The sequence below is a fragment of the Megascapheus bottae genome, chromosome 4, assembly GCF_031878675.1.
Source record: "Megascapheus bottae isolate mThoBot1 chromosome 4, mThoBot2.hap1, whole genome shotgun sequence".
Lineage (NCBI taxonomy): Eukaryota > Metazoa > Chordata > Mammalia > Rodentia > Geomyidae > Megascapheus > Megascapheus bottae.
The window spans coordinates 25,709,095-25,853,273 of record NC_143512.1 but is presented as its reverse complement, the minus strand read 5'-3'; the positions used below and the strand labels follow the sequence as shown (position 1 = coordinate 25,853,273).

The 144,179-nt window shown below is 36.4% G+C and overlaps 1 pseudogene; it reads right to left on the bottom strand.

Moving 5' to 3' along the window:
* Positions 1-34,354: 34,354 nt before the first annotated feature.
* Positions 34,355-63,956, bottom strand: LOC150064175 (protein TESPA1 pseudogene; annotated as a pseudogene).
* Positions 63,957-144,179: the final 80,223 nt, after the last annotated feature.

Genomic DNA, 144,179 nt, shown 5'->3' with positions numbered 1-144,179 from the left:
TAATGAGAGATGCTGAGGATAATGGCCATTAAGTGGAGAAAGTTACAGTGCAGGGTAAGGAACCAAACAATTCAAGAGAACTCATCTGGCATTGGTCTTTGAAATGGAGAATTCTGGATACATCCCTAAGCAATTAGGGTCTGCTAAATGAGCAAAGTACAAACCTTCTTCAAGAATTCTATATCTAGACACCCACTCTTCTATTTCATTCATTTATTCATTCAACACTTTTACCTCTTAGGTACCAAATACTACAACTGTGCTATGGGGAACATGAATCATACATTGTTTCTCTTTCTGAGGCACACACTGACTAGAGACAGCATGTAAACAAAGCACATTTTGAAAACATGGATTTCAACAGCACGGAAATCAGACCATTAAAACTGTCAATAGAGGACATGTGAGCTAGTATTTGAAGAATGTGCAAAGACTAGAGAATGGGGAGAAGGTGGCAACCTGGTTTAAGCAATGAAAAAAATGAGGATGTCTCAGGTTTTTCAAATCATTCAAATGGAAACATCAAGAAAAGACAATAATAAGCAGACAGAGGCTCAGGACACAAAGGGAAATGCTATTTTCCAGAATTATGCAACTGCATTTCCTAGGAGAATTGTTCTTTTTAAATCATTTTGTTGTTCACTGTTTGCTTTCTAATCTAGGTAACCCGGAATTTCAGAACTATGACTGGCATTCCACACATCCTTTCTGTAAATTCTGTCATTCTTCAGTTCTTTGGTTTGTTTTTCCTGGTAGAACTGTCGTGCCTCTTTTCTCTACCTTATCATTCACTCCCCTGTACTTCTGCCAAGTGCTACCCAAAGACTAGCTCACAATTTTCCCATACCCATTTTGATTAAGCCATTCCAGAAACTGACATGTTCTCAACTTACGATGTGTTTCTCTTAACCTTCATTTTATTTTCCACTGGTAAAATTACAACAATGTTAGCTAGGTACCAGTAGTTTCTACCCATAGTCTTGGCTACTCAGGAAGCTGAAATCTCAAAATTGCAGTTCAGAGTCACTCTGGGAAGCACAGTACAGAAAATCATCAGCTACAATTTTGCTACCAAAAAAGCCAAAAGTGGAGCTGTGGCTCAAGTGGTAGAGTGCTGGCCTTGAGCAAGGAATAAAAAAATCAGTGGTCCTAACACAGATTACGTAGATAGACGGACAGACAGACAGACAGACAGACTGACTGAATGAATGAATGAATGAATGAATGAATCACACGTCCTTGCTCATTGATATTGACATTGACAGAATGGGTTATTGTTGTATGGGAATTCAATTGGCATGAAACAGAAAAGCCACATTTTGAGAGGTGGACTTGGGAGTGTTTATTAGAAAGCCAGTGTCTCCAGGAGACTCCTATCTCAAAGACTTACAGCCCAGACTCAAGCCTGAGCCTTTAACCCTATCAAAAGCAGACCATTTTAGGAAGCAGCTCTAGTACCTCTACTACCAGCAGATCTTTCCACCTAGGAAATAACTCAGAGGTCAGCTTGGACTTTCCACATAGTAGTATATTTAGAGGCTTGGCAAAGACCAGTGAATCAAATCATATGAGGGAAAAAGAAGATCAGCCTTCCCTGCAGCAAAGCTCTCTGAAGGCTAAACATGACATCTGCAATTGAGCCTCTCTCACCTCTAGGCTTTTCAGAACTGGGTGGAAAGCCCCTCCACCCAGAATAGCACCAGGATGGCTGCAAGAAAAGGCATCTTGCTTAGACCCACTCTCCTTACTTTATTCTGACACACAGCAGGGTCTCCCTTAACCAGAACCAGTGAAAAATAACATTCTGACCATTGAAGATGAACATTTACACACACACCCCACATTCATAGGGAAGAAGTTGATGAAACCTAATTAGTCTGTAACACATAAACCAGTCTTCCAGCACTGACTATTGCCAACCCTGTACACTCCAATAAGAGCCTGAGGTGAGGGAGAGCACAAGGCTTCTGCTTGAGCTTATCCATGCTTCCATCAGAAGGGTAAACTTTTTACATTGCTCTCGCCCTTCTTCACTTTAATAAACCTGTTCTTGCTTGTCTCTTCCGTTTTCAGCCTTAATTCTTTCTTTGATGAGTTTTGAACTTTCTCATTCTCAGACTTGGTTTTGGCAAGGTCAAGGAAAGAGATTCCAGGCAAACCTTCCGCAGAAGATAGTGATTTTATTTTTCTCGGATTCTGAGAAGGCTATCTAATCACTTAGGGACACGGAGGGGAGCATCTTTCCATTGCACTGTCCTTCTGAACATCCTGTGTCAAGAAAGACCAGATAAATACCTATTAATCCGATTTTTGTATCCTGAACTAAAACTGCAAAATTAAATATAAATGGACTGTTTACTTTCTCTTCCTTCTGCCTTCCTTTGACTTATACTAAGATGCCTTTTCTGTTTAAAGACAGATAGTGCTATTATTAACTTAGCCAGCCCAGATGGAATGTAATATACTATAATTCAGGCTTATGTAAAGACCAAAGAAGGGAGGTATTGTTTGAAACAATCTTGTGAAAATACAGTGATAGTAAAGATTTAACATTATCTGTAGCCATTTGTGGAGAGGTGAACTTTGGTTTTGCTTAAAGGGTATCAATGTTTGTGAAGTTATGCACCTCCTGTCTGGTGAATATAATGTAACCCTTCTATTAATCACAATAAAATTATTTAATAAAAATTAAAGTAAAAGGGAGCCAGTAAGTAAGACGTAGGCTATTTAACAAGGGTTATTAAAGAGAGCATTTATGGAAATATGATTGTGTATATAATTAAATTATTGTTCTAAGATCAAAAGATTGTTTTTAAATGGAAACCAACAGATAAGAGAAAAATCAGAAAGCTAAAGGCAAATTGCAAAAGCATGGTAATAGGCTTATGCTAAGAAATGTCTGATGGAATATGGTAGGGTATAAAACAATAAGTATATCACTCTTAACAAGCTTTGCTATTACTTTCACTATGGTTTATGTCTTGCTTGAAATCTCTGGTAGGAATACAAGAACCAGGAATCTCCCCTTTTTGCCAGCCCCTCCCCACAAAATAAAAACCCTCATCAACAGGAGGCAGGTTTAAGCCGGGGAAGTTGGAGGCCACCCAAGCAATAAAGTGTTTCCCCTTCCCTATAAAAAGTTTAAAAAAATGAAATGTAATAAAATTGTTTATGTTTATTACTAGTTTACTATTTATTACTGTCAATAATTCAATCTCATTTTGATCATTTTAATGTTAAATCTTTATCCCATACAATATCCACGTCCTAGTCCTTTCTTCCGAGAAAACGATTTTCCTAGTAATGATTTCAAGACCCATACAATCATGAATAATATTTGAAAATGGGGAGCATTCTCTATCTATTATGATGCCTTTTATAATGTGACTGCATTATTCTCTTTCAGAGTAACTTCATTTTCTACTAGTTCTATAACATTCAACATGCTTTAGTGTAGTTCATGTGGAATGACTCCATATTTAATATAGAATGATCACAATTATTTAGTTACAGAAGAACCTTATAGAGGCACAATCTCATTTCCTGTTTTTGCTTTAATAAACACTATTAGTGTGAACATTCTTATGCACATCTTGACATATTTTGTGAGTACAAATTGAAGTATAATCCAATGTTTAATTTTATTTTGATGACTATGTTTAAATTAGTATAAATAAAATTTAAACTAATTTAAAAACCTCATATGTGCACATGAAAGGATTTCCTCCTAAGTTAGTCATCAACATGAACATTTAATTAGCCATTATTTTTATCAAGGCGAAGGGCTATGAGATTTTTCTTTTTTGAGAAACCCTTGGTTACATTTATTATTATAAGATATTTTTTAAAATTCTCCATTAGGACTTCCATGATTTTATTTTGAACTTTCTCTCACTGATGAGCTGCATATATTTTTCAATATTATGTTCTTCCAAAATGAACTAATCAATGGTCTCCTAAGCCCATATGACACACTAAAAATATTTATCTTTATGAGGTAATTTATCTTCCTTTCAATGATTTAATACTAATGTCACAAATATTTATTCCCAATCCTTCATGGATTTTAGTAAGGGTATTTTAGTAAGGGTATTTTTTGATAAATAAACAGACAATGCCCACATTATATACTATTCTATTTATAATAACTTTCATTTAGTGAACACTTAGTGTGTGCCAGACAGTATCCAAGGGTAATCAAAACAAGCAAAACCTTTGTGTAAATTTTTACTTGACCTTAATAGGCTATTGTGAATAATTTTGGACCATGGCTCCTTATTTCCTTCTCCTTCCCCTCCAATATTAATTTGAATATGCTTGTTTTTTTTCTAAGTAATTTTTCTTTGGTATATAGGCAGCTAGATGCAAATGCAACCAGGACTTTCTTAGAGACTTAGTAGAGAAAATTGACCTGAGGATTTCCCTGACATAAGCAGAGGGAATTCCAATGAAAAGCTCATGTTAATATCAAATTCTCAGAAAGCGCTTGGACTGCAGAGAACATTGGATTCCTGGGAGAAGATCAAGACCAGCTGCTTGAGTGTGCTAATTCTCCTTGGCCCTCAAGAGACCACAGGTAAACTATAGATGAGTCATCTTAATCTGTAAATCTTAGCAATTACTGCCTTCTTCTACAGCTATATCTTAGCTGTCGGGGTTTTCAGTCCTTCTTGCCTCCTGACCCGCAAGAAGGACAGGGAGAACACCCCCCGACTAAGACGAGACAGAGAAAGGTTAGGGCCAACTGGCGGCCCACACCCAGCCCTCCCTGACTGGAGGGAAGACACTCAGGATGCACCAGGAAGACTTGTCAAATAAGACTCCTTTATTGGGAAAATACAATGGGTTGATACGGGATGCAGGAGCCTATCAGCATAGAGGTGGGCAGGGCAGAGGGAGGTAGGTGCTGTTGGAGAGGGCAGCAGAGCCAATCCCAGAGGTAGAGGTAGCCTTACTTTACATCACAAGCCACAGCCAAGCCTCCCAACCAGGTGACAGGCAGGTTGGATCTCAAGACCAGGAAATGAACCCATTTTCCTGATGTGGCATGCCCCACATTAACAAGAGATGGAGACTTCTTTCTTTAGCATCACTGGCACACAGTTTAAGTAGAACTTGTTTCATCTTCCACTTCTAATAAAGACAGAATCATTTAGAATCTCCAACAAAAAATGTGAGCTTCAGTGAGCTGAAAAAAAATGTTGCTAAATGAAATAGTGGACAGTATGAATTGAGAATATTTCAAGCTCAGCAAATAAATTAAAAAATTGCTAGAGAAAATGAACAAACAAATGTGTTTCATAAATTAATAAACCAATACATAAAAGGAAGGAGAATGGCCACAGCTGAGAATCATATTGGTATGGAAGTTCATGTGGACAACTTTGCATAAAGTAAAAATATCCAAAAAATAATGCTAAATAAATTTAAACCTTCCATCAGGACACTTAGTATACAAAAAAAAGTTAGAAGATAAAAGGAAAGCACCAAAAGAAGACTAACAAATAAGTAAATATAAATGGATATTAAATTCAATACTATCTCAATTGTCTTGGGATATTACCTTGAATTCTCCTGATGAAAAACATAATGTTAATATTTTATATTATCTCCAGAGTCTATTCATATCGCTTAGATTTTTATGTTTTCTTATAGTCACTTAGCTGTAGTTGAAGCATTACGTTTACTTCATGGTTCACTAGCTTTAGGCAATAACCTATTAACTAATTATGAGAAAAGATGGAAACCTTTCCTGCTGCTCACCCCATCCTACTGATCATTTGTGTTATTTATATTATGTTATTGTTTTCACATTGCCAGTTACATTCTTTGAGGAGAAGTAATTTTTTATTGCTTGTAAGTTGATGCTGCAACTTCTAAGATGAAAACTTACAGAAAAAGAAAATTGTTTGATTTAACTCATATAGAAATAAATGAATCCTCACATCACATATTGATATTAAATAAACTTTGTGAATGCAGTTTTATTTATATTATTAAGGTGTTGAACAGAGGGAGTACATTTCTTTTTGTTTTTGACAATGTCACCTTTCTTTACTTTTCCCTAGTTTCCCTCCTCCTATCCCTGCCCACTGTGTGTGAATTGCCTAGATTCCTTTATAGGCAATCATGTCCAGTTATATTTTAGATCTAGCTTCCACATATGAGAGAAAACATGTGCTGTTGGTCTCTCTGAGTTTGATATACATCACTTACGATAACTTGTTCTATGTCTATCCTTTTCCTTGCAAATGACATAGCCTTATTTTTTTCAGGAATGAGTAAAATTCTATTGTCTATTTAGACCACATTTTATCAATCTGTTCATCTGTTGTAGGGCATCTGGGTTGTTTCCATAAGTTAGAGAATAGTGCTGAAAGGAACATGGATGTATAAAGTTTTTTTTTTAAACCATATCCTAACTTATAATGATCTGGAGTGATACCCAATAGTGGTATGGCTGGGTTATACAGAAATTATGTATTTCGTTTCAAATAAACTCATCTTTATTCTCATGTAGACTAAATATGTGTTTTACCACTAAGCTGCATTACAGTGCTGTATCAATTATATTTGGGCAGAAGTTCTTGTTAGGTTTCCTAGGATAACTTGTGTGTGATATTCTTGCCTCAAACCTTTCAAGCTGCTGAAAATAAAAAGATGTTCAGATACATAAAACCCTGAAAATATACCTCACTTATCACAGAAAAATGACCTCAACTAAAATAAAGAAGAAAATCAAGAAAAATGAAAGAGCCTGGTACCAAGAAAGGAAAATTAGATGCCTATGTGAACAATGTACCAGAAAGAAAATGGAATCAAGTCCAAAAACTGCATATTCTGGGTCAGGTGGATGGTGTATCCTAGCAGTCTAGCTGGGAAAAATCCGTGGGCCAAGTCTTGTCTCCAAGATACAAAGCCAAGAAGTGTGATAACTCATCTGAATACAATGGAGAAAATACTTCTGATTACATAAGATATATTTTTAAAGAGTTGCTTTTAAAAGAGAAAGAAACCCAATTCCTTCCCTTTCCCATAATCTTCAAATATAAATAAATGTTAAGTGCAATGTGAAATAGTTCATTCTCCCACGAAGGTCTCTTGTGAACCCAAAAAGAGAATTTTAATTGTATAGATAAAGTATTTTCAAAGCTATTCCCAAAAATTCATTATTTTTGAAAATAAACTCAGTAGGACTCCACTTAGTTTGTGAACATTTCTATCCATCGTGAGCATAATCTGCACTGATATCAGAAACAATTGTGTAGGCATTCATAAAATATGGTATGATTTTCTTTCTTACAAATATGTCATCTGAGCAGGGAATTCAGGACTTTTTCTTTTCTTGAGTGAAGCCTGGATTCAAAAGTGAGGCCCCCCCAAAATACTTTGCAATATATAAAGTGAAATGGTGCAAATTAAAACTGCTTTTCATCAGAGTCCAAGACATAGACCAAAGCTTCCAATGATAGATGAAATTAAAAAGGGAAATCACCTATTAAAAAAGGACATCCAGTTGAACATTTCGAAGAGTGTGCTGTCCAATTTCTTCATTATCAGGAAGAAAATAAGCTAATTCTATATAATTATAATCATTATAATTCATTTACTTTCCACCTGGATGCAAGATTTGAAATTCTTGTCATGGTTTGTATTAAAATAAAAACCGCTTACATGGTGAATGGTAATTCTCTCATAAAAGTCTGCATTATATAATAAATTCAGCTATTAGATGTATGCAGATATGTATGGATTGTTTCCTTAACAGGATGATATCTAGTCCATCCACTTTTCTTCAGTTAATACATACATAAGCTAATTCAGTAGCTTTAATTTAAAATAACCAACAATTGAAACACTCTTCTCATGTAAAATTAATTCTCAATTGATTAAAATCAAAATGTAGAAAAGTAATAAATTGTTAAAATCATGATGAAGATAATATTGGTTACCATAGATGACAATATTCTTGTAAGAAGACACTAAATCCAAGAGGAATCATTTATAGATTTTTTTACTGAAATATTTATTATAATATGCCATGCTATCTAAAGCCCAGAACAAATATGGAAAAATGATTGTGTAATGTAATATTAATTTAATAAATGGTTTGTAGAACCTAAGAATGAAAAATTGTGAAACATGTTATTAATTTAATGAATGTTTATAGAGCCCAAGAATGAATATAGTCTAACAGAAAAATGAGTATGAAGAAAATGCAATTCATCCAAATCAATGTAACTATCAGGCTGGTGAGATGTATAGGATGGCTTAACACGCAAAGGAGAATGAATTTTCTAAGAGCCTATCCTAGGCAAAAAAATGCTTCAAGCGAAAAACTATTCAATGTGGCTCAAGGGGTAGGGTGATAGCCTTGAGCAGAAGAGCTCAAGGACAGTACCCAGGTCCAGAGTTTAAGTCCCACCACCGACAAAAAAATGCCAGAAGTGGAACTGTGACTTAAGCAGCAGAGCTCCAGCCTTAAGCAGAAAAACTCAAAGCTAGTGCCCAGGTCTTGAGTTCCAGTCACTAGTTCTAGTCACTGAATCTCTCTCTCTGTCTCTCTCTCTGTCTCTCTCTCTGTCTCTCTCTCTCTGTCTCTCTGTCTCTCTCTCTCTCTCTCTCTATCTCTCTCTCTCTCTCTCTCTCTCACACACACACACACACACACACACATACATACACACACACACACCACACACACACACACATACACACATAAAGGACACAAAACCGGGTAACTAAACACAGAATATGATTCTGATCTGGAACTTTGTGAATGAAGAGCATTACTGTGACATGTGGCAAAATTTACCAAAGGATTAGGTAGTAGCCTAAATAACATCATCAACCAGTTATATCTTCGCAGTAATGGTTGCACTCTGGCTAAGTAAGAAGAATAGCATTACTTGTAGGAAACAGAAAGAGTTGGGGACAATAGATAAATCATTCCAGCAATTTCCTGGAAATTCTTTTTATTTCTCCCTAAATTTTGAATTGTGTTTCACACACACACTAACACTCTTTAATACAGTAAACAAGCTTTTAGAAGTATAAATCACAAAAACAGAACTACAGAATGGACAGAACCATTTATTTTCAATGGGAACTAAAATATCTGTAGATCCATCAGAAAGGTAAAAATCCATTAAATCATCTGTTTTAATGTATAATGCCTGTGACTCTAAGCAAATTTTGTTTCCACATAATTTTACATGTCTACATGTGTTTAATTTCTTCATCTAACCATGCATGAAATTAGAGAGGACCTATGCAAAAGACAGATTGTGTTGAGGTAGCTGGCATCCTGGTGAGCCATCCTCAGACGCTATTCAGTGACCACACAGGCAAAGAGAAGATTCTAATACCACCTTCCAGGATCACAATATGGAAAAGCCATTTTCTTCATTTCAATAAATTGTTCAAAAGCTTTTTCCAAATTTTTAACATGATAACCAGCAAAATCCACACACGATGGTGTCCTTTTCTTTCTTACATAATAAAACGGGTAATCAGAATGTGAAATGTGGCAACGTATTCTTATTTGTCAGTCAATTTCCAATAAAACCAGTAGTCAGTACACTAGCAGTATTGGTTCTAGATATTTGCTCTTTTCATTAAAATGCGGCTAATAAGAATGATGACAGAAAGTTAATTGTGAGCATAAAGTGGAAAGTCATAATACAGAAAAAAACAACAAATTTATTATCCTTTAAAGAATGATATGTCCTTTAACTATCTGCTTTTCCCAAAGAACCTCCAGGTTAAATGTCTGTCTATTTTAAGACTCAGATTGTTGACTTTGCTGTCATTGAAATTCAGATGATGATATAAAGAAAAACATGGCTTTCCAGAAGACCAACTTGTGTGGGCATTATTTGATTAGGACTTCCAACAAGACAACATTTTACATACAGACAATGTTCAACAGGGCAAAGGAAAAGTAGAGCCTGTCTTTTGTGGTGAAAAAATAATTCACAGAAATTTATTCTAAACAAACCTCAGATCACTAAATATTTAACTTAATAATAGTAAACCGATCATCTCCTCCTTTTACACGTCTCTATCAAGCATTAGTTGAAGATTTTACTGGCTGAACTGCCTGTGGGAACTTGAGTCACTGCATGAGAAACACTGCTCTGCAGAGGATTATATGGAAAGTCCTAAAAGCCACTTGAGAGCTTTATTTACATCCCCTCTAGATTGTTCATCACCCTCACAGCTCACGCTTTTCCTGTAGTACAGTATTGACAATGACCACTTTGAAACATAGTGTTGCCATTTGTCTTAAGGCTCACTAGTACAAATCTGCAATCCAGAGGCTCAAGAATAGATTCTGTTAAGGAAATGGATAACACCATAAGATTATTGAAACACTGAATGACCATCTCCAATTGGTATAATTCCTGTCAGCAAGGACAGGCTGAAAATTTTTCAGTAATTGTGTCATCCCAGGCAAAGTCAAAATATACAAACAAGGTCTGACTCTTGAAAAATGTGTGGGAAAGTTTTGTGGGCCAGATGTGTGAACAACTCTTGTCGCCGGTCATCTGGTATCATGAGGCGCTTAACTGCTGAGGCTTCCTGCTCAAACAACTTAATGTGGGTAAGATTACTACTGGTTTTTTTTCTTAAAACCACATTGTAAATTACTTAATGACAAAAATTATACAGTGCAACACAATTCTTTTGTCCATATTCCACCTTCCCACCTAATTATCCTATTCCGATAAACTATTTGCCACTAGTAAAATAATTCTCTCATTAATTGGTCTTGATGTTTTCACACATGCCAGATAACTTTTTTTTAATTTGGTAAGTCAGATTTAGATATCAACCTTTATCTAAGTTACTTGAAATACTTTAGTGATTCATGTATAAGAAAATTCTCAATTAGCAATTATTGACAGAGAAAAAATGACTATTATTTCTTATATCAAAAGGGCTTCTATTTCTCAGCACAACCACCATCGTAAAGGGGAAGAATCTTGCAATGTGTTTTTCCCATGTTACTATCTTCCTACTTCCTATCTCCAGTCCAGTCCCTGGAAGCAATGCAAAATGATCATTAACCACTTGCATATGGTCAGGACAGAGTTAGGACTGTTGTTGATGCATCTCTCTGTCATTGGAGAATAATGCATAAATTTATATGGAAATATTCACGGAATATCCCCTGTATGTTAGATTTCTGGCAGATCCTAACAAACTGAGTAGGTTTTTGTTTTTTGTTTTGGGGGGTTTTTTCGTCAGTCCTTGGCTTGAGCTCAGGGCCTGAGCACTGTCCTTGGGCTTTCTCAAGGCTAGAGCTCTACCACTTGAGCCTCAGCACCACTTCCAGCTTTTTGCTATGTATGTAATACCGAGGAATCGAATGTGGGTCTTCGTGCATGCTAGGCAAGCACTCTACCACTAGGCCAAACTTCTGGACCCCAAATTGAGTAGTTTTAAAACCCCAAATTGTAGTTTCTCCTAAACTGAAATTAAAAATGTAAGATCTCAGTACCAGCAGAGTCATGTTCCTCTAAAGCTCTTTGGACTGCAAATGCTCACTCTGTTCTGCCTCTGGTCAAAGCCATCCATCTTGCATGTCTTTCTTCTTGTGTAAACTGCTCTTTTAAGGAAAATTGAACAGATATGGCCCTCCCTACCACCTTCATTTTGAGTTAATTTTCTCTCTAAGCATACTACTTTCTCCAAATAGCATGCAAAGATAACAGGGTTAGAGCCACAACATACAAACTGAAGTAGACATAATCATAGCAGCTCGTTAATGGAAGTTGAAGAATATGGGAATGAGAAATGTTACCTGGAGGCTAAATAAGCAAACACATACCTATATTTTTCAGAGTACAATTGGAACAAAATGGAATCTACAAAGCATTTCAAATCTTAAGAAAGAAACATGTTCACAGGGCAGGTAAAATATGAAGACAAGGTAAAAGGAAGAAAACACATCAGATAAGTCATTTCTCTTGTTCTTCTATCTAAATTAATATGTCTACGAATGGTCAGCAATTTTCTTGTACATCTGAGTGACTTTTTCATTTATCTGTCACAATAATTCTCAGATTCACTTTGTATACTGTTTCAAAATCCTTTTGTACTTTTAATTAACAGATAGAAAGCATCAGTAAAAACATTTTTCCCTTAAAAGTTTATTTTTTATTATGATGACTAGTTTTACGTGTCAGCTTGCTAGACTATGATGTCCAGTTGGTCAAACATCACCCTAAATGTGCTGTAAAAGTATTTTGTAAACATGATTAACATTCATAACCATTTGATTGTCCATAAAAGGAACTATCCTCAGTGATGTTAATGGTAAATGTGATTATCTGAAGAAGAAGGAATTCTTCCTTAACTAGAAGATAGAAATCCTTCTAGGTTTCTAGTCAGTCATCTTCCTGGGTTTCATGTGACTGATTCTGTAATACCAACTGGATTCATATTACCCTGAAATACTCAAACAGATCCTATAATTACATTAGCCAATTCCTTAAAAATAAAACTAGATGAATAATGATAGGTGATTAAAGATAGATGGTAGACAGATAATTCATAGATACATATATGGATGTATACATATATATACATGTATATAGAGAGGGGGGCATGGATATATTCACAGAAAGCTCCTATTGGTCCTATATCTTTACCAAGTCCCTAGGTGACCTAGTTGATCAAATGACTCTAGACAGTTTTACAGTTTCTTGCAGTCATTTTAAATTCAATTTTGCTATTTTTTATTGACAATCCTGAGGCTTGAACTCTGGGCCTGTGCTGTCGCTGAACATTTGTACTCAAGGCTAGCACTCTACTTGAGCTATAACTCTACTTTTGGCTTCTGTTTTTAAGTTTAGCACAGATAAGAGACTCATCAACTTTCCTTCCCTGTCCTAGCTTCAAACCATGATCCTCAGATCTCAGCCTCCTGAGTAGCTACAATTACAGGTGTGAGCCACCAGCAACTCTCCACTTTTATTTCTGTAAATATTTCCAAGCATAAGAATTGAAAAGCTTACATCTGCTACTTGTGAGTTCTAAATCCTTAGGATATTTAAAGCTATTGTTTTGCTTTGAGGACTCACACATTGTAATTTAGCTCTTTGTGTCTAGTAAACTAAAAGCAATTGTGGCTCACATTTGGAATAGTTCATCCTATGAATAAATGAAAGTTTTTTCTTCTGACAGGATTTCATATTGGCTTCTGCTGGGAGCCAGATTGATATTAAGAAGCTGGAGGACATTCATGTCTTTTCTTCTTCTCATGCTGCAATTAAGGCTATCCTTACTCTATGTCTTTGTTCCAATGTTTAATTTGAGTATCAACACCTGACCACAAATAATCATGTGTCTGTGGTTTTTTTTATCATGAATTTTTGCTATACAAGGAGTCTTCTACTTCCTGTGAGAATAAACTTACACGTATACACAAAAATATTTAATGTAAGATCTAATTTTTATCCCAGAGTTCTTTTAATTTGATTAAAAGAGGTGTATTGATACATTCAATTACTTTTTCTTTATTATTTTTTTTTTAAATTTTGTTTCTAATAGAATATCAGAGAATTCAGGGTTTGTATTTAAACAGTGGAAGGCTGAGCAAGATATATCTCTAGACTTTTCTAAATTGAATGTTGGGTGATTTACCATCCCAAACTGCAATGCTGAGGGTTGTATTTGTCACTGGTGTCTCACAGAGCCAGAAAGTCTGCTTGAAACATTTTTATGTTTGGACAAATCTTATTTTTGCTGGCAAGGAGGAAAACAATGATTGGAAGGGCCATCACTCAGAAGATTAAGCAATTTTTCTAGGGTATGAAGCACAGATTCATGGAAAGTCAAGTCTGAGAATGACCCAATAATTCAGCTAAATCATCTCTTTCTCAAAATAAGAATTTCTTCCCCAAGAATTTAAAGGAATGTGTCATTTTCATTCATTTTTTAAGTCTCCTCAGGCCTTTCATTCTTTCTCCCTTTTAAACTATTCTAGTTTAAATATGATACTCATGATTTAAAAGTCTTTCAAAATGCCAGGGGTTAAAATGGAAAATTGGGTTAATATATGTAGCATGAAATACAAATTAAGGGAAAATGTTCTGTTTTGTGAAGCTTAGAAATGTTATATTTTCTGATAATTTAAGTCCTCAAAGTTTCAAAAAAGATAAAAATGTACAAGTATATCAAATAGAGTCTGCCATAGATTTTAAAAAGTAAGACATATTTGGAAAGTGAGGCTGAAGTACAGAGTGACTACAAGTGAATATAATCACTCTTTCCAGACAAAACAATAGCATAAAATAATTCATTTCCTCTTGGGTTTGTGTCTCTCAAAACTATTCACCCAGACTACCTGCTCCTCTTGACACAGATCTAATCTTGTTATATGATGGTGCAGGCCTTTGGGTTTCTCTAGTTTTCCAACATATAAAGTTAAATAAGTCTATTTAGAATCTAAATTTCATTCATTTCTCATGAACCAAAACCCTGTCTCCCTTTTATTTCCTGTGATTTACTTTGATCCACCTGTTCTTATAAATGTCATTATTCTTCAAACTATTTGTCTCTAGAGATTTTCAAATCATACCCTCCTTATCTGTCTTTCTATCTAATTTCTCTGTTTTATTATATTACATATATTTATTATATATTTATAAAATGTATTATTTATTGATTTTTGCATCTATTACCTTTAACTTTCAAGCAGCTAAACCTTGCTAGATTTCCGTCATAACACAAAAGTCTGTGATATCTGGTCTTACTTACCCTTAACAGACAAAATAAATCATAGGCCTTCAGGTTCAAGATCCTGGTCAAATTCTTTCCAATGGTGAATCTTTCTGGGATTTTCTTTCACTCTCAAAGTATTTTCTCCCCTCTTTGAGGATCATGTTCTACAAAGTAACATACAAGAACTAATAGTTCTTATCTTGCTTGATAATTGTGAGCTTCTCAAGATATGAACAATATTATTTCTTCCTCTTTTTTCATTCTCAAATTATAAAGAGGTTATAAATAGACATTTGTTGACTTTAAAGTACTTCATATTTTGTCTCACATTACTGTATCTCTATGTCTCTTCTTTCCCTTTCCCCTCCTCTACTCCCTCCTCGCTTCTCCTCTTCCTTTTTCTCCCTTCTTCTCCTTCTCCTTCTCCTCCATGTTATTCTCATACTCATTCTCTTTCTCTTTTTTTCTCTCTGACTTGCACATAAACACTCAACTAGATTTTCTTAGCCTTTTCTAAATCTTTGTGGAATGATTTTATTGTACCTCTAGTAAAGTCATCACTGCAACAAACTAATCATGAGGCCTTAACTATAAACTGAAGAAATATTCAGATATAACTATTCTTTACATATATAACTATTCCTTACATTCACCACTTAGCTCTCCTGGCATAGATATGACTCAGTCTTCTTCCTCCTGGATCCGCAAGAATGTGACTAAAATTTTTCAAAAGGAACATTTCTATGTAGTAACATTATCACATGCATATCAGCATATAGAGTATTTTAAAATATAGAGTATTTTAAAGATGGAAGTCACAGAAGTTCAAAGTCACAATTTAGCAATTAATTCCTGTTGAATTTGCTACACAGGGCCTCCAAAATAAAAATGACACCATGTCTTACTCTTGGAGAATTTAAAATTTTAGAGTTGAGATTCATTATCTCAGTCTAGAAGTGTTTGAGATGCAAAGTATGTTTCTGCCTTTGATAGCTGTCCACAAGCTGTAACATATATGAAAGAGCATTCCTCATCAAAAAATCAATCCAAATCAGAAAATAGACGTGACTACGTATTAACATCTGCAACAACATCAACAAAAAATAAAAGGATGAAGCACACATGGTATAAGAAAAAAAATCTGTCATCCAGCTTCAACAATGTAAATTAGTTCTTTTGAAGAAGCATAGATATTTAAGGTTGTAAATTATAATGTCAAATTAGATAGAAATCTTCAGTATACCTCACACAAAAATCATGCAGGTTTCCTTTGGACTCAATACTGAGAGATTGTATCAATGTCACAGAACAGAGAGATGAGATGATAATATTTTCAGAATGAATGATAGGCCTGCACCTGGAATACAACACTCAATTTTGTGCATTTTGGTGCGCAGAAGATCTAGATAAACTGAAAGGCATTCAGAAGAGGCAAAGAAAAAAATACCCTTAGTGGGATGTAAAGTTATATAGATAGACTGAAGAAAAAAATAACACATTGATATTCTAAATAAAATCCTTGAGAGAGAACTTAAGAAAATTCTATGTACTATGTGAAGTTATTTCTTTTCTCTCTTCTTTTTCCACTTATGGTTAATCTCATGTGGTTATTGTACCTGACTTTGTTATCTGGTATACTGTGTATATACTTATCTGTTTATTTGGAATATGGAAGGCAAGGGGGAAAACAAGATGATTGAGAGGAGTTAGGGGGAGAGAGGGGGTACAAAACCATGAGAGAGGATATGAAGGTTAGAGAAGTAATGAACCCATTACCTGACGAATGCAACTGTATCCCCTATATATATTATCCTGACAATAAAATGCTATAAAAACAAAATTCTAATAAAAAACTTAAACTTTAGATATAGCAAAAATAATGAACTTGAGGGAGAAAATAAATCTGGAATATTTTGTATGTTTACCAAAATAATGAGATGAAATCATAAGAAATCTCATCATCTATTAAAAAAAATACCAACTTAAACAACTAACTGTCCCTTGCTGCTCAGAATACTATATGTATTCTGATTATGACACGGAACACTACACCATGAGCATCACTGTACAAATATTTATTTTGCACCACACAACAGACATAAAGGCTGCTCTGTAGATATCCATGTGAATCAATGGATGGCGTTAATATGCAGATATGGCTATACTGATAATGAGGCGGAGGCATCAAATAATGGTAGAAAATGTGCACACCACTGAACCCTGTTGTATTTTGTTGTTATTTTTGGCTAATGTGAAGTTCTGCGTATTTTTTTCCTTGGGCTAGGTCATACCACATTCTCTACCTCAGAGTAGCTAGGATGGTGGATGTGTCTGCCGTGCCTCACTATAATAATTGTCATTTCATGAACTTGGGATTTCTTCCACACATCAAGGCAAAAAAAAAACCTGAATGTATAATTTCATTAGAACACAAAGTCATTGTAGGTGTTTTGTCTGCCTTTAATCACTAGAAGAATTTTAAGTAAGATACTAGAGATTTCTCTTAAATCTCTGAAATTATGTGGAATTTGACTAAGCTCAATACTGTGCAAGCTAGAACTGAATGTTCTTAAGAGTTTTGAGAAAGTAGCTCAGAGCCTCAAGGTTGTAAAAGGTGAATAACCAAAACTGGAGGAAAGAAGGTAAGAAACCCACAGATGGCAGAAAATAAGAAGAAATGAAGTCAACACCACTAGGAATGAAAGACAGCAAGCTCAATTCTGAGACTCCTCCCAACACCACATATCCTGTTGCCTACCTGTTATTTCTCCTGCTGCTCTGCGTCCTCTAGATTTCAACTTGTGCATAAATAAATGTCCTTTTGTCAAGATCTTTATTAATTTGAAAAACCAATAATGTTGCCACAGAGATGGAAACTGGGGCAAAACGTACACAACATGAGCAAAAGAAATGCCTCATCCATGAAAACAGCTGAGAAATTTTTATGTGGTGAAGACTTGAACACACAAGTAGTGGATCAACGAAACTATTCAACCGGAGCATTTGCACAGTAATTCTCTGCAGTAACTATCAAATAGCCATAACAGCTTGTCAGCAATAAGCCACCAGAAGGAAAATGGAGGAGAGAATACAATTTTTAGTGCTCCTCCAAAAGGTCGAGGGGAGCCATTGTCCTTATTTTTTCCACCAGGGCTGAGAACCGAATCCAGTCTGAGTGCTCTCTTATTGAACCAAACCTTTGTCATGAAGTGTATTCATGGGTCAGGGTCCTCAGGAAAAAAACTAGGGAGAAAAGAAAGCAAGGGGAAGGAGTAGGCATTAGAAGCTCACAGCTATGAGGAAGGAGGGGACAAAAATTGAGACAATCACATCTCTGACATTCATGTTTCAGCAGCTACTTAAGACGGAGATGTACTCTGCCCTGCAATAATGCGCTAGCACATCCCACAATCCAATGAGAAGTAAGAACAGAACTTTGGAGGGAGCGATCCAAAGAAAAACACGCACATGTAAATTCTTTTAGCTACAGGAGACTACCTAAATTGTAGCATGCAGATTCAGTGTTCTTCTGGATTCCTATTTCCACATAAAACGCAAGTATGGTTATAGGAATGAGAAGTCCCAGTGCACCAAAGAGAACCACTGCTGGAACAAACTCCAAGCAGGCCAACTGCTAACAAGCCTTGACAAAAAGGCAACCCATACAAATTATGTTTTCAGTTCCTAATGGAATTAATATCAATAACACAAAGGTTTTGGAAAATCTCCAAATATTTAAAAATTAAACAACATAATTCCACATAACCCATAGGTCAAAGAATAAGTCTCAAAGGAAATTTAAAAAGCTTAAACGAATGAATAGGATAATTCAGTATATCAAACTAGTGGTTTGTAGTAAAAGCAGGGTTTGTAAGGAAATTTATAGCACTGAATGTTCACTTTGCAACAACATAAAATTCTTGAGACAGTTGCATTAGTTTCTTCTTAGCAAACTAGAAGGAAAAAAAAGTAGAAGTTAGTGTACTTCAAAACAGAAAAAACATAGTAGAAGTTAGTTAAGCCAAAAATTTGTCTTAGATTAGCCAAAGGGGAGGGGAAGAAAATGTAATTTTCAAGTATCAGGTTTGCTATCAGGTCACTACTCATCCTGTGGACATTATCAGGATTTTACAGGAATAATTCTACACCTGTAAGTTCTAAAAGTTAGACACAATAGACTACTTACTCAAATGACATAAATTAACAAAATTAGAAAAAAAACTAGATGGTTAAATGGTTCATTATCTATTAAGGAAGCAGAATTATAGTTTAAAAGTCTCCAGAAATGTCTAGGCCCCATGATGTCACTAGTGAATGCTAGGAAGAATTTCTATCTGTTCATACTCTCTTCTAGAAAATAAAAGAGAATATATATGCAAAACAACATGCCCAGCTTGTTCTGTGGAAATGGGGTCTGGTGAATCTTATTTTCTGAGTTTGCATGAAATTGCAATCCTCCTGATTTCAGAGCTGAGATAACAAGCACCACTATACTCAGTTTTCCAATAAGTGTATATGTGTGTGTGTGTGTGTGTGTGTGTGTGTGTGTGTGTGTGTGTGTGCGTGTGTCCAAGTTCTGGGCCTGAACTCAAGGCCTGGGCACTGTCTCTGAGATTTTATGTTCACTGTACCACTTGAGCCACAGCTCCACTTTTGGCCTTTTGGTGGTTACTTGGATATAATAATCTCACACTCTCCTGTCTAGGTTGGCTAAGAACCACAGCTCAGCTGCTTGAGTAGCCAGGATTGTGGATGTGAGTTACCAGGGCCTAAGATGGAATTTTTTTCATATATTTTTATTGTAATTAATAGAAAGGTTACATTATATTCACCAGATAGAAGGTGCATTACTTCACATACATTGATACCCTTTCTCATGTCGAGGTCCCCATTTCCCTCCCCTCCCACCCCCCCCCACTCATGTTGTTTTCCCCCCTTCCCTATCCAATTTCAAATAATCAATCAAGTATATAAGATGGAATTTTTTTTTTGGCCAGTTCTGGGCATGAGCACTGTCCTTGAGTTTTGTTTTGTTTTGTTTTCTCAAGGCTAGAGCTCAGCCACTAGAGCCTCAGCACCACTTCCGGCTTTTCCTATGTATGTGGTAAGGAGGAATTGAACATAGGTATTCGTGCATGCTAGGCAAGCACTCTACCACTAGACCAAACTCCCTGCCCTAAGATGCAATTTTGCAAACAATTTTTCCCAAGTGGTCCTGAACTGCATTTAAATAATCTTAAAATCAGCTCAGTCTCCAGAGGCAAAAAGTTGAACTTTGACCATGCAAAATGAATCACATGCATTCATATAAATCCTAAAACTAAAATATCTAAATAGAAATATAGAAGTAAAACCTGTGATAATGAATCACATGCATTAATATAAATCCTAAAACTAAAATATCTAAATAGAAATATAGAAGTAAAACCTGTGATAATTTTGAGTTCTTCAATTATTTTAAGTCAGGACTCTACATAGGATATATTTAAAAATATAAAAGTTGGATAAATTATCAAGACTAACATTTTTGCTTTCTAAGAGTTACCACAGTGATCATTAAAAAAAATTATTTCTGGAAGCCTGCCTCAGGTATACAATGCCTGGCAAGATCACAAAAAAAGACAAATCATATCCTGGGAGATGGAAATATATGTAAATCATTCAGATAATATTGACCTTGTATTCAATTATATAAAGAATCCTCAAAACCTAATGAGGAACATTATAGCAAAGATCCATATTAATCCAAAGGAAAACACAAATGAAAAACCCAATAACTTACTGTCCCCATTATTAAAATTCTGGTTGCATAGATAAAATTTTAAAAAGTAAATGAAAATGCCTACCACGGTGAAAACAAAGAGCAATTGGTTGATGCCCGAATATTAGAGCAACTGAGGAAGGTATGTGGGCAGTTATGTGTAAGTTTATTTTGGTAGTAATATATAAATGTATTAATCATATCACCTAGCATTTCTCCACCTAAGCATTTGCAATAAAGGATTATAATTGTTCAAGTGTATTCACATCAGCTCCATTTACTTGGTCTATATATTAGAGGCAACACAAATATGTTTCTGCAACTGTGGAATCAAATGACACACAGAATTCTATTGAGCATTAAAATAATTATGGGCTTTCATTTGATTGAAATAAAAAACAAACAAGATAGTTTCACCATAAAATATTTCTTCCATATAGGTATTATGATTGAATTAGAACAGTAGTTATATAAATATCATGGTAAAAGAAGGAAGGATATGTAAAGCAAGAATCTGTCTTTCAGGGATTGAAAAGAGTTGGTGGTGAAACAATATTTTAGCGTAAACAAAAGGCTGATTCAGTGTGGAAATGGAGAAAGAAAATTTATTCCATTATCTAGAATTTGTAGACAGCGAGTTATTCCTTGTCCTCTCATTCTCAACTCTATTCTCTAAAATTTTGAGTGCCCTCCTTTCTGTCACAATATATTATATCTCTTTGCCTCACTAGACAGTTCTCTCATCAGTAACTACAGCTTAGTCACTATTCCTCCACCATACTCCACATCTAGTGACTGGCAAATAACATACATGTAGTAAGTAAGTCATTGTCATTTGGGTTTAATTAGATTTTGCGAAAGTTTGACATTTTCTTGCATGCACTATTACTTTTCCAATCCAGGCAATCCCAAAACACTATCCTCTCTTGAACTTTTTCATGCATCTTAGTTCAACATTGTGGTGTATGTGTGCAATTTCAAGTTGACTAATTTGAATAAGGAAATTGAAATTCTTTTCCAGGAATCTAATGGACAGTACTTCAGCTCAGAACATATCATCTTGAGGTGATGGAAGCTTTTTATGTATAGCTGCTGGCACTGAGGAAGCCTAAACCCATCCTTCATCTCTCCTGGCAAAGTCTGTTGTTTCATCTATGGGTAGCATTTCTGTCACAAATTGGCCATTTTGCTCCTAGTCAATCTACAGTCCATAGTGAACTTTTGCAGTTGGCAAACTCTACCCTCTTCAAGAGACCTACTGTAGGCTTCTCTAGTAAGTATGAATGATCTATAAGGTTAATTCTAATTTGTTTCTACTACTGTGATGAATCTCAGTTATCATATTTCACTTCTGTAGCTAAATCCCCTGTCACTGAGAGCCATTTTCAAGCGATGCACTGAGCAACTCCAGCTGTTTCACTGCAGTGGAGACCTGAAGGCTCCAGGTAAGCATACCCTGAGAAACACTCACAGGCAATAGTAGCCACTGAGCAGATGACAATTTTTGTCCATCTGTTTATATTTTATATAGTTGACCCTATAATTCTCCCTTTAGTTATTGATATCTATGGGTTTCAAGGGAGAATCAGAAAAAAGAGAAGTACGAAGCAAAGGATTTGAATAAGCAATGAAACCTGGGTACAATGCTCACCAACTATGAGTCATATATCTTCAGACCTCTTTTCAGAATGCAGATGAATTGGTATCAGAATGATTTTAACTAAAAGGAGCAGAGGTTTTGTCTGAGATTACCATACTGAGATCATATTTTCCATGGCCATAAACAGTATGAGAACAGTAAAAGTAGAATAAAATGACAGAACATGCAAGCCAGAGACAAAACAACCCTTTCTGAGGAGCTATTTTCCCGTATTCCCTGACTCTAACACTATGTGTACCACAATATGATCATTTCCTCCTAGGCGAAATGCTTCAATTTACAAATTTCCCAGTGAATCTACAACTAAATCCAACATATTGCTAGCTTTCCTGGGAAACCAGAATGTCATAAGCTTTACAAAACAGACAAGTCAAAAGGAAGTTGGGAGATGGGAAGATAGTTAAGAAAAAGCAATACAGATGGGTGAGTTTGATCAAAATACACTATACACAGGTTGTAAACATTACAACAAACCCAATTCATTTTTCTAGTATAAAAAGATAAGGTCTCCCACTCAGTAGATTCAAGCTGATTACACACACAGGAACTTTGCTGGATTGGCTCTGTCTTACCTACAGGTTCTGCTTACTTCCAAACATGACCTCATCCAGGAAAGTAACAATCCATCATGAAAAAAAATATTCTGTCAATAAATCATCTTTGTTTTCATGTCATTGACACTTACTAATTTATCAACCAGGCATAGAAAAAGCTATGGAAGCAAAAGCTAGGTTTGTTATCTACAGCAGTAGCAGAGGACAGTTGACTAAATAAAAAAAAATCCAGATTGCCTGAACCACTCATCTACAATGATATTCTGCAACTGAGAAACTTATTTTTACTGCATTCCATATGGGCATAATGGAAAGAATGGATACCAAGTTGAAAAGTAATTTATAAGGAAAGCACAGAAGAAAATGAAAAAGGAAATTAGTCAGATTATTTTCTCACCTCCACGTGATTGTTGCAGATGTTTGCACAAGTTTCAGGACATCTGCTGTTCATCAATTCTAACAAATACATGGTGTCACCAGACAGCCAAAGCATTACCCTGTATTTACAACCTGGTGCTTTTCAACTTCTCTCTCTCTCCTGCTTTGTTTCTGAAGCATATATATCCACATGGAATAAATTATTCTAGGCAGCTTATGTTCTGCAGCAGGAGAAATGGACCTGCTTAATTTAAGGAAGCAAAGAGGAAAAGCCCATGATATATAATGGTTAAAAGAAGCAGGAGAGTATTAGCTATCTTATTAACCATCTATTGAGGGGGGAGAGTTTAAATTTTTTGTATTCTTCTATGAAACAAATTAAGTACTTGATGTAATTAACTTGGATTATCCTCCATTTGCTACAAGAAATGATTTGACTGTAATTGCTTGTTAAAACAATTACTTTGTTAGCTGTGTTGCCCTTCTAATAAAACCATCTAGGATGTTTTTAATAATAATTCTCCCTTTGGAATTGATTATTACTCAGTTATGGAAAAAAGTATAAAGCACTCTAGTTAGAAACAATTAGAAATTGTTGAAAAAAATTTGATATGGATTATGCCCGACTTTAAAAGTTTAAAATATTCTAAGTGACATTTTAAATTGGAGTACAAGACACAAAGTTTAACTTAAAATCAATATAGGATATGACACACATGTTATAAAAACAAAAAGACATCTTTTTGGTTTTTGAGGCTCAAGTAAGAAATTTTAAAATAAAAAGAATACAATAAGTCCATGTGTTGATTATGTAAATATAACTGCACTGTGTTCCTCCCTGGTTTCATTCCTCCATTATGAATAAGTGCTTTTGTTTTCCCTGTCCCTCTGGGATAGCTCAGGTCAAAGGTCAGCTGTGGCCTCAAAATGGCCTCTTAAAATCCTGGCCTTCCTTCCTCCCAGAGCAGGTGCATGAAATAAAGCAGCAGGCAGTCAAAGTTGAAATTACATTTGTATGTCCTAAATCATGACATTCAGTCTTGAAGAATAAGAAGAAAGCACAGATGTCTTTTCACCAAAGGACCTGTCTCTGGGAAAAAAAAAAAGGAAAGGGAGGGGGAACAGGAAATCTCAGAGACACAACACATTCCTATTTGCTCCAACTGAACACTTGCACAGACCTCCTTTGTGCCAGACAGAATGGAGACCAGACTCACATAAGTATCCAGACCCAGAGCAGGGCTGCAGATTCTATGGATCTCTGTGCTCATGTGCTTGCTCTAAATGAACAAAATTAATACCATTTCGTGTGTAATCACTATGAGTCTCGCTCCCTGGGTAAGCAGGAACACATTTTATGCTGTTATGAGATGAAGAAGGAAGTCCTGCTGAGGGTGCATGGGGGCCATTTCTGGACAATCTATTTGCTTGGATATTATTCAGGATCATGGTCCCTTCACACACACTGATTTCCAACTACTGCATATCTTCAGATCAGATCAGCAACTTCCCTACAATGGCTATTTGAAAACTTCTAAAGGAAGCTATTTAGAGATCTGGAAATGTCATTTCAACTTTGAAATTACACTGGGTTTTGCACCTGCATTTTCCTTTACCATCAAATGTAACATTTGAGGTATTTCTCAAATCATACCGTTGGTTTGTTTTATTTTAGTTTTTGTTTCAAATGCATGTTTTAGCTTACTGAAAAGTACAGGGAAAAATGAAAATAATGTTTCCATTTGAACTCAGGACTTGCTTTCTAGGCAGACTTTCTACCATTTAACCCAGACATTCTGCTTTTTGTTCTGGTTATTTTTTTTTTCAGATAGGATCTTGTTTTGTGCCCAGGCTGGCCTGTGCTTTGTTGCTTCTGTTTATTCTTCTTGCCATACTTGGTACAACAAATGGAATGACAAATTTCTAGTCATTAAGGGAAAAAAAGGAAAGGATTTTTTTCTGATTTTAATATATGCAAGTCTGAAATTACATACAGAAACCCTTGATACAATTAAAGCACATAAATAAGTAAATAAATAAATGAGTAAATAAAGGAAAGTGACACAGGGTGAGGATCAGGTCAGAAGGATGGGGAGAGTAAATAGAAAAGTGTCATTGATTATGACTGTGGTCCAAGTAGCCTATGTTCATGTATGAAAACCTAATACTGAATTGTTCTGAAGTTGTTTTAAGACATCAGAAGGGTGAGGAATGATAGTGAAGGGATGAGGCGATTCAAATACATGGTATGCATGTGTGGAACTGTCATAAAGCCTTCCCTTATAGAAGGAATGTGTGCTAGTTTTTAAAATGTTACCAAGTCACTGTCATTCTGTCATAGCAATACAAAACATGTGAAACTACTACTACAAAAAAAAGTATCAAGTCCAATGGCAAACATATATCAAAATGCTAACATGCAACTCAAGGGACACTCAGATTTCTAATCATTACCAAGTTCTACCTAAATCATCTATATTACTTCAATAAACCTAGTTTTTTTTAAAAAAAAACTTCCATTCATAGTTGTAGCGGCAAAGAAATTTAAATATCATTGATTCTTTATAAGTCAGTTTATTTCAGAAAACACTATTGATATTTTGAGCCAAGTAAGTATGGTGAGAGTGTCAGGTGCATCTTAGAACATGTAGCAACACCCTGGCTTCTACTCACTTGATCCTGGTATCATTCTTCACTAGAATATCTGCCAAAATGTGTCCAGACACAGGGATTTCCCCTTAGGGGGCCAGAGCTACTGCACCAAGCCTTTCCCTATCCCTTGCCATCGACTTGATGAACACTGTAGTAGGCACATTGCAATTAAGTGAGGATTCCAGTTAAACATGTATAACATAGAGCCTATCCTATTGAAAATGATTGACGTGGGGATCTCCATGCTCTTTATTCAACATCCTCTACTTCCACCTGAAAACAAACTTCCCACCTTGCAAGACTCCCATCAAAGTTAAGATCTTCTCAAGTTCTTCCCTGATCTCTTCTCTCCCTAATCATCCTATCCCTTCCTCCTTTTCATTTACTAAAACACACTTAACAAGATACTATGTGCTAGGTTCTCTTGAGATTTAAAGTATTAAACAAAACATTTTTTAGAAAGATAATCTCCCTCATGGAAGTTATTCTTTGATAATGAAGGTGGCGGATGGCATTTTTGAAGCTAGTGATGTTTGTTAATTTTTGAAAGTACAATATAAGTTGCAGATTTGCTTTTTTTCAATACTCTCAAGGCCTCACTAAGTGAAACAAAACAAAATAGGGTGGGGGGTGAGAAACAGTGATGTAACAGGTGCTAGAGTCACAAGAGAGCAGCAAGATGGCCTGGAAGGTTCCTCGGGGTCCAGTCCTAGATGTCCCTCTCACCGTTTCTATATGGAAAGACAATGCTGTCTTTGTTGTATTATTAATTGTGTAACATTTGATATAAATGCATTCTTTGTGGAGATTTTTGTGCAGGTAGATTGTTTTTAAATTTCTGTTCCAGAGCTGAGCAATTCACTCAGTGGTGAAACAATTGCCTCAAATACACAAGCCTTTAAATACTATACTGTATTGCAAAAATAAATATGAATGATTCCAAACATGCCTACCTAGCAGAGGCAATTTTACTTCATTCATATTTTTAAAATTTCATATTCTATAAAAATGTCTAAATAAGTATTCTGAAATTCATCTATTGCAAATTATTCGATCTATGTATCTACTATCTTTTGTTGTATCTGTTTCATACCTGGGCATATAACCAACCAAAAAATGACATATAATAGGACTCCTGCCTTGCTGAAGGTTTTCTTTTTTTTCTGTTAAAACTGATTGAACTCTTGAGTATCCACTAAGTGGGGTCTTTCTTATAGATAAAGTTGAGTCACCCCAGCGTTACTGAAACTTTGCATCAGCTGTCAGGCATGCAGGCTGGACTAAAGGGGTCATTTTCTCTGTGTCTCATGAGACATATCTATTTGTGGAAATTCCTCAGCCCCTTCCTCTGTGACTGTGCAGAGCTTTCGAAGGTGATTCATACACAGGCACCACAAAATCCTAGGTGCTTCCTGAGACCGCTTTCCTTTTTTTCTGTGAGCGACTCTCCTTCCCTCCACTGTCAGTGCCTTGTCTCGGGTGTTGCTGTTTTCCATCTGCTTGGCCCTTGGCAGTGAGCACAGAATTACATCCTTCCTGTGCTTCTGCTCCAAGAGAGGAAGATCCAGGTTGCTGACAGAGGCAGAAGCAGCAACTTCCTTGTCTATTCTGGGCCACGCAATGTCCCTTCTGCATGGGACCCAGGAGTTTGTATTCCCAATCAGTAAGAATCCCCGCAGGAAACACTCGCAACCTCCTATCTCACGTAATTTGTGATACCTTTAAGAAAGGAGCTATTTTCAAAGACGCCGTCAGTGAGTGAAGAATGAAGAGGAATGCAGGAGCAAAGAACCAATGACTTGTTGTGGAGAGAAGGCCTGGAGGGGCCCAAAGGGAAGCAGCATTGCGATTCACAAAGGGCAGGCTGACAGGATCCGCAGCCTTCATCACATCAGTCATGGTAAGTCCTGCAGGAAAGAAACAGGCTCACTCTCCATTTGGCCTATGTTTCATCTCTCCGCTCTTCCCTCCCTCGACTGGAGATCCCACGAGCCCTTGGGTGCGCCGCACAAAGACAGCAGCCACGGCAACCCAGCAACACCCAGAAGGATGGAGTGGAAGCAACCAGTGGAGGATTTGCTGCCCAGATCACAGAGCAGGCACCACACTCCTTATCCCCCAACGGACTCGCACACCTCACAGAGGACTCCTCTGATCTAAACCACTCATACGCTGGAGTATTGTGGAAGCCAGTTCAGAACAGAAAGATTCCCACCCATCTGAAGGCAGTACATGTTTTCCATTGTACGGTGGCGGATGGAGACAAGAAATCTCCAGAGCAATGAGAAATATTCTCATTTTAAAACACAGCAGAAACTAAAAATGACAAGCATAAGTTAGAACTTCCTGCAACATGATATGTGCAGTAGGGGTGTTACCTTCCTCCCCGATCCTCTCTCCCTCCCCTTCCTTTTCCTTTCTCCCAGTCTTCTCTCTCTTCATCTCTCTCTCTCTCTCTCTCTCTCTCTCTCTCTCTCTCTATATATATATATATATATATATGTATGTATAAATACATATGCATATGTATCCACACACAAATATAGAGTATTCATCTGAGTGAAAATGGGCAAAGCACAAAATTGGTACATCAGAAAATGTCTCAGAAATGCCCTGGCCAGAAATTTCATAAGAAATAGAGTCCCACATTCGAAATAGGAAAGGGAAGGGGGGGGGGGAAACAAGAAGATTGAGGAGGGGGTCAGGGGAGGGGAAGGGGAACAAAAACCATGAGAAGGGGTATCAGTTGTGAGAAGTAATGCACCTACTACCTGGTGAATGTAACTATAGCCTCTCTATACATTACCCTGACTAAAAAAATTAAAAGAGAAAAAAAGAAATAAAGTTCCACTTAATTGACCACAGCTATGGAACTTGATGATTTCATACAAACAATCTGCCAAAGATAAAGAAGTTTATATTTCTTTTTTTGTTTCAAAATTTATTGTAAACATGATATACAGAGAGATTACAACTCCATAAGTCAGGCAATGAATACATTTCTTTTCTCCCAGTTTTTTCTCTCCCTGACCCCCTCCATCACAGTGTCTAGTGAATATCACTGCTGAATTGATTCACACTATGTTCCACTGACTCTGTGTTTCACTTCCCCCTCCCCAACTCAGATAAACTTATGTACAAAACAAAGGACACAGAAATCAAAAACAGCACATTACATTAAAAAATAAATTAAAAAAGAAAGCAAAAACAAAAGGGAATAAAAACAGAAAAAAGAATTTAAAAATCATGAACATTATAAGAAAAAACTTTTTGTTTCCATTTCTTGGAGTTTATTTCAAATTCAATACATGCTTATAATTACTTCTTCATACCAAAAAAAACCCCATTTTTGTTACATCTTTATTTCTGTCCTAATATCAAAAATCTTCAATTTAAGCTAGGCACCAGTGACTCAGGTCTGTAATCCTAGCTGCTCAGGAGGCTGAGATCAGGCCATTCAAAGCCAGCCTGAGCACAGAAGTTCATGAGACTCTTATCTCCAATTTACCATCAAAAAACTGTTGGTGGAGCTGTGGCTCAAAGCGGTACAGTATTATCCTTGAGCCAAAGAGCTCAGGGACAGGGCCCAGGCCCAGAGTTCAAGCCTTACAACTGAAAATCTTCTCTTTGACTGCAATGTACACACAAACTTTTGAAGTATGACTTGTTTGTGTAATGATAATAGTTTATGCTTTTTATTTGACTTACAATTTATTTATTACTATACAAGTTTTTTTTGGATACTTCTAAAATTACCAAAACAAGCAGTACATTTTTATATAAATTTAGCTCCTTGAAGGAGTAAAAATATTTATGAACTCCATTACAAATTACTCTGACTAGTTATGCTAACATATACTTTAAATAATACAATCATTTCTTGGTGATTCATGGATGTTATTGTAAATGTCCATTGTTTTACTAAGGTGTATCTGGTTCTTTTCAAAGTTGAAGGGAAGCTATTCATCTCTACAAGAAAGAACATCAAGTTGTTCTGCTTTTTAAATTATGCTATCTGCTTTTACATATTGTGGGTAGCTCCTTACATGCTGTTAAGACTTTTAAGCCATCAAGCCTCATACCTGTGTCACATAGCTCACAAATGAACTCTGCCCAGTGCAGTTCTGCACTTATTCAGCCAACAATGCTTACTGTAGATCTTATAAGAAAACTTCAGAAAGGTATGGGAGTTTTAACAACACCATCAAGAGATAAAATAAAACTCCTCCTCAAAAAAGCTACAAATGATTCTGCTGTCCACTGCACTGGTGGCTTACACTTGTAATCCTGATTACCCAGGAGGCTGAGATCTGAGATTTGAAGCCAGCCCAGGCAGAAAAATCTATGAGACTCTTATCTACAACTAATCACCAAAAAACTGAAAGTGGAGCTGTGGCTCAAGTGATAGATCACTAGCCTTGAGAACAAAAGCTTAGGGACAAGACCAAAACCCAGGAGTAGCAAAAAAAAAAATACAGCTGTCTCATCATGAAGTATGTGTAATATCATGTGTGTGCTTGTGTGAGAGAATGTCAGAAGCAAGGCTTCAGTATCATAGTTAGGCACCAGAGAGTCAAACTTGAAATACTAGATCATTCATGAAATTTTAAGATTCCAACTGTCCTTGTCTCTAAAGTTACATTATTTTTCTGTGTGTGTATGATAGTCCTGGGGCTTGAACTCATGGCCGGGGCACTGTTTCTAAGTTTTTTTTTTTTTAGCTCAAAACTAGTAGTCCATAACTCTCCAGATTTTAGATAGTTAATTGGAAACACGTCTTACGGCTTTCCTCCCAAGCTGGCTTCAAGACATGATCCTCAGACCTCAGAAACCTTCGGAACTAGGATTACAGACATGGACCTCTGGTACCTGACATGAGGTACTCATTTTTGCCACCAAGACCTAGCTCACTTTAGCAGGAGTTGGCAGTGTCAAAACAAAACCGTGAAATGACCATTTCTTAGCTTTCAGTTATTCAGGAATGGCTTACAGGAAAACCCTGTCAAAATCCCAGCTGTAGAATCAACCTAGAGGTCCACCAGCAGATTAATGGATAAAGAAAATATGTGATATATATACACATATGTATGTGTGTATGTGTACACATATGTATATTCACACATATATATGCACATGTGTTCAGTGTAGTATTATTTGGCCATGAAGAATGAAATTGTCAGTCGCATAAAAATGAGTGGTAATGGAGATGATGATGTTAAATAAAATAAGCTATATTCGTAACAACAGTTACTGCAGTTTCTTCTCACATGTAAAAACAAGAACTAAAGAAAAAAAGGTATGTTCTGGCTTATTTTACTTAATATAATTTTTTACAAGTCTTTCCATTTCCTTACAAAAGTGGTGATGTTATTCTTTCTGGTAGCAGCATAGAATTCTATTGTGTATCTATACACCATATTTTCTTGATCCCTTCATCTACTGAGGGGCATCTGGGTTGGTTCAATATCTTAGCTATGGTAAATAATGTTTCAATGAACACGGTTGTGTTGGTAGCTTTAGTGTGGCCTTGTTTGTGGTCATTGGGGTAAATGCCCAGGAGTGGCATTGGTGGATCATAGGGGAGCTTGATATTTAGTCTCTTGAAAAACCTCCATACTGCTTTCCAGAGTAGTTGAACAAGTTTACATTCCTACCAACAGTGTAGTAGTGTTCCCTTCTGACTATATCCCTGCCCACAACCATGTTTTTTGCAGCACTATTCACAATAACCTATAGATAAAATCATCCTTGACACCACTCAATTGATGAATGTATTAAGAACATGTGGTATATATGAAAAATCAAATTTTATTCATCCTTTAGAAAGAATGATACTGTTTCTCTCATATGTGGAACTAAGAAATCGCTTATAAATACCTAATTAAAGACTTTAGGAATTGTGCAGATTTTTAACCGAAATAAAGCAGATACAGAGAAACCAAACAGTATAAATCATCAGAAAGGCTAAATTAAACTCAACAAAATAAACACAGGAATTGGGTACTTGAAAGTGGTAGAGTAGAGTTAAGGGGATAGGGTAAATTAATGAAGACAAGAAAGGGGGTGTAGTAAAAAAAATCAAATGTATATTCTACATAATTAAGAAAAGTAAAGGAAGGGGACTTGGGAGATAGGGTTGAGAATAAACAAAAGGGTGACATTGACCAAGACACACTGTATGCAGTATTCAAAAAATTGCTTTGTCAAATGGAAACTCCTTTGAACAACTAATGAAAGAGAATTAAAAATGTGAAGGTAATATTTGTGGTCAGCCGGCCAGTGACTCAGTGTCTACTTCTGACTTTTACTCTTCCCCATTTCTGTCTTCCAACCTCTGATCATATTTCCACCCAGGTTGCATCAGTTTTGCTCCCAATATTCTGTAGAAAAGGAGTCTGGATGCTCTCTTCCCATGAATATGCTCAGTAACAAATCAATAGCATTTTAGTTGGGCAGAACCCCTTACCCACCCTTCAGATCCCCTCAACTGAAGCCCTTCCCTTCTCCTACCATGTGTTTTTCAGTCTCCCTTTTTGTTTGATTGTTCTACTGCCCCTCTTCACCCTACCACCTTGGATCGTAATGTAAAATTCTTTTACAATGTCAAGAAATTATTAAAAATACAGGTACTTTGACCTCTTTCTAAAAAAAATGTGAAGGTGCTTATACCATAATATTTGAGGCACAATGTTGACACAAAGGGAAATCCTTGGAGCTGGCCTACCTAGGTATTTGAAAGTCAGAAAACCAGTGTGATGGAGGCAGGGAAAGTCAGGTATGTAACCAATCTCATAATAGTTCACAGGCCACAATGAAAATATTGACTCTGCCACCAAGTGAGGTGGAAAAATGCTGGGACATTTCAAATAAAATAATGGCTTGATGTGCCTTGTGTTTTCACAGGATCACTTGAGCTACTGTTGAGGACAAAAAGAAGAAAGAACAGTAATCAGTAGATACAATGATGGCTCAGAGTTGGTTAGTCATACACCTGGATTTTATGACAGTAAAACGTGGTTGCATTTTTCTAAATATATTTTGAAGGAACTGATGTTAGATCCCATGTGAAGGATGTATGCTAGAAAGTTCAAGGATGACAGTAAGATTAAATGGGAATTCACAAGGGCCTAAGGAAGTTGGATCAACACTGCCTTGTCAATGATTTGTCATGGCCCAAAGAGCCTGCATACTGTCCATTATGGCCTGTATGGTGCATAAGGAAGGCCAGCTCAGGCTCATCTAATTCCACAGGCACATGTGCAATGCAGAGAAATAATATCAATTATGGCTATAAGAAAAATATGGCAGATTTTAAAGGAGCAGGACAGCTGATCTTTGCCACTAAATGTAATTTTAAACTTTACCACCTAAGCAAAGTAACACAGATGGATACAGTACTCACTTTTCTCTGAGTATTTCTCCATACTGCCAAGAACTTTTTTTTGCCAGACCTGGTGCTTGAGCTAAGGGCTTGAGCACTGTCCTTGGATTTTCTCAAAGCCATCTACACTTGAGCCACAACACCACTTTCAGCTTTTTCTCTATATGTGGTATGGAGGAATTGAACCTGACTCTTTGGGCATATTAGGCAAGCACTTTACCAGTAGGTTAAACTCCTGGCACCCTGCCAAGAATTTTATAACTATTTCTAACTATTATTAACAAATTAACTTCATTTATGTCAAAACGCACACACAGTTCACTGTACTTATTTTAAACTGAGGATTAACTGGGGAAATTCATATCTTAAAAAGTCATTTTCTTAACTTTGTGTGACTTTAGCCAAGCTATTTAACTCATATGTGAAGAATAAAATCATTTTCAAAATGATTTGATTATAATTGAGAGATTACAAAATATACAGATGAGTTTCATTGGAAGGTGTTTCAACAGTAAAATTATTCTTCATTTACCCTAACTGCTTGTGTTGAGCTCTCCAACAATACCTTGTAATGGCATTCTACTTCCTGTTTCTGTGTAAAGACTTGGTGAATCGGGTGAGATAATTTCTGGGATAGCAATAGTCATTCTGAAAGCAATTTAATTGAAATGAACTACAGGATGATGACCAATTATTTCTCTTTCTTGCCAACAAGTATATGAAGTTTTAACTGACTAAAGAATGAGTCAGTTCTCCTTCCTCCCCTCTGTGTAACCTATCCTTATTGGAAAAATATTACTTCCAATGTCTAATTATATCATGCTTCCCTGGAATAAGAGGCTGCCAACACTAATATACAGAACTTCTGAACTGGAAGATGTAGAACATCTTCTCTTCATGGCTTTTGCTTGCTTGGAATTCTGCTGTCTATCAGTGACACTCTTAGGATCACAATTACCTTGTTCTATTTCTTGGTACAGATGTATCTAGACAATGACAAAAACAAAACTTCAAATCCATAAGTATCATTTTACCTTTCATGCAAAATAGCTGTGCACTGACTACATTAGAAAATTCTAATAGCTAGAAACCTTTGGCAAGGAAAATATCTGAGTGTGGTCTGATTAGTGAAATAGGAACACTGCCCTAAATGAAATTAATTTCTTTATATATATATATATATATTTGTATATTTATTTTAAATCTCCTCAGGAGAGTAAAATATGCAGCCAACTCTAAGGCATGGGCCCACTTTGTGAGTCTTTGCTGAGGTAAGTCTGATAGAAAGAGGGTGGTATAGGTTTGCCAGGCCTGCAGCTCTCTTCCTCTTCACAGTTGCTTTGCCTCTCTGATGAGCTGAAACTGCTCTGCTTCTGCTGGGTGCTGCACAGATCCAATGACTCCACTTGCTTGTCTGAAGGGCTCTTTTGAAATAGGCACTTTCTTGCTTTGCTCTTTCTTGTCCAGAAAGTCTCATTGTTGTCTGAATGGCTTTCCTGTAAACCACACAGTTCTTCTCTTGCCTGTACAGGGTGTGGGATCCATGGTGGCTCTGTTTTGTTTAGGAGCTGTGTCAAGTAGGAAGGCTCAGCCTTACACTTCAGAGTTTGTGGAACTGCCAGGGTTTCTTGCTGTGGTTCCTATTCGGTGCAGAGGATTAATGAAAAGGAAGAATCAGAAAGTTTTCCAAGGGCAGGCCCTTTCTGGAGAACTAGTTTCTCTCCTCTTACTCTGTCCATCACTTCCCATACTGCTTGATCTAAGCTGTTCCTTTTGGGGGATTTGCAAAGTAATGACAGCTGACCTCGGGCACCTGTATAGAGACACATTTTAGAGATAGCTTTCTGAAGGCATTCTCTCGATGAATGGAGTTCAGGCTCTGGGGTCAGAATCTTGATGGATGGCACATCAGTGGGGTTATAATTCCAGAACATGTGTGATGGTCTGAACTTCTGGACAGGTGTCCAAGACACATAAGTATAGAGACAGAAAAAGGCGTCTGCAGTGACAGCCAGTGTTTGAACCTGCTTATACCTGCTAGCCAGCATGAGGCCGGGGTCCTCCATCTCAATCCTTCATGCCTGGGACTTCAGGAAGAGCTGGAAATCGATGCCCTTGACCTGGAAGGGGTTGGTAAGAAATCTCGCAGGGATCTGAGATGTGTCTTTGTGATCCTCTTGACCAAAGCCGAGAGTGAAGAGGACATCTGTATCTTCTTGTACCTGGTCCAGAATCTCAGAGATGCTGAAAGGGTTGGGAGAGAAGGGGCAGAATTGAGGATAAATATAAGATGCTTTTTAAGACACACTGTAAGTCCAAAACCTATATTAACACTACATTTCAGTGTGACTTTGAGAAGTTTTCAATACTCTGGACTTGAATTCTGACCAGAGCCTGGGAAGTACATTCCATATCTGGTTATAAAACCTCTATAAAGCATCAGTACAATGCTTGGAGCTACTTGTAGTAGATGAAAATAAATTCAAGTAAATCCTTTTGGAAAAATAAAGAAAAAGCAATACAGAGGCAAGGAAAGCATGTTGTTGCACTCACTGGTCATAAGTTGATTTTTTTTTTTGCCAGTCTGGGGCTTGAACTCAGGGCCTGAGCACTATCCTTGGGTTCTTTTTCTCAAGGTTAGAGTTCTACTACTTGAGCCTCAGCACCATTTCTGGCTTTCTTTTCTATGTATGTGGTACCAAGGAATATAACCCAGGTCTTCGTGCATGCTAGGCAAGCACTCTACCACTAGGCCAAACTCCCAGCCCTGAAATTAATTTCTAAGACATCAGCAGTCAGGACTTTCTGGTCAAAGAAGGCAAAAGTTCTCTTTATCATTCTCTGGTTTTATTTATTTTTATTTTTCAATTTAATTTTGAATGTCTACTAGCCACATCAAAATTATCTTTGTATCTTTATCAGTTAAAATCTGTTTTAATTTTTTCTACCATTTCCAAGCATGTTTTACTAAAACACAGTTGTTGTGTACCTCCTTGGGGAATTGTATCTATTTTTGCCAAGTTGAAGTACAAATAGAAGATAAACCTGATGTTGGTGCATAAAGAAATGCAAATCAAAACAACATTGAGGGGAGAAGGAAGATGGCGCCGAGACAATAGGGACGCTGCCTACCTCTCTCTGACAAAAAGAGAGAACCAGGGAGTCCCACAAGCCAACTACCTTAAGAAATCCACAACAACAAACTCAAAAAACAACGGAGAAGAACTCAAACCGGAAAAGAAATCAAGATAAAGCTCACATCCAACTTTCTCAAAGAATTTGGAACGCGAGGACCCCTCCCCCACCTCTCCCCGAAGCCGCGGAAAGCCACAAAAAGCGGCAGCTGGGACCAGCTCCAAGCCACTAAAAGCGGCTGCAGGTGCCAGCTCCACGCCAGAAAAGCGGCGGCAGGCGCCGGCTCCAAGCCACGAAAAACGGCGGCAGTGGAGGGCGCCAGGCCGGGAGCCCAACTGCTACAGAAACCAGCAAAGAACCAGGCCAGCGAACGGCGGAAGCAGCGGAACCCAGACTCGGAACCAGAACAGCAAGCAGCGGAATCCAGATGCAGAACACAGGCGGCGGCAGAGACCCGAGGGGAATGAAAGACTCACCACCACCGTGGAACACCCGCAGATGGACGCAGAGGTGTGAGTAATACAGCGCATCCCCAAACACATCGGGAAAGTGGAGCGGGTGCCAAGCAATAGAACTTAACTCAGACCCAAACACCCCGCCCGAGAAAGACTGGCAGGAGCACGGGGGCAAGGAATTTAGAATCCCGTCCCTCCCCTCAACAGCCCCCTCCCTCAGGCCACTGACTGGAGATTGACAGGCAGGCTACCTAAGACCTAGCACCCCACCAAGGGAGGCGGGGCTGTCCCAACTCCCACCAGCCCAACGGGCTCAACCCCCTGCCCTCTGACTGGAGACTGACAAGCAGACCGACCCTAAGACTCAGCACCCCACCCAGGGGAGGCGGAGCTGTCCCAGCTCCCACCCGCTCCACCAGGCTCCTCTCCCAGCCAACTGGATCTGGAGAGTGGAGGGTGCTGGGACCCTGCCTTACAACAGTGGGTAGGGGTGTGGGAAAATAGGAGCCAGAATCTGTCCCCCCTCAATTCTTGAGCGGGGCATCCTCCAGCTGGGAATCCTGAGCAAAACAGCACCGAGGGGGCCCCCACAGTCACAGACTCTGACAAAGCAGTGGAAACACAGCAGGGATCTGAAGGGCCAACCAGCAGCCAAGCTCCCCTTCTGAGAATCAATAAGGCAAGGCTCCGCCCTTGGAGCCCACGTCCCCAGCTGGGCCCCACCCCTGGAAACAGAGGGGTCTTCTGCTTGTCCTGCTGAGAACCCCTGAAACTCTCAATCACCAGACCCTTGGCTTGGGGCCGCCCCTGGAAGCAGCACAGGAAAACGTCTGCCAACCGTGCTCAGATGGAAGCTCGCAGATCCATCCCATGGTCCACTGTGAGGCCACTGGTTGGGCTAAGAGCTAGTCGTGCAGCAACGCATAAGTTTTATTCTAATACTTTCCAAACTTTGTATTCAAATACGCTACCTACTTACCCCCTGACCTCTCTCATTCTATTTTTCTATCTCTGGACCTCTGTTCATCTTTCAACCCTTATACTGCATGGATCTACACTTGATGGCTGTTGAGCAACACTGTATATCTAGGTGTTTAATTATTCTCTAGGCTCAGAGGGACTTAAAGACAATAGAGATTGGATTGAGAGGCTTATTGTTTTGGGTATAAATCGCTTATCAGTGGATGTATTAGACTGGTCGGTAACTGCACAAAAAGAAAGAGTGATAACACCAATCAAAACTTGTGAACATCTAGAGTCTGCCAGCTACAGAGGTCTAGGTTGGTTATATCTGAAAAATTATAATCATGTTTAGTATTAATCTTGCTCCCATTTTCAAATGGGCAGAACAAGAAACTCAAGAAAAATGTCAAATCAAGAAACAACATCCCCCACCCAATGTAAACAGACAATGGAACAGTCACTGGCAATCCTAGAGGAGAGTCTTCCAAGTGCTGTACAAATGCAATTGATAAACATCACTAATGAAAAATGTGAAAATATAAAGAAAGACATAAGGGAGGATGCCATAGCTGAACAAGAGGAATCCATAAACAAGGTGATAAGTAAAAAAGAAGAAGCCATAAAGGAGGCCATAATAAGGGTTTTTCAAAGAAAGATGGATGAATTCATAGAATCCACAAATAAAAAGGTGGCCGAACTCCAGCAAATGTTCAAAGAAAAAAAAGCTACTGAGCTAACCACTCAAATGGAAATCAAGGAGCAAAAGAAATCCATACATGATCTAAAAGAAGAGATGCAAGGCATCAAAAATGAGCAATTAGAAGCAAGGAAGCTGAAAAATAAAGTAGATAGCTTTGATAGCAGGTTAGACAATGCAGAGGAGAGAATTTATGGGGCGGAAGATAATTTAGTTATTATAGAGAAAGAACAGAAAATGAGTCAATCCAAATCTAGGAAAAATGAGAGAGCGCTTCAGGAGGTCCAACATACAATTAGGAAGCCTAATTTAAGGCTAATTGGTATTGAGGAGGGCCTGGAGAAAGAGGTCAATGGTATTGGAAATATACTTCAGGGAATCATCTCAGAGAATTTCCCAAATATCCAGAAGGGCAGGCCCATCCAGATACAAGAAGCTTTTAGAACCCCAAACAGACCTGACCAGAAAAGAACATCCCACCGCCACATCGTAATCTGTACTGGATCAATAGAAACCAAAAAAAAGGATCCTAAAGGCAGCCAGGGAAAAGGGTTCAGTAACCTATAAAGGAAAACCAATCAGAATAACCCCAGATTTCTCATCAGAGACCATGCAAGCAAGAAGTGACTGGAAGCATATATGTCATACCCTTAAGTCAAATAGCTACCAACCAAGAATACTGTACCCAGCTAACCTCTCATTCATAACTGAGGGAACAATAAAAACATTCCATTCCAGGGAAAAGCTGCAAAAATATGTCGCAACAAAACCAACACTACCGAGAATTCTCAAAGATGTTCTGTACATAGAAAACCAAAATAAATGCAATATAGGAAAAGAAATGGCACCTAAACAGCATACCATCTAAGGACCACAAGAACTGTCAAGACACAGGCCCTAATAAAAGCTTTTAAAAATGGTAGGAACTAATAAATATCTCTCAATCCTAACTCTAAATATCAATGGACTGAACTCTCCAATTAAACGGCATAGGCTGTCTAGTTGGATCAAAAAGCAAGAGCCATCGTTCTGCTGTCTTCAAGAGACACATCTTACCCAAAAAAGCAATCATCTTTTGAAAGTGAGAGGTTGGAATAAACTCTATCAAGCTAACGGCCCCCATAAACAGGCTGGAGTTGCCATCCTCATATCAGATAAAATAGACTTCAAACCAAAATTAGTAAGAAAAGACAAAGAAGGTTACTACATACTACTAAAGGGATCTTTCCTCCAGGAAGACATAACGATCCTAAATATTTACACACCCAATCACGGAGTTCTGAACTTCATCAAACAAACTTTACTTACACTGAAACCATATAGATCGAAATACAGTGATTGTCGGTGACTTTAACACACCACTCTGACCTATGGACAGATCAACAAGGCAAAAACTCAACAGAGAAACCTTAGAACTGAACAACTATATAGACCAACTAGATCTAACAGATTATCTGCAGAATATTCCACCCAGCAACAACACAAAATACGTTTTTCTCAGCAGCACATGGAACATTTTCCAAAATAGATCACATCTTAGGCGATAATACAAACCTGAATAGATTCAGAAACACTGAAATTATTCCATGCACACTCTCAGACCACAAAGGCATCAAACTGGAACTGAACACACATCTCCATCAATGAAAACCCTGTAACTCATGGAGACTGAACAACACATTGTTGAATCACCAATGAGTCATCAAAGAGATCAGAATAGAAATCCAACAGTTTATGAAATTTAACAGTAAGGAGCACACAAACTACCAACTCCTTTGGGACACAGCAAAGGCAGTACTCAGAGGAAAATTTATAGCGCTGAGTGCCTACAACAACAAGTTGGAAAAATTGCAAACCAACAACTTAATGTCTCACCTTAAGCTCCTGGAAAAAGAGCAACAAACCAACCCTAATCCCAGTAGAAGAAAACAAACTATTAAAATCAAAGCAGAATTAAATGATTTGGAATCCAAAAAAACTATAGAAAGAATCAACAAAACAAGGAGTTGGTTCTTTGAAAGAATTAACAAAATTGACAAGCCCTTAGCAAATCTTACCAAAAAAAGAAGAGAGCATATCGAAATAAACAAAATCGCAGATGAAAATGGTAATATCACGACAGAAATTACCAAGATCCAGAATATCATGAGGGAATACTTCTCAAACCATTATGCCAACAAATTTGAGAATCTAGATGAAATGGATGAATTCTTAGCCAATATTAACATACCCACACTGAACCAAGAAGAACTAAGCCAACTCAACAGGCCTATTTCAAGCTCTGAAATAGAAATGGCAATTAGAGAACTTCCACCTAAGAAAAGCCCAGGGCCAGATGGATTCACAGCTGAATTCTATAAGGTCTTCAAAGCAGAGCTCACACCAATACTCCTCAAGCTCTTCAACGAAATTGAAAATGAAGGTTCCTTACCAAACTCATTCTATGAAGCCAGTATAGCCCTCATCCCCAAACCAGACAGAGATTCATCAAAGAAAGAGAACTATAGACCTATATCTTTGATGAACATCGATGCAAAACTTCTCAACAAAATACTGGCCAACCGTCTACAACAACTCATCAAAAACATAATACACTATGATCAAACTGGATTCTTCACTGGGAGGCAAAGCTGGTTCAACATACGCAAATCAATTAATATAATTCAACACATCAACAGGAGCAAGGACAAAAATCACATGATTGTCTCAATAGATGCGGAAAAAGGCATTTGATAAGATCCAATACCCCTTTATGTTAAAAGCTCTGGAGAAACTAGGAATCCATGGAACATTCCTCAATGTAATAAAGGCTGTGTATGAGAAACCTACTGCTAGTATTACACTTAATGGTGAAAATCTAAAGCCATTCCCTCTAAAATCAGGAACGAGACAAGGATGCCCACTCTCTCCATTACTCTTTAACATAGTACTAGAATTCCTAGCCAGTGCAATAAGGCAAAAAGCAAGCATAAAGGGGATCCAAGTAGGGAAAGAGGAAATAAAACTATCCCTCTTTGCAGATGACATGATTCTGTATTTAAAGAATCCTATAGACTCTACTCCCAAGCTCCTTGAGCTGATTCAAAACTTTGGAAGAGTAGCAGGCTATAAAATCAACCCTCAAAAATCAACTGCCTTCCTTTACGCCAACAGTGAGAGGAACGAGGCAATAATCAGGAAAGAAACTCCTTTCACAATAGCCTCAAAGAAAATAAAGTACCTAGGAATTAGCTTAACTAAGAATGTAAAGGACCTTTTTGACGAAAACTTTAAAACCCTAAAAAAGGAAATTAAAGCAGAACTAAGGAAATGGAAAAACCTCCCATGCTCCTGGATTGGAAGAATCAACATTGTGAAAATGACAATCTTGCCAAGAGCTATCTACAAATTCAACGCAATACCCATCAATATCCCAATGTCATTCTTTAAAGAAATAGAAGAGGCAATCCAAAATTTCATATGGAATAATAAAAGACCCCATATAGCAAAAACACTTCTTAGCAGAAAGAACAGCGCTGGAGGAATTTCAATTCCAAACTTTAGACTCTATTACAGAGCTATAATTCTCAAAACAGCTTGGTACTGGCACAGGAACAGGCCTGAAGACCAATGGAATAGAACTGAGGACCCAGATATTAACCCACAGACCTATGGCCACCTAATCTTTGACAAGGGAGCAAAAAAAATAGAATGGAAGAAAGACAGCCTCTTCAACAAGTTGTGCTGGCAGAACTGGTTAAGCATCTGCACAAAACTAAAGCTGGATCCTTCTTTGTCACCTTGCACTAGAATTAACTCCAAATGGATCAAAGACCTGGAGGTAAAAGCTGACACACTGAAAACTTTACAGGAAGGAATAGGAGATACACTAGGCCTCCTTGGCACAGGTCGAAACTTTCTTAATAAGGACCAAGAATCACAACAAATCAGAGAAAGGCTGGATAAGTGGGAGTGCATTAAACTGCAGAGCTTTTGTATGGCAAAGGACATAGCTAGTAAATTAATTAGGAAGCCTACAGAGAGGGAGAAAATCTTCACCAACCAAACAACGGACAAGGGCCTCATATCTAAAATATATCAACAACTCAAAAAATTGAATCACTCCAAAACTAACCTCCAAAGTAACAACCATCCCATTAAAAAATGGGCCAAAGACTTAAAGAGAATCTTCTCTGAAGAAGAAACAAAAATGGCCTATAGACACATGAAGAAATGCTCAACATCTCTGGTCATAAAAGAAATGCAAATCAAAACAACTCTAAGATTCCACCTCACTCCAGTTAGAATGGCCAGGATCAGGAAAACGAGTAACAACAGATGCTGGAGGGGATGTGGCCAGGAGGGATTACTACTACACTGTTGGTGGGAGTGCAAACTCGTTCAACCACTATGGAAAGCAGTGTGGCAGTGCCTCAAAGGCTAAACATAGAACTCCCCTATGACCCAGCAATTCCACTACTTGGCATTTACCCAACCATCCAGAAACAAGGACATACTAAATCCACTAGCACAACAATGTTCATTGCAGCACTATTCACCATAGCAAAGATATGGAACCAACCTAGATGTCCCTCAGTTGATGAGTGGATCAACAAGTTGTGGTATTTGTACACAATGGAATTCTATGATGCTGTCAGAAAAAACAACATTGCCCCAATTTTTAGAAAATGGAAAGACTTAGAAAAAATCATATTAAGTGAAGTAAGCCAGACTCAGAGGAATTTAGGCTCAATGGTTTCCCTCATTCGTCATAATCAGTAGAAACCTTGGGCTCTACTAGCAGAGATTTGCAATTGAGCAAAATCTTGATACATAAGGCCATATAATGTGAAGCTAATTGAAAGGACCTCTAGGATATTGAAACAAAGGCCATATAATGAATGATTGTTGTCCTTAATGTACTATGTTGTCTCTCATCTCCTTTGCTGTCCCTTGGTTATCTCATATTGGTATAGTATCTCACTTTGTTATCTGATATATTGAATTTATTTGTATTTGGATATTTGAAATTTGATAGGGAAGGGGGCAAAACCAAGACGGGTGGGGGGTGTGGGGGGGGGGGAAATGGGTACCAAGACATGTGAAAGGGTATCAATGTATGTGAATTAATGCACCTTCTATCTGGCAAATATCATGTAACCCTTTTACTAATTACAATAAAAAAATTTAAAAAAAACAAAACAATATTGAGATTCTAACTCATGTCAGTGTAAAAAGAACGCAGGCAATCAGTCAGTGTATACTCAGCAATCATTAGTTTTGATTAATCGTATCTATCAAAAAACCCCACAAACATTAAAAAGCTAGATGGGATGAGGGAAATTGAGATCACAGCAGAAAAACAAACGAAAGTTGTTCAGGGAAATATATAATTGAGAGTTAAATTGTGAATATTGATGCTAAATAATTGACAAATACATGGAAGAGGTATCAAAGAAATGAGATATAATAAAAGACTCCATGACATTTATTTCTTTATTTGAAATAAGGTAGTAAAGGGGAAAACAAGATGACTAGGAGAGGAGAGGGGAGAGAAAGAGGGACAAAAACATGGAAGGGTTATCAATGTTCAAGAAGCAGTGTATCCTCTACCTAGTGAATGTAACTGTAACCCATCTACACATTGCCCCGACAATAAAAAAATTAAAATATAATATTAAAATTAAATTAAAATAAAAATAAATTAAAAACAAAATTTAAAGACTCCATGAAAACTATGACTGAATTAAACCCCAAAAAATCTGTCTGCACGAGGGGTTTAATCTCCAACATCTCTCTCTCTCTCTCTCCCTCTCTCTCTCTCTCACACACACACACACACACACACACACACACACACACAATTTCATGATCTATTGCTTGTATGTCTCCTTCAAAATTATTTAATTATTTATTGTCACTGTGATGGTGCTGGGAAATAAAATATTTTTTTCTTTTTCTTTTGCAGTATTGGGTTTAAAACTCAGAGCTTCATGCTTGGTCACCTTGCTTACTCAGCTGGTACTCTACCCTTTCAGCACTGTCCCAGGCTTTGCTTTTTGCAAGAACTTTTGAATGTAGTCTCTCAGTCTTTTCTGCTCTAGTTGGCTTTTAACTAAGATCCCTCAGATCTCAGTCTACCAAATAGTATGACTGGCACTCAGCTGGGAAGTGAGATCTTAAGAGGTGAGCAATAGATTTAATACTCTTACGATGAGAAGGAATTGGTTTTCCAGGAGTGCTTTTTTGACCAAATATTACAGTTATATAAATCGTAAAAGTTCCTCTTAAAAACTGAGAAACAAAGCCAGAAGCTGATAGCTTATGCCTATAATCCTTGCTTCTCAAGAAGCTGAAATTTGAGGATCACAGTTGGAAGCCAATACAAGCCGACCAATCCTAAAGATTCATGTTTCCAAATAACCAGTAAAACCACAGAACTAGAGGTGGGCCTCAAAGGGTAGAGTTCCAGGTGTATAAAAAAGTACTGAGTTCTTGAGATTCCACATCACTCCACTTAGAATGGCCAAGAAAACTAATAACAACAGATGCTGCCGAGGATGTGGCCAGGAGGAATCACTACTGCACTGTTGGTAGGAGTGCAAACTCTTTCAACCAGTATGGAAAGCAATATTCTGGTTCCTCATAAGACTAAACATAGAACTCTGCTATGACCCAGCAATTCCACTACTTGGCATTTACCCAGTCGTCCAGAAACAAGGACACACTACATCCACTAGCACAACAATGTTCATTGCAGCAAAGATATGGAACCAACCCAGATGCCCCTCAATAGATGACTGGATCAACAAGATATGGTACTTATACACAATGGAATTCTATGCTGCCATCAGAAAAAAAATGGAAAGACTTGGAAAAAATCATATTACATGAAGTAAGCCAGACCCAAAGGAACATAGGCTCAGTGGCTTCCTTCATTTGTAATAACTAGTACAAGCCTATGACTCTACTAGTAAAGGACTACAATAGTTCAAAACCTAGATACGTAAGGCCATATATGATGAGGCTAAATGAAAGGATCTCTAAGATATGGAAAAAAGAGCTTTATATTATGATTGTTGTTCTTAATGTACTATGTTATCTCTCTTCTCTTTTGTTGCCCTTTGGTTAATCCCATATTGTTACAGTATCTGACTTTGTTACCTGGTATATTGTATATATATTTATTTGTTTATTTGAAATAGGAAAGGAAAGGGGGAAAAACAAGATGATTGGGAGGGGGTGGTGGGAGGGAAATGGGAACAAAAACATGAAAAAAGGATATCAGTGTGAGAGAAGCAATGTACCCTCTATCTGGTGAATATAACTGTAACCCCTCTATACATGACAATAAAAAAGTACTGAGTTCAAGCTCTAGTACTGCTACCCAAACCAAAAATAACAACAGTAGCAACAACCAGAAGAACCTGAGAAACAATTGTTGAAAAGTAAAAATCAAATTGAGAAACTGTAGAAAATCAAAACTCAAAGTTGAAAATGTATCCATACCAAAATACTAGTAATAAATTTGCTTACTAAACAATTATCCTTGAAATTCAAGACCTAAACTAAACTACCTCTCTAAGTGCCATGTAGGACATCTCCTCTGTAGCACCTGATTTTACAAAAGATTTACTCCTTATATTATTGTGATTCTGCCTTCTGAGTCTCAGAAAGATAGGAAAATGAAGGAGCAATCTTATCTGTGGCCTCTTAATATAGTCAGCTCAGAATATTCGGCAAAACTTCAGTTACCTACTGCTGTTATGAAAAGACTGAGAAATTATATATCTGCTGTTTTCAGGTCTGCCACCTGCTCTCCAACTTAATTCTCACAGTCCTTGAGGGTGGATAATTTTATCCCAATTTCATGTATATAGAGTTAAGGTTTAGTGGGGTTGAATTACTTTTCCCAGGGATATAGTTCATTAAATTGCTGGTGCTAGGCACATTTCCAACCTCTTATCTATTTGAGTCTAAGATTCATCATCTCTACTCTGAAGCTCTCAGTCAAGTTAATAATTCTAACAATGTCAGTCTGTACCGGATCCTAGTTTTATTACAGGCTTTTTATAAGTATCCAGGTGATACTTAGCTTGAATTTTAAAGTAATATAATCACTAATATTCCTAATGGAGAATTTCCAAATGTATCAGCACCAGATGGTGATCTTGGGCCACCGTCTCTGGGAAACCGCACTAGGGAAGCTCAAACATAATTCACTGTGTGGTTGTCAACGTTTACCCCATACTAGTAAGCTGCAAGAAATTACGCTGAGACCACCCAATTTGTTGAACCGATCCTTCAGTTGTTTCTGACCTGAGCCATACACACAGCAATGACCATAAGATAAAACATGTTGTATTCCATTCTCATTCTGTGGAACAATGGTGTTCCTTTTGATTACTTTGAAAAACACATGCTCCAAAAGCATCTGTCTATATTGCTATGCAACAGCAGTTTTCAATGGACCATGCTTGAGATAAATGGAAATGCAGGATGTGTCTATCATATAGAGCAAGGCACTAGAGATTAATGAGACCAGATGTTTCCAGGAGTTGTGGGGAAGGAAGGATGGAATGTTTCTCTGCTCTTGCTATTGATTTTTTTCCCCTTCTCTTATTTTCTGGGACCAACTACATAATGTAATATAGGACATAAGCAAAGTAACTCCATATAATTTAGTGTGTGATGTGTCCAAGTTGCTAGGTGACCATGTAAACAAGCCAGGACTGCAAGAGCATGAGATCTCATGATCTATTTCTGTTCAATAACCAATTAGAAAAAATAAGCAAACATGAACAACCAACACAAAATAAAAGAATTTAAAGGACTAGAGTTGTGGCTCAATGACATCACATTAGTCTTAGTAAGCAGTAGGCTCTGTATTAAAAGCAACAGAACAAAAAAATTGAAGAGGAAAATTAGGTATGTTATACTCAACAAAAGAAGATAAAATTTTAGGATCATTGTATTTACTGGAGAGTGAGCCAGAATTTAAAAAATGACTGCAAAGACATTTCAATTATAAGATAAAGAGAAAAATGATTAACTCACTGCTTTGCTTCTTTTCGGGCTGTTTTGGTAAATGCCCTAGTGTGTGACCTTGCCTTTGAGAATGTGGTGAATTCTAAAATCCCCTCTCAGAGGCATGTCACTCTTGAGGCTGCAATTCCATCCAACACAAAGTCTTACTGGAAAGAGCAAGTGAGGGAAGCTCTCAACACTTGCTTTCTAGGTCCTCTCACATTTCAGAAGCCAAAGAAAAACCCAAGTGGCTGAGGAGGAAAGGCAATCACCCCTCTCATCATGCTGATCAAAATCCCCTCAGTGGTAATCACCAGGCAGCTGCTGGGAAAAAGAGCATTTAATCTAAATGTAAAACAGAAAGTACTTTTGACGGTCTGGGGCTCAGCCCACTGATGGGAAACATGTCATCTTCTTCCCTTTCCCTTCTCTGGGAATGAGTCAGTGTGTTCGCTTTGAAGCTCATCAGCACACCCCTGTTTTCACTTTCACCACAAATAGATAAGAACTCTGCAATTTTGACCGAGAATGAACACCCTACAGGCACAATGATTTGTGACAAATAATGCAATTGATTCCAACAGTGTGATGGAAAATGACCCACCAGTGTTATGAGCACTCCACAGAATGAAATTTCTGCAGGTACAGTACTGTTCATCACACACACAGTTTCTGAACGCACAATCCTAACCACTGATAACCAGCTCCAGTGATGCCATTGGTTTAGAAGTGTATCAGATAACTTCATGAGAATACTTCCATCAAAATATAGAAGTGGGCCAAGGAAAAGAGTGAATTTGGAGGATGAGGAAGTTTGGGGGATTTGGTGTTAAGAAAGTTTGGGGAATTTCAATATCAAGCAAATTTCCCACTCAATAAAAAGGCTAGAAAATTCATCTATTTTTTATTTAATTTCAGAATCTACGATGTTCCTTTACCATAATATCATGAGAACTAAACCAGTAAAATATTTTTATATTCTTTCTCTTCTTCATAAAAATTAAAATTTACTACAGAAGAGAAAAAAAAATCACCAGTCCTGAATTTCTTTTCCATGGCCTTTTAATGATTCTGCAGAGCTAGTACCTTCACTGTTTGAGATTTACTAAGAGAAACAGCTCAAATAAACTGTTAATTTCACCTCTGTTCTGGAGTTAAAATGCTGAGAAAGGCTGAAACTCTGTTCTGATTTTTCTTTCTTTTTTCTTTAGTGAAAGATTCAATTCAATCTTTTATTAAACTCAGTATAATCTACATGAAGTCAAATTAAATATATAATTTTAAAATGTATTTATTGTTATTGTAAAGGTGTTATACAGAAGGGTTATAGTTACATAAGTTAGATAAAGAGTGCATTTCTTTTGAACAATGTCCACCCCTTCCCTGGCTCTCTCCTCATTTTTTCCACCCACAAGTTTATTCTTGATGCCTTTGTCTAGGTTAGAGTCTAAGTTCAGGGGATTAACGTGAACAAAAGATACTATAATATCCCTTATGGATTTTTTCTCCTCTCTCTTTCTCCTTCCCGCATTCCTTCCACCCTCCTTTCCTGCTTCCCTCCATCTCTCTTCTCTTTTCCTCTATTTTCACTCTCTTCTAGCTCTTAGTATCTCCTCTCTCATGTTTCCTATTTTTTCTCTGTCTCTCTCCCTGCTCTTCTTCATCCCTTTAATCTCGACCACCCCACCAACTTCTCTACCTCTCATCTCTCTCTCCCTCTCTTCTTTATCTCTTTTTAATCATCCCCCAAACGTACTGGTTTTTCCACATACAGCAAACTCTCTCAATCTGTTTAATTCTCAGGAACCAGATCAGCTTACTTGTTAATGCTGCCCATTCCTGAGAACATTAGGAAACTTATTTACATCTCATAGCAACTTACATCTTACAACTCACCATTATTAGCAATATAAATATTTGGATTAACTGTCAACTTTATTTCTTACTTATTCCCTAATTCTTTGCTATGTTAGAGAATAGTTTTTACTAAGACCTAAAAACTTTAAATAATAGTAATAAAAATAAAATAATAATAAAGTATGAAAAAGTAAAAAATACAAAAAAACACAAAATGCAAATGTGTGTGTATAAAATCATTAAATGGGAAATTTGATCTTTGGTGAATGATATCCTTTTATATCTGGTCACACATATTAATTCTGAAGATTTGTTTTGGGGTTTTTTTGTTACTTCATATCATTACAATGAAAGAACAAGAATTTGAATCGATGCTGAATTCCATGACCTTTAAATGGAATGGTCATTTAATTCAAGCCAGAAAACATTTGAGAGTGAAATGGGACTGGTGAGGGCAGTTAATAATGCTGGGACAAATAGGGTCCTTCTGGGATAGTCTATGAAATAGAATCTATTTTACTTTGCTTATTAAATGAGACTCTGCAATCTAAGCGTCTATGAACTCTATACCAGTTACCTTTCCCTGCTCCTTCTAAGAAAGTTCTAATGTATCTGCCTAACTTTAAAAAAAAAAAGATGGACTAAATAGAATGTGGTCCATGTACATTATATACATATGAAGATGTCAGAATGAATTTCCATAGAGAAAAGTCTGTCATATAAACAAACACATGGTTGTGGGCAAAAAAGAAGATATTTACATCTAGTTGAAACAATTTTGGGTTCATGGGACAAAAAAAAAATCACTAAAAGCAAAACCAAGTATTTCTTGGTTTTGCCAAGAGCAGAGGTTGCATGTTTGAAGTGCCCTGTGACATCAAAACTTCTGAGGCTCAAGTGGCTTTGGTGATCAACTCTCTCTCTCTCTTCTCTCTCTCTCTCTCTCTCTCTCTCTCTCTCTCTCTCTCTCTCTCTCTCTCTCTCTCTCTCTCTCTCTCTTCTCTCTCTCTCTCTCTCTCTCTCTCTCCCTCCCTCCCTCCCTCCCTCCCTTCCCCCCCCTCTCTCTCTCTCTCTCTCTCTCTGTCATCTCTCTCTCTCTCATCTCTCTCTCATCTCTCTCTCTCATCTCTCTCTCTCATCTCTCTCTCTCTCTGGAAAGCTGCTTCAGTTCTCCATTTTGAAGCTGATATAGCCATCGTGGGTGGTATTGAGAACATCTGTTCCCATGATTCCCAAGGAGCAAGTGTCATGAATCGCTGCATCCAAAAGGTCTTCAGTTTTACTTGGGGTCTTAAAAGTCCCAAATGATATATTAAATATTCACTTCCAGGGTGTTTCCAGTAAACAAGAAATGTTTAGTGATCTAATACTGGCAAGAGTTGCCATGTTACTATAGAGAAGCTAAGCGCTTCATTTTATCTTGCCCTCCCTCACAACACTAAACATTTCATGGGAAATTCCCATGCAGTCTAAAACTCATAAAAGTTCTTTTCTGAGCTAGGGATGTACCTCAGTGAGACAGTGGTTGCCATGTGTAAAATCCTGGGTTAAATCTTAAATACGGAAAAAAAACAAGTTATTCTTTGGTATCAATGAAGCTTCAATTCTCTTTTCTAAGAAAAGCTAACCATAATCATAATCAGTAGAAACCTTGGGCTCTACTAGCAGAGATTTGCAATAGAGCAAAATCTTGATACATAAGGACATATAATGTGAAGCTAATTGAAAGGACCTCCAGGATAGTGAAACAAAAGCCATATAATGAATGATTGTTGTCCTTAATGTACTATGTTGTCTCTCATCTCCTTTGCTGTCCCTTGGTTATCTCATATTGGTATAGTATCTCACTTTGTTATCTGATTTATTGAATTTATTTGTATTTGGATATTTGAAATTTGATAGGGAAGGGGGCAAAACCAAGACGGGTGGGGGGTGTGGGGGGGAGGGATACGGGTACCAAGACATGTGAAAGGGTATCAATGTATGTGAATTAATGCACCTTCTATCTGGCAAATATCATGTAACCCTTTTACTAATTACAATAAAAAAAATAAAAGAAAAGAAAAGAAAAGAAAAGCTAACCATAATAATTTTTTTAAGAATTCATTATTTGTTTTTGGATTTGCATGTGCCTGAGAAGGCTGCCCTAATTCAAGAATTTTAACCCTCCTACAGGTTGGGAACTGAGTGATTTCATTTGGTAACTGAGTGAGACAGAAATACCTAGGATGAACAATATTGTCTTTGCATTGAATGAAAGAAATTATATAAGTGAATCAAGTTAGATTCTGAGAGTATGAGGACCTGCAATGGTCCTATGAATTTTTTAAAGAGATGAAATGGCAACTTCTTTCAGCTTATTTCCCCTTTCCCTCCTATAATTTACGTTAAAAAATAAATTGTAGATAGCAAATATCAAGTCATCATCTGATAGGGATAAGCAGCAGAACAAAAAAGTAGTACAAAAGTTACTACTTGCTATTCTGTTTCTTCCCAGAACTATCAATCCATTAAATACCATGTTATTTCCTAAATTTATTGACACTTATTCATCCTACTGATTTTTAGTGATAGTTATAATAAGATTGCAATTTTTGTCAACATACTTCTTAATAGAATTTTATTTGAATTGATTCTCATTTTATTGAGTTTTAAGGGTTACTGATATTATTCATATAAATATATTATTAAATATGTTTCTCAAGCACCTTTCCCAAATGTATTGCTTATCTTGTAATGTTCCTAACAGTGTCTTTTGAAGACAGCATGTTCTATTTTGATGATATTTGGGTTCTGATCTTTTATAAAATCCATAGCCATAGGAAGGAATAGAGAATAAATAAATATTTTCCTAAAATTGAAAGGGAATTGACTGCAAATAGGCACAGAAAAAGTATCAGAGGGAGGAAATGTTTTATTTTTGTTTGTGATATAGATTGCAGAACTATAAATACTGTCAAAACTCATTGAACTGTACTCTTATGAATGTTCATATTTTTCAGACAATATCTTGTAATAAATGAGAAAATACACATTCACCCATAGATAAACCTTAGTCACTAAGTCTCTAAGTCTGAATAGATACCTAAAAGTTAGTCCTCTGAGCCAAGGGCGTGGCTTCTTAGAAGAGAACTTGTCTAGTATGCACTAGGATCTGGATTTGATTCTTAGCCTGCAAAACAAATAAGCAAACAAAATATGATAGCAATTTTATCCCTTGTACCAAGATGGTGCTTGTTCTTGGCTCTTTCATTTCAGGAATATTCTCACAGCATTTCCATGCAATCTCAACTCTTCCAAACTTATACATGGGGCAGAAAACGGAGTAAAAATCAGGAGTGCTTTGCAGGGTTACATGTTTTATATATGAGAAAAATATACTAAACATGTAGCTGAGGCCTGATGACTTACACACATAATGCTAGCTAATAAGGAGATTTTCAATCAAAGACAACTCAGACAGAAAAGTTCATAAGAATAGTTCTCTAAAATAACCAGTAAAAAGTCATGTTGGAAGCATGGCTCAAACGGTAGAATGGAGCTGAGCTGGGCCCTGTGTTCAAACTGGATACTGAAAAAGATGAAAAGAAAAGAGAAAAGGAAGGAAGGAAGGAAAGAAGGAAGGGAGGGAGGGAGGAAAAGAAGGAGAGAAGGTGTGTGTGTGTGTGTGTGTGTGTGTGTGTGTGTGTGTGTGTGTTTCAATATGTGTCATTGGCTGAGAAGTAGCAGTGTTAACTTGATATGGTTTCTATCACTGATAGGTGAGAGACACTTGGCTTACCTGTTTCTGCTCTTCTACTTTCTCCATTTACAACATGGCTCAAAGAATTCCCTTTATTGGGCATTAGTAAAAGACATTGAGCCATTTTTAAAATAAAACCTTTTAAAATATATTTGAAAGTAACCCCTCTATACATTATCCCCAAAATTTAAAAAATACATTTGAAAGTTAAAATAGTTACTACCTTAGTTATCAAACAGTAGAGAATTACCCTCATGTCCTAGGGAACAATTATTATTAATTATTATTTACTACTAGCTATAAATACTGAGTCTAAAAGATAATGTAACAATGCACCAGATACCCTAAAGCCATTGGTTGAATATGCCTCATCTTAACTGTTTTAGGGCCCTTCTTTTTCCACTTCTGCATTATTAGCACTCTTGCCCTCCATTATCCAAAGATTGCCAAAAGAATGGGAAGAAGCTAAGGAACAAGTGAGCAGACTACAAATTATAAAGTGCTGGACAATCACAGAATGAAGTTGTTGGAAAATGATAGATATAACCTTTATAATCCGCAGAGGGGGAAAAAAGCCATGAGCAGCCTTGTTATGAATTGAAATTACTTTCTCTACCAGCTATTGGCTGGGTAAGATAGGGACTACAAAACTATGGAATGTGTTGGAAGATGAGAGGGTAAGCAGTAAGAAGGCTATGCCAAAATATCTCAGTGAACAAAAATAAAACAAACTAAAGCTGCTTGTGGTTCATGCCTATAATCCTAGCTACTGGAGCATTTGAGACCTGTGGATCTAAGGAAACTTAAGCAGAAAGGTCTTGAGATACTTATCTCTAAATCACTAGCAAATAAACTGGAAATGGAGCTGTGGCTCCAGTGGTAGAGCACCAGCCTTGAGCAAAAAAGCTAAGAGAAAATACCCAGTTCCTGAGTTCAAGCCCCAATACCAGCCCCCAAAGCAAACAGTATATACTAGGTGATCAATAACCACACTGGATGAAGAGTAAATAAATGTCAGAACAATAAAAAAGAAGGCTATGCCAAAATAGTGCTAAGAGAACAAAGAACTTTTCAACACACTAAAAATACATCACCAAACACAAGGCACTTTTAAACTATCAAAAATGAGCTGCTACTAAATTATGTAGGCAAAAGAAATAAGATTACTACGTTTAATATAGCTATCAGAAAATTCATTATCAACACCAAATTCTGAATGACACAGCTTTCGAATGAATGAAAATGTATCAAATACACAATCAAATGAAAAATGCTACAGCTTCATAGAATAATCTTCTTGGCACTTATCTTTCCCAACCAGCATTTAACCAACTGAGATGATATTTAAGGAAATTTTACACTACAGCAAATGGGAGCCCTGAAAATTTCTATGTCTGAGCTGGGCTATGAATATTCCTATCAGGGCAAAGTTTACGTTGTCGAGAGTCCTCCAGTAAGGCTGTAGATTCAACTTCTGTCGTTTCCCTACCCACAGCCTTCGTCAAGATCCTCCTGAGTGAAGACCTGATCTTTCTCAGTCATGCACTTTATTGAAACCAAGCCACGAGAGGCCATACACTCTTCCTTTGCTTGTTTCATGTTCTGTTTGGGCGAAGAAAATAAAAACAGAAAATTTTTAAAGACAGCAAGGCAATTTAGTATGATAGCAAACCTTTACACACTCAGTTGTAATAATCCCAGCATTCCATGTGAATAAGAATGGGGTATGTTGGGCTCTTTATCATATCTTTCTTTCTTTGAGGACTTTGATATTTAGATGTCAATCCAACCAAGATAATATCAGAGCTGGGTGCTGGTGATTTATGCCTATAATCCTAGATACTCATCAGACTGAGATCTGAAGAACACGGTTTTAAGCCATTCTGGCCAGTAAAGTCCATTAACACTCTTATCTACAATAACCACCAAGTTTTCAGAAGTAAAGCAGTGCCTTGAGTGGTAAAAGTGCTACCTGTGCAAAAACAGCACAAAGATAGTGCCTAAGTCCTGAACACCAAGACAGGAACACACAGAAAAAAGTGTTTGTACAAGGTCAAGATATTAACTCAGCCCATGGATTGCTGATCTCTTTTCCTTAGTCTTTATTTTTCTTCATCCAAAAACTTCCTCTGCCCTGACCTCTGTGTATTACAAGAGCTCTAACAATCTATTTCCTAAAGGTTATGAAAAAAGAAAAAAAATTCTTCATTGGCCAAATCAAAAGCCTGCCTGCACTGGAGCCGATGGACTACTCAAAATGCTAGGTGCTTCCTTGGACTAATGTATTTTGTCTCTACCCAGTTTATGTGATTCAATAGCCAGTTACTATGGTAGCAAATTTCCTCATTAGCAAATAGGCATTATTGAGAGCTGTTAAAGTGCCAATCACTATTATAGGCATAGAATACATTGTTCTGAAGAAGCCTGATTAAGGGAAAGAAGAGAAACATACTTTAATGCTATTAGTAGAATGGGAGATAAGAAAATTCCTGTGAAAGGAATGAAAGGTATCTACTTTAAATTGGATGCTTAAGGGCAACCTACATAGAAGGTAAACTTTTCCTGGAGATATTAAGAGAAGGAAAAGCCATTCTGGAAATGAGCAGGAAGGAGGCAATAGAAGCACAGTGCACATCTGAGATAATGTTTTGGTGTATCTAGGTGGCCTCCCATGCTTGCTCAGACACACAAGAGCACAGGCCACGCTGGACTATGCAGATTCTGACACAGTTGTCTGAATTGGACTTTAGACTGAGACTACTACTATAAATTAGGATCAGTGCCTGTCCTAAAGAGATCTTGTGCTGTGATGTCCTCCTTCATAATACCAGGAGGCTAGTACAGACCTTTTTAAATAACTATGTCACACTCTGCCTCTCTCTGTTTCAAAGTTCGGGCTTCCTCAAGATTTTCCACTTAGGCCTAAGTAAACCACTTCTAGGCCTTGGCTTATTTTCAGAGAAATTTCTAGCCTTCCTTGCTCAGATAAATAGATCTGTACTTTTTCTAGGATTTATTTGAAGAATTGACTATATCTAAAATATACCTACACCTAAAAAGGTTGAATCTCTCAAAAAAACAACCATCCCATTAAAAGGTGGGCTAAAGACTTAAAGAGAGACTTCTCTGAAGAGGAAATAAGAATGGCCTATAGACACATGAAGAAATGCTCGACATCTCTGGCCATACACAAAATGAAAATCAAAATTGTTGTTCTTAATGTCCTATGTTATTTCTCTTCTCCTTTTGTTGCCCTTTGGTTAATCTCATATTGTTATTGTATCTGACTTTGTTACCTGTTATATTGTATATGCATTTATAGGTTTATTTGAAATAGGAAAGGGAAGGGGGAAAACAAGATGATGGGAAGGGGTGGTGGGAGGGTAATGGGGACAAAAACATAAGAAGGGGTATCATTGTGTGAGAAGTAATGCACCTACTATTTGGCAAAAGTAACTGTAAACCCTCTATACATTACCTCAATAATAAAAAATAAAATGAAAAATCAAAACAAAACACAACTTTGATATTCTACCTCACCCCAGTTAGAATGGCCATGATGAAATACTCTACAAACAACAGATGGGGATATGGCCAGGAGGGATCACTACTACACTATTGGTGGTATTGCAAACTCATTCAATCACTCTGGAAAGCAGTATGGCAGTTTCTCAAAAGAATACACATAGAGCTCCCCTATGACCCAACAATCCCACTCCTTGGCATTTTCTCAATCGTCCAGAAGCAAGGACAAACTAAAGTCACTAGCACATGATGTTCACTGCAGCACTATTTACCATAGCAAAGATATGGAACCAACCCAGATGCCCCTCAGTAGATGACTGAATCAAGAAGATATGGTACTTACATACGATGGAATTCCATGCTGCCATCAGAAGGAATGGCATCGCCCATTTGTAAGGAAATGGAAAGACTTGGAAAAACTCATATTAAACTAAGTAAGCCAGATTCAAAGGAACATAGGCTCAATGGTTTTCCTCATTTGTAATACTTAGTACACATCTAGAACTCTCCTAACAGAGGACTACAATAGCTCGAGACCTATGTTCATAAGGTTATATAGGATGAGACTAAATGAAATGAGCTCTAGAATATGGAAACAAGAAGTTTATCTTGTGTGATTTTTGTTCTTAATATGCTATGTTATTTCTTTTCTCTTTTTTCCCCTTATGGTTAATCTCATATTGTTACTGTATCTGACTTTATTACCTGGTATATTGTACATATGTTTATTTGTTTATTTGAAATTGTGAAGGGAAGGGGATGATTTGGAGGTGTGAGGGTAAGGTAAGGAGGACAAAAGCATGAGAAGGGGTATCAATGTGCAAGAAGTAATGCACCTACTACCTCATGAATGTAACTGTAACCCCACAATAAAATAAAATTTTAAAAAAAGGAATGACTTGTCCTCATAGACCTATAAGAGCATCATTTAAGGAAGCATGAGCAATGCTTGAGAAAGAAAATTTGCATTGAAAAATAAATTTGATTTTTTTTCCTTTTAAAAGTTATTTTTCAAAAGAGGCTCCCAGATGGTAACTGAATGGTGCTACTTGGCAGTATTTTTCATTGTCATACTTTCCTAAACAACTGTTCCTACACCTAAATTTCTACAGAAATTCAAGGAGAAGTGGAAGACAAACAAATTTGAACACAATTGCATGCTTTGAGTTACAGGTAACATGCACGGGTGAGTACATATCAATAGACAACACTGTGAGAGCCCCAGTGCCTCTTATCTGGTCCCTAAATTTTTTTATTTTAAAAGTTTTATTTTAAGTTGTTATTTTGAATGTAATGTACAAAAGGGTTACAGTTACATAAGTCAGGTAATGAGTATTTTTTTCTTCTTTCATATATTTTTATTGTAATAAATAGAGGGGTTACACCAGATAGAAGGTGCATTATTTGACACACATTGATATCTCTTCTTATATTTTTGGTCCCTAAATTCATGTCTATAAAAATATCATTCATTCAAAAACAAGACACAAAAGTGATAAAACAAGGATTATGGATCTTTTTAAAATAATTTTTATTGTGATTAATAGAAGGGTTACATTATATTCACCAGATAGAAGGTGCATAACTTCACAAACATTGATACCCTTTCTCATAACATGGTCCCCATTTCCCTACTACCCTCCCCCCGCTACCCCGCTTAACATGATTTCCCCAATTTCAAATAACCAATTAAGCACATATAAAATATATCAGATAACAAGGTGAAAAATTGTACTAGGGACCAGAAGTTTGGCCTAGTGGTAGAGTGCTTGCCTAGCATGCACGAAGGCCTGGGTTCAATTCCTCAGTACCACATACATAGCAAAAACCCGGAAGTGGTGCTGAGGCTCAAGTGGTAGAGTGCTAGCCTTGAGAAAGTCCAAGGACAGTGCTCAGGCCCTGAGCCCAAGCCCAGGACTGGCAAAAAAAAAGGATTATGGATCTTTAAGATGACCATAAATACCAATTTTTAATAAAATTCTTAGCAAACTGAATTCAACAGCACATTTTAAAAAATCATATTCCATGACCAGATTGGCTTTATTCTCGGGAGGCAAACCAAAAGTAACAAAAATCTTCTAGATTCGAAGAGCATTTCCCGCAATGTAGCAGGATATAGAATCAACATACAAAATCAGTAGTTTTTTTTTTTTTTACTAAAAATGAACTGGTGGAGAAATGTCACAATGAAAGCTCATTTATGCAAATAATGTATACTAACAGAAACATTTTTAAATGCTAGCTTTCATTTCATTCTTTTAAAAGAATATGCTAATGTTTTTACAACATACAGCTTTAAAGGCATTAAAGCCATATTTCAGAGATAAGAATCCAAGAACAGTCTCCATAATATTTGAGATAATTATCTTTCTCCAGAATGTGAAAATCATAATAAGAACTGGGCATTAATTTGTGAGAAAAATGTAGCTAATCTCAATAGATTGGTTTCTTCCATTTGAGAAGATTTCAATAAATAGGCTCAATGGGGCATTTTTCTACATCTTGCCATTTTGTAAAATCTTCAAGCAAATAAATGAGAATATTTTATGTTAGAGAATTATTTAATGGCATTGTTCTTCTGTCACCTTGATATGAAGTAATGTACCCACTACTTGATGAATATAACTGTAACCCCTCTATGTATTATTCTGATAATAAAACAAAATAAAAATTAGTGTAAGTTCTCTCTTTTTCATATATTTTTATTGTAATTAATAGAAGGATTACATTATATTCAACAGATAGAAGGTGCATTACTTCACATATATTGATACCCTTTCTCATGTCTTGGTCCCCATTTCCTTCCCCCCAACCCCGCCCCTCATCTTGTTTTCCTCCCTTCTCTACCCAACTTCAAATAACCAAATACCCATATATACAATATATCACATAACAAGGTGAAATACTATAACAATATGACATAACCAAGGATAGCAAAAGAGATGAGAGATAACAGTACATTAAGGACAAAAATCACTCATTATATGGCTTTTGTTTCTATATCCTGGAGGTCCTTTCATTTAGCATCATCCTATATGGCCTTATGTATCTAGGTTTTGCCCTATTGTAAACCTCTGCTAGGAGAGCCCAAGGTTTCTACTGATTATGACAGATGAGGGAAACCATTGAGCCTATAGGTTCCTTTGAGTGTGGCTTGTTTCACTAAATGTGATTTTTTTCTAAGTCGCTCCATTTCCTTACAAATGGGGCAATGTCATTCCCTCTGACAGCATAGAATTCCATTGTGTATAAATACCACATCTTGTTGATCCACTCATCAACTGAGGGACATCTGGGTTGGTTCCATATCTTTGCTATGGTAAATAGTGCTGCAATGAACATCGTTGTGATAGTGGATTTAGTATGTCCTTGTTTCTGGACAGTTGGATAAATGCCAAGTAGTGGAATTGCTGGGTCATAGGGGAGCTCTATGTTTAGTCTTTTGAGGAATTGCCCTACTGCTTTCCATAGTTGTTGAACGAGTTTACACTCCCACCAACAGTGTAGTAGTGTTCCCTCCTGGCCACATCCCTTTCAGCATCTGTTGTTATTAGAGTGTATGTAAGTTCTTAGCATAGTACAGCAAGAAGAAAAGGAGCTGTCCTAAAAGTGTTATGTAATTTGGGATATATGTATTTTGAATTTCCTTACTAAGGATATAACTTTTTTGAAGAGATTGCTTGTTTACCCCACAAAGCATCACACTACCACAGCATAATTTCTTGGTAGATAACAAGCTAATTTTCAAGAATAACAGTTTTTCAAGTGGAATTTTGGGAACACTTGGATGTCCTTCAGATACATTCAGAAAATCCAAATACATTTAGAGAATCCAAAAGATCAAAATTATTTTTGTAACAATAGGATATTGTGTGTATGACCTTTTTCATTCTTATTACAAGTAGGATGTAGAGTTTACCAGAAGATTCATAGCTAGTGATTTTTTCAGTAAATTAAATGAATAAACAGAGATGAGAGTATATACACTTTGCAATGACTGAATACTTAGGAGATTGTTTTAAAGTGTAACTTTTCTAACTAGCTGTGTCTGTAAGGAAGTCCTGAGACTAAAATGTAAGGGTTTGATGCTGTCCAAAAGAAATTCATACTTGCAGTGGATGTTAATTCTGAATGAGGCAAGGCAAAGATAATGATGGAGACACTGTGTCTTGTTGTTCACTAGACAAGCTTAGTAGGTTCCTTTTCAATGAGGTGATGACAATAAAAATGCCTTACATACAGAAAATTAAGTTTGATATAGCATCCTATTTTTCTTAAGAAACTATAAACTTCATAATATCTATGTTAATGGTGTCTATGGATTAGAAATTTACATGAATATTTATCTAAAACTTGAAGTCTTTATTTCCATGTTTTACTTGTTCTTATAGTTTATATTTTTTCATTTACATATTTCTTACACCAACATGCAATTTCAAGACATGGAATACAATATTGTCTATACCTAAACATGGCCTTAGGAATATTTAATATTTGTTGAGTGTATTATATGAGCTTAACAGTGTTCTAAATTATTCAATAAATTAACTCATTAACACTCTTGAAACATTCTGACATAAACACTGTTATTTTTCCTGCTTCACGGATTACAGACTATAATATAGAGATGCATGTGGTAGGTGGCTAACCATTCTTGATGAAATAAAGAGTCAAAAAGAAAAAGAAAAAACCCAGCACCAGTAGCCAAGGCCTGTAATACTAGCTAACCGGGATATTGAGCCCTGGAAGACTATTTTAAATATCTCTTAATAATGATAGTATTAAGATTATTTTGAATTAGGAGTGATACTATTCCTCTACAGAATCATGAATGGCCATATATACATTTCTGTGTACTAATTTCATTGGTTTTTCAGGTCCAGCTGAACTATGTTGAATGTAATGATGCTGTCATAACACAGAGTAAAACCCTAAGAAGGTTATTGGTTAATTAGCCTTTCCAGACAATCTGGAAATTATAATTTTATTTATAAAAGAAGTAAATTAAGCGTATTTGCTAAATCTCCAAAACTAGGACATTTACTGTATTACCTTTCTTGAAGTATTTATTTCCTATAGAATTGAACTAAGAATAATTCTTTTCCAAATTAAGGACAGTATTTTCATGTTTTTGAGAGTGTATATTCATTCTGAAGCTTGAACTCAGGCCTGGGCCCTGTGTCCAGCTTTGTTTTTTTTGTAGCTAATTGGAGAATCCTAGATGTGTACTAATTACTATTAATTAGAGATTCCATGGAGCCTATGCTAATCTGGGTCTGGCTGACTTCACTAAATATGATTTTTTACAGGTCTTTCCATTTCCTTTCTGATGGCAGCATTGAATTCCATTGGGTATAAGTACCATGTCTTCTTGATCTACTGAAGGGCATCTGGGTTGGTTCCATATCTTAGCAATGATAAGGATTGTTTTTGCTATATGGGGTCTTTCATTATTCCATATGATTTTTTTGGATTGTTTCCTCTATTTCATTAAAGAATGACACAGGGATAATAATGGATATGTCACTTAATTTGTAGATACCCGTTGGCAGGATTGCCATTTTCACGATGTTAATTCTTCCAATTCAGGAGCATGGGAGGTTCCCCTAGTTCTGCTTTGATTTCTTTTTTAGGTTTTCAAAATTTTCATTATAAAGGTCCTTGACATCCTTAGTTAATTCCTAAGTATTTAATGTTCTTTGAGGCTATTGTGAAAGGAGTTGTTTTCCCAAGTTCTGCCTCACTCTTCTTGTTGTTGGCATTCAGGAAAGCCATTGTTTTTTGGGGGGTCGGTGGGGTCATGGAGCTTGAATTCAGCCTGGGCACTGTCCCTGAGCTCTTCAGCTCAAAAGCCATTGATTTGGGGTGATTAATTTTATACCCTACTACTTTGTCAAAGTTTCAAATCAGCTCAGGTAAGTTGGGAGTGGAGTTTATAGGGTTCTTTAAGTAAAGAATCATGTCATCTGCAAAGAGAGAAAGTTTCATTCTCTCCTTCCCTATTTGGATCCCGTTTATGTTTGCTTCTTGCCTACATATGCTTGCTGATTGCTCCGGCTAGGAATTCTAATACTATATTGAAGATAAGTGAAGAGAGTGGGCATCCTGTCTCATTCCTGATTTTAAAGAAAATGGCTTTAGCTTTTCACTATTTAGCATAATTTCAGCTATAGGTTTGTCATTCACAGCCTTTATTATACTGAGGAATGCTCCATGGATTCCTAGTTTCTCCAGAGCTTTTAACATAAAGGGGTGTTGGTTTTGTCAAATGCCTTTTCTGCAGGTATTGAGACAATCATGTGATTCTTGTCCTTGCTCCTGTTGATATGTTGAATTATATGAATTGACTTGCATATATTGAACCAGCTTTGCATCCCTGTGATGAATCCTGTTTGATCATAGTATATAATTTTTTGATGATGTTTTGAAGATGATTGGCCAATATTTTGTTGAGAAGTTTTGCATCAATGTTCATCTAAGAAATAGTTCTCTTTTGTTGATTAGTCCTTGTCTGGTTTGGTGATGAGGATTATACTGGCTTCATAGAATGAGTTTTTTAAAACAATATTATAGACATAAAATCTTACATCCTATGAGGAGAGGCATAAGAGTTCAATGGAAAATAATAACTATAGCCTGAGCACATATTAAGGGTAGTAAAGGGCTCTGAATTAGAAGACAAGTATAGGAATTAAACATTGGAAATGGGATTTCAAGGCACATGAACATAGTATCATTTATACATGGTATATAATTGTAAGGAAAAATCATAAAGGCAAATTTAACTTGGAGTTAATTGTGGAAATGTTTCAATGTTGCACTGCAAATGGGAATGGTTCATGTAACTAAAATATAAAAGTGATTTTGAGATTTGGGTGATGTGAAACACCCAATACATGAGTATGTTTTTCTAAGTATTTCCATTTCTTGACGAATGGTACAATATTATTCATTCTATTGGATGAGTAGAATTCCATTGTGTATATATATCACATTTTCCTGATCCATTCATCCACTGAGGAGCATCTAGAAGCTCCGGACACCGTACAGTAAATAAATTAATGATCTCTACTTCCTTACTCTTCTGTCAATTCTCTTTGATCAGCAGCTCACTTATTTTCTCATCCAAAATGTATGTTTTCCCCATAGCAAGTTATATTTCATTCCCAATTGTGTGTTTTATTTGAAGTTATGCTCTGGGGACCAACTGACCTAACCTAGAAATAGCCCTCACTTCACAATCAGGTACATTTGTCCCTGGTACATTTGTTTTAGTCATTCAACTAGCCCTATTTATGGTGTTATTCTTTCTTATTTGTGAGAAAAAAATAACTTGTGATTTGGGTCCAGGTACTACTCTTTTGATTTTTTTGTTACTTCTTTGTTGAGAAGAGCCTGATCTTTTCATTTTGTACTCCTTCACCATTACCAAGTGAAATATTCGGTTCTTGGGTCATGCTGATCTTCACTGATAGACATCCATTCTATCTGCCCACACCACTAGACATTGCTTAAATCTACAGTTATTGGCCATGCACTTGCTTCAAAAATGAGGTAATGTCAGAATTCTTAATTGAATTTGACTTAAATTAAAACTAAACTATTGGTTAATTCTAAGGAATAAATTTAACATTTGACAATTAAGTACCAGATATTTAAAGAATGTTTAACTAAGAAATATTCTGGATTTTTGGACTCCTTTCCTTCATTACTTCCTTCCTTCATCCCTTCCTTCCACTTGTCCTTGTGCTCTGTTTACACAGACAACTTTCCCATCAAAGTTCTGAATGCTTATTATCTACGAATTCAGTTAAACAAAAAATATCAGTGTACCAAGGTTCAGGATTCCTCTACTACGGTCCCATTAGAGTCAGGAGTCAACTCTGAATCTGTCAGTGTTGTAAGGTACACATTGCTCTTGTATTGACCAAGCTTGGTCCTCGGGTCCACTCTTTAATGCAGGATAAAGGTTGACACCAGTCACTCTATAGATGACTATATAAAATATACAGAGAAAATATAGAGAATATATAGAATATAAAGAATGAGGATGGGGTGATTCCACAAATAAATATCATGGGCTGCCATTACTATTAAAAGTGATTTTTCTCTATGCAAAAAGAATATCTTAAAGTAAATAATTATTTCACTGTTTTCCCTATTTGTACAACTCTTTTTTCCATTTACAAACCTATTTCCCAACACTTAATTCTACCAATGCTGTGATTTGTGTCCCTGCTACCTTTCCTTTTATTGCACAAAGATCTATCTGACCTTTAAATTTTTCTCTACTTTAGTAGAACTAATTTAGTTCACTTCAAAGACTGCTAAGGCTATGGCAAAATTACCTACAGTTTTCTTGTGAGAAAAATGTCAGTAAATATCAACAGGGACTCCTGGTCATTGATGTAATTCCATGTGATAATCCAGGTTAAAAGTCATTGACTAAATTATAACTATGAATTATCAAAATAAATATTGAAGGATGTGGAGGATGTGTTGAAAATGGCAGATTAGAAGTTCTTACTAAATGAGACAAGTCAAGTAACACAGAAAGAGCATAGGGAAACATGAAAGAGGTACTACAGGACAGCAGAAAAGCCCATGGGAGAGAGGGGAAAAACTCAAAATACAGTCACAAGATAAGTCTGTGGACTGTGAAAGCTTCCACAATAGCTAAATATCAAGAGGTCATCTTTCCAGCTCTAAATTAATAGAATAAATTAACTGGAATAAAATAGACTCCATTAGAGTCCTTTGTATATTGGGTCAGAAGTACACAGGTAAAAAAAGAAATAAAAGAATGATAAAGTAACACTAACAATAGCATGCACATATGATATTTAAATGTCCACTATGTGAGAGGAGGAATAAATCACCTATGCTTCATAACCATCACCTTTGTGCTATTACCAGCAGAGCAATATCTACACTGCTTTGTTCTATTAGTCAATGTTGGTATGTCATAAAGTACTTTGTATAATATTATACAGCATTTTAGGATAAAAAAAGCTTCTATTTCTTTTCATCTCCATTGTTGTTTTAGACACAGTGTCTTTCAAAACTTCCAAATTTGTTTTAAACACTGAGTAAAAGCTAGCCTATGATGTAGGCAGAGGAAAGAGCTTCTAGTTTTGAAATAAATAAGGTTAATCTATTGCAAATTAACTGAAACATTCTTTTATTTATATGATGCTTGTCCTTTCTATAGAATATTGCTGAAAAGTATCAGAAATTTAGAGGAGAAGAGTGTTTACTTGGTGAATTTCAATTTTCATTAGTCATGTTGATTCAAATAGAGGCACTAGATTCAGACAGAAAATTTCTGTTTTATCACCAGTGCATCTTGGACTCTGCCAGGTACTCCATCCATCTACCAATATGAATGCATGAATGCATTCCTAGCCCTATAACATGTCTTGAAAAGTTTGCACATTGTGCCTCCTAGCATTCTTGGCATTCTAGTGATATTGATTCAAATATTTGATGTAAAAACTAAATCTCAGATTATAAAGAAAACCATCATTTTGTAGCTTTTTCCTTATTCCCATTAATGAAACAATTTTCATATTTAGAATACATAAAGTAATGTCGTGAATTTGTAAAGCACTTTAGAACAAAGGCTAAAAAATGTATCCAATGTGTATTTAATTTCTATAAAAATATCTGAAAGCAAAATAAATCTGAAATGCCAATTGACAATAGATTTTGGTAATAGAAATTGCAGTATGACATGCAAAACACCCTTGTTTTACATTGTTTCATCATACTGCAAATAATTAAGACAAAGTGTGGGTTTTAATTTTACTCTCTCATTAATGGTTCACAGTACTATCACAAGATGTGAACTCAGTCTAGTTACTACTAGTAATAACATTATCACCCAGCCCTGACCTTGTTTCTTTATTGGCAGTGCGTACAATGACATATTTTTTTAGTCCTAACTAAATTCTAAGGATGTAAAGGAAGTTTAGTTTCACAGAAGGACATTGATCAATTAACATATGTGAGATGTTCCTATTCAAGTACCATTTCACTTTTTATATGACCTGGTAATATGGTGTTTGAAACATGCAAATGTTTCATAAATGCGTAAAGAATAAATGATGCAAGAAGAATTAAGCAACCCCTAGGCAATGGATGTAATGGTTTCTAAGCAATTATATCAGAAGCTCCCAAGGAATTCTATAATATATGAATCAGGCTGACACCACCTGATCCTATATATCAATCTTAATATTAAAAAAAAGAAAATTAGGTAATGTGTGTCTCCTGATGCGATACCCCCTCCCCCCAAAAAACACATAACTCACATGGGATATTCTACCAAAATCCATCCTGAATCTTCTTACCTCCTTTGGCCTTTCTAATGAGTTTATAAAATATTCAAGTGCTGATGAATGTGTTAAATGGGATAATATGGTGATACCAGCAAAACCCAGCATGCAGAACAATACAATTCAAACAAGCAAATTATTTCAATAAATAACTTAGTAGTAAAATAAAAAGTAAAACAAATCTATTAATTAATATGAGATGTGGAGGAAAAATACAGTAAAAACAGAAAATTGAGCCTGGGGCCAGTGGCTCATACCTATAATCCTAGCTACTCAGGATGCTCAGATCTGAGTCAAAGCCATGACATCCCAGGCTGGCTTTTGATAAGAGTCTTAGGCAAGAGTCTGTGAGCCTCTTATTTCCAATTAAACATCAGAAAAATGGAAGTGGCACTGTAGCTCAAGTGGCAGAGTGTTAGCCTTGAGCTAAAAAGCTCAGAGATAGGCCCCAAGCCCAGAGTTCAACCCCATGACCCACAAAACAATAACAACAAACCAGAAAACTGGGAAAACTAAACACAGACTATGAATAAACGCATCAGTGTTCTAATGAGTTTAATTTTAAAGTGACGATACTTTATATTTAAAAGAGGGAACGCCTTATTTTTTTAGATTTATACTGAGTATTTATTTACACATAAAATGATATTCAGGCTTAGAAACTAAGAATAGTTCAGTGGGGTAGAAAAAGTGAAAGGATGTAAAAGGAAATGATGATTTTTATTTTCCTTTCTAGTGTAAATGCTTGATGAGTTTTAAAAGCAGAATCAAATAAAAAGTTCCAGGTGTTCTATCTAACAAAGTAATCACCAATGTTAGCTAATATAATTTTCAAGAAAAGAATGAAAGCCTTGTGTAGGGCTCACTCTGTATATATATATACATATATATATATATATATATATACACGTGTGTACGTGTGTGTGTGTGTGTGTGTGTGTGTGTGTGTGTGTGTGTAACTCCACTTTCATTTTTACTAGCTTACGTTTTCTTCTGGTAACAATGGAGTAGCTTATGTGATTCTAGCTTTCCCACTGATAACTAATATCAGCTCTAGGCAACATTTTTTGTGTGCTTGTCCTGAAGCTTGAATTGAAAGCTGAGGTACAATTACTGAGGGTTTTTTGGGGGGGGGTTGTTTTTTTTTTCTGAAAGTGAGCACTCTGCTACTTGCTTCACAACTCCATTTCTAACATTTTGGTGATTAATTGGAGATAAGAATCTCACAGATTATCCTACCTGTCCTGAGTATGAATGGAATACTCAGATCTCAGCCTCTTGAATAACTAGGACTACAGGCATAAGCCCTCAGTGCCCAACAAAGCAACATTAATAAAATAAATAAATGGAAACAATTTGAAAACCCTGAAAGGGGGAAGCAGAATCCTGTGCTCCAGAGAATATAGTGATACTTGAAAGAAGGATAGCAAATAGATGAGCCACCATGCTTAATTCTGGTGCCCCAAGTGTCCTTTCTTGTTCTTCTAATCAGTAAAGAAAAGTAGCAGCTATTGTCAGAAACATCCTGAAGAAGAGGCGTCTGCAGAAGAAGAATAAGTTATGCACTTAAACTCCTTTCAAGGGGCTGGGAGTTTGACTTGGTGGTAGAGTGCTTGCCTAGCATGCATGAAGATGCAGGTTCCTCCTTACCACATATATAGAAAAAAAGCCAGAAATGGTGCTGTGGCTCAAGTGGCAGAGTGCTACCTTAAGAAAGTTCAAGGACAGTGCTAAGGGACTGAATTCAAGCACTATATGTATATATATATATGCATATATATGTGTATAGATACAATATATATATTGTCCAACTGCTGAAGACTTTATGTAGAAGCTACAACTCAAAATCTTGAAGAAAGTAAAATTATACAGTAGAAATTTCCCCCATAACCCAGTTCAAAGATTGAATATGTTGCTTTAATCTTCACTGTATTAGAGGATCTTAGAAAGAATCTTAGGCTTTTCATGAGAATATCAGAAAGTCCACACTTCAGGAATAAGATTAGTGCTTCAGCCTTTAGAACTGTCTACAGGCCACAAATCTCATTCAGCACCTTTTGTTCTTCTTAATAGAACTAAATGTGCTCCCTGTAGAAGAAGAAATAGAATCCAGTATCAACCACTGTTTAAAACATATAGTTAAAGGGTACTAGACATGTATAGAAGCAGAAAAATCTAATTAATATCTGAGAGGAAGGAACAACAATGAAGCTATATGGTCTCAATGGCCCAGATTGTTTTATTAGTAGACAAGGATTTTATTTTAATCTTTCATTGTCATTATAGAGGTGATATACAGAGGGCTACAGTTACATACATCAGGTAATGAGTACATTTCCTTTAGACAATGTCATCCTTCCCTCACTGTCTCCCAAGTTTTCCCTCCTAGTCTCACCTGCAAGCAGTGTAGTTCGTTTTCAACATAGTATCTAGGCAGTATTGTGACAGCATTTGCTACTCTTTTGTCCCCCTCTTTCACTGGCCCCACTTTGCCTCCTAAAGACAGGTAAACAAGACAAAAAGAAAAGAAAGGGAAAGCAACAACGAAGGAAAAACTTGTTTCCATTTGAAGGAGTTCATTTTTTTAAGACATGGATTTTAAACCAGCCCTTACAAATATGTTAAAGGACTTAGAAAGGTATAAAAACAACAGAACAGGAAATGGCAAACAAAAAAGGAAAGTATATGCACCTAAAGGCTCACTTTAAAATGGGATTCTTTAACAGACAAAAGCAACAGCCAGTAAATAAATAAAGAACATAGTACATCTAAGTGTCCCATGGTAGCACATTTCTCACTGGGTTTGGAAAGTTCTGCTGCTACTATCCAGAGAAGCTTTTTCTATTCCTTCTTCTCTTAGGCCTTTTGGTTCAGACTCTGGGATCAACCCAGGTTGATAATAGCTCCTGTTCTCCAGACCAGGCAGGTGGTGTCCATGCTTCCATCAGTGACTGAAATTAAATATTAACCATGGCTCTTTCAAATTATAATAATAGAGCCTTGCCTTCTTGTACTACTGTATATTTAGCAAAGGCTACCATATATATCTTCCCAAGACTCTTTGCAGGAACTAGAGCTGTTATGTGACATTAGTACCAGTGTCTCTTTATCAGAATAACTATGCCCTCAGTTACAAAGGTTTCCAAAGACATTTATGTCTTCAGTATCATTAAAAGGAGGGCTAGACATTTAATTGGTAAAAAGCCAAAGCTTCATTAGAAAGAATGGCATCAGTTATGAGCTAAGGGACCCTAAGCATATGGGGGTACCAGGTGATCTATTTATTTTGCAATTACACAGAAAGCTTGACTAAAAATAATTGACATGTCCCTAGGCATTGGACGCTGATTTAGATCACAGCTTCAACTGTAGAAGCTGGCCTTTTCCCAGCTCTCATCTTAGGTCATGGAAACAATAAGTCATTGTAAACTGATTTATCAGAATCCAAATTCTATTATCTCCTAGAATGTTTAAGACTGTTATAAAATATATTAAGAATCCCTCACCTCTCAAAAAAAAAAAGAATCCTTAAATTCTGTTTATCTAGCCATCTTTCAAAATTCAAATGGTCATTTGCAAAGTACTTTGCAGTTCAGAAGAAAGCACTCCAGACATACCTTGATTTGTCATTGTGAAACTGGGGGTGCATTATGAGTTCAATGTCTAATAGCAAGTGAATGTAAGAGAGAAAGCCATGTAAGTTCAGGAGATGGTTAGGTTGAATTCAGAGGCAGCCAAACTTAAATATCTTTCTACAAATGGCACTCCTTTTCTTCCCTGAAAGACCCATTTCAATTCTGTTTTGACAATTCCTTTTTTTCTGAGAATACTCTTTTGAGGATTGAAATGGGCCACTGAATTCAAATAAAGGCCACTGATGCTCAGAATGATTCAATAATAGGTTCAGTGACATCTCTAGGGGATAAACAAAAGTATCAAAATCAGAGCTTGTATTTCCAAGTTTATATTCCTTGCTGAACTAAATTCTATTCAACAATTATGAAATGATCACCTAATGGTCTGCTAAGCACTGTGATGCTTGATACCACTATAACAAATGCTCCTCCTTTCCAACAACTCAAACAATCCTGACAAAAGGAAACTTCAGGAAAAATAGCTATAGATAAGGAGAGAAATATTGAAATATATCTATGAAATATTTCACATGCACAGTAAATATAGAAATTTACTTTTCTAGACTGCAATTTATGGAAAATTATGGGTGATTATAAGGAAATAAAAATGCATATTCTAAATTCATAATAATAACAATAATATTAAAAACAGAAAATGTTTTTTCATATATTCTTTATTGTAATTAATAGAAGGGATACATGATATTTGCCAGATAGAAGGTGCATTAATTCACATACATTGATACCCTTTCACATGTCTTGGTCCCCATTTCCAGAAAATCATTTTTAAAGAGATGAACATAGATAGCAACAGGTGAAATGATAAACCAATCATGGGACATTTATGCAATGGAATTTTATATAACAGCAAAAAAGAACGAATTTTGGCTTCACACCACATTATGAATAAATACAAACATGTTGTGTCAATGAAGATAGACAAAAAGAATATATGTTATATGATCCCATTTATATGAATAGGTAAAAATGACTGATGGTAATCTCTAAGGTAGAGATATACACCAGAAAGGTACAAGAGGGAGTTACTTAGTATAATGGAAATGACACACATTTCAATACAGATGGTGCTTGCACCAGTATATATATATATATGTATATATATATACATATATATATATTTGCATAGTTAAAATGATGGAAGTGATGCACTTTACTGTGTGCATATTGTGTCTCAGCGGAGCAAAGCCCCATATAACTTTTTGTTTTCCTCCATCTTCGGGGCTTGAACTCTGCTCTGGATTTGGGCGCTTTCCCTGAGCCTCTTTTGCTCTGCCATTTGTGCCACAGCTCCACTTTATGGCCTTTTCTATGATTAATTGGAGACTGGGGTCTCACGGACTTTCTTTTTTTTCATATATTTTTTATTGTAATTAATAGAAGGGTTACATGATATTTGCCAGATAGATGGTGCATTAATTCCCATACATTGATACCCTTTCACATGTCTTGGTCCCCATTTCCCTCCCCCCACCCCCACCCCTCATCTTGTTTTCCCCCCTTCCCTATCCAATTTCAAATAACCAAATACAAATATATCCGATATATCAGGTAACAAAGTGAGATACTGTAACAATATGAGATAACCAAGGGACAGCAAAAGAGATGAGAGATAACATAGTACCTTAAGGACAACAATCATTCATTATATGGCTTATGTTTCTATATCCAAGAGATCCTTTCATTTAGCGTCCTACTATATGGCCTTTTGTATCAAGGTTTTGCTCTATTGAAAATCTCTGCTAGGAGAGCCCAAGGTTTCTACTGATTATGACAAATGAGGGAAAACATTGAGCTCACTCATTTAATTCTTTTTTTCATTTTGCCATTGTTTAATTGGTTAAATCTTTTTTAAAAAAATTATTGTGAGGATAATACATAGAGGGTTTACAGTTACATTCACCAGATAATGGGTGCACTACTTCTCACACATTAATACCCCTTCTCATGATTATGTCCCCATTTCCTTCCCTGACCCCTTCCCAATCATCTTGTTTTCCCTCCTTCCCTTTCCTATGTTAAATAAACAAATAAACATACATATAATATACCAGATAACAAAATCAGATACAGTAACCACATGAGATTAACCATAAGGGCAAAAAAAGAGAAGAGAAATAACATAGTACATTAAGAACAACAATCACACAGGATAAATTCTAACAACACTCTCCTAAGACAAATAGAATCAGACCTATTCAGCAAGGAGCCAAAATAATTTAGCTCGGTCATACAGCTGATAAAATGCCAAGTCAGGATTTAAGCCCAGACAGAAAAATGTTCTCATAGATCAAGCTGCCTTATAAAATATTAAGTTCTGCATATCCATGAACCTCAAGTTTTATGAGTATTTCTTCTCCTAGTATATCAGCAATGAAGGTGGACAGCTGTAGTTTTGTCTTTAAGAAAGACTGAATGCTTGCCAGGCTCCAACCCACACCTGAAAAAATTATTCACACTTCATTTCTTTTTTCTTTTTTAAATTTTATTTTATTCTAGGAGTAATGTAGAGAGGGGTTATAGTTACATTCGTCAGGTAATGGGTATGTTACTTCTCATACATTGATACCTCTTCTCATGTTTTTGTCCCCATTTCCCACCCTCCACCCCTTCCCAATCATCTTGTTTTCCCCCCTTCACTTCCCTATTTCAAACAAACAAACATACTTATATACAATATGCCAGGTAACAAAGTCAGATACAGTAACAATATGATTAACCATAAGGGGAAAAAAGAGAAAAGAAATAATGTAGTACATTAAGAACACCAATCAGAAAGCACACTTCATTTCTTTTCTTCAGTGATTGTGCTTCCCAGTTTGGGATTCCAAATCCTTACCTATGTTCCCAAATGTTTGAAACCCAAATAGGGCCTGTGCAGGGGTAACTTTCTACTTACCATGAATATATTGAGGAGGTGGCATGGCCCAGGATTGAATGATAACCATGGGTAAATTAGAGACACTACAGGAGAGAGTCAGTAGGGTGACAGCATTTCTAGGGAGTAGATACCATCCTTGTTGTGATCACGTTTTACAGGTTTCCCTTTACTCCTTTTTTCCCCCATATATCTATAATGAAAGCACTGCCATTTTGGAAGGCATAAATATGCTTTTCTCTGTGCAATCTAATGTAGTCCAGTTGGCTTCTCAGTCACTATTCCTCATTTCTTCTCCCTGTCCTCAAACCAATTTCACCAAACCTCATTGTTTTCTTTTCACATAGGTGCAGGAAGTATTTTGGCCATATTTGTCCTCCGTTTTCCTTTCCCCTCCACTATTGTCCACCCCCCTGCATTCCTGATAGAACCTGTTTTGCCTATGTGTCACTTCTTTTATTTCTTAGTGTTGATTTTCCAAAAGAGTTTCACTGATATTTCACACATACAGATACATACCCTTCTCTAATTATATTGATTCCTTTTTTTATTTTCACTATCTCCACACTCCTCTGTTACTCAACTGCTTTAAGTCATGGAGACAATGCATTTTACTGTTGTTCATGCCCAGATATTCTCTTTTTCTCATTTCCTCCCCACAGTTTCCACATAGTACTCCACAATTTTAACCATATATATATATATGTATGTATAATATATGTGTGTAATACACATACATGTATGTTATGTATGTTATACATGTGCATATATAAAACAGCCCATGTATGTGTGTCTATTTTGTTTATTATATCTTCTTTTAAACTGTGAACTTGTAAGATGTAATTATAAAAGTCATTAAGTATTACTTCAGCTCATTTTTTTATCTATATCAGTTCTAAAGTGGTTTGATTGGCTGATTTTTCTTCTTTTTATTGGTCATATTTTTCCCCAAATTTGTATGCTTGGTAATTTTTGGTTTGAGTACTAAATATATTTCATCTTACCAAAGTAGATGTGTTAGATATGTTGTGTTACTATCAATATTTCCCTTAGGTCCTAGCTAAATAACTTGGAAGCAGTTGGATCATTAACACATCTTGTTTTAAGAGTTGATAAATGAGACCAGAAAAGTGTTTAGTCTAGAGATAATTATTTCCTGTTAATGAGGCAAATACTATTTGAGTTCTCTCTAAATTGTTCATGTATCATGAAATTTTCCACTGTGATAGATAAAAAGCATTATATCCAACCCTGGACAGATATATAAAGAACTGTTCCTTTGAATCCTTTCTAGAAAAATCCTATATATTGCAACTATTATACAAAAATTTTAGTAATTGTTAAACTTATATTCAATGAGAAGAAAATATTTGTATAATGAAATAATGGGAATAGTAGAAACTGTTAAGATAACAAAGGCAAATGTAAATCTTAAAACTAACAAATATAATTGATAGAATTTTAAGACTCACTGAAAAAACTTTAGCAGAATGAAGATGATAGGGGAAGATACGTACACAGGATATAGGGCAAAAAGAATTATTTGTTCTGAAATAGGAAAATAAAGGGTTGTGGAAAGAGAACTATGGGGATTCTATAGGATCATGTTAAAGGGTAACTGGATTTTCAGAAACCCAGTGCATAAAGGTATGGATTCATAAGTTTAAGAAGTTCAACTCCCCAAATATTAGTAGTTTAAGGAAAGTTATACTGGAATAAATCAAAGCTGAGTTGTTGGACACTGAAGACAAAGGGTCATATTTCAAAGCAGAACAGAATTAGAAAAATAATATACACAGAGGAAACTTGAGTGACCACAAGGATTCCTCATCTGAAAAGATGAAGACTAGAAGATAAGAAATGATAGCTTTAGTGTTCTGAGAAAACAAAACTTATGCATCTGATTCTACATAAAGTAAAATTATCATTTAATTATCATTTAAAATTTAAGGTAAAGCCAGATACAGGTGGTTCAAACCTGTAATCCAAGCTACTGAGAAAGCTAGGATGCTGATCTGAGGGTCAAGATTTGAAGTCATCCTAGCAGGAAAGTCTGACACTCTTATTTCTTTTTTTTTCTATTTTATTTTTTATATTTTTTATTGTAATTAATAAAAGGGTTACATGATATTTGCCAGATAGAAGGTGCATTAATTCACATACATTGATACCCTTTCACATGTCTTGGTACCCATTACCCTCTCCTCCACCCCACCCCCCCGTCTTGGTTTTCCCCCCTTCCCTATCAAATTTCAAATAACCAAATACAAATAAATTCAATATATCAGATAACAAAGTGAGATACTGTAACAATATGAGATAACCAAGGGACAGCAAAAGAGATGAGAGATAACATAGCACATTAAGGACAACAATCATTCATTATATGGCTTTTGTTTCAATATTCTGGAGGTCCTTTCAATTAGCTTCATACTATATGGCCTTATGTATCAAGGTTTTACTCTATTGCAGATCTCTGCTAGTAGAGCCCAAGGTTTCTACTGATTATGACAAATGAGGGAAACCATTGAGCCTAAGTTCCTTTGAGTCTGGCTTACTTCACTTAATAGGATTTTTTCTAAGTCTTTCCATTTCCTAACAAATAGGGCAATGTTGTTTTTTCTGACAGCAGCATAGAATTCCATTGTGTACAAATACCACAACTTGTTGATCCACTCATCAACTGAGGGACATCTAGGTTGGTTCCATATCTTTGCTATGGTGAATAATGCTGCAATGAACATTGTTGTGCTAGTGGATTTAGTATGTCCTTGTTTCTGGATGATTGGGTAAATGCCAAGTAGTGGAATTGCTGGGTCATAGAGGAGTTCTATGTTTAGCCTTTTGAGGCACTGCCATACTGCTTTCCATAGTGGTTGAACGAGTTTGCACTCCCACCAACAGTGTAGTAGTGATCCCTCCTAGCCACATCCCCTCCAGCATCTGTTGTTATTCGTTGTCCTGATCCTGGCCATCCTAACTGGAGTGAGGTGGAATCTTAGAGTTGTTTTGACACTCTTATTTCTAATTAACCGCTCAAAACCCAGAAATGGAATTGAGGTTCAAGTAGCAGTGAGATAACCTTGAGCAAAATTGCTAGGGGACAGAGTTCAACTGTGATTTTGAGCTCCAGTAGGGACACACACACACACACACACACACACACACACACACACACACAAATGAACTTGAAATGAAGAAGTTTTAAATTAAAAAAAAAAACTAAGAAATGTGCATTCACATTGGTTTAGTATATACTAAACCAAAGTAAAGGAAATGGGGTCATAGGGAAATGTGGGTTCAGTGAAAACAACAAAAAAGATCATCAGAAATGTTAATTATATCTTAAGAAAACCAATGGTCTGTTCGAAAGTTTAAAAAAATAGAAAACAAGAGTTAAATATCTCCTGTACCACTGCACATAGACCAATGAGGATTATGTGCCTTTGAAGTAGACTTTCACAATTGTGACTAGATTTCATTGCTGTAATTAGTTGTCTGATGTGTTCCTAAAGCAAAGAGCATTTTTTAACTGTCTTTGAATTGTCTGGTATATAAGATGTGTTCAGTAAAGTAGTGTTGAATAGATTGAGTTCTCAGTCTGTATTAGACTAATTACCAAAGTTGAAAGTCCTTTGCATAATGAAAACATGGAGCCTCTTGCTTAAGCAACAACAACAACAAAAAACACAGTAAATTTCACTATAGTAACTGAAATACGGAAATAAGCCTCGGTTCTTTCTGAGCCTGGAGCCTCGTGCATCTAGCTTAGACCATGTTTCCAGGAAGCCCCATCCAACAACCATCCCCTCATGTCCTGAATAGCAAGGAATTTAATGGTGATACAGAAGATTAGTAGCATAAACAAGTATTTTTAAAGTAATAGCTTCTAGCTTATTATATTCTACATAAAAGGGTGAAATATATTTGAAGATTAGAAGTAAAGAGGTAACAATTTTAAAATGTACGGTTCCCAGATAAGGTGCAAAAGTGAAAAGTACAAGGAGAAAATGACAACCATGGATGTTCAACAGTTTATAAAGCAAGTTGTACTTTGCTCTCTCTAAAGGTATATATCTATGAAAATTTTTTACCATATGCCAGAATATTTGATGAGCTTAAAGAGTTTTTACTAAGTTGATGTGTCTTTTTATTCATGTGTAGTATTGTAATGTCAAACATTTGGAGTATGAAGGAATGTCACTCATACTAATCATATTTATGGTTTCACTCATACTAACCATATTTATGATATCTTGAATGATTCAAAAGGCCCTCAAGCTCTCTCAAGGTCACTGTTATGAGGTAATTTTTTACTCTGGGTCCTCAGGTGCAGAGGGTCTGTTAATCAAGCTTATAGTTTATGGCACATTATTAACATTGGGCTATAAAAAATGTCTTTTCTGCTTTATTTATTTGCTTTTATTTCCTAACTTCCCACCTATTCACTACTCTTCCTTTCTCTGTCTAGACAGACATTCCATTCTGTACAGTGTATTTCTTTTTTGTATATGTCTTAACCTAAATTTGACTTCTGATAAATATATGAATCTTTTAGAGAAATTGCTTTATATGTCATCTTCAGATTATTTCATTCACTGAGCACTAAAGATCTACCTATGTTTGTTAAGGGAACATGATGCATTATTTTCAGCCACTGTGAATTATTCCATAGTAAAACATATCACACCCTATTTTCTGCTTGGCCCAATGGTCGTTGGTTCAAATACTGTCATCACAAATGATACAGCAATGATCATCATTGGATATGTCCTTAGTGGATTTGTGTGAGACTTCCTCTGAGATATCAACTATGGAGAAAATTAAGCTAGACTTAGAGTAGGATAATTTTTTTCAATGAGCTCATATTTGTTCCCTCCAGCAATATATACAAACTACTGTGTCTTAACAGATCTGTCCATCTGTGGAATTACTTAGGTTTACTTACATCCAGTAATAATAGGTCACCATTCTTTTCATTTGCATGTTCAACATTACAAATATATTTTGGTTTCTTTGCTGCCTTTCTTTGCTGTCATTTTCCTTTTAAGATTTTGTCCATTTCTTACATTTGCACACTTCTACCATTGGGTTTCCTCTATATTTTTTGTCTACAGTATCTTTTATTAAACACACCTTTATGTGATAAAATACAATGAAGTTCCCCCTCTTATGCTTTATAGTTTAAATGTCTTTTAGGAAAATATTTTCCTGCATTTTCTTCTATATAGACAGTCAGGTTTCCTAATACTATCAAAAAATGATCAATTCCTTCCCACTGGCTTGTGACATAACATAGAAATATCCTTTTACAAGAAATATCAAATGCTTCAGAAGCCTATATATTACATTTCAGATTAAACAATATGACAACTAATGATTTGCCTCTGACAACATGAGCAAGAAATGATGAAAGCCAACTCAGTAAGGGAAAAATTGTAAATGGAAACGTGTACAAACAATTAAGCCATTCATTTTAGGAATAGATAACAAAAGACAAAAACTCTATGCCACTAGAAGTATGTAACAGAGATTGAACATCTGTGTGATGGAGCTCAAATATTATATGTGGTTGTTAATTTTGCCCTCATACTCTCTTACACAAAATAAGAGGACTCAGTTTCACCATCTAGGCATGATATGATTAAATTCAATGGCTTTCTAAGTCTGTGGAATCTACATTACCTTCTAACAATTTTTTAACCTTTAGAATTCTTTCCTTTATAATTATTTATATAATAGTAACAAATACTGTTGCCTCTAAATATCACAAAGTAATTATGCATATATCTTCATATGCAAATTACGAAAAGAGAATCAGCTGTAACTTGTAAGCAAATAAGAGGGATTGTCCTCTATTCTTTTATGCAAAAGTATACAGGCTTACACTGCTCACCAACTTAGAAAACTTCTTCATGAACTTCTTCAAATAAAGAATGCATTTCCCACAAGATTTACAAAAGAACTACAGAACTAACCTTGAAAATACACACACACACACACACACACACACACACACACACACACACACACACGCACACTAGGTCACTGATGCATTTGCAGAACAGACTTGGTCTTTTGCTTGTAACTTGCAAAAGGTCTTTGCACATATTAAACTGCCTCTAGACATTTATACATTCTGCTGTTTTAAAGTTTATGGGAAAAAAAGTCTGATTACATGTAGAAAAAGTGGTGTGTGGTAGCAGGGTAAAATGCAGGTTTTTTTCTTGGCCATGTGAGAGAAAGGACAGCTCTCAAAAGACAAAATACAATGTGAAAATTTTCCCTTTCTACCTCTCCTATCAGAGTTCTTTAATATAACAGAAGGAAAAATTACCAAAATTACTCTTCCCGGTAATTCATTTCCTCCTAAGACCCTGGTGATGTAGCTCAAATTAGAGATGTGTCCATAGATTTCCATCAAACCTAAGTGCTAATTCCTGAGGACAGTGAACCCATTACTAATGAACAAGTGCATTTGCACAATTATTGTGTTGGGAAGGTTACATTATAGTGATATATTGGTCCCTGGCTCTATTAGAATCGAGGTTATTACACTACAATGAAATGACTAGAACAACAGCAAGATGCTGTTTGATTTTCTAATTATTATTAAAGAATGCCTCCTGAGCCCAGCCTTGAAGGCTCTCTTTTGAATCATCTGCAGCTCATGCTGTTTCCCATGAATTATACATTAAACCCATATGGCCATGTGAGGTGGAGGGTCTCTGGAGAGAAGTTTCATACTGCTCTTTTCCCTGCAGGAGAGAGAAGAACAGAAAAAAGAAAGAAAGAGAGAAAGAGAGAAGGAAGGAGGAAGGAAACTGGGAATACTGAGTTCAAAAAAAGAACAGCAACGGGCAAAGTTCAGAATTCAAATGAAAATGTATCCGATTAATAAATATATATTTCAAAATAGCAAAAAGAGAGGATTTCAAATGGTCTTACTAAAAAGAAATGGCAGCTGCTTGTGGTGGTAGCTATGCTAATTATCTAGATTTGTTCCTTCTACAATTTATTCAAGGTTGAGACATCACACTGTGCCCTAGAAATATACACAATTATATGTCAATTAAAAATAAACGTTAAAAGGATGGGAGACACTACTAGAAGACATTTTGTGTTTAGATTTCTGTAACTAAGTTTGTGGGAGCTCAGAGAAAGACTGTTTTTACAATGAGTTGGTTTCTAATAATTACTTCAATCCTGTCATTTGCTAAAATGAGCCAGAACTATTTAGCAAATTACTCTATGCAAAAAAGGATTGACTTTATTTTAAAAAATCACATTTAAGATTTTTTCAAGTCACCTATCTAACAATATTTACTAATAAAATATATGTAGAATTTTTCTACTGTGCTCAGAAATACACCTTTGAGCCTGGACAATAAAGCATTAGTTTGCCAGGATTTAGCCATAGACATCATTCCCTGGGCCATTTACATACAGTAATACACCTATACATTACTTTATGCAAATCTTTAAAATTATACTTATATGTAGTAACATTCTTATTTTTATATCCATGAACCAGTTACAAGATTCAGATCCAGCAGAACTTAAAGATCATCTAGTAAAGGTAAACACAAACTCAGTAAGTCATGAGCAAGGCAAAATGTTGAGCCTTATATTTTATTTATTTTTCATAATAATTGTATGATACATATGTCCATATTATTCTTATTACTTTACAGAACAGAAAACTAAGGCTCAGAAATTATTCATATTTATCAGATTTAAATGTACATAATTCATGTTACATAATAGCCTTTTAATCTAGTACCTCTATTCATCTGTAAATGTTAATGTTGCAACTTAAGTTTTAAGAAATAGTCAAGAATATATAGCAATGGAAGTTTGTTTTTGTGCCTGTAATGGTCCACATGAATTGGTGACATCCCATGCAACTCTCCAGGTAAATATGTCATTTTCTTGGTGCTTTCTGAACTAAACAACCCACTCTAAAATCATGTGCATATCAATACTAATAGCCTTCCCTTTATCAAAACCCTTCCATAAATAATCAGCTTACTTTTTTCCAAATGACAATGTTAATTTTTCAATTAAATATTTATCATTTAAAAATGTTTTTAAAGAATTGGATATCATTTTGTAGTGCTGGGTGAATAGAAGAAAGACATGCTAATAGCGCTGAATAAATACTCCATATTTATTTTGAAATGGAGTAGGACTCTGAGGAGGCATTCCATTTTACTATTCCCATAAAGGTGGTGTATTTCTCTTTATGACTCTGGCTTCTTGCCCTTGCTCCTAGGCAGTTAGGAGACTAACTGAGCTCCAGTTCTTATTTTCTCACCACGGTTTTCTTCAGTGACAGATGTGGTCTCTCCCACAGGGCTTGACCATGATGGCTGGTGCATGCCACATCACTTGTCCCCAATCACAGTGAGGGATGTCTCTGCTTCTCAGAACACCGATATGTGAGTAAAAGCTGAAGAGAAAGTTCAATATACTATGTGGTCTGTTATACAAAACCTTGAGCATTTTCCCTTTGGAAAAAGGCAAATAAGAAATCATTGTGTTTGCTCTTCTTGAATGCAAATGGTCCTCAGGAAATAGCACAAGAATTTTAAAAGACATATACTTCCTTGTTTCATTTGTTTGGTTAGCTTAGAGCTCCTATTTGATAAGGACAGCTATCTGTAGTATAATGAGTTTGTTTCTGTGTTCTTTACTAGATTGATTCAAAATAAGAAATATTTAATTCATCTTTGCAATATCCCATACTGTTTGCCAAATTCTTGCAAATGGAAGATTCTAGACAATACTTCAAATAATGACTATGAAATAAAGAAATGAATAAGAGAATTTGATACTTCTAGATGTAAAGGAAGAAGTAATAAAGAGAAAAGTCGACTGGTAGAACCAGAACTGACTGACATTTCTGATTAGCCTTCTTCCAAGTATTCCACATTGAACCCTAAAGCATAACCAAAAATCAACATAACAGGAAATACAAAGTAATTACTAGAACAGAAATAAAATGACATTCAGACACATGGAAAAGATATATAAAAAGGGAAGAGAAACACAGTAAAATAATCTTAATCTCTGCACCAAGCACACAACAAACTCAGAGAAAGACTTTATTTCCTGGTGTCCCCACCTTGTGGTGTTTTAAGTAAATTATGGGAAATCTTTGGAATTTATATTATAGTTTCACAACTTGAAACAATATTGTTTAATAGTATGTACTCCCATGGGTCCTTTAGAAGGAAATGATTTAAATGAATGGGAGAACGGGTACATAATATACTATGTAAATTTTCTATTTATTTTTATAAGGATATATCCCAAATTATAAACAAGATCAAATACAAAATTATGAAATAGTGAGAATTATATGCCATTCAGTGAGAAAAATATGATGTCTAAGGTACATAGGTAGCAAGGAAGGAAGGAAGGAAGGAAGGAAGAAAAGGAAGAAAAGGAAGGCGAGAAAGAGAATAACATATTTACAAATCATTTTCCCACTCAAGTTCCTTATTCTAGATTTCCTTTCTAAAACATCCATCTCTTCATATCGTCTCTTGCTTCCAAAAGCTTTTTCATGTTCTGTAGCTGCCACAAAGAACAATCTGTCCACAGGAAGCATGTGTGTGAACTGTTAATATTTTCTAAAGCATCTAACTTTTGCCACAGCTTAGTATTGCTTTATAGAATCAAATGCAGTTTTATTTGTAAGCTTTTTAAATCTACTACTGAACAATCAAAAAAAATCACAATGAGCCAGTGTGTCAGTGGTTCACACTTATAATCCTAACTACTCAGGAAGCTGAGATCTAAGGACTGCAGTTCCAATCCAGTTCAGACAGGAAAATCCATGAGACTCTTATCTCCAACTAACTATTAAAAAAAAGTCGAAAATAGAGTTGTGACTCAAGTGGTAGAGAACTATTCTTGGGCATAATATCTCAAGGAAAACACTGAGACCGAGTTCAAGCACCAGGACAAGAGACAGACAGACAGACAGACAGAGACAGAGACACAGAGCGAGAGAGAGAGACAGGGAGAGAGAGGGGGGCAGAGAGAGACACACACAGAGAGACACAGAGAGAGAGAGAGAGAGAAAGAGAGAGAGAGAGAGAGAGAGAGAGAGAGAGAGAGATTCTCAAGTGAAAATTGATTTTCCTGCCTGTCTCAGAAATGAGGATACTGAACCACTTGCAATCTAAATAGTAGGAGGAATATGGATTTTTGATATACTATATAACTTTAGAGAATGGTATCTATTAGCATCATTAATCAAATTTTTAAAAATTACCTAACAGAAACCAGCAGTCCAAACACCAGCCATCTATTTCTTTGTTGTTTTCTTGTAAATGTGTGCCAGTGTGATTTTTGATTAAAACCTTTCTCCAATCTTTCTGTTCAGCCCCACCACCTGTTTTTATAAATTGTGATTATCAGTCAGGGATTGAGGTTGGCTTATTTATCTTCAGAAAAGGCAGATCCAGAGAGAAGAGCTTTCTGGTCTAAACATGTGTTTGCACAGGTACACCCATTTTCGCTCTGAAGTAAATTTTGATAGAGAAATTTATCACAGAACATCAAATGCTGTCTGAAAAGATAAAGTGAATGGTGATTCAATTTCCTAGTTAATTTCCTAAAAATAGAGAGTCCTTGTCAATGTCTTACAGAGGCTTACTCTGCACATATCTAATTCTTCTCACCAGACCCAAGTCCTTTACACAAGATTAGGAAGCTACCAGAATATGGTGACCCAACACACACACACACACACACACACACACACACACACCACCTATACCACCTAGCCCAGTGTCATTGATATGGTAAATGATCAATACAAATTTGAGAAAATAATAATTCAAACATTTTCCACCTACTTTTCTATTCCTTTTTTTAAAAAAATAGGCTACCTCTTTCATCAATGTCGACCTCCACTTCAATTTAAGATTCTGATCAGATGTCCTGCTTCTAGAATTTTGGAGTTCATGGGCAGTTTTGAAGCTCTTTGAATGCCACTGTTTATTTTCCGATGAGAACACTGAGGGCATAAGCAATGAAAGAGGTTCTCTTCAGTCATACAAGTAAAGCACAAGTGGCAATTCTGCAACTAGCCGTAGTTCTGAATTTTAGTGCTCACTTCCTTGAACCACTCTAAGCCACCCTCCTATGAAAATGATTTAAGATGATTTAAAATGAAACCATATAACCCTTACTATATCTATTTATGTCCATGAGCATTTTTCTCTTCAAGTTGTGTGTATATTTTTCCAGAACTTTCCAAGGAATGATCTCAATATTCCTGAAGGTGCATGACTGGAAGGAACCAACAAACTATGGCATGATCACACACACACACACACACACACACACACACACACACACACACACACACACACACACTGGAAAATGAATCTTCACACATTTTTCTAATTGTGATTTATGCGAGGATTTATAGGCAGTTCTACTATTTTGCATAGAATTTGAGCAGAAGGGTGAGAAAGCTCAAGGACAGTGCCCAGGCCCTAAGCTCAAGGCCCAGGACTAGCAAAAAAAAAAAAAAAACTAAAAAAATCACCAGTGTGCACTGGGGATGTAACTCCATGGTAGATAGTTTGTCTACTGCATATAAAACCTTCAGTTAGACACCCAGCATAGAAAATAAAAATTGTTAATGCACAACTAACTCCTTTCTCTGGCTCAGAAAAAGGGTTACTACATAGAAAATTAAAACATATTTTCAGTTATGGTTATGGCAGGTATAAGAATGGAAGAGTGGTCTCCGGAGTTCCTCAGGCTGGAAACTGCAGACATAATGTACACTGTGAGCTTTGTGTGGCTAGGCAGACAGTCTCTCACCAAGCTTTGCCATCTCTGGGTTTACATTCAAGGGAATTTTGCAGAGAATGTTCACTGCCAGGTATTTCTTCTTCTGGAAAGTTCAAGGAAACTGAAGAAGAAATTCTTTGTGGAATTCAGAAAGAGCCAAACAATAGCAAAAGCCAATAAATTAGCTTATTCACTGCAGGTATCATCAGCAATCTACCATGTTCTACTCATAGTGATTAGAAGTCAATGAATTTGGCTTGATCATTTCTACAGGCCAGGAAATTCAAGGCAATTAAAATGACAAACGCAGATCCGTATGTCAGTGGGTTTATCTTTACGTAAATAAGTTCTTTTGAAAAACAAAGCTAGTAGAAAATATATAAATGAAAATAATAGAGCAAATAATTACTAGGACTTCCTTAATCATCTGTGGATTGTTGTATTTAATTCTTACAATAACTTTGGTGATATATATATATATGTAATTGTTATGGGTCAGAAACCATCTTCTGTTTGAATAAGCATTTATAGCATTTTGTTGATAATCTCTCCCAAGACACATTAATTGTAACATTGTATTTTCCTATTTTATTATACACTATAGAACAACTCAGACTAGTGTGATGTAATTTCTTTTATTTAGTTCAATTTTTTTTTTACTTTTTATTGTTGGGGTAATGTATAGAGGGGTTATAGTTACATTTGCCAGGTAATAGATGGATTACTTCTCATACATTGATAACCCTTTAACTTCTTTTCTATATTAGAATTATTCTCATTTTTCCATATATTTTTATTATAATTAATAGAAGGATTACATTATATTCACCAGATAGAAGGTACATTAATTCACAAACATTGATACCCTTTCTCATGTCATGGTCCCCATTTCCCTCTCCCCCTCCCCCACTCATCTTGATTTCCCCCCTTCCCTATCCAATTTCAATAACCAATTAAGCATACATGAAATATATCAGATAACAAGGTGAAATACTATAACAATATGAGATAACCAAGGGACAGCAAAAGAGATGAGAGATAATATAGTACATTAAGTACAACAGTCACTCATTATGTGGCTTTTGTTTCTATATCCTGGAGGTCCTTATTCTCATTTTTTAAAAATTTTATTGTAAAGGTGATATACAGAGGAGTCACAATTACATAAGTCAGCTAATGAGTACATTTCTTTTCTTTGGGGTTGGCGTACTTTGCTTTCTTTAATTTCTTCTAAGTATTTTCATTTCCTTACGAATGGGATAATGTCATTATTTCTGATGGAAGCACTTAATTTCTTATACCCTTTCTTATTTCTGTTTCTATTTTCATTAAATACTATTTCTTTTTTATTTTTATTGTAATTAATAGATAGGTTATAGTTATATTCATCAGATAGAAGGTGCATTACTTCACAAACATTAAATACTGTTTCTAATTTGGAAGAAAAGTTATTCAGAAAAGTATTATTAAACTAGGGAACATATTCTGGACTTTTGGATTCGTATCCTCAAATAAGTGCAGCTTTCCAAATCTTAAGTGGATAATCCATGATAAGAAGTAGTTTTCGCTATAGCCAGGACACACACACACACACACTCCAAAATAAAAGTTTTATAAATTAGTATTTATTCTTATTGTGTGCAACAAATTTTGATGTTTTCTGGTAAATACTATTGTATTTCTTAAATTTTAAAATGCTTGTGAAAATGTGATTTGTTACTCATTGATGCGTCATAGCCCTCAGGTTTTCCTTTAATGCTATAAACAGACCAATGACAATATTCATTAAAACTAAGTTATCTTTAAGTATATCCTTTTCTTCAGAAATTTCCTACACATTTCCAAATAGTACTGCTTCTATTTCAATATAACTCTAAGATTTGTAGCTACTGAGATGAACACATTGCCTATGCAAGCAGTCTAAACACTTTACACTGTGTCTGGTTTATTAGTTTTGACTCAGAGCTCTAGGGCCAGCAACTGTTAGGCACAGATATATTTGACATATTTTTCTTCCACAGAGATGAGGGTTCTTAACATAAACAATGAAGAAACATAGATAAGAAGGGATATTATGAGGTATAGCTAAGTAAAGATAAACTTAATAACTAATTTCTCCTTCCCTACTTGTAGCTGTGGCATCATCCGTTTGGGTATTTCACTTGCTTAGTCTGTGATGGGACATCATGCATTCCCATGTCCCTGTCACTATCCATATAGCTCTAGTCTTTCTATGATAACAAATCTGAAGCTATACCAGAACCCTTACCCACAGAATCCTGACGAATATAGCTCTTCTTTAATAAGACATACCATTCTGAGGATTCAAAAATAAAATTTTAACAGATGGCTATTAGTTCTTAATCCTGGCTTCATAGTAATTTTTTTGCCAGTCCTGGGCTTGAGCTCCGGGCCTAATCACTGTCCTTGGACTTTCCTCAAGGCTAGAGCTCTACCACTTGAGCCTCAGCACCACTTCCGGCTTTTTTCTATGTATGTGGTACCAAGGAATCGAACCCGGGTCTTTGTGCATGCTTGACAAGCACTCTACCACTAGGCCAAACTCCCAGCCCCATAATATTGTTTTGAAATTTGCATCTTTTCTTCTCCCAGGTGCTTGTAAGGTGAGCTATCAGAGCTCTCACACTGTCTCTGCCAGTTCTTCCTTTCCTCCCTTGGCATTGAAACCCATCAGTGGCCCAAAGAATGTCTGTCTGTGAAATCCTATCTATCTGGGTCTTTTCAATCAGCAAGGAAGATAGCATTTTGTATTCACACCTGCTGGAGTCCACATTTCTCTGCATGGCCTGAGAGTTCAGAGAAGTCCCTCTCCCTATAACACACTCAGTTCTTGGAAACCCAAAGCAGTGCTGCTCTGTGCTCAGCATATCATCTTCCACAAACGTGGACAAAACTTTTCCAGTGCTTCATTTTTTTTTTTAATTTTACTCAGAGCAGCCTTTTTCACATTCCTGATTTTCCATGCCACCCACTAAGTTGTGCTCAATTTTATCCTGACATTTTAGGCAGGGCTCATCCTGCCACATTTTTAGACAGAGTTCATTTCCAGGAGATTATGGAGTTTCTTATGCAAATACATTTTCATTGTTGATATATGGTCAATATCAATGGCATATCCAGGCCATATGTTTTAGAGGAGACACACGTTGCTATAAGCTCAAATGTCCCCATTTCTGATCACTGTCTGTACTGACTTCAAATGAAGTTGTTAAAATCTCACACTTAGTTAAAAATACAGCTTTGAGTTGTTTGCTAACTTATTATGACCACAAAATATGTTTAAATACTATTTTATATGATCACGTGCACATAGGTGCTCTTCTCATAAGATCACCCTCCTTTGTTCTCACTGTGCATAAACACCTAAAGACCTGTATATTTATCACATGTATTTTTTTTTTACCATGAAGTGTGTTTACTTGTAGATTTATAGGCACATTCTAGTTACCATAAATGAGAGAAACCATGCAACCTATGTTTCTTTGGGTCTGGCTTACTTCAAATGGAAACAAGTTTTTTCTTTCCTTTGTTGCTGTTTTTGTTTTCCTTTCCCTTATATTGTTCATTTATCTGTTTTGGAGGGCATAAAGGGGCACATAAATGGAGAGAGAAAGAAAGAATAAATGCAGCAGTCATGTTCACTAGACAATATGTGGAAAATATACTATTCAACTGTGGGTAGGTATGGGAGAGATAAACAGACCGCAAGGGAAGGGCTGACATTGTTTAAAAAAGAAATTTACTCTTTTCCTGACTTACATAACTGTAACTCCTCTGAACATCACTTTTATAGAGATAATTAAAAAAATAAGCAAGTCAGAAAACAGATAAAGACTTGTGTATTATTATTGATTGCTGATCAAAAATTTACATCAACCATAGTCATTGTACAAAAGCAAATGTATTTCTTTAATTTCATAATTTTAGTGAGTCATTCTCAGAGCATCTCACCAGGCTGAAGAAAGGTGCTAAGCCAGGATGCAGTTATCTCAGAGACCATCTGGAATAGAATATGTTCATATGGTTGTGGACAAGCTTTGGGTCCTTCTTAATACTTGATCAAATGAATAGATTTCTCAATAAACAGATCTCTCTTGTGTTATTCAAAATGAAAGACAGCCTCTGTCAGGGAACAACTGAGTAAAACAGACACAGAAGCAGGAAGAGGGGCAGACAGATGTTCACAACTTCTTTAATTGGATCTGGGGCACATCACTTCATTGTAATATTGCAGGATAGAGTCATTGTATAGTGTTTATGGGGAATTTGTAATGAATACTGGGCTAAAGTGGAACTCTTTACAAGTAGCACATCCTGTCTGCATAGATATTAAATTCATTTCTTACCGTAGCACCTAGCATCAAGCTAAAACATATACAAAGTAATTGGCTGTTTAAAATCATCTTTGCAAAACAGTCTGTGATCAAACTGTAAACTGCTTGTTAACTTGGCAGTGGAAAAATGAGACAATTTTATACTGAAATGATCTTTTTAAGATTTTTGCCAAAAATAAGGATTTTCCTGGAAGAGATTCATAAAAGTCATCACATGAGGGGCTGGGAGTTTGGCCTACTGGAGAGTGCTTGCCTAGTATGCGTGAAGACCGGGGTTCAATTCCTTAGTACCACTTACATAGAAAAAAGCCAGAAATGGTGCTGTGGCTCAAGTCGTAGAGCTCTAGCCTTGAGATAGCTCAAGGACAACACTCAGGTCCTGAGGTTCAAGCCACAGGAATAGCAAAAAAAAAAAGTCATCACATGAAGAAATACCACAGACAAGGCTACCAATTAGAACAGACTGTCCTACATCCATCCCTACCCCAGAGGTAACCAGCCAGCCCTGCGTCCTGTGAATGAATATGTTACTTGACAGGGCAAAAGAGACTTTGTAGGCATGATCGAATTAAGAATGCTGAGATGAGCTTTTCTGAATTAGCTGAAGGGACCTAAATGTAATGATCTGAAGGATCCTAATAAGAAACATACTGGAGCTGTCAAAGTGAAACAAATTAGAAGAAAAAAGATAGAGAAAAAGTGACTTGAAGAAATTATACTACTTGATTTTGAAGATGGAGGCAAACATCAATCCAGGTGTACTGGTCATTTGAAGGCAAAAAAGTTGAGTACTAGAAAGAACCAGATCTGTGGATGCTCAGAAAGTATGCTAGGAAAGAATGCTAAACCCAACACCCCTCCAAGTCACAGCAAAGGAGACACCCATAAGTCCCAAGTCCTCCCTAATACCTCCCACAGCCACCCCTATTGGGGGATAAGTAGTGGTCAGTTTGTGGTTTGGACTTCTGTCCAGGGGGTAAAAACTCAAGGTCAGTTCCAATTAAACTGAGGAACCTACAAAATGGAATCTTTTGTATTCTTAACCTGACTTTGTGCAACAATAGCTTCATGCACATGGGCTGCATACACACACACACACACACACACACACACACACACACATACATGCATATGTATTTTCAGATAGGCCAATGTATGTGTATATATGTATACACATACACATATATATTTCTATCCATAACAACACCTAGATTTTGGCAGATTATTCAGTGGCTCTCACCCTGCAAAGAATTTGGATTTTCACTCATTCTATAAATAGATATAAGTAGTATGTTTAATACACATGTCTCCTCTCCCATGATCCAATTTACAGACTTCAATCCTTCCCTAAACTTTTCAAGATATTCTGAGTAAACCTTGAAATGTAATTTCTAACAAAGTTCTTAGAATTCATGTAGAATATCATTTGAAAATATAAAACTATTTAGGTCCCTAAATATGTATACTTCCCATAAATGTACTCCATATAACCCCAAAGAATCAGAACTAATTTGAGGCAAACCGTAAACATTTTTCTAGCCACTGTAGCCTTAATTGTTTTATTCAGGTAAAGACATTTTACAATGCTGTTTAGAAATCCACCTGCATATGGGAAATTAATCTTACAGAATTGAACATTCATAAGCACACATTCGAAGAAATGCATCTTGCTGCTGGAGCATGAGGTTGGTTGAGTGAAGGAATGTATAGACCCATCACTTGGTCTCAGTAGTCCCAACCTAGGAAAGAATTCAGGACTTCAAGCATGCCTTATAGTCCATAAACTAAAGGTGGAGGTGAAGATAGTACCTCCAATTACCTACAGCCTTTTCTAGCTGGAACCACAGTGAACCTCACTGACAAAGGGAACTTCTGTGACTATCCTATAGTAGGACAGGCACTTTCAGCTACATGCAAGGGTGCATAAAACTAACCTGAAGAATATTCTTGCATTTTAATGCTCCACAGGATTCTGTATACTCTTCTCTGTTGGTCTTAAGGGAATCCCAAGGTCTCAGGATTTTGCCTATGATCAGCCATGATCAACACAAACACCATTGATGGCATCTGCCATCAGAAAGATGTTTCCCACACAAATGCTCTCATAAAACTGGACCTAATGGCCGGGAGTTTGGCCTAGTGGTTAAAGTGCTTGCGCTAGCATGTGTGAAGACCCGGGTTCGAATCCTCGGTACCACAGATAGGAAAAAAGCCGGAAGTGGTGCTGAGGCTCAAATGGTAGAGCTCTAGCCTTGAGAAAGTCCAAGGACAGTGCTCAGGCCCTGAGCTCAAGCCCAGGACTGGCAAAAAAAAAAAGAACTGGACCTAATGAAGCATGTTTCCTGCTCTTCAACATCTTATTTGAGGTCCATGATGTCATCATCTGAAGAACCCACAATTTATACTTACTGAACATTGCAGAACACTTCCTGCAGAACCAAAAGAGGGGATCTTCTTGATTAGTCCACATTTGACAGGTGTGTTCAAAGGTCCTCCAAATATACCTCAAAAGATGATAGACCTAAGAATGGCAAAAGACTTTTCTGTTTTATTTAAGAGTTGAGGTCATTTTTCAGCTCTGAAGAAACTAGCTGCTACTTTATTGACAGATTTCAAGGACCTCTGTATATACTCTGCAAACTCAAGTGGAAAGAGGTCTCTCCGCCCTGTAGCTTTGTATTTATTTGAAAACTCCTGGGCTTTGTCTCTATGAATCACCCACCAATAAATGAGATAACAGTCTAAAAGGGTTTATGCTCCAGGTGAATTCCATCACTTGAGCCTGGGAAGTCCATTACCATGAAATGATTTACATTGATTAGAAGAGTTCACAATTATATAATCATGAGAATCAAGGATAATAAACACCTATAAATGTTTCCAGTGTAATTTGCAAAGACTTTTGTATTGCTTCATGTGGAATCTGCATAACTTTATTTTTTTAATAACTTTAATTGAATGAGATCTTACCTGACCTCCTCGTTCACGGCCACATCTAAAAAGTAAATGATATTGTACGATTATGGATTAATTTTGCTTTTCTAAAGACTTTGGTCCAGGACAGTTACTTCCTGAGACCAGGTACTGAGATATGAATACACAGGCCATGGACATGGAATGCCTGCCTTTCAAACTAACTTGAAGATCCACATGCTTGTAAGAGGTAGGAAAAAAGTATCAATGCTGAAATGAAAATCTCTACCATCAAATACAAGTAAAGGTGGAGAAATGGGATTGCATCAAGCTAACAAACACATTTCTGCATGTCAAAGAAACAATGACAAGAATCAAGAGCTAACTCACAGAATTGAAGAAACTCTTTGCTAGCTATTCAATGCATAAGTGACTACTATCCAAATACACAAAATAATCTAGTGAATAAATGGCTTATTGAACAGACAATTCTCAAAATAAATGCAAAAGGCTAATTTACACATGAGGAAGTGTTCAACATTCTAAATCATAAAGAAAATGCAAAACAAAAATACAATAATATTCTATTTCATCCAGGTCAGAATGGTAATCAACATGAAAACAAATAACAAATGCTCACAGGAATATGGGAATAAAAGAGTCCTCTGACTCAATTTTAAAACCTGTTTTGAAAAGCATGGCTCAAATTCTATTTTCTATGTTAACTTTTAGACATAAACATATAAACCAATCACATGGCAGTCAGAGAAAAAGTGTGAAGTATATAGCCAGAAAATAAATCATGGGCATATCAATTTTATACACTATGACAAACTGACAACACGGGATATTTGGCTAAAGAATTATTAAGAACTGCAGGGCACAGTGGCTACTCAGGAGGCTGAGCTCTGAGGATCAAGGTTCAAAGCCAAGCTTGGGTACAAAGGACCTGCAACTCTTATCTCCAATTAACCTCTAGAAAATGGGAAGTGGGGCTTGGCTCAAGGGTAGGGCAATAGCCTTGAGCTGAAGAGCTCAGGGACAGTGCCCAGGCAGATTTCAAGCCCCACGACCCACAAGGTACCAGTGGAGTATTTAACCGAACACAGTATGCTAGGCTGAATACTCATGATGCCAGCCCAATTATGGAGGCTCATCTTCTACTTCCCAAATGACTATTTTTCACTAAGAATCTACCATAACATACCAGGACTTGCAACTCTATAACCCACACCAAGCTTTTGTTTACTCCAGGAAAGAGAACTTGTGGATTAGAAGACTGGAGTCTGCTGTTGCTCAAGCCACGTGTGGTTCCACTTGGCTATTGCATTTATTTTAAAGATCCTGATCTAAGAAGTCACAGACATCTCACATGTACATGTTTCTGCTTGTTCTCATCTTTTTACTTTCTGCCTTCTTGGCTCCAGAACAGCTTTGATATCTGATTCTGGCACCTGGTCCTTGTTAATCAAATACCCTTCTGAGACTATTATCAGCTATGACTGGTTTCAGCTCTGCTCTCTCCTTAGGTTTTGATATCCCACATGGCAAACAAGATACTATCTATTGCCTTCTCTAGTTCCATTTATTCACTTTGCCTAGACTACCACTATTTCACTTATTAGCCAAGAGGGAAAATATAATTATAAAGGACCATATGTAAGCCATAACCTTTCAAAGTAGTAAAGAAAAATCATTATCATATTTTTGTTTACTTCTTTTCAAAAATGTTTTTCTTTTGTTAACTTCTTTGACACTCTTTTTCCTGTCTTCCTGATAACCCTCGCTTTTCTTCTCCTTCTCCTTCCCCTTCTTTACAAAACTGCCAACCTCTCTTCTCATAAATGTCAAGATGGCAGTATGCAGTCATTAGCTTCCTTCTCAGAGTTAATTTCTTCTAAATTGTTATTACCTAAACTTGTAAATGCGAACTTCTTTGTGAACTCACATGTTTCACCTAGCAGGTCATATTTTTTTCTTTTTTTCATATATTTTTTATTGCAATTAAACGTTCATCAGATAGAAGGTGCATTACTTCACAAACATTGATACCCTTTCTCATGTTTTGGTAGCAGATCATATTTTTATAAATGCTTTTTTCAGGAGGGAAATGGGGACAAAAACATGAGAAGGGGTATCAATGTTTGTGAAGTAATGCACTTCTGGCAAATATAATGTAACCCTTCTAGTAATTACAATAAAAAGAATATTAAAAATGCTATTTTCTCAATTTTTCTCAGCCAAGTGAGAGCACCATCAAAATTATCGATCTCTGAAACTAACAAACAAAAGTAGCCATAGTTTAGTCCATTCTCTCTCTTTCTTCTTGAGTCTACTCTATCAGCAGAGCGTCCTGACTCTGTTTTCAATATATCATTTATCTATAAACTTCTCTTCAGAGCCTCTATACTGTCTCATTTTCCTGAACTTTACACTAAATTAAAATCAATTGTCTTCTAAATAGTTTACATTCTTATATATTTCCCACCAAATTCTTCTCTTTAAAGTAAGAATAAGCTTTTTTAATTGAAATGTCATAAGGTGATATTATACTTAAAGATTCCCAATGGCTGCATACTGCATTTAGAATAAAATCCAAATGCTTTACAATTTTCACATATCCCTCATGCAACCTTATCCCTCTGCCCTCCCATAAATTTTTTCAATAGCTTGCTTCTCTTTTTCCTCACATATACCACAAGGACTATGAATCTGTTTAACATCATTACTGGAACATTTTCCCAGATCTCTCCCTAGTTGATATCTTCTCATATCATCTTGGAAAAGTATTTACTGATCATGTTATTAAATATTACCTAATTTCCCAGTCTCATTCTATACCCCAGACACACCATCTTTTCTCTCTTCCCCTTTTCTTCATTCCTTACTTTTCCTTCCTTCCCAGCCTACCTCTGTTCTTCCTGTTGCAGTTCTTCCCATTTTTATTCTTGTTCTCTTTTGCTTTTTAGGTTATTTTTATCATTTCTTCTTAAATTGTTTCTTTATTACAATAGACCTTTTGTCATTATTCATCATGTCCTGAACACTTAGAAGAGGTAATACAGTATATAGCATGTTCTCAACAAATGTTTACTGAACAAACATGTTTGCAAAATAATGAAAGATAATGTATTATGTCATATGTAGGTCAGTAATTTACAATCTTTGGGCCAAATCTGGCTACCATCTGTTTCAGTAGATAAAATTTTATTGGAGTATAACTATGTGTGCTTGTTTAAAAGTTCTCTGAGATGGATTTCACACTGAAGAGATAAATAGATACAACAAAGACAATGAAGCCCATGAAGTTGAAAATATTTACTATCTGCCTTTTTTCCAGAGACAGTGTGATGACCCTTGCCATACTATATGCCAGGCCAAGTTGATATTTGGTTTGAATGAAACAAACATTATTAGGAAAGTGTTTCTGCAAAAAGCAGATACTTCTCTATCATAGCTGGCTAGACTCTGACTCATAGTGAACTCATCTCCCCCAACTTTTGGAGTTCATGTATTTACTATGGACTTCTGTTTATCTATTCAGTCAGCATGATGCCATCGATCTAACAGATCAATGTGGCGCTCTGCAGGAAGCCTAAGAATGCAGATCACCTTGGAATATATTGTGTGAAAAGAGACTGACATAATCCTTGAGCAAATCTATAAATCCATCCTTCCTGAACATACTGTTTCTAACCCACTTTTTGAGGCAAAATAAAAAAGGCATTCTCCCAAGTTGACAGCTGAATTTCATATAGAAAGTCCTCAGTGTGGTATTTGTAGATGGTGTTAGTTTTTCGAGCCTATGGTTGTTGAAACAAGTTATATTTGGTAATACATTTAATTGGGCTCTCGGACCTTATAGAAGTTGGGTGAATCTTATAAAATAATCAATAATACAATAAGAGTCATCATGTTTATCATCTTTCAGTTTATAATTAGAGTACTAATTTTTAGACTGCCTATAAGAAGAAGTAATATTTTGGAAAGATGTAGTATGGTCAGAGGCAGAGGTAAAAAAACAATTTCTGATATTTTCTCTTAGTCTTGGTTATCCTTGATATACTTCTTATGACAATCAAAGACACAGACAAGAAGCAGGTCCCTGTTGGCCATCCATCTTTCACATATGCAATTCTATATATCCTGTTTCCAATCCACTTGCCTGTCCTCTCCTATTTCCAAGTAGTTGTAGTAATAGTAATTGTGCTCTCCTAGTTTCTTGATATAAGCTTCAGTCACTTCACATTTATTATTATACCTCATCACTCACATGATTCTTAAAGAGCTCAGCTCCACACTTCCCATTATCTCCTCTGACTTCCAGAGATCTAGATCTGAAATTTGTGATGATGAGGGTGTTGATGAAGATACCACTGTCTCCAAGACATTTTTCATGACATTGATGATGGAATATCCTCTAGGTGACCTCACACAGTGTGTATATTACAGGATGTTCAAATTCTTGAGACTTTTTGTTCCTTTCACTACTATCTATCCAGAAAATTCTAGAATTTCTCCTCAGTCAGTATGAATTTTTGACTCTCCACACATCCAGCAGTGAGATTGCCCCATTCTATAAAACTCTGCAAGCATGAAATCACATGTCCTGTGAAAGATCATCAAATAAATGAATTTGATTTACACTCACTATGGTCTGCTCTTCTTCAATAAAAAACCACTAATCAAATCTAAAATTTCATCTCTGAGCCTAACAGAGGAAGACCACATGGGAGCACAAGGAGAAAACAATCTTCTACAATTCTACAACACAAGAAGACAGCCCTTACCAGACATCAACTCTCCAGGTACCTTGATCTTGGACTTCCAGTCTTCATAGCTTAATAAGTTTCTGCTGTTTAAGCTATCTAGCCCGAGACATTTTGTTATGACAGCCTTAAATGACTGAGACTTTACTTCAAGCTTTACGTCAAGCTTTTCTCTTCATGATAAAAGAAGTTGTTGTTATTTTCATAAGCTCTAAAGCCACATCAAGTTTTCCATTATGTCTTAGTGAGCTATCAATACAGGTTAGTAATAACCAAGGCCTTTTCTCTTCATGTCTTCAAAAGCCTGAAAAATTGCAGAAATGGGGGTCTTTGTCCTATACTAAGCTGCTTTCCTAGAACACCACTATGAAAATCTTCTGAACGAGGACTCCACCCAGACCGAGCAATTCGCTTAAGCATATTTCGCTTAAGTTGAGGCATTTCTTGTAAGCCAGGTACAGCCTCATTTTCCTGATGCAAGCAAGCAAGCAAGCAGGTACTATATGTATCAATTTAGGTCCTCTAGTAAGCAAAGAAAAGGACAATATCAAATAATCAAGGGATTCAATGTGATCATTTTTCAAACGAGTCAACAAGAAGAGCTTTATGAACAGGGAGATGTAGAGAACTTTGTTGGAAACATCCTCTGAATACAGCACAATTCTGAGAAAATCTTGATCATGCCAATGTGCAGATCCAGAGGGTAAGCTCTTCCTGGAGGAATCTCATGTAAGCATTAATGCCCACTAAACTGAATCACTGGTTTACAATAACTGGGGCTATAAGTCAACAAAGTTCTCCATATCGTCTCTTGGCCAATTTGAGTACCCTGCTTCCTTAGAATATATATTACTATTTTGTCTTGATTTTTAAAGTAAAGCTAAAATCCTGCCATTTTTCTACTATATCCTGTGCCTGTCTCTCCTGAACACAGTATTTCCGTGCTTCATGAAAGTTTGCTGTGCTCACATGATTTTTCTACAGTTAATGGAATGCAATCTCACTTAATGCCTGGCCACTTAAGCTTCACTTCTCCTCCCCCTTCTGAGGTAAACTTGAAGTTCATGTGTCAAAAAAGTATCATCTAGCTCTTTTTCTCTTTTTATTTTCTCTTTCCCTTTTCCTTTTACCCTTTGTCTCTGTGTGCCTCCATCTTGTGTTGCCCTACATTTTGCTCTCCCCCTCCAATAAATCCTTTCCTGCCTGAAAAGAAAAAGAAAAGAAAAAGTGTCATGTAATGAAGGGTAGAGTTCAGCTTCCACTTTGATAGAGATGTCAGATTATACTGAAGAGTTATTTAAAGGAAGCAATAAATCTTAATTTCAGATTCTGACATTTGACAGTTGCTTATTTTAATAATTACTCGACTTTTTCTGTCAGATGGCCTTATTTACTTATAGAAATATTTTAAAAGTCCAGCCAGGCATGGTGGCTCATGCCTGTAATCCTAGCTACTCAGGAGGCTGAGATCTGAGGATCATGGTTCAAAGCCAGTATGGGCACGAAAGTCCGTGAAGACTCTTATCTCCAATTAACCACTGAAAAACTAGAAATGGCACTGTGGCTCAAGGGGTAGGGTGATAGCCTTGAATTGAACAGCTCAGGGACCATGCTCAGGCCCGGAGTTCAAGCCCCAGGACAAACAAAAAAAAAATTTAAGTGCAATTTTAGGGCTGGGCATATAGCTCACTTGCCTAGCATGCATGAGATTCTGAGTTCAATCTCAAGTTACACACACAAAAATAATAATAATAATAATTTTGGCCAGGAGCATAGCCTAGTGGTAGAGTGCTTGCCTAGGATACATGAAGACCCAGTTTCAACTCCTCAGTACCACATACATAGAAAAAGCCAGAAGTGCTGTTGCAGCTCAACTGGTAGAGCTCAGCCTTGAGAAAGCCTAAGGACAGTACTCAGGTCCTGAGTACAACCTGAGACTGACAAAAAAAAATCAATTTTATTTACTCAGCTAGAGCCATCATGAATGAAGACAGAATGAGACACAGAAACCAAATAATTCCTCATTCTTATTCTGGCTAATAATAATGTTAAGCCACAGTTCAGCTCTTACAAAGAATTGAATGGAATTCTATGCAATGTATGTGGTATGTGATAGGTATTTTTTTCAAATTTCTATACAAATTTTTGTGATCAACTTGCAAAATATTGCTCACTGGTATTTTCTAGAAATTATGTTCCAAATGGAAATGACTACAGTTTCTAGCTAACACCCAAACTGGATTAAGTCAAACAAGGATATGTTTAAATGCATCTTATGATTCTTTTTCCAATGATATGTTAGTGAAATTAGCCTTTTCTTGGTACTTCCATAATGAGAGGCAAAAATTGTGTGTGAAATGACAGGACTATGTGACTGCTTATAGGAAGCCTTTCTAAACTCACTGACACAAGTACAATCAACTACATGTTCAAGGTGTCTAGCTTTTAATATGAATCAGTTGAATAATTTTACATAATTTGTGACTTTAAGAAGCCAGTGCCAAATCACATATGAAGACATATGAAACAATTTGTAATTATCTGAAATATACTATGCTCCATCTGCCCATGAAACTTGGACCATAACACTTTGCAAGTTGCCAGAATGGCATGTATTCAACATATAGTAATAAGAGCAAAAGCTGTTATTTTCTTGCAAATATTAAAAAAACTATGTCCTTCTTCTCTATCAACTTAGAGACACAAATGTTGTTAATTTTAATAATGTTTCCGTGATTGCACGTCTAGCAATTTCCTCTAATAATTACATCTGGATTGAATAACCAATTACTTTGTTTAGAGATGTCTGCATTTCTGTAATTTATGGTTTATATATATTGAGTGCTTAATAAATTCCAGACAATGATGCACATACTAAAGAATCTTAAGGTAAGATGGATAGGCAAAAACCTTGCTAGAGAGATCAACCATTAGGGAAAAATAGATAAAGGAAGTAATATGCATAACTATATTAGTTTGTAGTTGCTTGGAGAGAATTAAAGTTGGCTAGGGAAATGGAAGGTAAGAATAGTTAGTGAAAGCTATTTTCAACATGCAGTCCAGGGACAGGCTGGAGGAGACAGGTCAGATCCAACCTCGTGATTAGTCTGAGGCAGCCACATTAAAATGGAGACAAATCACAAAGAAGCAGCAGTTGATGTAAAAGAGCTAGAAAAAGTAGAAACCCACAGACTTGAAAAGAAAGGCCGAGGGAAGTAGAGCATATCATACAATGGAAAGAAGCAGATGATGTGTAAGAAGAAGGGTTTCACAGAACTTTTATATATTTAGACAAGTTTGTGGCTTTTATATCAAGTTTGACTTTTATCCTAGGTAATTGGAGGAGTCACTGGAGAGTTAAAAACAGAAAAGTGGTATATTTGTATTACCAATTTGAAGGAATATTTTGTGGTACTTTGTAAACATGGACTGAAGTTTTCATTCTTACTGACACAGTTGAAAACTATAAATTACCATCTTTAGATGGTAAGGAAATAACTCCTTATGTAATATAGTACTTACTCACTCAAACACACGAGCAGAATAAGTAATTGGAGTCAATATAGTTTAATGAATAGGTAATATAGCATTAATATGTAATTGTTAATATATCATTTACCTCTACATTTCATAAAAGATTGTAATATTTTGGATGTAGGGAGTCCCTCCAGATTTCGATGTAAATACAAAAAAATATAAAACTCACGTGGTCTGCTCCTGTCTTTGCATCAGGGGTAAATCCCACGATGGTTCCTAAGAATTAATCAGGAGCAAGAATGAAACAAGGAAAGAGAGGAACTGGGAAAGGAGAAATAAAGAGAATTTGTTCATTGATTTAATATGAGTTATTGTACATTAATCTTTGTTTCAATTCAAACTGCTTTCAACTAATATAAAGACTTTTTCTACTGCTCTGTATTTTATTTCCTTCTGCTTATGTATTTATTTTTCCCACAGATGATGAGATATTTTTAACAAAAAGAATGCATGATCCTAAATGAGAAAATAAACTGAAAAGGAAACAAGGCACAGTAAAAGTAGAGGTAGAAATAGGAACTAAAGTCAAGAATAGGCAGTAAACTACAAATTAGGGGTCTAGTCTGGGTTCCTATTGCTTTCTGGCTAGTTCTTGTATTCAGTAGATGGCTTTGTGCAAAGGGGACATTTAGAAATGAAGCAAAACCATTCCTCCACCATCCTAGAAACAGAACCAAAGGCAAAATACAATTTCTGCATTAAAGCACCACAGTGCCAATGAGATAGCTATATATCCAATTTAATGTGGCAGATTGACTGCAGACATTTATCTTTCCCCCTAAACAACTTTAAAATGGCAGTAAATAAATTCTTTAAAGAAAAGAAAGTAGAAGAATAATGGAAGATAGGAAAGACATGGCACCCAAATTTGGAAAATGTTGGCAAATTTTAGAAGCTTTGAAGTGGAGGGCAGGTGAGGGAGGTATATGGCCTAGAGGTAGAAGGCTAGCAGGCACGGAAGTCCTGGGTTCGATTCCATGGTACTACATATATACACAGAAAAAAACGGAAGTTGTGCTCTGGCTCAAGTGGTAGAGCGCTAGCCTTGGGAAAGCTCAAGAACAGTGACCAGGCCCTGGCTTTAAGTAGGCCAAGGATATGTGGGCAAGAGCCATAGCTGATATTATATATTAATGTATAATATATTTATTAATCTAGGGCTAGATTAAGAAATGGGATTTAGAGGTATAACTCAAAGGCATCTGTGGGTGGGTAGAATTGGGTGTGATTCCTCCACCCCACAATGGTATTTGCCTTCATGAATGTCACCAGTCCTCCAAGTCTCAGAGCACAGCAGAGGATAGGGAGCAAGGGAATGGGACTTAAAGCCTACAAGGACGTCATTATTGTGCCAGAGGTCATTGAAGGAGACTTGCACCACCTGACTTTTCTTCTTGGTCAAACTCTTAGCCAGACCTGTACTCTGATTCAGGAAATTCACTGGAAAACTAGACAGACCCAGTTTAAAGAACAAACAGAAACCAAACAAAAGTATAGATATGAGTTGTTTGGAGAATAGGCAGATTTTCACATTTTCTACATTGAAAATAAGCCTACTTTTCAGTCCCCAGAAACTATCCACATATTCCAAGTGTACCATTTGCTTCCTTATGTTACTACTAACAGGGACACATGGATACCAGAGAGATATAGAGAGGCAAAATAAGAGAAGAAATGAGACTATATAATAAGAAAATCAACAAGAGGCAAAGAAAATGCAGGGAACAAAATTTTAGAACTTTATAATTAATATTCTGAGACAAAAGAAGGCATTATTAACAATAGAGTGAAAAGAAAACAAAAAACTTCTAAGAAATATTTACACAATATTTGAAATTTTTAAATTGATGTACAAAATAAAGGAAAATTTTAAGACAGTAGAAAATGAGCTGAAAACATGGAAAATAAATTAATATAATATTCATTATAAATATCCAACAATAGACATTCCAGAAGGACAAAACACACAAGAATGGAAAGAAAATACTTTTTCTCTAATAAAATGTTAGAGAACACACTAGAAAACTTCTTGAAATATCAGCACACTAGATTCCAACTAAAAGACATTCACTGTGTAACATATATGACATGAATGATAGGAGAGTTTAATCATACATAAATGCATGCATGTAGGCACACAAGCACTCATGGGTACAAATCAGATTAATAATAATCCTGAACTCTAAAGCTATAATTTGTTAAGAAAATTTCCATGGTTTAAATATGATTTGATCCCTCTGACACTCAAATAAACTTAATCTCCATTATGAGGTATTAAGAGGGTGAACACTTAATGTGGCTACGGTTTTATGTAAGGGGAAATTTAGGAGGATCCTAGGATTAGATGAAATCATCATAACTGGAGCATGGTAATTGAATACTGTTAACTTTACAAGAACAAGATAGTAAGAAAATCCATTCCACACATGTGTGCAAACACCCTGTCTTTTTCCATGCTGTGGCCTTCAAAGTCTGGAGATCCAACAAAGCCATCATGGAATTCAACCCAAGATCTTGAACCTCTAGAACTGTAAGTAAAAATAAATAGAAAATAAGTAATATATTTGAAAAATGGAGATGTGCTAAGGACTGTTGACTTACTTCTATAATTCTAGGTACTAAGAACTAAGATTAATTCTAGCTACTAAGATCTGGTAGATTTTGATTTAAATTGAGACCCACCTTCTACCTTTAGATATGACTTCCCCAAAATAAACAGCAAACAGCAAATAGTCATTGCTCCAATAGTAGATTGCCAGCTAGGCAATCGAGTCCAGTGAGTTTGAGACTCTGAGTTTAACCATAGTACCACCAAAAAGCAACATGATAGATGACAGATAGCTAGATAAACAGATACATACAGACATACATACCTAGAACCAAAATATTAATCAAATGTGAATATAAGACTAAATATTTTGTAGTGCACTTTTCCTGTAAAATGTATTTAAATATGCAATGTAATGACAAAAAAAGGATCACATCCTGGGTGATGAAGTTTAAGATGTAACCCTGCACCAGGATTAATTCCAAATGGATCAAAGACATTGAGGTAAAAGCAGACACCCACAAAATGTTACAAGAAGATACACCAGGTCTCCTTGGCACAAGTCAAAGATCTTTACTAACCCTACAACAGACAAAGGCCTCATATATAAAATATATCAACAGCTCAAAAAATTGAATCACTCCAAAACTAATCTCAGAAAAAACAACCATCCCATTAAAAGATGGGCCAATGACTTAAAAAGAGTCTTCTCTGAAGATGAAATAAATATGGCCTATAGACACATGAAGAAATGCTTGACATCTCTGGCTATAAAAGAAATGCAAATCAAGACAACTCTAAGATTCCACCTCACTCCAGTTAAAATGGCCAGAATCAAGAAATCTAGTAACGGGGCAGGGATATGGCCAAGAGGGAACACTACTACACTGTTGGTGGGAGTGCAAACTCGTTCAACCACTATGGAAAGCAGCATGGCAGTTCCTCAAAAGACTAAACATAGAGCTCCCCTATGACCCAGCAATTCCATTACTTGGTATTTACCCAATCATCCAGAAACAAGGACATACTAAAGCCACTAGCACAACGATGTTCATATCAGCACTATTTACCATAGCAAAGATATGGAACCAACCCAGATGCCCCTCAGTTGATGAGTGGATCAACAAGATATGGTATTTATACACAATGGAATTCTATGCTGCTGTCAGAAAGAAATACATCACCCCATTTGTAAGGAAATGGAAAGACTTGTAAAAAATCATATTAACTGAGGTAAGCCAGACCTAAAGGAGCATAGGCTCAATGGTTTCCTTCATTTGTAATAATTAGTATACATCTAGGACTCTCCTAGCAGAGGATTACAATAGTACAAAACCTAAGGTCAAATAGGATGAGACTAAATGAAAGGATCTCTAGGATTGAAAGCAGGAGGTTTAACTTGTGTGATTGTTGTTCTTTTTTTATTGTAATTAATAGAAGGGTTACATGATATTTGCCAGATAGAAGGTGCATTAATTCACATATATTGATACCCTTTCACATGTCTTGGTCCCCATTTCCCTTCCCCCCACCCCCACCCCTCATCTTGTTTTCCCCCCTTTCCTATCCAATTTCAAATAACCAAATACAAATATATCCGATATATCAGAGTTGTTCTTAATGTACTCTGTTTTTTTGCTTCTCCTTTGTTGCGCTTTGGTTAATTTCATATTGTTACTGTATCTGACTTTCTTACCTGGTATATTATATATACATTTAGTTGTTTATTTGAAATACGAAAGGGAAAGGGAAAAATCAAAATGATTGGGAGGGATGGGAGGAGGAAAATAGGGACAAAAAGATGAGTGAGAATGTAATGTGTGAGAAGTAATGTGCCTCCTATCTGGTGAATATAACTGTAACCCCTGTATACATGCCCTGACCATAAATAAATAAATAAATAAATAAATAAATAAATAAATAAATAAGCAAAACACAAAATCTAAAAAAAAAAGAGGGAAAAGAAAACTGGAAATGGTGCTGTGGGTCAAAGAGGTAGTGCATTAGCATTGAGCAGATATGTTCAACAGTGCACTCAGATCCTGAGTTCAAGCCCTGTGAACCAACAGTAAATAAAAATAACAAATAAATAAATAAAACTTCTGCTAGTGACTACACTTAGTAAAACAGGAATTTTATTGTAGCAATCTCACTAAGTACTTCTCATGAGCAATCACATGTAAAATCTGTCCATTTAATCCATGTTGTCCTTGAGCAGATCTGACACTGAAGACAGCAGCAGGTTTCACCCGATTTCCTACAGTGCACCTTACTGCTAACTTAAGGCATCAAGGCCAAAGCAATCTCTGCTGTGTTCTAGTGGCACAGTAGAATCCCAGTACCTAAGCTAAGATTGGATGACTTTGAATCTTCCATGCTGCATTCAAAAGACGTTATTTCTTTTTTCCATATATTGTAATTAATAGAAGGGTTACATTATATTCACCAATAGAAGGTGCATTACTTCCCAATCATTGATCCCTTTCTCATGTCTTGGTCCCCATTTCCCTCCCCCATTCCCACCTCTCATCTTGTTTTCCCCTCTTCCCTATCCTATTTCAAATAATCAAATAAGTATATATACAATATATCAGATAAGAAGATGAAATACTGTAACAATGTGAGATAACAAAGGGACAGCAAAATAGATGAGAGATAACATAGTACATTAAGGACAACAATCACTCATTATATGGCTTTTGTTTCTATATCCTGGAGGTCCTTTCATTTAGCGTCATACTGTATGGCCTTATGAAAATACATTATTGTTTACACTTTGTAGCATAATCACCACTTGGTATTATACCAGGTAATCAGTAAAGATGAATTCCAGATTAATATTTTTGTAGATCTCCTACCTTCAAAGTAAATGGACTCAAGGAAAAGCTCTGAGAAGGACCAAGACTTTACTAGAGAATCTAAAAAATGGGAAACTGGGGGTCATTACTCATTATTTCAGTTTAATTGAAACATTAAGCCTTATCTTCTAATTACAATGACTCTAAAATGTGGTTTATCCTAATGGATATCAATTGCCACTAAATGATGAAAAGCTTAACACTTCTGTATTGCGTGGTTAACCTTATCCTATTCCATATAAACATCACTGTCATATTTTCTTCAAGTTATTTCCCTTAAGAACTACTGTTAATAGAGTATCTTACCTTGTTATCTGGTATATTGTATATATGTTTATTTGTTTATTTGAAATAGGAAAGGGAAGGGGGAAAACAAGATGAGGGGAGGGAATATAGGGAGGGAAATGGGGAAAATACATGAGAAGGGGCATCAATGTATGTGAAGTAATGCACCTTCTATCTGGCAAATATAATTGTAACCCTTCTATTGATTACAATCAAAAAGAAAAAGAAAAAGAAAGAATTACTGTTAATAGGAAATCATTTTGCTAAATTGGCAATCATCACTTGGAACTTTATTCAGTATGCACATTGAAGAAGAAAATTATTTATTCAATAGATACATTTTAGTTACTCAAGTACCTGGTAGTTATTGTGCTAGATAAGGACAGTCTAACAAAAGTAGAAGATGGATATTTCTTTCTTACATTTTTTTCCTATCTCATTTCTATTGGAATGAGAAAGAATTAAGTTAACAATGTCTGTGTAGTCAGAAATATAGTATAGGTCACAAAAGTTGAATCTTGAAAGCTGAGTAAAATTTAGCTCGATAATGAAAATATCCTGAGCATTTCAGAGAAGAGAGAATGATGACGTGAATGGATGGAAAATGAATATGATGTGTTCAGTAATGCTGTTTCTAAAAAATAGTCCTTTTGCATTAAACTGCAAAGCTTCTGTATGGCAAAGGACATAGTTAGCAAGTTAAATATAAAGCCCACGGAGTGGGAGATCTTCACTAGCCATACAACAGACAAGGGCCTTATATCTAAAATATACCTACAGTTCAAACAATTGAATATTTCAAAAGCAAGTCCACAGAGAAACAACTATCCCATTAAAAGGTGGGCTAAAGGCTTAAAGAAAGACTTCTCTGAAGAGGAAGTAAAAATGGCTTATAGACACACGTCTCTGGCCATACACGAAATGCAAATAAAAACAACTTTGAGATTCCACCTCACTCCAGTTAGAATGGCCATGATCAAGGAATCTGATAACAGCTGGGCATCATGGCTCACATTTGTATTCCTAGTCAGGAGGCTGAGATCTGAGGATCAAGGTTCAAAGACAGCCAAGGCACAAAAGGACCTGAGAATCTTATCTCCAAGTAACTTCTGGAAAATGGGAAGTGGGGCTGTGTCTCAAGGGTAGGGTGTTAACCTTGAGCTTAAGAGTTCAAGGATAGCACCCAGGCTGAGTTCAAGCTGCAGGACCAGGACCCATAAAAAAAAAATCTGTTAACAATAGATGCTAGTGGGGATGTGGCCAGGAGGGATCACTACTACACTGTTAGTGGCAGTATAAACTAGTTCAACCACTATGGAAAGCCATATGACAATTTCTCAAAAGACTAAACATAGAGCTCCCCTATGACCCAGCAATTCCACTCCTTGGCATTTACCCAATCATCCAGAAACAAGAACATACTAAAGCCACTAGCACATGATGTTCATTGCAGCACTATTTACCATAGTGAAGATATGGAACCAGCCCAGATGCCCCTCAGCAGATGAATGGATCAAAAAGAGTGGTACTTACACAAATTGGAATTCTATGGTGCCATCAGAAAGAATAGCATTGCCCCATTTGTAAGGAAATGGAAAGACAAAAAATCATATTAAGCTAAGTAAGTCAGACTCAAAGGAACATAGGCTCAACAGTTTCCCTCATTTGTAATAATTAGTACATATCTAGGACTCTCCTAGCAGAGGATCACAATAGTTCAAAAGCAATATACCTCTATATAAGATGAGACTAAACAAAATGAACTCTAGGATGTGGAAACAAGAGGTTTATCATTGTGATAATTGTTCTTAATGTACTACGTGCAGTTATTTCTTTTCTCTTTTTTCCTCTTATGGTTAATCTCATGTGGTATCTAACTTTGTCATCTGGTATATTGCATTTGTTTATTTGAAATAGGAAAGGGTAGGGAAAAAAACAAGATGAATTGGAGGGGGTGGAGGGAGGGAAAGAGGGACAAAAAGATGAGAAGGGGTATCAATGTGTGAGAAGTAATGCTCCCACGTCCTAATGAATGTAACCTTAACCCCTCTATACATTCAAAGACAATACAAAACAAACCAAAATGATCCGTTGGGTATGAGTTTGCTTGTGTCAGGATAATTATCTGATCTAAATAATAGTACTCTGGCATACAAGGTCAGTCTGAAAGTACTTAAGTGTTTTGGAAAGAACATCCATGGAGTGGTGTTGAAAACTGATTGTAGCATAATTAAACGGGAAGCAAAGAAACCTTAAATGACTGAACCAAAACAATGTCCTAGGTAGTGAAGAATTTATGTTAGGATGATTCTCATCCTCATTATGGCTCAGAGTCTTCACACATTGCAAAGTCATCTTTATTAAAACTGCCAGGTTAGAGAGTAAAATAATTCAAAGATCTATTACATGACACCTATTGCCAAACTATCCATGCACAAGAATTTGAAGCAAATAGTAGGATTACTTGTGTAGTCCAGGTCTCTGCTAAATGAAAAACAAGTATCCTTTGGGTTAAAAATACCATCTGGATCATTTCAAGCTGATGTGATACCAAACATAGCACTGAGAAGCCTACAGCATGAAATATATAAACACAAAACCCTTAAAAGAGATTTCAAATCTTAACACAAAAAATTCCCTTCACTAAGGCCGGCTGGCATTCTCTACACTGCACCTGGATTTTCTTACATTAAAATGTCATGTTACTTCCTAGAAGGGATATTGTGAAGATTAACATACTCATGTTTACAGCTCCTTAGGTTCCTTCAAGAGTACGCTGGCTGTATCATTCATTTTCCCTGAAACCCAGCTCTGTGGGGTATTAGAGCAAAGCAAGTCTAATTCTTTCCCAAATTCCTATTGCATATATTACATAGATACATGAAATTTAGAAGAGAACTAGAATTGGTAGAATCTGGATTCTTAAGATCTATGGTTCAATAACTGTCTTTAATACTTTTAGATTTCTGGAAAGGTATTTCATAGTATAGAATATATTGTAACATGAGTTAGGATAATGAAGTTGTTTGGTCATTGATTTGTTAAGATTCCTCAAAAGAACCCTAATGCAAGTAAAAAAAAAACAGTAATCAGAAAATATTCCTTAAAGTATGGGCCAGTTGTATCTGTTTGTGTTAATCAGTCCTACCTAGTCAGTCAATTATACATATTTAATTGTCCTTGAAGTTAAGCATTCTGTGAAGTTATTAAAAAGCAGTAAATTCAACAGAACAACCCAAATGCCATTTGTTTCTTTAAGGGTATTTAAATTTTGCCCCTAAGATAGAGATGTTATAGTGACAAACAGAACATATGGATCACTGGAACAGTGACGGGATTGTGAATAGTACAAGGCCTGTACCAAATGCTGAACCAGAATGGAAAACTAAGCCTATTTCTTTGAAGATTTTTTTCTCCTTTCCTTGATTCCAGTATGCATCCAGAACCGAGACTTCCATCCTCCCACACTAAGCAAATTGCTTAAAAGATTGAGAAAGTGACAGAAAATATTGTACTGAAACAAAGGTAGTTCAGAAAAACATCTTTAGGAGAGAAGATGCTATAGAACAGTTATCAAAATGGAATGTAATATGTTGACTATAGTATAACAAATAAATTTTGCATAGTGTGAACATAATTCTAGCACCCAAACCTGAGCAGCACTAGATCTAATTGTCAAGTATATGAATATTTATTCTTGGGTTCTCAATCTCCAGATTGTAAATTTTTTTTTATTGTAATTAGTAAAAGGGTTACATGATATTTGCCACATAGAAGGTGCATTAATTCACATACATTGATACCCTTTCACATGTCTTGGTACCTGTTTCCCTCCCCCCCCACACCCCCCACCCGTCTTGGTTTTCCCCCCTTCCCTATCAAATTTCAAATATTCAAATACAAATAAGTTCAATATATCAGATAACAAAGTGAGATACTATACCAATATGAGATAACCAAGGGACAGCAAAGGAGATGAGAGACAACATTAAGGACAACAATCATTCATTATATGGCTTTTGTTTCAATATCCTAGAAGTCATTTCAATTAGCTTCCTACTATATGGCCTTATGCATCAAGGTTTTGCTCTATTACAGATCTCTGCTAGTAGAGCCCAAGGTTTCTACTGATTATGATGAATGAGGGAAACCATTGAGCCTAAGTTCCTTTGAGTCTGGCTTACTTCACTTAATATGATTTTTTCTAAGTCTTTCCATTTCCTAACAAATGGGGCGATGTCATTCTTTCTGACAGCAGCATAGAATTCCATTGTGTACAAATACCACAACTTGTTGATCCACTCATCAACTGAGGGACATCTAGGTTGGTTCCATATCTTTGCTATGGTGAATAATGCTGCAATGAACATTGTTGTGCTAGTGGGTTTAGTATGTCCTTGTTTCTGGGTGGTTGGGTAAATGCCAAGTAGTGGAATTGCTGGGTCATAGGGAAGTTCTATGTTTAGCCTTTTGAGGCACTGCCACACTGCTTTCCACAGTGGTTGAACGAGTTTGCACTGCCACCAACAGTGTAGTAGTGATCCCTCCTGGCCACATCCCCTCCAGCATCTGTTGTCATTCGTTTTCCTGATCTTGGCCATTCTAGCTGGAGTGAGGTGGAATCTTAGAGTTGTTTTGATTTGCATTTCTTTTATGACCAGAGATGTTGAGCATTTCTTCATGTGTCTATAGGCCATTTTTGTTTCTTCTTCAGAGAAGACTCTCTTTAAGTCTTTGGCCCATTTTTTAATGGGATGGTTGTTACTTTGGAGGTTAGTTTTGGAGTGATTCAATTTTTTGAGTTGTTGATATATTTTAGATATGAGGCCTTTGGCCGTTGTTTGGTTGGTGAAGATCTTCTCCCACTCTGTAGGCTTCCTGATTAGTTTACTAGCTATGTCCTTTGCCATACAAAAGCTCTGCAGTTTAATGCAGTCCCACTTATTCAGCCTTTCTCTGATTTGTTGTGATTCTTGGTCCTTATTAAGAAAGTTTCGACCTGTGCCAAGGAGGCCTAGTGTATCTCCTATTCCTTCCTGTAGAGTTTTCAGTGTGTCAGCTTTTTCCTCCAGGTCTTTGATCCATTTGGAGTTAATTCTAGTGCAGGGTGACAAAGAAGGATCCAGCTTTAGTTGTCTGCAGGTGCTTAACCAGTTCTGCCAGCACAACTTGTTGAAGAGGCTGTCTTTCTTCCATTCTATTTTTTTGGCTCCCTTGTCAAAGATTAGGTGGCCATAGGTCTGTGGTTTAATATCTGGGTCCTCAGTTCTATTCCATTGGTCTTCAGGCCTGTTCCTGTGCCAGTACCAAGCTGTTTTGAGAATTATAGCTCTGTAATAGAGTCTAAAGTTTGGAATTGAAATTCCTCCAGCGCTGTTCTTTCTGCTAAGAAGTGTTTTTGCTATATGGGGTCTTTTATTATTCCATATGAAATTTTGGATTGCCTCTTCTATTTCTTTAAAGAATGACATTGGGATGTTGATGGGTATTGCATTGAATTTGTAGATAGCTCTTGGCAAGATTGTCATTTTCACAATGTTGATTCTTCCAATCCAGGAGCATGGGAGGTTTTTCCATTTCCTTAGTTCTGCTTTAATTTCCTTTTTTAGGGTTTTAAAGTTTTCATCAAAAAGGTCCTTTACATTCTTAGTTAAGCTAATTCCTAGGTACTTTATTTTCTTTGAGGCTATTGTGAAAGGAGTTTCTTTCCTGATTATTGCCTCGTTCCTCTCACTGTTGGCATAAAGGAAGGCAGTTGATTTTTGAGGGTTGATTTTATAGCCTGCTACTCTTCCAAAGCTTTGAATCAGCTCAAGGAGCTTGGGAGTAGAGTCTATAGGGTTCTTTAAATACAGAATCATGTCATCTGCAAAGAGGGATAGTTTTATTTCCTCTTTCCCTACTTGGATCCCCTCTATGCTTGCTTCTTGCCTTATTGCACTGGTTAGGAATTCTAGTACTATATTAAAGAGTAGTGGAGAGAGTGGGCATCCTTGTCTCGTTCCTGATTTTAGAGGGAATGGCTTTAGATTTTCACCATTAAGTGTAATACTAGCAGTAGGTTTCTCATACACAGCCTTTATTACATTGAGGAATGTTCCATGGATTCCTACTTTCTCCAGAGCTTTAAACCTAAAGGGGTGTTGGATCTTGTCAAATGCCTTTTCCGTGTCTATTGAGACAATCATGTGATTTTTGTCCTTGCTCCTGTTGATGTGTTGAATTATATTAATTGATTTGCGTACGTTGAACCAGCTTTGCCTCCCTGTGATGAATCCAGTTTGATCATAGTGTATAATTTTTTTGATGAGTTGTTGTAGACGGTTGGCCAGTATTTTGTTGAGAAGTTTTGCATCGATGTTCATCAAAGATATAGGTCTATAGTTCTCTTTCTTTGATGAATCTCTGTCTGGTTTGGGGATCAGGGTTATACTGGCTTCATAGAATGAGTTTGGTAAGGAACCTTCATTTTCAATTTCGTTGAAGAGCTTGAGGAGTATTGGTGTGAGCTCTGCTTTGAAGACCTTATAGAATTCAGCTGTGAATCCATCTGGCCCTGGGCTTTTCTTAGGTGGAAGTTCTCTAATTGCCATTTCTATTTCAGAGCTTGAAATAGGCCTGTTGAGTTGGCTTAGTTCTTCTTGGTTCAGTGTGGGTATGTTAATATTGGCTAGGAATTCATCCATTTCACCTAGATTTTCAAATTTGTTGGCATAAAGGTTTGAGAAGTATTCCCTCATGATATTCTGGATCTTGGTAATTTCTGTCGTGATATTACCATTTTCATCTGCGATTTTGTTTATTTCGATATGCTCTCTTCTTTTTTTGGGTAAGATTTGCTAAGGGCTTGTCAATTTTGTTAATTCTTTCAAAGAACCAACTCCTTGTTTTGTTGATTCTTTCTATAGTTTTTTTGGATTCCAAATCATTTAATTCTGCTTTGATTTCAATTATTTGCTTTCTTCTACTGGGATTAGGGTTGGTTTGTTGCTCTTTTTCCAGGAGCTTAAGGTGAGACATTAACTTCTGGTTTGCAATTTTTCCAACTTGTTGTTGTAGGCACTCAGCGCTATAAATTTTCCTCTGAGTACTGCCTTTGCTGTGTCCCAAAGGAGTTGGTAGTTTGTGTGCTCCTTACTGTTAAATTTCATAAACTGTTGGATTTCTGTTCTGATCTCTTCGATGACCCATTGGTGATTCAACAATGTGTTGTTCAGTCTCCATGAGTTACAGGGTTTTCGTTGGTGGAGATGTGTGTTGAGTTCCAGTTTGATGCCTTTGTGGTCTGAGAGTGTGCATGGAATACTTTCTGTGTTTCTGAATCTGTCCAGGTTTGTTTTATGGCCTAACATGTGATCTATTTTGGAAAATGTTCCATGTGCTGCTGGGAAAAACGTATATTGTGTTGTTGCTGGGTGGAATATTCTGCAGATGTCTGTTAGATCTAGTTGGTCTATATAGTTGTTCAGTTCTAAGGTTTCTCTGTTGAGTTTTTGCCTTGTTGATCTGTCCATAGGTGAAAGTGGTGTGTTAAAGTCACCGACAATCACTGTATTTCGATCTATGTATGGTTTCAGTGTAAGTAAAGTTTGCTTAATGAAGTTTGGAGCTCCGGGATTGGGTGTGTAAATATTTAGGATCGTTATGTCTTCCTGGAGGAAAGATCCCTTTAGTAGTATGTAGTAACCTTCTTTGTCTTTTCTTACTAATTTTGGTTTGAAGTCTATTTTATCTGATATGAGGATGGCAACTCCAGCCTGTTTATGGGGGCCTTTAGCTTGATAGAGTTTATTCCAACCTCTCACTTTCAAAAGATGATTTTCTTTTTGGGTAAGATGTGTCTCTTGAAGACAGCAAAATGATGGCTCTTGCTTTTTGATCCAACTAGACAGCCTATGCCGTTTAATTAGAGAGTTGAGTCCATTGATATTGAGAGTTAGGATTGAGAGATATTTATTAGGTCCTACCATTTTTAAAAGCTTTTATTTGGGCCTGTGTCTTGACAGTTCTTGTGGTCCTTAGGTGGTATGCTGTTTAGGTGCCATTTCTTTCCCTATATTGCATTTATTTTGGTTTTCTATGTATAGAACATCTTTCAGAATTCTCTGTAGTGTTGGTTTTGTTGCGACATATTGTTGCAGCTTTTCCCTGGAATGGAATGTTTTTATTGTTCCCTCAGTTATGAATGAGAGCTTAGCTGGGTACAGGATTCTTGGTTGGTAGTTATTTGACTTAAGGGCATGACATATATGCTTCCAGTCACTTCTTGCTTGCATGGTCTCTGCTGAGTAATCTGGGGTTATTCTGATTGGTTTTCCTTTATAGGTTACTGAACCCTTTTCCCTGGCTGCTTTTAGGATCCTTTTTTTGGTTTCTACTGATCCAGTTTGGATTACGATGTGGTGGTGAGATGTTCTTTTCTGGTCAGGTCTGTTTGGGGTTCTAAAAGCTTCTTGTATCTGGATGGGTCTGCCCTTCTGGATATTTGGGAAATTCTCTGAGATGATTCCTTGAAGTATATTTCCAATACCATTGACCTCTTTCTCCGGACTCTCCTCAATACCAATTAGCCTTAAATTAGACTTCCTAATTGTATCTTGGACCTCCTGAAGCGCTCTCTCATTTTTCCTAGATTTGGATTGACTCATTTTCTGTTCTTTCTCTATAACAACTAAATTATCTTCAGCCCCGGAAATTCTCTCTTCTGCATTGTCTAACCTACTATCAAAGCTATCTACTTTATTTTTCATCTCCCTTGCTACTAATTGCTCATTTTTGATGCCTTGCATCTCTTCTTTTAGATCATGTATGGATTTCTTTAGCTCCTTGATTTCCATTTGAGTGGTTAGCTCAGTAGCTTTTTTTTCTTTGAACGTTTGCTGGAGTTCGGTCACCTTTTTATTTGTGGATTCTATGAATTCATCCATCTTTCTTTGAACAGCCTTTATTATGGCCTCCTTTATGGCTTCTTCTTTTTTACTTATCACCTTGTTTATGGTTTCCTCTTGTTCAGCTATGGCTTCTTCCCTTATCTCTTTCTTTATATTTTCACATTTTTCATTAATGATGTTTATCAATTGCATTTGTACAGCACTTGGAAGACTCTCCTCTAGGTTTGCCAGTGACTGTTCCATTGGCTGTTTACATTGGGTGGGGTAGGTGGGAGGTGTTGTTTCTTGATTTGACATTTTTCTTGAGTTTCTTGTTCTGCCCACTTGAAAATGGGAGCAAGATTAATACTGAACACGATTATAGTTTTTCAGATATGTCCAACCTAGACCTCTGTAGCTGGCAGACTCTAGATGTTCACAAGTTTTGATTGGTGTTATCACTCTTTCTTTTTGTGCAGTTACCGACTAGTCTAATTATTCACTGATAAGCGATTTATATCCAAAACAATAAGCCTCTCAGTCCAATTTCTATTGTCTTTAAGTCCCTCTGAGCCTAGAGAATGATTAAACACCTAGATATACAATGTTGCTCAACAGCCATCAAGTGTAGATCCATGCAGTATAAGGGTTGAAAGAGGAGCAGAGGTCCAGAGATAGAGAAATAGAATGAGAGAGGTCAGGGGGTAAGTAGGTAGAGTATTTGAGTACAATGTTTGGAAAGTCTTAGAATAAAACTTATGTATTGCTGCACGACTAGCTCTTAGCCCAACCAGTGGCTTCACAGTGGACCATGGGATGGATCTGCGAGCTTCCGTCTGAGCGTGGTTGGCGGATGTTTTCCTGTGCTGCTTCCAGGGGCGGCCCCAAGCCAAGGGTGTAGGGATTGAGAGTTTCAGGAGCTCTCAGCAGGACCAGCAGGAGGCCCCTCTGTTCCCAGGGGCGGGGCCCAGCTGGGGACGTGGGCTCCAAGGGCGGAGCTGCGCCTTTTTGGTTCTCAGTAGGGGAGCTTGGCTGCTGGTCGACCCTTTAAATCCTTGCTGTGTTTCCACTGCTTTGTCAGAGTCTGTGACTGTCGGGGGGGGGGGGGGCCCTAGGTGGTGTCTTGCTCAGGATTCCCAGCTGGAGGATGCCCCGCTCGAGAATTGAGGGGGGGCAGATGCTGGCTCCTATTTACCCGCACCCCCTACCCACTGTTGTAAGGCAGGGTCCCAAAGCGCTCCACTCTCCAGATCCAGTGGCCTGGGTGAGGAGCCTGGTGGGCGGGTGGAAGCTGGGACAGCTCCGCCTCCCCTGGTGGGGTGCTGAGTCTTAGGGTCTGCCCGCTCGTCAGTCTCCAGTCAGAGGGCTGGGGGTTGAGCCCGTTGGGCGGGTGGGAGTTGGGGCAGCCCCACCTCCCTTGGTGGGGTGCTGGGACTTATGGGTAGCCTGCCTGTCAATCTCCAGTCAATGGCCTGAGGGAGGGGGCTGTTGAGGGGAGGGACAGGATTCTAAATTCCTTGCCCCCCTGCTCCCTCTTTCTCGGGCGGGGTGTTGGGGTCTGAGTTCAGTTCTATTGCTTGGCACCCGCTCCGCTTTCCCGATGTGTTTGGGGACGCGCTGTATTACTCACGCCTCTGTGTCCATCTGCGGGTGCTCCACGGTGGTGGGGAGTCTTTCACTCCCCTCGGGTCTCCGCTGCCGCCTGTGTTCTGCGTCTGGGTTCCGCTGCTTGCTGTTCTGGTTCCGCGTCTGGGTTCAGCTGCTTCCGCCGTTCGCTGGCCCGGTTCTGTGCTGGTTTCTGTAGCCGTTGGGCTCCCAGCCTGGCGCCCTCCACTGCCGCCGCTTTTCGTGGGTTAGAGCCAGTGCCTGCCCCCGCTTTCCCCACGTGGAGCTGGTGCCTGCTCAAGCCGCTATTCGGGGCTTGGTCCGGCTTGGCTTTCCGCGGCTTTGGGCAAGAGGTGGGGGAGGGGTCCTCGCGTTCCGAATTCTTTGAGAAAGTTGGATGTGAGCTTTATCTGGATTTCTTTTCCGGTTTCAGTCCTTCTCCGTTGCTTTTTGAGTTGTTGTTGTGGATTTCTTTAGATAGTTGGCTCGTGGGACTCCCTGGTTCTCTCTTTTTGTCAGAGAAAGCTAGGTAGCGTCCCTATTGTCTCGGCACCATCTTCGAGCCACCCAGATTGTAAATTTTTAAACTAATTAAAGTCTCTGAAGAAAGTTTCTTCCATGTGTCATATTTGAAATACAAGAAAACTATAAAAGATTTTATATTCAAAAGAAATGCATTAAAACCACTATTCATAATAGCCAATTTATGGAATCAACCTAGGTGTCCATCAATCGATGAATAAATTAAGAAAATGTAGTATATACAATGAAATATTATTTAACCACAGAGAAGAAGGAAACATTTGAGAGAAAATAAATGAGGAAAAAAATACAGATTCAGACATATCCCATGCTTCTCTTAAATATCAAATCTGGAGAAAAAAATTAAAAGGCAATAATACCAGAGAAAAGAAAGTGGGCCAGGAGATGCAGGCAGAGAATAAATGAGAGTAATGGTTGAGGGGTGAATATGATTAAAAAAATATATATTACATGCATGTAAGAAAATGTCACAATAAAACCATTATAATATACCATAAAAACAGTCTAATCAAAAAATGTTAGTGGAAGAAAAAAACTGTTGATAGCTTTGACATGACCAGAACCTTGGATCTTCTCCTGGCTTAAAAAGATCTCCCAGATGATAAAATGCCAGGAAGCAGAAGTGCATGTCAGTAGAATATTTTATCAGGAACCACAAGACTAATATTTGAAGTACTTACTCAGTTTTCCTTAGTAATTAACTGATGTTTAAAAACAATGAAATGAAACGAAAGACTCCAATAAAACTTTCCTAGATCAATTTCTTGGTGCTTGTAATCATGACTTATACCAGTCGCACAGTTATAATAAGATTCACACGAGACCAAAGTTTATTTTCTACTCACCAAAACAAAGGGAGTTTTAATACAAATGAAACCTCAGAACCAAACAGCAGTATGTTGAAAGTCTTAGTCATGAATTACTTAATAATGTCTGAAACCAAAATTTATAATGTAGCAAAAATATTTTTGCAGTAACATCACACTTCCATGTAATGTTTTCAGGCATGCCTACCACGTTAGCTTCATCATGATTAGAGAAAATAATACCATAATTGACTAGACAAACATTTTCATTAAAGTTTTTAAAATGTGGCCACACATTTGCTTTCCTTCTCCATTCCTTTCAGAATGTGTCATCTATCATTCAAATATTCAAATATGTCTTTGAAAATGCCAATTTTTAAATTGTCATTAAATACCATTTAATACCATTTTTCCAGTTGAAATTGCTTATGTGTCTGTTAACAAAATGATTTTTTTGAACTCCAGGAAAAGGAAGTAAGAAGTTTTTCTTTATTTATACTGTTTTTGATTATATCTATATTTTATTTTTTAACTTAATTTTATTTTATTGTAAAGGTGTTATACAGAGGGTTTACAGTTACATAGGTAAGGTAATAAGTACATTTCTTGTTGAATGGTGTTAACCCCCCTCTCATTTTCTCCCACTTTCCCTCTCCCAACTCCCCTCTCTCCTACAAGTTGAAAAGTTCATGTTTAACTTAATGTCTTGCCATTGAATTGGTTCACCCCCTTGTCTTTTGTCTCACCATTTTATTATTACCCTTCCTTTCACCAAATCAATTAAACATATATTACCTGTTGTGTCTGTTGATTGTTTATGTTTGTTTTATGAGAACATCAAATAGGACAATATAAAAATGTATGAATATCATCTAATATAGTATTCTTACAAACCCTTTGTTATCAATGAACATAGAATCAGCCTAAGAATTAAAACATAGACCGCTGGAACAGAATAAAGTGTCTGGAAATAAATCCAAGCATTGACATCAATTGAGATTTTTTGACAAAGGTGCCAAGAACACATGATAGGAAAATGAGAGTTACTCCAATAAATTGTCTGGGAAAACTGGATATTCCTCTGCAAACATGTTGGCAAGGATGAGCAGAAAAGATTCCTTTTCCACACGGTTGGTGGGAATGTAAATTAATTCAGCCATATGGAAAACATTATATAGATTTTTTAAAAGTTTTTAAATAGGACTATCAAGCAATCCAGTAATCTGGCTGCTGGATTAACATCCAAAGGAAATGAAACCAATATGTCAACTATGTCAATATGTCAAGGTATTACTTGCACTCTCATGTTTATGGCAGCATTAACCATTATAGCTAAGGTGAAGAGTCAACCTCTATCTTCAAAACTGCATGAATGGATAGACAATGCTTGATAGTATTCATACCATGGGATGCTATTCAACCATAAAAAGGAAATTCTATTATTTGGGACAATCTTGGGGATAATATCTAAGTATATAGGAAAGTAGAACACCAGGGCCGGGAGTTTAGCCTAGTGGTAGAGTGTTTGCCTAGCATGCACGAAGACCAGGGTTTGATTCCTCGGCACCACATACATAGAAAAAAAAGCCAAAAGTGGTGCTGAGGTTCAAGTGATAGAGCTCTAGCCTTGAGAAAGTCCAAGGACAGTGCTCAGGCCCTGAGCTCAAGCCCAGTACTGGCAAAAAAAAAAAAAAAAAAAAAAAAAAGGAAAGAAGGTCTAACACAAACGCCTATGTCAGGCTTTCCCACTAACATGTGAAATCTAAAAGTATCCATCTAACTGCAAATGAAACTAGAGTTGGAGTAAAAGACCTAGAAAATTGTTGGTCAAAGAATCCAAATTCTTTGACTGGATCATTAGAAGAAAATAAATTTAAGACATCTATTAAACAACAAATGACAGCAAGGATGAAATTACTTTAAGTTTTTGAGAAAAGCTAACAGTAAGTTAGCCTTAATTATCACAAAGGTGATAATTAAGAAAGGTAATGCAAGCCGGGAGCAGTGGCTCACACCTGTAATCCTAGCTACTCAAGAAACTGAGATCTCAGGATCAAAGTTCAAAGCCAGCCCAGGCACAAAAAACACATGAGACTCTTATCTCCACTTAACCTCTAGAAAGAGAGAAATGGGGCTTAGCTCAAGGGTAAGGTGGTAGCCTTGAGCTGAAAAGCTCAGGGGCAGCACCCAGGCCAAGTTCAAGCCCCATGAACCACAAAGAAAGAAAGAGAGAGAGAGAGAGAGAGAGAGAGAGAGAGAGAGAGAGAGAGAGAGAGAGAGAGAGAGAGAGAGGAGGGAGGGAGGGAGGGAGGGAGGGAGGGAGGGAGGGAGGGAGGGAGGGAGGAAAGAAAGAAAGAAAGGTAATGCATACATATGCTAATCAGTTTGATTTAACTTTCCTATTGTGCATGACAAATCTCTATAATTATATGCTCATTTAAAATAAATACATTTTGCATTTAAAACACATACTTCAAAAATATAGTACTATTCTTCATGGCTAACAAATGAGGTCTTTTCACTATAAGTTCTATTTAAGTTTTAAGAAATAGTAAACTAGATCATGTATAAGGACAATTTTTACAGGTTTAGATATTGACTCCCAAGAAGTTATTTGCATTTTCCTACTCTATTCATGAGAATCACCTTTTTACTTTTTTTTTTTTTTTTTTTGCCAGCACCAGGGTTTGAACTCATGGCTTCACACTTGCTTGGCTTTATTGATTGTTTGCTTTCTACCACTTGAGCTACCCTTCTAGCTTTTCTTTTTTGCAGATTTGAAAATGAAGTATCATGGACTTTTCTGCCTGTACTAGCTTTAGAGTATAATCCTCTAAATTTCAGCCAAAGGAGTCACTAGAATTATAGGCATAAGTCACTGAAACCAGGCTTTGAATCTCCATTTTTAAAAAAATCACTCATGTAAGTTATACTTAATACTCAGGCAGAATCATTCCCAAAAGAGACTACGGGGAGTCCTTTGGCCAAGTAAATCACAAAAATATACAGTCTCCCCATGAGGACTTCTACTAGATGACCAGAAACAATGTCTATCAAATTTAATAAAAGCACCAAATGCTTGAAAATATTCCGCCAATAACAGTAATGAGTGAAGTGCAGAGCAATGAATGATGCACAAGTTTTCCTGCATTAGTAAGCTCTGTGGACTCTGCAGATAACATCTGATAGTTACAGAAACAATCTATTCCCTCCCCCACCTCAAAACATGGCAAAGGTAGTCAAAGGCAGAGATTATCATTCATGGTGGTATCTTCTAAAACAAAGGTTCAAAATCAATATTCCCCTTAGTAGGAGACAAGGTCAATATAATAACCCAACCATTTTCTGAAGAAGGCAGAAGTGTTTTCTCAAGCTACTGCTAAACATCATTTTGTCTAACTTTCATAATGACCATAATGGTTTTGTTTCCCCGACAACACTGGTGAATGTACAGCACCTTCATCTCTTTTTCTCTGGTCTATGTACACACAATGATCCAACCCTACATATTAGCCCTCACATTCAGTGGGCAGTCATGGGCAAGGCTGGACAGAGGGTTTTCTAGTCATCCGTAACGTTCTATCATAGGATTTTAAAAGAAAGAAGTCTACAACTGTTTTGGGTTTAGATTTTTCCATGCCTTTGGTAAGGAAAATGTGTATTACACCCTTCATAAAATAGCAAACACAAACTATTTTGTATGTACTCATTTTTCTTGTTGCTTTCCAACATTGGTCAAGAATGCTGTCTTGGCCAAGACATGTGAAAGGGTATCTATGTATGGGAATTAATGCACCATCTATCTGGCAAATATCATGTAACCCTTCTATTAATTACAATAAAAAATATATGAAAAAAAGAATGCTGTCTTGGATACATAGTATATGGTAGAAATAAGTACATGTGTAAGAAATGTATGGGAACCAAACTTGTAGAGGAGTTCAACTAAACTTGTGATATGCTATTCCTTTGTAAGAAAATAATCAAATATCACTAATGGTATGTTTTTAACACTGTCTGCTTTTATGATGATTTTATGCTACTTTTGTCTGTATTTTTAAGACCTCAAAAACTTAAGTAAACAAGACTATTCGCTAACCAAATGTCCATTGTGCTTTGTCTTCTGGAAGGAAATGATTGCAATTAGAACACTCATTTCTGTTGTCCAATTAGCATTTGGCATCAAAGAAATTTTGATTGGGCATTCATCAATTGAAAATCATAATTTTAATAACAGTAGTAACCCAGCTTTTAAATAAATACATTAATATTCAAATTCCTGTGTAAGAGCCCCATATATCTGATTAACATTAACTGGAAGTTAGAAAAGCCTTAATATATGCAGAACACATTCACATGTTCTAAAAAGCAAATGAAGAAGCTAGAATAAATACATTATGAGTTATATGTGTCTGTCTTTTATGGAAATGAAGTAAACTTCCCTCAGGAACAACCCCCAGATATTCTGCTATTTTGATCTTTTACAAGAGCAAAACATAACTGACAAGTATCAAAAAAGGATTAAAAAAATGAGTAATTTCACTTAAAATGAGAAAGTATAAATAAGATTCACATTGGATAAATGCATCACATTGTTACCATAAGTGTATGAAAGTTCATTGAAAACTGTACTGTTTATAAGAAAATTCAAAACAAGATCATAAAATTATTGATGACTGTTTACTTTGGGCCTATAAATCATTTCCTGGACATTTTTTCACAACTGTGAGTCAGTTGGACTTTTAGCTTACTCATTTTATTTTTGCTTCCTTTTTAACAACAACAAAAAAATTCACCATTTCTGTTTTCAGATAGCCCATAAGTTTGGCCTAACTCCTGAAGTACCATCAGACACATCTGCTGATCTACCGAAACATGACGACAGCAACAATAGCAGGCTTACAGAATAAAAGCTGGAGAGCGAATAATTTCAAAACACAGCAGGGAAAATAACCCCAAATGAGATAACCAGCAGATGCTGCAGAGTATGGAAGTCATCTGTAAGCATTTAGTGGAGAGGAGAATGCTGAAACCATTCTCCATTTGCCAGATGCCTGAAATAGAGACAGATGAGCAATTCCTCTGAACTTCAACAACAGTGCCAGCTGAAAAAGCAGACCCCTTCTGCCAAGGGTCACTTGTTGAAACCATTGACTGTAAATCAAGAGTTCTCCTTTTCGGACTTATGGTACCCAGAAATCAAAATGTTCATATGTTCCCCGTACCTTGAACACAAAGACTTTCATCCTTAGTTTCCAAGATACATGGGAGCAGGCATACATGTTCTCAGCAAAGTTTCCTTTTCACAAAGTCCACATATACACAGTGTTTCTTACCTTTCCTTCATGAGTACAAAATGTTCCCAAATAAAATAACCTTCATTTAAACTGCACTGGGAAGTAGTGATAAAGATATTTAGGTCAAGAAATGCACATGGAAAGCCCTCTATGAAGTTTTCCCCTCCCTAACACGAATGCCCTCATGTTTCCTATCCTGTTTTATAATCAGGAATGTCTACAATGGAGTGACTTATCTGGAATCCTTTTCCTCATATTGTTTAGATCAAGAGTCTGGTTTCTTTCACTTATTCCTAGGGTGTCTGAAACATTTAAAAATAACAGCAGGCAGTAAGAACCATTCCTGCTGGCAACAAGTGCCTTACAGTTTGCATCACATAAATGTCAATTTGTGGTTTTATTTTTTTCTTTTAATGGCACTAAGAAGCAATCAATCCCAGTAGCATAGAAAGGTCTTTAGATTTTGCAGTTTCCTTGATTTTGGTATGTGGCCTACCTAACCTATCATTGTTTTCCATCTTGACTCTATCATTTGGGTTATTTAACTTTTCTACGCCATCAGGAGGTAGGGGGCGGAAGAACATGAGTGGGTTAGAATTTACTCAAAACCACTGATTTTCACAGTGCAGGCCAAAACTTAAAGTATCAGTGTTACTGGAGAGTAGAAGTACTGATTTATTTGGACCTTGGCTTTTGAGTTGGATATTCTGGATTTGATACCCCTTTATCTATGGGGTATAATATCCTCCTGTTACATAATTAAGACTAAAAGACAATGATGGGACCAAATTTCCCTTTGGGTACCATGTACTCCATCAATCTCAAGAAGAGTCATCCAATATTTACAAGGAAATTTCCAGTTGTGAAAGACTGGGCATTTTTTAGATGTGTTTTAAGCATTTATTTGGTGGCCTCAAAGTACACAAAGAAATTATCCAAATGAAGCTTGATATTGCATTTTGGAATATGTAGTGATGCATTAATTGAATGAAGAATTTGTCTTAGATCAACAAAAAGATCAGGTAAGCTGTGACTCCAGTGTCATCAGATAGTAAAACCTCTTACATTCTCCTACAAAGAAAAGAGATATTTAAAGCCTTTGTAGGCTGACACTGCAGATAAATAGAGAACAGAGATAAGCCCTTTGGTTGAGGAATGAGTTATAACTATCAATGGGGAGGTCCTTATTAATGAATAAAAACAACTACTAAAACCATCATCTTACTAAATAACTTTGAGCATACTTTTCAGTTGGGTGACACTTTGCATGTATTATATATTAGATCCCCAAAAAAGAATGCAAGTAGTGAACTACAATGTGTTTCCTGGCATTTAGTCTAAAAGCTGGCAACATAATAAGTCAAAAAGAAGAAGTATCATCTGGCCTTTTATGATTTGGTGGACCCTAAGAATCACCCCAACATAGTCGGGCATGCTGGCTCACACATGTAACCCTAGCTACTCAGGAGGCTGAGATCTGAGGATCTCCGTTGAAAGCCAGCCCACACACTGAAGAACATGAAACTCATATCTCCAACCTCTAGAAAATGGGAAATGGAGCTGTGACTAAAGGAGTAGGGTGCTAGCCTCAAGCTGAAGAGCTCGGGCCCAGAGCTCAAGTCCCATGACCCACACACACACAAAAAGAATCATCCCAACATAAACATACTGAACGTACAGAACAAGATAAACAAGAAAAATATGCATTCAATTCTGTTATGCTTCCCAAAGATATTCTGTCCATTGACTATGTTATATATCTACACTAGTTGTTCTCCCTTCCACATGGAAATAACACACTCTTCTTAACCTCCATTGTATAGAAAAGTATTCTTTTTACATTTCATTAGTAACCCCTACTTATGCAGATCAGGGAAAGTCTGCTTCACAGAGGTGTGACCAGAACAAAGACTGGCTTGAACAAATATATCTGAGAACAAATTATCAGTTGTCAAAGTAATATGGAGTCTGTTTGTTCTTAAGTTGGGTACAAGATGTGTTCTTTCTTCAAGACTTTACCCCCAAAGTACTGTAGAAAATACACTGTGAAATGAGAATGCCATGATTCCTTGCATTTTTTTCTATAAAGTTTGAAGAAAAACAACTTCCATTTGGCACCATTCAGGATGCCACTGAAGAGTTGGTATTCCTAAGATGAGTTCAGCCTGTCTCACAACTCAGAACAAGAGCATCTGAGCTCTTTCTCCTAGGATCAGATGTAATGCAGCTCCACCAATCACTGCATGTTGTTTAGCAGTAGTCAACTGAGCAGTCACAAGAATTTCTAGTAATCCAATATGATTGTGCCAATCAAATGTACCAGTGAAATGATGTCCTTAATTTGAAGCATGAATTCTACTCACTGTTGTAAACAGATATCCCAAAAGCTATGAAAAATTATGAAAGAAACAAATCATATAAAGTTTGGATTAATGGAACTGCATTAAACTGCAGAGCTTCTCTATGGCAAAGGACATAGCTATCAAGCTAAATAGAAAGCACACAGAGTAGGAGAAGATCTTCACTAACCATACAACAGACAAAGGCATCATATCTAAAATATATCAAAAGCTAAAAAAATTTAAATCACTCCAAAACTAATCTCCAAAGAAACAGCCATCCCATTAAAAGATGGGTTAAAGATTTAAGGACAGTCTTCTCTGAAGAGGAAAGGAATGACCTATAATAAACACATGAAGAAATGCTAGACATCACTGGCCATAAAAGAAATGCAAATCAAAATAGCTCTGAGATTTTATCTGACTCCAGTTAGAATGGCCATGATCAAGAAATCTATTAACAACAGATGCTGGCAGCAATGTGGCCAGGAGGGATCACTACTACTACACTGTTGGTGGAAGTGCAAACTCATTCAACCACCATGGAAAGTAGTATGGCAGTTCTTCAAAAGACAAAACATAGAGCTCCCCTATTACCCAACAATTCCACTCCTTGGCATTTACCCAATCGTCCAGAAACAAAGACATACTAAATCCACTAGAACAACAATGTTCATTGAGCACTATTTACCATAGCAAAGATATGGAACCAACCCAGATGCCCCTCAGTAGATGATTGGATCATCTATGCTGCCATCAGAAAGAAAGACATCGCCCAAATCATATTAAGCGAAGTAAGCCAGACCCAAAGGAACATAGGCTCAATGGTTTTCCTCATTTGTAATAATTAGTACAAACCTTGCACTCTCCTAGCAGAGGATTATAATAGCTTAAAACCTAGATACATAAGGCCATAGAGGATGTGGCTAAATGAAAGGAAATCCAGCATATGGAAACAAGAGCTATATAATGGGTGACTGTTTTTCTTAATGTACTATGTTATTTCTCATATCTTTTGTTGTCCCTTGGTTAATCTCTCCATCTTTGTTACTTGGTATATTGTATATTCATTTATTTGTTTATTTGAAATGGGAAAGGGAAGGGGGTAAAACAAAGTAAGGGGAGTGGGTGGAGAGAGGGAAATGAGGACAAAAACATAAGAAGGGGTATCAATTGTGTTAAGTAATGCACCTTCTATCTGGTACATATGGCTGTAACCCTTCTATTAATTACAATAAAAAAGTTATTAAAGAAAGAACTAGTTTACTGGGTAAGACAACTTAAAAAATTATGAAAGATACATTGTTCCATCACAGGAACAATTTTCATCTCAGCTAACAAAGGAGTCTACCTGCTTCTGGTCATGGCAGTGCTTTGCACTAGGCTCCTCTCTCTCTTCCATCATTGCTCTGAAAGTGCAAGAAAGGCCATCTCCCACAGCTAACTTGTTAAGTATGCTCCTCAGAATCTGTTATCTGTGAGTCTGGGAGACATCAATAAATCATGGACACATTTGGCAAACATCAAAAACACAGAATGCCTTATGTTCCAACTATTTCTGACAAAACTGTCCGTGTCATACTCTGAGTTCAGGAAAACAGACCTTGTTGCAAATATAAGAACATTCTATTGAATACCAATCAGAACAGTCACAGTAAAAAGAAATCACCAAGATCAACCCTTAGCTTCTTTTCTCCTCTAGAGAAAAATCATGTATTCAGAGAAATTCTGACTCTACAGAAAATGTGAAGAAATTTGCCATCTTTGTTTTAGAGCTGTTAAAAAAAACTATATTCCTTTAACCCTTTAAAAAGATTTAAAATTCTGAACAGCTACCTATGTATAATATGTACATGCACATAGATACAAGCACATGTATACAAATAATATTTCACTGCATTTCAACTGCAATTCCTTCTGTGAATTGAATGGCCCTTAGTGGGACATTACATCCTCTAACAACACACCGAGGCATTCCAGAACATAACATTATGTTCTGAACTTAGAGCTATGTGAACAATTCACACCCAAAGCAAAACCACTAAAGTGCCTGGCTTGCTTCCAGTTTCACTTTCTACGTTGTTTTGCAGGAATGGAGAGCAATTTGTGGTTGAAAATGAAAATGGCTTTTTCCAACTGTGATCAACTCTTTGACCTGGCGGAAAATGGCTGTGCCTTCAATGTCTCAAAAGCTTCTTCCCCCAAACAATTTCTACTCCAGGAAATATATTCTGGAAGTTTTAATGTGTCTCAAGTTCTGGTCTACACTTTTCTACTTCACTTTACCTGCCTTTCCTGAATATATATCCTCCTTCTAGCCTTCCATCAGTTTTCTTTCCTCTCATAAGTCCCAGAAGGGTGACCTAAGGGCATTTTTGGGTAAGTGGGTCACCAAGAACTTTAAGTCAAAGTGCCCACAATATCATAGACAGCAACAAGTATTCCCCACACAGCTTAAAGAGAAGGGATTTAAACTCAGTTCAAGACCAAGAACCTTGATTCCTGCCAAAATAGTTCAATTGCTTCTTTTATGTATTTAATTTTATTGACATAAACTATTCATGGGAAAGTCCCTCTTGGAATGAAGTAAAATTAATTAGCAAATTGCATACTTTGACTATTTTTGTGTGAGGTTTATACAGAGCTAGTTATGAGTTACAGTCACAAAAAGTAATCTCAATTTGGAAAATGTAGTCCGATCTCACTGGTGATTTAACTGAACAGTTTAGAAATACATTATATAATCAACCAACCACATACAGAGAAAAACTAACAATGGATAAAATTTAATCTATGGATTTTTTTTCTTTCTTTCAACTTGTGAAAGTAAAGTAGTATATAAGATAAACATTCTGTGAAAGATAAAATACATATGAACTTACATCTTCTTCAACTTTTGTGTGATCAGTGATGTTTGTCAATGCCACTTCAGCTTTATTAATCATTAAAATGATTATATTTACATATAAGTTATTCAATTCTATATAGCAGAAATGAAATTTTCTAAAATATCTAATTAAAAATACAGCAATGACATACAACTTTTCAGAGCAAAGGCCAATTAGTTCTTACCCATCATTAATTATTCCTCATTAGTTATTATCATCCAGTCCAATTAGAAAACAATGAAATGTTAAATTTAGAAATTTAAACAAATTGTAACTCCTTTATGATCACCTGTTTTAAAAGGATGTAGATACTAATGAATACGGAATTAAGTTAAATATGACAAAAATTACAACCGAATAAGATATAAATTCATATATGTGTCATCTTTCACATGAGCTCATGTAGACCCTTTCACACATACATATTCATTTCTGAGAAAAATACACAATGAGCAGAACTAGGAAAACCTTACTCAGTAGATCTAAGCAAAAACATAAAAGAAATAATGACTATTATTTGGAGTTTTTTTATATTATGGAAAATGCAGACATAATGCAACCCTCTGCAGTAAAACCAAACCCAAGGACAATATGGAAAGAAAATTGCACATCAATCGTCTTTCTTTTTGATTTCTAAAAGTGTCACAAAGTCATAGAAATCTGAATTGAGAAGAGAATATTTAAAATGGCCTAAGTGACCTGTTCTGTTTAAAAAAAAAAAAGCAATTGTAGGAATAAGGTAACTGCACAAGGTAACTGATTAATCTGAGGTCATACAGCTAAGTAATAAGACCCCCAATGTGGTTCTTCACTCTTCTATGTGACTGATATAAAAGGACTCCCACCAACACTTAGATACACCACATCCACGGGAAGATAATATGCTCAGATCTTTCCTATCACTTTCATAGCTACCTTAACACTCTGTACTTAACAAAAAATAAGATCAAGGGAGAAAGCATTTAATCTGTGGTCCAAATTTTTATCTTCTAAGTAAAACAACAGCATTCTCTTTAATATCATTGAAAGTCAAATGTGAAAATTATACCTATTTTGTAATTGATTAACACCTAAAGGAATCTATCATTTTACTTCTCTCCATGTGTCAGTTTTGTACAGGAGCCTTCAAATTCAAATTATCAATGTCCAGATAAATTGATTCACAAAGTTAAATTGCCTTGATAGACAAAATCTGAAGAAGAGAGCTTTATTGTTCTATTCTAACCATATATCAGTGGTAAAATTATGTATTTAAAATCAAAGAGTAAAATAGTGATGTTGATGATAATGATATTGATGAAGATGACACTAATTTATTTCTGCAGTTTGGTCAGTTTCTGTTTTGAACAAAAGCTGTAGGCATTCATGGAGACAGACTTTCTCCCTTAAAGTCTATAACGAAGCAGGCATGCGAGCAGTGACTGACTACAATTCATAATAAAGTCTGTTCCATGAGAGAAGAAGTGCTCGGAGAGCTCATGGACATAGCTTTCCGGGAAACAAGAAAAGTATTATGAGATAAATGGAATCTGAAATAAAACTTGAAGTTTCATATAGGCCCGAATTGGCAAAGGACACTGAAATTGTCTAGAGCCTACTTGTAACCTAAGACTCTTAATGCTTTTTCTTGTATTCATTCCTTTGTGCCTTGACTCAGAAGGTGTATTACTCTGTTTCTGATTCTGCCTCTTTGATTCATCACCCCATGAGTCTCATGACATTGTTTCTTGATCACATGAACAAGATGGCTCCAATAACGAAAATAACTGTTCATCATAGATGCAACCCAAGCTTCTGCCTTCATTCAATGATGTCTTACTAAGTACCACACCTATAGTGCCTGGTGAGTGTTCATTTATTGCACACTTTCTGTGAGTATTTGTGTTAGCTATATGGCATCTAACATAAATCTAACATATAGAAGTATAGATCCAACACGTATAATAGAGATATATAATAACTAACATATTATAGTAGATAAATATTAGAAGATAGTAGATAAAAATAAAACTAATCTGGTCCTTCTATAGAGTTTACAAGTATTTAAAGAAGCAATTACAACAACATGAAGAGTTTCATTATAGCAGAAGCATCAGCTGGCAGTGCAGTGCCAGGCGACGGCAGACATCTGACCACATTAGAAGTTTCAGGGAGGCTTCCATACAAAGGCACCTTGATGCTTCCAGGATGGGCAGGGGTGAGCAGATACCATACTGTGGTGGAAACATAAAAATGCCAGCAGAGTAGGTGCCTCCAGCTTCTAGTCTAGGAAGGGTATTGAGAAGCAGCAATCAGCAGGAAAAGCCAGCAAAATGAAGGGCTTACAAAGACAGCAGTAGTTTGAAAAGGAAGGAGAAGGGATCTGGGGCCTTCCTAGGATGAGTGAAAGAAAGGCAGTCCATGAGGTTAGAAGAAAGGGATTTATTTAATAAAGGAGAAGGATTCTCAGAAAAGGGCTTGAGGATTTCACCCTTTTGAAGCTCTGCCTTCACTAATTATGGCTGGGGGTCAATCCATCAGCAGTCAAAACAGATAAAGCTTCTGGTGTAGCCCTCCTGTTTTCATGCAAATGCTTCTAAAATGCAAATTGAGGATGACTAGGTAAGAAAACGTTGCCAAAGCCTGTCCTATTCTACAGCATTTCCTTTAAACTCAAAACAAAAATCAAGAAAAAAAGGAAGGAATGGGTAAATAAAAAACCTCTTTGAAGTGGGTTGCTAAGCATATTCCAAGAAGATGATATTCATCTCTATCTTTTGAAATGTTACTCTAAATTCTGGCTGGCTTTTAAAACACTTCTCTGCCCAACAGAATGACTGACTTTAATACCATCTTCATTCTGTCATTTTAGTAGAAAAAGAACCACAACCCCAAAGTGCAGGGGAAATGCTCTTTAACAAAGTAGCTATGTTGTTATTGTATATACATTTATTTGTTTATTTGAAATGGGTAAAGGAAAGGGAAAAACAAGATGATTGGGAGGGGTGGGGAGAGGAAAAATAGAAGGAAAAATATGGAAAGGGGTATCAGTGTTCAAGAAGTAATGTACCCGCTACCTGATGAATGTAACATAACCCCTCTAATACATCACCCTGACAATAAGATACAATTTAAAAAATAAAAAATAAAAATTTGTGGAGAACTTCTCCTTAATGATTGAAAAGAGAGTGGATGTGAAGATGATAGAGTTGATTCCATAAATGGTGCAGCAAGCCTGAGTCCTGTTTCACAGTGGACTACAGGAAATGTGTTGATTCTGTTCTGTTTAGTTCTGGGGATAAAAGCAGTAGTCCCCTCCTGACAGTGAGGATCTTTCTTCTGCTATATTACAACTTTCTTCTTTCCCTTCGAATATTAAACAATGCCAAAAAAAACCTTTTAGCTTTTTGGGATAAGATCCATTTTCATTTTATTTTTGTCCTTTTTTGGTTGTAGGATGACAGTTTAATATTCCATTCTCTAATGCAGAGCTTGGCAAATGGATTTAAGGAAAAAAAAAGTTTGTTTCTGTGGGAAAGAAAAAAGGTGTGCAATTAATTTTCCATAGGAAATTGTGTAATGTGGCTATACCACTGGCTAATTATTGTCTATTCACCACACACAATCATTGGAATTTTCCACGATCACAAAACACAGTTATAATTTTATTATAATTAGTTAGACTTGGTTTTCTTGTGTAAAGATTGATGCCTACTCTATCTCCTATCATCATTTAAAAGAAGACAGCATACATTTATAGATGGATTAAATGAAAGAGAATAGAGTTCTTAAAAACACAAGTTGGAAAATCAGATTTCAGCTTGAATGTTATTCATGACTTGCAAATAATGTTCTCTGAAGAACATTATTTATCTTCACTCAAATTTTCTTCTGTCATTTTGAAATATACCACTAATAATTTCAAGTTCCTTGTGCTGAACAGGGGATTAAGCTAAGTAAACCATACCATACCATAGAGTTGATACATAATGAGCTTTCAGGAAATAGAAGTATTGTTATTCCCCCTGTTTCCTTGTTGAGAATCACCTTCTCATCACACACAATGTTTCCAGATATTTCTGTGGCATTCCATAGCAAAAGGAGGAGGAGGAGGAAGAGGAAGAAGCTCAATATTTGGATATCATAGCTACCCTAAATATGAAATAAAAATGGTTTATTTAAGTAATTATTTTCTTACTACACTTAAGCTAATAGCAAGTTGGAAATTAGTCATTAAGAAAGGTCAACATAGAAATGCATTCATCATAATGTTCTCATATACCTCAGAACAATTACTTAGCTGACCTCTTTAACATCAAAAATGGCAGAAAGAGAAGTGTTTTTGTTTCAGGAACTTTCTTTCCAATCTTAAATTTAGAAATGAAGTAGCTGAGGGAAATTCTGACTCTGAAATACTATGTGCTATGGATTCAAAGTATGCCTGCAAAGGATCTTTTTATGATGAACAACGGAAAATACTGATAAGCATTGTTACATGTGCCAGAGACTGTCATATTGTTCTTGATTTACAGAATTCACCATACACACAGGGAAACAAAACTTCACAGATTTTGCCACCATCTTTTTCCTGTGCTTGTGTGTCTGTCTGTGTGTGGATGCTATAATTTTGTTCTGTAATGAGGAAAATACAGACGACTATAGTGGAAGACAAATGCATTTCTACACAGTTTCTAAAATTGATGGAAATTGCCAGCTATTTACCTGACAAGAGATTAATATCCAAAATATATTAAAAAAAACTGAACAATAAACAAAGACTGCAGAGTAATCCAATCTATAAGTGGCTAAGCAAAATGAACAGATAGTTCTCACTAGAAATACAAATGGCATATATGTATCTGAAAAAAAATTCAACATTTTTAACTATGGGAGAAATGCAAATCAAAACTATATTGAGAGTCCATTTTACCCCAGTCAGAATGGCTATCATCAAGAAAACAAAAGTGCTGGTAAAGATGTAGGGAAAAATATATACCGTTGTTAGGAAGATGAATTAGCACAACTACTATAAAAATTACTATGGGAGGGCCGGGAGTTTGGCCTAGTGGTAGAGTGCTTGCCTAGCATGCACAAAGACCCGGGTTCAACTCCTGGGTACCACATATGTAGAAAAAAGCCGGGAATGGTACTAAGGCTCAAGTGGTAGAGCTCTAGCCTTGAGAAAGTCCAAGGACAGTGCTCAGGCCCTGAGCTCAAGCCCAGGACTGGCACAAAAAAAAAAATTAAAATTTTAAAAAAAATTACTATGGGAAAATCCTCAAAATACTAAAAATAGAACTACTCTATGAGTCCACTAAATCACTCCTATGAATGTATCCACAATAATCAAAGACAGCATACAATAGGGACACCTGCATTCCCATGATTGTCTTTAAGTACTCATAACTGCTAAGTTTTAAGAAAAATACTAGATAGCCATAGATGGATAAATGGATTAAAAATATATGCATACATTGTATGTGTATATACTTATGCATATATAAACTTATATATATGTTTATATGTGCAAAATGGAGTAATATTTAGTCATAAAATGACATTCTGTCTTTGAGAAAAACAGATGGAACTGGAGATCATTATGTTAAGCAAAATAAGTCAACTTTAGAAAAACAAACATCCTATACTTTCTCCCATAAGTGGGAGAAAAAGAATGAAATGAAAGTAGATGGTGAGAATATTAGGGAGGAAGAAGGGAACTGGGGGAGATTGATAAGTAATGTAAGTATATTTTATGTTTATATAAAAGATGTTACAATGACACCTATTATTTTGATTAGCTAAGATGAGAAATAAAAAAAATGTAGTAGGCAGATGACAGAAAATCTATTATTTTTCTATCATAACTTGAATTAAAGATGCCATAAAGTTATACCAAATTTATAGATTTCCTATGAACTTGAATTAAAGATGCCATAAAGTTATACCAAATTTATAGATTTCCTATGAAGAAGTTTTTCTGTAGTATTCACCTATCACAATTAATACTTTTGAATATCCACTATTGATTCTAATCTCATGCAGATGCTTCAGTAGATATACATCAGTAGAGCCCAGCTCTACTTCTATGAAATCATAACATACTGGATGCCATCTCATTAAATGTACAATTAAAAGAAGAAGCTGCAGAAAAATGTATAGGCATTAATCAACCCACCAGTGTGCATTACCTGAGAAATAGAGCTAGTAAATGTGAAGTTTGATTTGGAAAATTACCCCCAATAATTTCCTTTAGGTCTTGTGCAAAACCACAGCAAACAAACCATCTAAACAGACATACCAGTCTTGCTAAACAAACATGGCTTTAGGCCAAGTCCTGGAGAACCTCCACTGATGTCCTGATGTTTACTCTTAAAGCTTTTTCTTGTAGAGGTTAAACACAACCATAATGAAATACGAAAAGTGAAGCAAGGATTATTCAAAACCAAGTTAAGTTGTATCCAGAACTACCTTAGTGCTAAGTTTCTTTTTAGTTTTTAGCTAGTCATTCTAGCTTTAAGTACTATTCATACTGAGCTGGAAGAGGGAGAATAGATTTTAACTCTGCTGCTGTTTTCCCTGAAGGACGCAATAAATATCTTACGAAGCTATCTACACAGAGACTTGCTAATGATATCCTACAGGGGATTTTTTTGACTGATGGTAAGGAAGATTCAGCCAGTGCTGCCTACAGGGCCTTTGGCTAATTCCTGATTCTCATCTCAGGAGGATCTTGACTCATAGACCAGTTGCCCCTTGTTTGTTATGAAAGGAAGAGAAATCATTCACATATATGTATTTGGCATATTTGTTAGATATTTTCATCTCAATCCCAGAGATGTAGCCAAAGATAACAACTAAAGTAAGACAAAATAAGTATGAAATTCATGTGTATTGAATATGACAGAAGAAAAATATCTTTCTTCTAACTTTCCTTAGGTTTGTGATTGAGGCCCTGCAATAAAAAGAAAAACCCTATTTAAACACACACACACACACACACACACACACACACACACACACACACACACACACAAATTTGGTAATATGCTTTCTGTGACTGAAGCCCTTCCCATGGAATCTAATACCAAGAGAAGCAAAGAAACAGAAACATGTATATTTCATGCTGATTCAATAAAGATATACATGATCATGGAAAAGAATAATTGTATTAAAACACAGTGTGGGCTAATGATAACATACTGGAGGAAAACATGGTTACTCTAAGTCCTTTGCTTTGCCTCTTCATCAGAGATGCAGCTGTGCTTCCTCAATGCAGAAAGGAAGGGCGCCTCTAGTGAGTGTGTTAGGCCATGCCGAAGAGAGGAGAAAATCCCTGCTGCTATACCCCCCGCTCCTAGGGAGAAAGATGAGAGACAGGTAGGAGTGGCTCCCCTGTGGCCATCCTTTTACAAATATCAATGCACTATGTCTAGGAGCCATGTCCTACAGCCAGCCACACACCTCAGGCAAAAAGATCCTAGGCAAGTTATATGTAAGGGTATCCAGGTAATCCTGTAACACACAATACACAAACCCATCTACACATGCTTGATGACAGCATAATTGGGTCTGAATCAAAAAGTAGAATATTAAGAAAATAAAGACTTCAAGTAAAAAGCCCCCGTTCAAGCCCAGCAGTTGTGAGACAGAATGTGCAGTATAATTACTTAAAATTGGGGAAGGAATCTTAGAAATATTCACTGAGGAAAAAGGGGGGGGAAACTTACATTTGTTATTACAATGTTTTCTCTAAAAACCCAAAAAGTTTCCTCTGACAGCAAAATACCTTTCCACTGATTTGCAGTATTTAGAGAAGAATAAAATATTTTGCAACCTGGAATTATGAGAAGTCTGAAATCTCCTAGTAGTTTAAAGATGATGTTATTTTAGATTGAAGCAGATCACATAACATAGTGCAGTCCTTTGGGACATACATAGGTTCAAATAACCTGGGAGCTGTATAGTCAATGCCAGGGATATTGATTCAGCCTCAAGGTATCCTCAGATGGCAAGATTACACACAGATGACAGCAGCTCTATGTGCTATTTAAATTGCAATTACACTACCAAAAACATCAGCATTTAAGCTGTAACCAAAAGGAGTGCCAACTAAAGATTTAATATAAAATATTGTTTTCTCCTTGGAAAAAAAAGAATTGAACACAAGATATTTTTGGCCAGTTCTGGGCCTTGAACTCTAGGCCTGGGCACTGTCCCTATGCTCCTTTTGCTCAAGGCTACCACTCTAAAATCTAAAGCACCACTTTTGGCTTTTTCCTGTGATTAATTAGAGATAAGAGTCTTGTTGACTTTCCTGCCTAGCCTGGCTTCCAACTGAGATAATCAGATCTCAGCTTCCTGAGTAGCTAGGATTACAGCCATGAGCCACTAGTTCTCAGTGAGAAGCATTTATCTTCTTAAATGCTCATCTCCAGCTACATTTCAATCATTTTATTTGGTGTTAGGGATAGAGCTGTGAAGTACAAACTTGCTTCTTCCCTCAGGGTACATCGCCTCTTGTAATCCATCAATAATAGTACATGTATCTATTCTATACATACATATACCCCTGTATTATTGTATGCATGATCTTAGTGCCAATAACCATGTCCATTGAATGACACAGTAGGGACAGGTATTCACCCCACTAAAACGGAAGTTTAAATCAACTTGGGAGCCAAGCATTATACAATGGTGGCTTACACCTGTAACTCTGCCTATTTGGGAAGCTGAAAATGAGATAATCACAGGTTGACACATACCTGTTACATTCTAGGTATGTGGGAGGAGGAGATGATGGTATGAGGCTCTATCTCATTGAAAGAAACTGGGTGTGGGCCAGGAGTTTGGCCTAGTGGTAGAGTGCTTGCCTAGCATGCACAAAGTCCTGGGTTCTATTCCTCGGTATCACATACATAGGGAAAAAAAGCCAGAAGTGGTGCTGAGGCTCAAGTGGTAGAGCTCTAGTCTTGAGAAAGTCCAAGGACAGTGCTCAGGATCTGAGTTCAAGCCCAGGACTAGAAAAAAAAAGAAAGAAACTGGATGTGGTGGTGCCTATCTGTCATCCCAACTCTAGTGGAAAGACTAATCATGATCCAAGCATACATACATTGGGGACCAAGACACTATCTCAAAAAAGGACTAGTATTGGTTATCAGTAAAGCACGGATCCTAGTAAGTGCAAGGCCCTGAGTTCAACCCCAGAACCAATGAAAAAGGAGGAAGGAAGGAAGGGAGGAAGGAAGGAAGGCTCATATATAATACAACAGTGAAGATAGATTTGAAGGCTTTTAATTAAATAAAAATATATAATTTGAGAAGAATTCTATGCAATAGATGAAGGACAGAGCATGGATTTCTAAATTTTATGCTAAGCTTTAAAGCTATCAAAACTTGGGACAGATACTGGGCCTGCTCTTCTCTTCCAGTAGACCACTGGAGATGGCTCCACTGAGAAACAGACATGACCTTTGATGAGGTGACTCTTCATTTGAGATAATTTCTGGCACATGCTGACACTTAAAGGGAGTCAAGACAGCAATATCGATTGCGAGGGCAATAACAACATTTTACATGAATTATGCTTATCATGGCCCATAATACATCCTCCCAGATAGGTAAGCACACCACCCTAAGGAAGTCTACATTGAAGAGTGAAACAGAGCAAGGGTTCTGGAGAGGTAAAATGTAAGGTATTCCCTAAGAGCCAAGACTAAGAAGAAAGAAGAAACTATGTAGCATATTTTGTTGCTGTTGGTGGTGGTGATAGTTTTTTTTTTCTTCACATAAACTTTTTCTAGTGATTTTCAAGAAATAGTGTGATACCACTGAAGATTCAGATTACCTAATAATCCGAATATCTACTAAATTCTCCAACAATTTTGTAGTCCTAAATCTGATCAACTCCAATCTGTTTTCTAGCTTATGCTTTTGATGGCAGGTGTGGCTTGTTGGAAGCTCTATTGCATGGAAACATATACATAAGTATTCTCATTTAAAATCAGGTATCACGGGGCTGGAAGTTTAGCCTAGTGGTAGAGTGCTTGCCTAGCATGCATGAAGACCCGGGTTCAATTCCTCAGTACCACATAAATAGAAAAAATCTAGAAGTGGTGCTGAGGCTCAAGTGGTAGAGCTTTAGCCTTGAGAAAGTCCAAGGACAGTGCTCAGGCCCTGAGCTCAAGCCCAGGATTGGCAAAAAAAAAAAAAAAAAACAAAAATCAGGTATCACTTTGACAGCCTGAAAGGGTATTTCTGAAAAGAGCCTAGATATCATCAAGAAAGATAAAAGACATATGAAAGTATTTATTAGCCAATTATTATGCACAGGATATTTTTTCAAATGTTAGCAAACAATGTTACATTTTTGTCTTTATTCTATGAGCTATTTTCTGTCTTTTTTTGTTAATGTATATTAATTATTGAGAGGTTTTTTGTGATAGTTCTGTATATGCATATAAAATTTTGATCAGTTTCCTGCTAACTTCCTTCTCCCTCTTCCCATTCAATTGAACACTTTTTAATGTCTTTCATTATTCCACTCTCAAACGCAGTCATGCTCCTTACTCAGTTTTCTAACTTGCTTGGTATTATGTAATACCCAAGGAATAAAGCTACAATTTATTCAATGGCCAAATGTCTGAGTGATTCTTCCAATCACTCAAATTCTCACTGTTGTAAAATCACAAGGCCCATATTCTCAAATATAGATAATTATTTTCATGGAAATGTTATTTACATGTGTTACAATGTTCTAAAACAAGTACTGAGAATCTAACAAGATTTTCTGAGTTATAAATTCAAGTTTTCCCTGAGTAGAATGAATGTCATATAGTTCCAGCTTCTCAGAATACAACTGTTCCCTAGTACATGCTATGGAAAAAGCAAGAACAGTACTTGGAACCAATAAAGGGTGAGAAATAGTGTTTTTAAATCACGAATATAACATAAAATAGTCACATTCTATTAGGTGCCATTGACAAGTCATTTTTTTCTTCCTTTCCATAATTACTCTTTCAATTAAAAAACAGAACGATAAATTTTTATGTGAATAGAAAAAGAAGTAACCAAGGAGATAGTCTTCCCAGTCATTGGCTATAGAATTTGTATGAAATAGGGACAATAATCTTTTACAATCAGCTTTCTGCATTTAAATGTTAATTAAACTACTATAGAATTAATGAAAAGAAAGTATCTCAATCTTTATTTTACATGTTTAGTAACTAAAGCCCATTCTTATTTTAGGAGCTATGTAATGAAACTATATACCTATCATTTTGAAAAGGTATATTTTGGAAATACATCTGAAGACTAAATTGCTAAGGGAAATACGTTTGTTGTTTCAAAGGGGCAGCACTTTAACCCTAGTACTGAAGATGGAAACAAATATGTAATGTCTGTAGTAAATAAGCTTTCTGTCAGCAGTTTTGGACCTATTAAACTTGTCCAGGTACTTCTATAGGACAAATAAGCTAATAAACATTTATTTTTAGATATTATGAGATGAGTATAATCTATTGTCCTGCATGGTTTCTCCAGTTTCACCTCAGCATACTAATATTAGTTTCTGACCACTGAAAATACATAAAGTAAATATATATTCTGCATAAACCTAATTGCTCACAGATATTACATGCATGTCTGTTCAGGATAATAAGAAATAACTTTTTAATAAGTTAGTAGATATTGTTTATATTAATTATATGTAATCTGGTTACTGGTTTCTTTTACAACCACTAAAGGCACTCGTTAGAAGTGTCTCAATGCATAACAAAGGCAAAAGAGGAACACGAAGTCACAGAAAGAAGTGTGATGCAGACAACAGATGTCATTATAATCTACATATAACTCAGTAATTTCCTCCAGGGAATGAGACACATGTGCAGAAACTAAGACTAGAATTTTATTGGAACTGCTTGCATTTGATGCAAGACAATCTGTACCAGTACTTACTCTAAACAGTTAGTGAATCTTACTGGTGATGCTTGGCCTTTATTCTACTATTCTATTTGAATTCTTCTCAAATGCTCTTCCCAAAAGATGTTGATCAGAGGAGGAGAAACATTGTGCAATTTGAAACTTAAAAGTAGATGTACTAGCCTAATGGAAATATAGCCAAATGGAATTCTATCTTAAAAATCAAAATCTTAATTTTTACTCATTTAGCTGATTTTTGTAGAAGACTTCTTTCTGTATGTGTGTGTTATGTATATCTGTTTGTTTAACAACTATTATACAAATTTCCATGAGACTGTCAAAACTACAAGAAAAAAAGTTAATATGTATTTACTTTTTTTGTTTGTTTGTTTGTTTTTTGCCAGTCCTGGGCTTGAGCTCAGGGCCTAAGCACTGTCCTTGGACTTTCTCAAGGCTAGAGCTCTACCACTTGAGCCTCAGCACCACTTCCAGCTTTTTTTTTCTATGTATGTGGTACCAAGAATCGAACTCGGGTCTTCATGTATGCTAGGCAAGCACTCTACCACTATTTACTTTTATACCACTATTTTGATATTTAGAAATTTGCCATTGGATTTTCAATTGCTTAAAAATATCACATTATCAAACTGAAAGAGATATTTAAAATCCTTTTTGCTCTTTCAAAGTGTACACAAGGAAATTCTGAGTGTACGTGGAAGAGCAATCATTAAGAAAGACAATCTTTGGTTTTAAAATAGCATAATAACCTAATGTAGTATAGTAACCTTTATTAAAATGATAACCAGGTCCACAACAGCTAATATTTGTTGAGTTCTTTTATACCATGGATATTATCAGTAATTATATACAATCTGTAAATTAGTCTAATTAGAAACTTGACATTAACAACTTTCACTTTACAGAAATAATTCAAATGTTGAAATTTTGAACCCTGAAATATGACTTCTTGGCAAAGCTTTGACTCGGTAAGATTCATTTTTATGAATTGAGAATTTTTAAACCATGAATATTTGATTTATAGATGGAAAACAAGCCCAGGGAAGGGTCTCCACTTAAGTCACTCAAATATTCTAGAGTCACAATTACTGTATGGTCGCCTTTGATGCATTTCACTGTTTTTTATTTCATTTTGCTGTTTTCCAACACTTTCCTTGTATAAACCCACTTATAATCTTCTAGAAATTCCATCCTCTCTGAAGGTTGGGGAGATTATTAAAGTAAAAATTTTAGATAGGAAAAAAAAATTTTAGCTAGGAATTAAAAATTCTAAGAAAACAAAGAAAGTAGACAAAAGATGCTTAAAGTGGTCTCTGAAGCAAGGCAAATTTGTACTCCAAAAATTGTATGAGTTCATGAGATATTTTTCTCTTTAATATGCAATTTCTAAATATATTTATTATATCTGTATCTATTTTATGTGTATGTATGTGATATAGATGCATTTTATGTATGTGCATTGTTCCACTTAAAATGAATATCTCTGCAATCTTTTACTCCCATTGTAATACACAATCAAAATGCTCTCTTTTTCTCCCAATCGCTCTTTAAAACATCAGAGAACCTTCTTCAATATTATTAAGAAATCAATGCGATGAGCTTCGCTTTAGTATAGTGTTTGTTACACAAGTGAAACAGCAAAGAAACAATGTGAAAATATAATAATGAAGATTTTATAAGAATAAATATCTTAGGGTTGTTCTATGTTAAAGAAAGTAAGAGGACCAGGAGTGTGGCCTAGTGATAGAGTGCTTGCCCAACATGCACGAAGACCCAGGTTCAATTTCTCAATACCATATACACAGAAAAGGCTAGAAGTGATGCTATTGCTCAAATGGTAGAGCTCTAGCCTTGAGAAAGCCCAAGGACAGGGCTCTGTCCCTGAGTTCAAGCCCCAGAACTGGAGGAAAAAAAGGAAGAAAGAAAGAGAGGCATCAAAAAATATTACTTGGAAACCATCAAAAATCAAAGCATAAATAGCAACTAATAAAAAAGAATATTTATGAAAATTTCAGAGCAGCAAAAAAAGATTAGATGATAAGAGGTTATAAGGGGAGGATATTTTAAAGAATCAACTATCTGGAAGCATTACTTTTTAGAAAATACCTGAATGTACAGCACAGAGTTACTATTTTATGAATATTCTAGAGTCTGATGTTAATAGTAATGGCATTGTGAAACTGCAAGATTTAGAAAGCTCACTTGCACTTTAAAATAAAATAATACAGCAAAATAAAAATTGATGCAAGTATACACTGGGCAGTTAATAATGTCTTGTGTTCCAAAGTTGAGAATTGGCATGTAGAACTATTGAAAGACACTGGTATTACCAGTTGTTGAAAGATGAGAATGAAACCGTTTGTTGTTGATGATGATGTTTTCATGGCTGATTGATTGAGTTTTCATTATCAGTATTAGCATCTGTTGGGGGAAGGAGCAATCTATCTCATATTTTTAACTAGCTCTCAGTGCCCATATATGAAGACATTACAAATAAATATCTTGAGTCCATTATCTTGAGGAAGCACTAAGGAAATCTCATAGCAAGATGAACAACAGAGGGTGCCCTTTCCTTTGAGTATAAAATGCATTGACTAATCATTTCCTCAGTCATTATTAAGTGATGTTTCATAAAGTTCTTGGCAACTGAGTTGTTTAAACTGCAGCAGATGTGAAATAGTGAGTAATATACTTCCATGTTTTTCTCCCTAAAGGCAGTTGAAATTCAAATAATCAAAGTCAAAGCAAAGGCACACTGACAATGCTTAATTAATTTTTGATGCCAGTGGAAAGGCTTGTACAATATCTGGAGATGTTAACAAAGAAGGATTTGCAAACTGAAATCAGCAACTACTTGGTGTTAATTGATTTCCACATTGAGAGTAAGGGTACCAAGTAATAGAATAAAGTGATAGTCTTCAAAACAGTATCTCTGCTAATGGCCTATTTTAGATTTTTAAATTTTAGAAAAATCTAAAGAGAAGTTACAACCCCCCACTGCACACTCACACACATACACAGACACAGACACACACACACACACACACACACACACACACACACACACCTTTAAAATAAATCTAAAATAAAATAAAGCATGAATATCAGATAAATACTAGAAAAGTGATAGCTGGTGATGATGTGGAGAGTAGAGAGACATGAATGAGAAAATAGATCAGGGACTACTTGGGTTTTGAGAAACCTAATGTAACTCTTTTATTTTTTCTTATCTTTTAGCAGTTAGACAAAGGGGTTTCAATTCAACATCGCAGTTTGTGCATCCATGCATACATGCATACATGATCAGTGCCACTCCTTTCATGTGGTGTGGAAGGCAGTGTTCTGCAAGGAAAAGAAATTAAACGTAGAAAATACTACCCTATGATCCAGCAAGAATAATTTTCGGCATATATCCAAAACATTACAAAACAATATTTTTGCAGAATGTTGTCTTTATTAATTTGGT